This window comes from Pholcus phalangioides, unplaced genomic scaffold, assembly GCF_987345545.1.
Source record: "Pholcus phalangioides strain wild (caught in Gottingen) unplaced genomic scaffold, Ppha-v1.0 ptg000001l_1, whole genome shotgun sequence".
In the NCBI taxonomy this organism is placed as follows: Eukaryota; Metazoa; Arthropoda; class Arachnida; order Araneae; family Pholcidae; genus Pholcus; species Pholcus phalangioides.
Window position 1 is genome coordinate 21,375,785 of NW_028301594.1, and position 124,216 is coordinate 21,500,000.

The 124,216-nt window shown below is 35.1% G+C and overlaps 2 protein-coding genes and 1 non-coding gene across 10 annotated transcripts; 1 reads left to right on the plus strand and 2 right to left on the minus strand.

The window, feature by feature from the left end:
* Window positions 1–473: 473 nt before the first annotated feature.
* On the minus strand, window positions 474–56,248 carry pnut (septin 7-like protein pnut). 8 transcript variants are annotated; one of them, XM_089232037.1, is made up of 16 exons: window positions 56,081–56,248; window positions 49,908–49,940; window positions 47,430–47,440; window positions 32,023–32,446; window positions 29,443–29,549; window positions 28,569–28,669; window positions 28,066–28,200; window positions 26,007–26,124; window positions 24,918–25,010; window positions 21,328–21,424; window positions 20,639–20,690; window positions 19,437–19,550; window positions 16,401–16,442; window positions 13,231–13,366; window positions 11,949–12,076; window positions 474–4,850 (listed from the first exon to the last, which is right to left on the minus strand). In XM_089232037.1, the coding sequence occupies exons 1-16, from the start codon at window positions 56,097–56,099 to the stop codon at window positions 4,799–4,801; spliced, it is 1,662 nt and encodes a 553-aa protein (XP_089088163.1). In that variant the 5' UTR covers window positions 56,100–56,248; the 3' UTR covers window positions 474–4,798. The 8 variants fall into 8 exon arrangements, with proteins under 8 accessions (XP_089088163.1, XP_089088161.1, XP_089088162.1 ...); XM_089232035.1 differs by having other exon boundaries at window positions 11,925–12,076; XM_089232036.1 differs by lacking the exon at window positions 47,430–47,440 and having other exon boundaries at window positions 11,925–12,076; window positions 49,912–49,940.
* A 5,331-nt stretch (window positions 56,249–61,579) lies between these two features.
* LOC149090057 (uncharacterized) lies at window positions 61,580–72,655 on the minus strand. The gene is made up of 5 exons (XM_089232043.1): window positions 72,570–72,655; window positions 66,442–69,144; window positions 64,774–64,966; window positions 63,161–63,259; window positions 61,580–61,868 (listed from the first exon to the last, which is right to left on the minus strand). Exons 2-5 carry the CDS (start codon window positions 69,112–69,114, stop codon window positions 61,708–61,710), a joined length of 3,126 nt encoding a protein of 1,041 aa, XP_089088169.1. The 5' UTR covers window positions 69,115–69,144; window positions 72,570–72,655; the 3' UTR covers window positions 61,580–61,707.
* An 18,313-nt stretch (window positions 72,656–90,968) lies between these two features.
* Window positions 90,969–91,042, plus strand: TRNAT-GGU (transfer RNA threonine (anticodon GGU)). Its single transcript has one exon. It is a non-coding gene; the product is annotated as a tRNA-Thr (tRNA).
* The last annotated feature ends 33,174 nt before the right edge of the window (window positions 91,043–124,216 follow it).

Genomic DNA, 124,216 nt, shown 5'->3' on the forward strand with positions numbered 1-124,216 from the left:
CCTAATTTTCTACAAATGAACTTTAAACGGTACATTTTCACAGATCATTCAAGCGGCCCGCAGCTCATTTCCAGATCACTTTGGCGGCCCGAAGCACAGATCCGAAGCATTTAAGTGGCCAGGGGTGTCGAAAGTGTTTCGAACCTGTGGGTTCTTGTTGAATTTCACGTAGGAAATTGATTTCTGAACCAATTCTGGGAGTGCTTTAACATGCGCTACAAATTTCCACTGGTGCTAGAACACCCTCGGCTCCGACGCTACTGCCAGCGACACATTTAGAAATCACAGCAGCACCGTTCTAGAGCATTTAAACGACCCACAGCATATTTCCAGATCATTTAAGTAACCTACGGCGCACAGTTCCAGATCATTTAAGTTCAAGTGGCCTGCGCTCTCCTAAAGGTTAAACAACCTTGTCCTAGGTGTACAGCAGTTAAAATGTTCCCATACAAGAAAAACCAGGAAACCAGGGGTGCTGAGAATTTCTTTTTTTATTATTCAAGGTTTTTTTTTTCTTTTCCTGGTAAAAAGATTACATCATTTTGGTCACATTGAAAAGCGCGTTTTATTTTTAAAGTGCATTTAAAAAAACATGCTGAAATATTTAAAAAAAAATGATTAAATTACCGAAAAAGCCGCCTCTATTTGATTACACTGAAGCCACATTTTTTTTTCTTTTCTTTTTCCAAGCATCTGGGAACTTACTTATAAAGCGTTACATTTTAGCTAAGTACATATTTAAAAAAAAAAATCATTTCCACACAATATATAATTCAGTCTGAATATTAGTCATACTCCAGGGAAAATTATTACAAAAACTGCTCAGATATTATTCGGGATAACCAATAAGGCGAAGAAGAAATAGGAATCATACAATTTTAGAAATTTCTACATTTTTTTTTTACAGACTAGAGCGTATATTGCCTGAAATGTGGTTACCATGAGAAAAGTACAAAAAATGTACAAATACTTTCAAAAATGTTATTATTTGAAAACTATACAAAGTACCAAGATCTAGAATACTATAGACATTTCATTCTACTCGAAATGCACGAATCATTGAAAAAAAAATTAATTTGAGTCAAGACAAAAAAAAAAAAAGTGAATGGGAGGACTAATACTATGAAGAGGAGCTGTTTTAGCAGCTTCTTATTGGTGTCGATACTGTTATTTCAGTCAATCAAGTCTCAGTCAATTGGTTGTTATTACAAACATGAACTTTAAGTCTTCATAAATTTAGGAAACGATGAATGCAATATTCAGCCACACAATTAACACATATTTACACTTAAAAAAAATTGTGCAATCGCTAATTATAAAATTCATTAACAATATTCGGAGAGAAAACATTTTTTAAAAATAGAACGATATGCATACTTATGGCACAAACAATAAATTATGTAATATAAATGCATATGATTCCAGGAAAAAATATACTAACCTTTCAACAGTTTTAATGCAGATCAAATTGTTTTTTTTTATTTTTTTTATTTTAAATTGTATCAAGAAATAGATTCATGAGTGAACTACAGGAAACAACTTGAGAAGTTCTCCATAAAAAAAAATTTAATTTACTGGACAATATAATGGAACAGATATTAACGGCAACGATTTCAGTTCACTATAAATCAGGCAAATAAACCATCTCATATCCAGCTTTTTTAGTCACGCGTTCTCCCCTTGGTAGAACCTTAAACTTCCATAGATCCTACAAATATACAGACAATGCAGATGCAATAAGAAAAAGATCTAGGGCTACATCAAACAGACCAATTTCTTCCGCATTTGATCAAGGTACCGCTGTTATAGGCACATACGCAAGACTGATGATTATGAAGTTCAAGATAGAAAAAATCACAATTTAACAGTCATACACATTTCTTGAATGCTGACAATACCATGTGATAGAGCCACAAGAATTCACTGCATCCTCCCCCACCATATATTTATTAATGTAATTCAGTCAAATTCATATCAGCTATTGACAAGGTCTGACTCGTTCCAAGAATAAATTTCTTGAGACAGAGGCTTCCACAAGAGAAAAATTAATCAAGCCACTGTCTTAGAATATGTGACATGTTATGTAAAAAAAGACGCTGGTCATAGAATTTTCGAGGGAAAAACTGGTCACAGCAGAAAAACGCAGGATAGATAATTATATGTCTCCGCTCAAATTCCAAGTGCGGTTGGAAAGAGAAGGTCTAGGTCACCTGAAGTATATATCTCAATAAAAATTAACATATTTTACAATCAATAAATACTTGGAGGCATTAGATTGGTCAAAGCAATAAAATCTTCAGTGTATATTTAGCTTGAATCTTAGCTAGGAATACATTATTTATTTCTATTTTAAAGCTAAAGGTTTTGCAAGCTTAGGTGAACTCATCACTACTGTTTCCGGGACACTCATTGAAACACATTACAACAGTTTCGTTTAATTGAAAAAAATATTGACTCAACATTTTTCACAAAATTGACAAAGTGAGTAAAATTTACTGAAACAATCAGTTGATATTTCTAATTTATATTTATGTACAGTCTCTCAAAAACCTCTCTTTCTCACACAAAACTCTATACCTCAAAGAAAAAAATTCTGCATTTACAGTATTGAATCATTTTGACCAGTTTTGAAGAATTTTCGGAAACTCTTTTATTGATAAGTACTACATGCCATTGCAATGATGGATCTTGTCAATCATAAACATATAGTATGATTAACCGGGGAGGGGGAATAATAGAACCATAGGCAAGAAGTCGTGGTGGACTATCACCTGCCCACTTACATTCAAAGAGCCTGTATCTGCTTACACACAATAACATAAGAGTGCAATCATTGAGTTCTTACATAAAAATAGTACGATACTCATAAGCAGATTGGGGTTAACATAAAAAAAAGGTTAGGTGACAGACAGAGGCCGATAATTGTGATGGATCAGATTTGGTGGCTCACACAAATTCAAAACAATTCTCGGAACGCTGAAGATGAAATTTCAGAACATTGGGGGCATAAAAATTTCTAAAAACATTTGAATCTCAAAATTTAATTTTCTGATTTTGTGGAAATGGAGCACCTTGACCAATACCAAAATTATTGCTGGCAGACTCAAGTGATGAAAATACTGTAGATGATACAGAAGAATTACAAAAAAAATTACAGTAAACATGCTGAGAAAATAAGGGTCCAAAATCCTATTATTTGTAACTCTTGCCCCCCACAGATGATGCCATGAAGGCTCAAAGAGCAAAATTATGCATCGATCTAAGCATTTGAATGGATTATTTTAAATAAAAATTGAATTGAACAAAAAAAAAAAAAAAAGCAAACATATTTTTAGTGCATTTGCATAGCATATAGCGTAATTGAACAACATTAATTGTGTAACTTGACAAAAACTTCAATTAATATGTATTTTAGTATTTGTCAATCCAAGGTTTTGTCATTTTCAACATGTGTTCTTCCTTTCTTACACAAAAACTGTATTCTTTGAAAACTCCCTATCTCAATTTTTGTTTTCTGTCCCGTCAGTTTCGAGAGATAGAAAGGTTTGACTGCACATTTGTTTCCATAAATAAAATGTGTACAGTGACTTCTGTTTTCTTCATTAAAAAAATTATGTTTTGGAATTCCCATTCAAAAACACAAAAAAATGTTGAATGAAAAACAACGGATCTGAATGCCAGAATAATCATAATTATGTTAATATAAGTAGAACTCCTATTAAAAAAAAATCAGCAATAACACATTACTCTCTAAGACATCAATAATTTTTTTCTCTCCAATACTCACCTAAATTGGAAAAAATTCATCAAAAATATCAACTGAAAACGGAAAAAACATTGCACTGAAAAAAACCATCACATATAGGGACCAAAGAGAAGAAAGGCAGATTAAAACAACCTTTCCCCCCTGAACATATTTCCAATTAAATATAATTAATATACGCGCAGGTAAATGGTCTTCCGTGATTTCAGAGAGCATAAAATAGCAGTTGGAACTTTTCTGATGTTAGCTAAATCATTTTTTATGCTAAAGAACTGAGCATCCATTAATATGTACTTCAATAATCAGATTTAAAAATACAGGAATCTAACTCAGGATGAATTCATTGGGAAAAAAAGACGAGAAAAAACCTTGTATATACACTAAAAAAAAGAAGAAAAAAAAACGATCGCTAGAAAATTTGCTTCGAAAAACTTAATATATTCACAAAACAACCAAGAAAAAGAAGAAAAAAATTTATACACACTGAATCAGTCATGATAAATCAAATGATACAAAACGAAAATATAAAAAAAACTATGAAGATCAGTTTTGCATATTCACTAGCACAACACTGAATTTCACAAGCACTTTACAGTACATAATAATAGCCACAGTCTTTGATATTAAGTCACTGACACATTAAATACTATATTAATCATCAAGGATTCAGACTAAATATTCCTGACTTACGACACTTAAAAAAGAAATTGTGTGGCTTTTTTTTTTAATATGATACACAAACACACACACAAATATGCAAAATCTGTCAATTTGGAAGGGAAAAATTCACACAATTAGTCGAATAATCAATAATGATAACCATGTGTCCAAAGCAGAACTCCACAGTTTTTATATTTTTTGCACTTTATATTTTTTCCCCACCCCCAAATTGCAGAGCTGGGGAGGGGTATCTGCTGAGACAAAGACTTGAACAAACACTCACGCTGAAATCAAATTCAATTTACAAGGAGGGAGGGGCGGAAAGGAGGAAAATAAGCACAGACACCACAAAGATATGCATCCTCTTGGGCGCTGTTAAAACAATCCTTTCTTCTTTTCCTTTTTCTTCTCTTTGGTATCGTTTTGACTACAAGAAAAATATACACTAATGAAAAAAAAAGTCCAAAGAACATATAAAAACATAAGATTGCACAAAACCTCAGGAAAAACCACACACACACAACCACACTTTCCAAAGTTGAACAAAATGAAATTGTAAATCAAAATGTTGAGAGCTGCATTATAGTTCCTGCTTAGAGGCCATTAGGTCAGCAGATTTTTAGGCATTTTTCACCCAGTGTCAGAAAAATTTTGTCAGCTCTCCGCTCCCCACTTTTACCACATATTGGGATCAGAAGTGTATGCAGGAGGGGGTGGCTCGCGTCTCCTTCCCCCAAGACAATCAAAAATTTATTTTTTGGTACAAAAAAATTAAAATAAATAAAATACTGAAAGAAAATACCTTTATATGTTGTCAATCAGTCAATTTATGTTGTTTTCAATGCTATTTGAAGGCTAAACTCCAAATTTTTCTTCAAGAAATTTATTCCCACCCCCAAGACTTTTGTGTCTCCTCCAAATGTCAATCCAACATACTTTCTTGATCGGGATTGCCCTTCAAGAATATACATAGTGAGTCCAATCACCATTGTCTGATACACTGAAATGGACTTTGAATGCATGGGGGATCATTTTTTATATGATAACAAACATAACAGTGAACACACACTATATTTTTAACTTGTTTTTGAGCATTAACCAATGGAGTGGTATAGATTGCCGTTACTAGTTAGTGCAAATCACACAGCATCAAACTCTCATTATCATGGTTTCTCTAAATTCCAGATATATCAATCAGTCAATTTCAAGATAAAAAGTCTCACCACAAGGAGCAACAGGTCCACAACGATAGAAGAGTCAATCATTACACTTCACTCATAGTTAGAAAAAACTGATGGCAGCACTACATATAACAAGCATTAGAGCACAGAAACAAACTTCATGTTAGATCCACAACATGTACCAATTCTTTAGAAATTCAGCAGAGGAAAGTGAATGAGGTGCATGAGTGGTGTAGTAGCAGTCAATGTTCAGATGGTTGATAAAAAACAACCATTTGAGTAATTTGGGGCAATTCCTTCCTATATAGCTATCAATGCAATTTCATGGAATCATTGCAAATGTGTCTGATCTTGACTATAGTGCAAGGTGAGTCCACTACACACGTGGTCAAGATTTTCAGGAGGGAGATGGTAAATACACAAATGAAAGATGTTAAGAATATTTCATAAAGGGTAGTTGATGACGTAGTCATAATTTAAACCTCTTCCTCCCCCCTCCCCATCATTTCAAGTCAGCAAATCCGAACCACCCCCCCCCCCAATGCACTGATGTACTACTTGAATGGCCCTTGCTAGGGAAGTGTACAAGGTGGTGTCAGTTGCAGACTTTACAAAAGTGGCATCAGAGGGAAGGTTTTGTCATGAGTAATAAAGTCAAGGGAACTAAAGTCTGAGTGGCACCATTTCTCAGACAGAGGCCCATTTATCTCAATATACAGGGTGCATAGTTAATTCTTCATACCACAAATTACTGGCAAACTGTTGATCTAAAAGGCATACTTCCACTTAGAAAAAGTATTCAAAAAACGTGCAGACCTCAGATACGGCATTCATATTAACAAGGGGTTATACATAGTTATTAAAATAAAATGAAAATTAACTTCTTATACGGACACCCCTAAAAAAATCAATTTTTCTATGTGCAATATTAGTTGAGATATCTAAATTGAAAAATCTGAGAAAAATTGGGAAAGAACAGCAAAACTGGTTTACTGGGAGGTAGTTGTAAAAAACCCATCTAAAATAGGAATTTCTTCCATGCAAAGAGTGAAAAATATCTTTATGTACAAGATTCTCATTATGGATGCAACCGGAAAGCAAATGTAAAATACATAAATGATCCTTTTAGTTATTTCAGCATACTTCAAGGAATTCATAATGTGGATCGAAAACTGATTCCCATGAGAAGATTAATGAGGAACATTAAATTAATACAATTAGATTGAAACTCAGTTTCCTCATCATGACCAAGAACTCATTTAACATTATGATGCTATCTTCTCTCTGTGAATTCTCAAAAAAAAAAAAAAAGCAACTTAACTATCGCCCTGGAATCGAAGATTTGCAAAAACAGTTAAAAAAAAAATATATATATATATATATTAGAAGCAACCTATGCTTTCACTGAAACCATTACAACAATAAAGCTTAAACTTGTCCAAAATTAAGTAGAATATGCGACCTATCTTAATGCTAAGTTTCCACCTGATTGTAAAAAAAAATTAAAAAATTTTTTCCAGACTTTAACAAATTTATAAATCAATTCATGCACATGCAAACACTTAGATATTGCAAAGATTTCAGGATCAAAATGAAGAAAAGCATGTTCATTAAAAGTTTCAGACTAACAACAATTAAAATGCTACAACACATTTCCCACAATGAAAATATATACATGAATGGAATGTTGTGTGTTGCACAAGTTACGTTAAGGAATATTATCAAAGCATTTCCAGCCATAAAATTAGAAAGAAGTCTTAAAATGATACTTTATCAAAATATGCATTTTGTTAAATAGCACCCAAAAAAAAAAAAAAAAATTGTATTTTAAACAAAGTTTGCAGTCGCTAGTCATTTGCTTTAAAAAAAACCAGTAAGTTATCTTCACGTGGGAAATTGTCCCTCAAGATTCTAGCTATGTATATATAATAGTGAAATCTATCTAGGACAGACATTGTGTGAGATGGTAACCCGTCATGAATGGAACAGGAAAATAGTCTTGTGAATAATTAATGCTTTTTCAATCATGGAGGAAACCTCTTTAAGACGGAAACTGCCAAACGCAGAAACGGAAGGCATATTTAGTTTATTTGCAGATGGAAAAACCTGCAAGAATTTTTGACCAATTGCAAGTTTTTGTCCTTTGTATGGGAGAAAATTTGGTCATCCCGATACCCCTTTTGTTAGGAAACTCTTGACTTCTTGGAGAAATGATGAATTCTTATTATCTATCTAAACTAGTTTTGGAAGTAAGGAGGTTGTGTTCAAGTGAAAGTGAATTTACTATTCAAAATTTAGTAAAAACCTGTTAAGCATTTCATTTATGATTGATATGGTGGCTTTTCTTAGGAAACGCTCCTACCTATTGGAAACTTTTTTTTTAATTTGCATTTAAATTAGCTTGGGAGTATAATAGGAAAGGAAGACTGAATTACTGTTCACATTTTAACAATACTGTGGTTTGGGTTTCACATAGATGGTCATCATCTGCAAGAAACATGTACTGAATTTGAACACAGAAATGGAGTTTATAGAGGCAGAAAAAAAAAAGCAACATTCAAGTGTTACAGAGATGTAGAATCTTTTCTTTCACATGCGATCAACACTGTTATTGGTTGTTGATCTAATTGTCACTAGAAGAGTTGATCCACTTTGCCCAAGAATATTGAGAAGACACCAACGAATAAGGCAAATACACAAAAAAAATAATAAAAGTCCTAATGCATTTCAACACCAATGGGTACCGTCTTCAGAGGAAAAATTTAACCACTAGTCTCGCTGACCGAGTTTCCCACTTGGGTTGAATACCAAATCTTCATGCTCGGTTGCTCAGCGGAAGAAGTACGTCCGTTCACTTCAAACGTCGTGGTCAGAATGAAGCTGTGAGCCTGCGCGAGATACTAATGCAGCGTCCTGATTGGACATTTGCGGAATAGCAACGAATAGGTCTATTCCGCAAATGGCATTAGGACTTTTATTATTTTTTGTGTATTTGCCTTATTCGTTGGTGTCTTCTCAATAATTGTCACTATTTAAAAAAAAAAAATGCAATTTCCCAATTTTTTTTTTTTAATTTTAAGCATTGAAAATTTTTGTAACTTTTGACAAAAGTGTTAATTCTATTATTGGTATTCAGGAGAACATTCTTTATTGAAGTTTAACAATTAGCACATTAAATATAGCAATTCAAATGAAGAGTAGTTACTCACTGGTTTATAGCAGTTACGGTGATTTTTGGAAAACGATGGAAATAAGTCACTGCATATATTTTTGTGTGCGTCCCATTATAAAACTGGAACCAGTCCAGAATGGAAAATAATTTGTAAGATATAGATTTCATTTTACTCAGAAAATTGTTTTGCATGATGCAGTGATTACAAAAGTGAAGTGCAAATGAAGAAACAAATTCCTCCCATCTGCTTGATACAAATTTTATATAGAAATCTGAAATTTTCCCAGAAATACTTTCAGGAATTACATCATCATCATAAGAATGTGCTGTTTTGATTTGGGTAAGGTTCGCATATGAACAGCTTTTGCTATACAAATACAAAGGCCACAACAGATAAAATGCCCAAAGAGGTGGCTGAAAAAAAGATGCCCAAAAAAAATATGGATGTCAAATATATATCTAAACTATATCAAAAATACAGCAACCCAATAAGAGCAGAGATGCCACTGTACTCTAATTTGCCTGGGTCCCAGGTTATTTGAAAAATCTGGGTCCCTCTCAAAAAAAATCTTAGGAAAAAGGTATGCCCCCATATAATTCATTTGTATCTATAATTTTTTCTCCAGCATGGCTCAGGTATTTGGTCACCTACTTATATCTCTTCGTTGAGACAGAGCAGCGGGCCATGTTCTGGGTAGGAGGAGATATATCTTTGTGAATCAAGTGAAGATAATTCATTTCTAAAAACATGTTCCATCAAACTGAGAATTTAACATATGGAATTTAACAAATGTAATAAATCTAAAACAGATATACAGTTGATCCCACTTATAATGTTCCCAATTAGAACGTTTTAGTATGACTTATTTTCACAGTCCCAACTCTAAGTAATTCTTATTAAGATTTCCCATTTGAAGTGTTTTCATGCTTACAATGCTTTTTGAAAAATGTTATAAGCAGGATCCACTGTAGTTAAAAGTTAGAGGCACACATTTATATATTTACTGATAGATCAATCCTTCCAATTGATTTTCCATTTCGTTAAAAAAAAATCTCAGTTGTTTCAATATCTTCTGATTTCCTAGTCATATAAATCCTTGCAAAGCAAGTAAACATGGATCCTTGCGAAGGATCCATGCTCCCCCAAGAAAATCAAGAGTTAGAAATATTTTTGTAGAAAATTAAAATATTGGAAAAAAATACATTCTTATAGTATTTGTTAATAAAAATTGTTTTTGAATGTTAGTGACCCAAACTTTCCTGTGAAAAATTAGATCCTTGTGCCCCTCCACAAGACATTGTCTGTATACGCACCGTGAATTTTACAATGCGAAACGATGACTACAGCATAGCAGCTGGATAACAAAACTGTGGATATTCAAGGTAGATTTTTTTTGCAATCAGGTAAGAACAAGGCAAATTTACGCAGTATAGACGCTGTCTTTGAGTGCTAGAAGATAGCTGCGAAAGTACAGTAATTTCAGAAGTGTCTAGTCTCACAGACGGCTACTTTTAGATAATATCCTCGCACATGCACATTAAAAGGATTGTTTCGGAGAAGCTTTTGATCTGTTTGGCGCGCCTCTTTCTGGCAGCTGTTAGTTGGCACCAACATATTTCCTGGTGAAGTTTATAATAGATATCCCTAATTTTTTCTTGAAACCAACATCCTCAATTGGTTAAAGGTTAGAGCATGGGACATGCTCTAACCTTTAACCAATCATCTTAGCATAACAAAGGCTGTGGGTTCGATTACCTCTCAAACCACATTATAGATTTTTTTTTGAACATCCTGTTAGAACTTATCTGTTTTGCCATGTTTCCAGTTGTGCAGGTGCTGGTCCATGTTCAGGTGCAGGGCCCCCCATTTGTTGGCCCAAGAAGTGAAGGGGGCAGGGGGCAGAGGCTCTTGCAGGCCTGTGCCAAATGGAGTTTGGCCTACAGGTATATTTATTAATAAAGTAGTCTGAAACTTTTTTTTGCATTGCAGTATTATAATACATATAATTATGTTATATTATATTACTATTAAATTATATATCAATGTAATATTATTGCGTGAGCAGTCATGACAAAATAAAAAAAAAATCTTTAATGAAACCTGGTGTTCGGCGATAAGTTGCCAAATGTAACAGCCGGAGACACACACTAACTGGAAGAAATTGCCTCATCTCATATTATGCATGCGCAAGGGTAGTAGCCGTCTGTGAGATTAGTCACTTGTGTAAGGGTGTGGAAGGGGGGGGGGGGTAAAACTCCGAAGTTTGAAACTTCTGTACATGGTTCCCCATTCAGGGAAGCAACTAGGTATTCATCTTATTCTTTAACAACCTATGTATATATCAGTACAGTATACAAAGTTGTAAAGCAACTTTTTCAAGGTCGCCTGATCACGATAGACAGTAAAAAGAAGGGAAAAAGTTGGGGAGGTTTTTCTTCTTGGAACTATGAAAGGACGCATGAACCAAATTTTTCGAAATACATCCTTTTCCAAAATTCCGGGTATTTGATGCGCTATAGCGCATCATTGGCATCTCTGAAGAATAAAAAATCAATAATTGTGATAAAATATAAATATACTGCCCATAAAAAATTGATTGTGGTTATCTCATCTTAGTGTGGATGAATTTTCAATTTATCCCAATATGTTTATCATACTTCTTTTTAAACGTGTCAATTGTGTTTGAAGTTATGACCCCCAGAGGTAAGCTATTCTATTTTTCACAACCCTATTAAGGAAAAACTCCCTGCGACACCACCCATGGTTACACATCAAAGACAAAAACCTTATACTGATTGCAATTTTCTTAATTTATGGCTGCAAATACAAGGAATTCAGTTTAAAAGGCTGAACTTAAAAGTGATACTTAATATCTATAGGATTACTACTGTGCAAGGAATAGTGATAAATCATAACATGAGCATACACACACACACACACATGCAAAAATGATCAACACACCCAAGCAAGAAGACTAACATAACTCAAATTAAAATGGCTAATGAACACTAAGAATTTTAAAGAACCATTCAAAGAGGAGGCAATGACATTTTTCCTCTAATCTTATTGAGAAAACATTGAAAAGAGAAAGTTTGTGATTTGAGTCATGGCAGTTTATTTTTGCCCGGAAGTGCTGTCATTACTTACTCTTTAGAATTAAAATCAACTGACATTCTTTGAAAATCCACATCCTTTGCTTCGAAATTTGCCTTTTCTTTCTCAAACTCTTTCCATTTTTCTTCCAGCTCTAACCTTTGCGCTTCTAAATTCTTTTTCATTTGTTCATGCCTTCTCTGCATCTGTAGGGCGATAGATATAGATAGCATCACATACAAAGATTTCTTTTATATATATTCATTGGAAGTAAGTTGAAATCGAAATTAAAATAATGGCAAATATGAAAAATAATAAGGCTGAAATTGTCACAATATTCATTTCATATCAACTTGTATCATTCACACGCATGCATAATTCAGTTTCAAATTGGTGATGTTCAATGATTGTACGATAGATGAGAAGAGTGCTGTTGTCCAATTTTTGTGGGCAAAAGAACTTGATGCAAAAAAATATTCACAAAGAAATGTTTCCTGTTTATGGAAAGAGAAGTGTTTATCACGTAAAGCAGTGCACAAGGGGCCAAGAAATTTTCTTAAGGCCACTCAAACATTTGTGACAATGACCAAAGCAAACGTCCCATTTTGATTGAGACAGAACCAACAGTGCAGCAGGTGGAGAAATCAATTCTGGCAAATCAATATACAGCTCACCTAACACCGGAGACAATTCAAAAATTGTGGTTGGCAACAACTTCTACTACATCCACCTTACAGCCCTGACTTAACCGTAAGTGATTTTTATCTGTTTAGTCCACTAAAAAATGATCTTGGAGAAAAATAATTTTATGCAGCTGGTAATAAGGCACTGATAAAGCATAAGTATTGGTGGAGACTACGTTGAGAAATAAAAATAGTTTTGAATTTGATTATCACACTAAGTTAGTTTTTAATTAACTTTTGTGACTTACTTCTCCAAAAACATGAAATTAGTGCATGCTATGACAAACAAGTAGGGAAGGGCAAAAATAGATGTAGCCAAAAAAGAAAAGAAAAAAAGGTGAAAAAGAATACGTTGACAATATTAATAAAAAAACAGTCACAGACAAACAAAATTTCAGCAAACGAAAAACACTTTGTTCATGTCCTAGCAAAAAAGAAGTCGGGATAGAGCTGAATGCAGGGCGTAGTATTAGATTGCACTGCCTTTGTGGGTTGTTATACTGAATGAAAAACAACATGGGATGAAAAGGAAAAAAATTAGGATTTATCGTACCAGTTGCTATAGGGAACAGTTGCAATACTGCATGGTCACTATATTGAGTGTAGATTATACTAAAGATCTGTACCAATATAGTCAATTTGTAATGATTTTTTTTTAAAAACAAAATTAATCTTACATCAGTCTCGGAGTCCTTGAGCTTTTGCATCTTTTCCCGAACTTTGAGCTCAAACATACGCTTCATCTCCTGCTCCATTCTGATGAGTTTCTGCTCATGCTCTTTTTTCTCTTCTTCCATCTGTGCTAATGGATTCCTACAAAAGCATAAAGAAATCACAATGTAGGCTAACACTGTAACATAAATCATAATTTTTTCAAATTTTTATTTTTTTGCACAGCTTAAAAAAATAAAGATTTCATAATTTCCAAGACCAAACCAGTGTGGATTCATTTTCCCATTTAGGACAACAGATGTAGAAGAAAAAGATCATGCACACAGTAGAACTTCGATTAACCATGGATGCTTCTAGAGATAACTGGAATAACAAGATTCTCGGTTAACAAAGAAAATATCTGGAAAAATAAGTCTGTGCCTATCACCTTAGCCTAGCCATGTGCCTCAGGTGACAGAGTTCTATTAATAGAGAAATCACTGTATCTAATCAGTGGATTTCTCACATGCTAACTTTTTCACAAGTGTGTTTTCATTCCCTTGCTCCACATGATGGGATCAACTATAACAAAGATCTTGCATGAAAATTTTCACAAACTGATTAGGATTTTATGTGAAAAAAATGAAACTCAAGAGAAAATTTACACATTCACATGCTTGTTGCTCAAGATTTGCCCTTACCCCCTCCCATGATATTTAATCAAAAGATCAATCTTTAAATTAACTTAAACATTGTGATTTTAATTTTTCAAATTTTCAATTACTTTTTTATACTATACATAACTAACTTCTTTTGTTTTACGTATTCAACAAAAAGTTAATTCACAACGCTCTACATTTAATTTTGAACCAAACTGATCACAAGGCCACGTCTTCTAAATAAGGAACTACATACAGTAGAAAAACTACTTATTAGAATCGCAGGTAATGTTATTATTCAGGTATTGTATCACTTTTACAAAGTACAGAACACACCTAGGCCTATATCATAGCATAGGAAAAATTTTGTTTATACAGTGAAACCTGTCAGGATTTTAATTTATAAATTTAAAGTCTAATTATTTTTTTTAAGCATTTCAAAGCTAAGATTGAACCAGATTTATTTTCCCTCTGCTAGTTCTCTCCTCTAAGTTATTTTTATCAACGTAACAAGACAATGTAGGAGGTCAGAAGGTGTAACCCCTTTGTTGTGACAATTGTTTTGTGACAATTTCAGTATTCATTTCACAATGTTCAGACTCAGCTGTAGTAGCCATCATGAACCAGGTATGGGGGGAGGGGGTCACTACTTTTACCATGGCCTTTCTATAGTAAAAGTAAATGTAAGGTAAAAAAAAAATGTATATAAATATAAATAGACCCTCCCTTGTTTTTTGTCAGTTTCATTCAGCTGATTAGATTCACAGTTCCTGAATGAAAGGATTTTCTCAAAGGATCAATGGAACCTACTGTACATTAACAAGGTATCATAATTCATATTGAAAAAATAATGTGGGACTTCAGCTTCAAGGGGAAACTTATTTTAGAGCACTACGATGAAAAAAAAAAGTTGGTTAAATACAGTGACGTGATTGAAACTTCTGCAACCAGTTCAGGATAAAGAAAAACCAATCTTTTCATTTTTTACATGAAACGGGATGTACAGTCATCATATTTGCTCCTGAGTTTCTTTCAGATAGTTATCAATTTGATTATTGTTATCATAAAATCCAAGTCCTGATGTGATCACATTCAGTGGCGTGGCACTGTACAACCAAAGATTTAAAGTATTAATTCGATATACACTGAATTTTCTAATTATATAAAAAAATAAATTAATGATATTGAACACTTAAGATCTTTGATATGAAGTTTTTAATTAGCTTAAAATATATGAACTCGTGTTTAAAAAAAAAGCCCCTAAGGGGTTATTCAATCTCTTGATTAAAATATATTTGTAACAAGGATAGGAGCATTGCAGCTATGAAGGTATATATATATGTGTGTGAAGTTACTCCACGTGAATTGGAAACTGAAGTAAATTGCTTTGAGTGCATCCGGGGTTGTGAATGGTTCACGGTTTAAGAATGCTATATAATGAAAGGTTAGAAATAAATTTTAACCAGACTTGAATGCTATAAATGTGTAAACAAAGCTCATATACAGACTTGACTGTACTTGCAGGTACTTCAGACCGGCTGAAATACTGCATTTACTCTAATCTGATACTTTTTTTTCAGTTACAGGATGGGAACAAGAACAACAATTAATGGATTCGGGACAATAGTGAAGTGAATATCAAAGACTCTACATCAAAGTTTAATCATGTGTTCCCAGTCTGTTAAATTGTACTTACTGAACAACTTACTGTAATTACAAAAAAGGTAAACGTTTAATTCTAGTGGATTGATTAATGAAAGCTTTATCGAAATCTATAACCACAACAGATAATAAATAAACCTGGCAATATATATATATATATATATATATTTAATTACTAGACATGAAATCACAGAAGAAATGTTAATGTATAGAGTGTTTATAAATAAGTTTCAACATCAATGGGCACATGGTTGGTTTTCCTACACTTTCAAAGAGAAAGATTATTTTTGATTTCAGGATTACTGTTGTGTGGCGATACACTGAATACAATCAACAAGAGATGAGACCATGCCAAAACAGAATGGAGGTGTGTAGTAAAATACTGCAGAGAAATGTGTGAGACATGCATACACATGGGGTATGATACCTTCATGCATACACATGTGACACATGCAATTTTTTTCCTCTTTAATTATAGAATGGAAAAACATCTTGAATAATAATTGTTGTGCAATGTAAACCATTTAAAATTAGATACTTATGTGCATTTCATGAAGCTGAAGATAAGATATAAAATAATTACAGCATAACTATTTCATCCCTTTAAGCAGCATGCAAATAAATCCATTGCAGTGAAGTTGGCAATAAACACCAGTAAACAAAAATATGTAGAAATAAGTTTCAAGGGAAATTTCAAAAAAATAAAATAAAAAAATTGCTTTTTTTTTTTGAAGTTCAGAGATCTAAAAAGGGTAAGCTTTTTTTTAAAACTTTTTCCCTAAAAGCTGTCCTAATTTGCTAAAAGGTATCCATAAATACATCGGATATTGCTGTAATAACCATAACCATGCAATAAAAGTAATTTTTCAACTTACCAGAACACCATGTAGGTGTTTAATATCCTCTGCGGGCAAAAACTGACAACACAAAATGAAATCAGTATTTCAGAAAACATCCATCGCTTCTTTTGAACTTTCATGACATTAGTAAGTGCTCGATATTTTGTTCAAGGTACAAAATAAGAAACTACATAAGAAACCTATGCTAAACCTACACTCAATGTTTTCGATGCTTCTAATAATTCATGCACTCTGCCTACACTCGCTAACTAGACTCCTATTTTTTTTTTCTTCCAAATTTTCACTTTTGACACTGGATAAATAAGTGAAAGAAAAATAAAAAAAACTCCTTACAATAATAAAAATAAAATGTTGCAAAATCTGGAATTTATTTTAGAGCAAAGGGCTTTAATTTGTCCACATTCATACAATAATGCATGGCTTTGTTATTTTTGAAATAGTGGGCTGGTTAGCAGCATTTAATAATGCAGCATATTTAGAGTATAGATCTATTTTTTGTGTGTGTATCATGTAATTTAATATCATGCTCACAGGATCCTTTTATGTGATTATTTTGCATAACTAATTTATTGCGTAAAGAAAGGGACAACCTACAGCGAGGCAACCTGTATATGGATTTCAAATGTTTTTCTTTCCTATTTATATTTGGCTCTTACAGAAATAACTTAGCTCATCCACAAATATAATGAGAAAAATATAACATGTAACCCAAAATGCAGTCTTTGTGCACCCAAAGCATAAAGAGGTGCAGAAAAAAAATGTTAATGTTTTCAGCAAATGATGGAAAAAATGTGGTATTGCACAATATAAATAGTTAATTCATTTTCCAAGTTTGAACAAACTGGAGCAGACGATGTTGATTTGCGCAACAGGACAACTTAGGCAGGATTTGACAAGATTTTGCATTAATACTTGTGTGTTATGTGCTTCAACAATACACAAATTTTTTAAATCGTGAATATGGTGGCTCTACTATGCAAGTCAATTTTCAGTCCCATAATAACATAGATTAGGTCAAAGCTGAAGAGATGAACATATCACAGTTGTATGATGTATTATTTTAAACGACAAGGAAAGTGAAGAAAATATACACAAATGTTAAAGGCGATAATATATAAAAGATGTCCACCATATATTTTAAGAAAAAGTGAAAGAAAATGTAGACATGGAAACTTATAAAAAGTGAATGGCAACTGTATGCATTAATCATTTGAATCTCAGAACAAATTTCTGTTATCATGAAAACAAATGTATGAAATCAGGGAATCTGATTAGGATAATTTTTAAAAGAAAAATTAATGAGTATACACAACCTTTATATTTCAGCATGCTTTTAATTTTCTTTGCCTTAAAAAAAAATCAAGTCGCTCCCTTATTTCCTGACCACCCACAAGCTATCATCTAATGCAAGGGTTACTCTTATTTATTGCGAAATTTCAAATAAATATGAGCAGCTTACAGAAAGCCTCATATATCAAGTTAGAAAATATAATCCAAACCTTGAAATATGTTGAAAGAATTTATGTTACACTGCCTGCACTGGACTTTAAAGCTAAAAATTTAGATCAGCCAAAGGGTAATGTTTGTTTCTTATCTATTTTTCAACTACACTAATTCAAAAAATAGACAAAATAAATTGAGAGCAGAAACCTACTCTTGCTAGACGAAAAATATAGATTAGCATTAAAATTTCTTAGTCCTCCATTTCTTGCTTAAGTTTCAGCACATTTTTTTTCAAATATTAAAATTTTCTACTGACCCACAGACAACACTGATTCTAACTTTCTTAAATACAAGAACTTGTTTTTTCCCCATAAATGGTATGGCAGTATTCTATGTACACCAGGGTATGAGAAATCACATGTGCAAAGTTGCCATGGCCACTAAAAAATTGGTTCCAGAACAGAAAATTTTGGACCAATTTCTCTGAAGAAAATATACCCAGCTTCTAAGAAGTCTGGCTGGCACCTAAAATTTTTACAGATTTGTCAATCCCTGATGTACACCAATGGTGCATTATGATTTTGCTCAAGCTGAAAAATTTCACTGCAGACAGCTGGCACCACCCACAGATAATCTTTCCCCATGAGCGAGTCACTAACTACTCATTAAAGAGAAGAAATTCAGGCAACACCTTATATATCTCACATATATATCTGGCAACTATTAATTCCACAATGAATTTGATACATAATCATAACAATATAATTATGAAGCTGCATTGGTATTTTCTCTTCCAATACATTTTCAAGAAAAATTCAAGGGATAGATGTGGAATACAAATATAGGCAAGCTACATTTATTTTTAAAAATAGTTTTGTCATCCTTTGCTTCACTTCGTTGATGTTTCCAGTTTTAAAATTTTCAGCCATGAATGACATAATTTTAGGTACACAAAACATTGCAACTGAGTTAAAATATTCTTTGCTAGACCCTTTTTAAATATCCGAACTTGCAAACCATTAAAATTTCAAAAACTAACAGACAAATATAATGAAGATAATGATAGCTTGTTTATGACATGCTGTGAAATTTTCTAATAGCACTGAAAGCAAGTGCAAACATGCACTACAGTTAACCAATATGCACTTTGGTCATGGTCTATGCGTGTTGACAACAGAAAGTAGCAGGGAACACATGAAACAAATATTAGATACATATAATACAGCCTGTCAGAAATTTGACTTCAGAAACTGACCAAAGACTGAAACGGCTGGCCATTCTGATAAATCTGATTTTGGACATGGCTATGACATGTACAAAATAATAATATGCTAGACTAAACATGTCGAATTTTCCAATAGTAAATTTAATGTGGAAAATTTTGACATTTTCAGGTTATGAAGTACTCTCGTTCCTGATCAAACATGCTTATTTTTTAAAGAAAATCATAAAAAATTAACAAAACACAGTCATGATCGAAAATAGTGGGTGTTTTTTCTTAAATATCAAGCCAATGATTGGCAGCTTTAAACTTGTTTCATAGAATTCCTGCACTTTTTGAAACAGAATTTTTTGAGCATAAAATAAATAAAAAAACTAATTGCTTACTTGTTAGTTATTCTAGGTGTTCTACCATCAGTACCAACGCCAGCAAGTTTACGACACCTAAAGTTTTCATAATGGACATTATTTGTGACGTCTTTAAGATCCTGCATGTGTGTCCTAAAAAATAAAAGATATGTGACAAATATCAAATGAAATCAAGACCATAGATTTAGATCATAAAACTAACACATATATTTGGTGCTTCACACAAGGATTCCTTAACATTTTAGGTTCAATGTCATCCTTGAGAATATTAAATGTATATCAGCATCTCTGCACCTGATCTTGGGTCACCCTAAATTACTATGATATATTCATCGGGTATCATAGCCCCCATCACTAGCAAACGTTGGGGGTTATACAAACATGCCATTTTGGAATCATTGACCTAATACAGTTGATACTCATTATAATAACCCCAGGTTAGAAGTGAAACACACTAAGTCAAAATAATCTATTTTCGGATTTTCAGCTTTTCTCTCTTGACCACAAAAACAAGATATTTCGTCTGATGAAACCCACTAAGTCATATCTTTATTTATTTTTAATAATAAAAAATAAATTAAGATATGACTTAATGGGTTTCATCAGATGAAATATCTCGTTTTTGTGGTCAAGAAAAGCCGAAAATTGATTATTTTGACTTAGTGTGTTTCACTTGCAACCCTACGATATAATGACTATACTGTGTATGATGTGTATGTACATATCACCTAATATGTATGATATGTAAAAATATCATATGTAAGCTTTTCTGGCATCACCTGTAATGGGCTGCAAATCAGCAAGTGGAAAATTGGACCATGGGCAATATTCAGTTATCTATCTATCTATCTATAATGACTGTCCTACACATTTTCCTTTCTTTCTCGTGATATAACAACTGTTTTCGAGGGAATAAATAATTTGCCTTTACTGTATATACTTTGCTAAGTCATTAAAACAATAATGTACAATAGTTTTCAGCTGATGAAAGAAAAAGTTTACTTTCTCATTATTTTGAATAAAAAAATTCCTCTCTCTCAACATTTAATGAAAGAGAGAAAGAGGGAAAATGCTGAAGATTTTCCAATATGTTCCATCACTTGTTTTTTAGAATTAGACAACCTTTCAAACAATTTTTCACACTATGTTTCAGTATCAACATATTAAACACAGATGAATATGGTTTTCCACTACCATTAGAAGTGGAAACAATCACATACCTGATAAGCATATTTCTAAGAGCAATAAAGTCACAATGCTCCATGTTTTCCACTGGAAAAAAAAAGTATGAATAAGCTAATCTCCCTAAAAAAAATTTGAATACAAGTTTTGCATTCACAGACTAATTTTTAACAAATGATTTACAAATGCAATGAAAGCTAAAAAATGAGCATAAATAATTCATAAGAATTTACACAATTAATGTTGAAAGAACGACGAAGGTTTTTACCACCACTATCCTGACAAAAAGTAACTTCCAGGCTGTGGTCTAATGGAATTTGAATTTCCAGATGTTTCATTTAATTGCAGCAAACATTATTAGTATAGTTTTACATCAATGAATACCGACAATGTCCACAGTCACATTAAATGTATAACTGTTCAGCAATGACATCTATTGGATGAAACATCTGAGCATCGAAATGTCCAGGAATTCAAATTCCATTGGACTATGACTCTAAAGACGAAATGTTTCTTTTCATCATAATTGATGTTATTTTTCAAATGACCAAAAGAAATTTTCTAATGTCATTATCACATGTATAAACACCATCAGTACAATACGTAATTAGACCTTTGGAATGCAATTTTGATACAAAGATACATAATGGGAATTGATTGATATGGAGATTTAACTGCATACATTCACTTTTTAAGCAGGAATTAGTCAAAATATACATGAACAAACCTTCTGCAACACCCCACGGGTATTTTCGTCCTCGCAAACGTTTCCCATTCACTTCAATGATGGTATTACTGCCTACAACTGCGAATGGCACTCTTTCCTGGCAATAGAAACAAACTATGATTAAACATGAAATCAATTACAGCTATGGTGTTTATTATGGTCTCATTTACCTTACCTGCCTGAGCACCCAGATTGCCTTATTTGAAAATCAAAACAAATTTTGATACTCTTTCACTTATTTAAAACCACCTAAATACACCTATTTCATACCTGCTGCATCATTTTCATAGTTTCAGGGGTAGAATTATGCAGAATGGAAGCAAAATCTTGAAGCTGAAAACTGCTCATCACCATCCCACGTGACATAGGACCCAAACTATTAAGGGGCAAAGAGGTTTTGTACACTAAGGTGGCTCAAGCGGGAAGATTCGAAAAGTAAAATACGTAAACTGGTCCGCTTTCTAGAGCAGCACCCTGAGGATATCAGAACGACAGTCCCGGAGCCAGAACCAGATAGAGAGCCACCTATGCCAGTTAGGAGATCCACTAGACTACGACGTCAACTACACCCAGACAGCGATCTCGTACATCTGTTTAGAGAAGAGGAAGAAGAAGAGGAGCCTGAGTAGTCGAGAATAGTTTGATCCACGCTGGCTTATCGAAAAGCTTCATGCAGGCAGCAATTACTGACGAATGTCTTTGGACCAAATCAAACCATACGGTGCAGCGATTAGATCAACCCATCAGTAGATTGACAGCTTTCATTGATGTGATAGTTACTCATCCAATGAAAATCCCTGAAGAGAAGCAGATCACATTTTATCAAGAACTATTCCCGATTATGACGATTATTATGTGATTTATAACCTGTGATTTACAATTGTGATTTATTTACAGAATCACCATTTTTAGATTACAAATTTTATACTTGTTTACTGGCGGGGTGCGTCATGGCACCAGCCCATGTATGTAATATATGTTTCTCAAGATCAATAAATGGTTAGGTTTCCCCGGAGGCACCCGAGTCCCCAGGGACAATGTGCTTATATCACTGAGTGTGACAGAGCCTGGGTGTCTCTCGGTTCCTATCACTATCACTAAGGTGGCAATCTTGAGAGAGGGACTTGATGGCGATTATTAAGCTATAATCAAGAAAGAATTTCTTGGTGAACCAGAACAGTTTATGCACTGAACTACAATGACTTTTTGAGTCTTGCATAACCTGAAAAAGTGGTTAAAGATGAAAACTTTGCAGTGAGTTTTAGAAACGCTATTCCAATAGTTGGAGTGGCATCTGCAATTTTTACAGACTGGTCACGATTTCATTTTTAAGTCTAACCTTATTGCAAGCCTTAAAAAATTTATTAATGCTCCTCAATGATAATTCACCAGGTCTGCAACTCTGACTTAAGTTCATCTCATGAATTAAAAAGTTTGTTACCTCGGAAACTAAGATTTTATGAAAAACAATTGAAGTTCTTTTGCACAGATTTCATGAAATATGGACTTTTCCAGGGACCTGATTGTAACCAAGAGGCAGCTTAAATTTTATCAAGTCATTATTATAAAAACAACTTTTTACTTTCCATTTGCCACAATGTGCAGGAATAATTGCATTTTTTATTATAATTTTTACCAAAATACTGGTGTTTTTACCTAAATTTTGGTCCTAATCGACACGTATTTACATGCCTTTATATGCAAAATCGTACTCCAACCTACACTGTTATTGTCAGTTTCACCTATTGTATAACTCTGGAATATTATTATATCATTTACCAAATAGCCAATATTATAGTATTAATACACATAAGTATAGTTTAACAGACTTTTATCTCACATACACTCACACTTTTATATCCATTTTAGACATGATTTCAGCAACTTCATGTAAAGAAATGTTTAAAAAAATGTATTGTACCTAATCTAAACAAAATCAAAAAACAATAGTAACAAATTAAATACAGGTATCCCCCACTTTGTGATCTCGCCATAATGTAATTTTTAAAAGTTGATTTTAGGGATTCCAACCTATAAAATCCGGTTGAAGTTCAAACTTAATCCTTGAAATGGGCTTACAAAACTGAAGATAATTAAACCCTTTAATGATGAAATCCATTGGATTTGATGATGTAGCTGACACAAATATCATAGGAATTCCCAGATACAACTCAGTAGATCTAACTGATGAAAAGCATTTGGTAACACATTGACAATGCCATGAGAAATTTAACCAAAAAAAAAAAAAAAAAAAAAAAAAAAAAAAAAAAAAAAAAACGGTTCCAAACAAAATTTTCATATTTGCGAAAATTATGCAGAATTCCCTGGCTTTGCTACTGAAATTTTATATAAGGAGACGGAAAATGCAGCTCATCAGCCAAATCTAAACTGTTTCATTAAAAAGAGTTGTCAGCCTATTACATTAGGCTCTTCAGGAAAGAAAACATATACACTCACTATAATCAATCATAATTAGTGAAGACAAAAAATATTAATATGACATGAATGTCGCTCTCCACTTGTTAATACAAGATATACAGAAGACTGGATGTTGTGAAGATATTTAGTATTTGAGATGTTCATTTTTTAAGGAAGGAAAAAACTCATCTCTGCCTCTACCGGGAGTCGAACCCGGGTCCCTCGATTGCCGGACGAGTGCTCTGACCACTAAGCTACAGAGGAGATAGAGATTTTCCTTCGCTAGAGCGTATATATGCCGAACGGAACCATGCAATGGACGGTGAAACCGATCAGCTAATAGCTCATGGACGACGAGCCACCAGAGGGCTATATATATGACATGAATGTCGCTCTCCACTTGTTAATACAAGATATACAGAAGACTGGATGTTGTGAAGATATTTAGTATTTGAGATGTTCATTTTTTAAGGAAGGAAAAAACTCATCTCTGCCTCTACCGGGAGTCGAACCCGGGTCCCTCGATTGAGGGACCCGGGTTCGACTCCCGGTAGAGGCAGAGATGAGTTTTTTCCTTCCTTAAAAAATGAACATCTCAAATACTAAATATCTTCACAACATCCAGTCTTCTGTATATCTTGTATTAACAAGTGGAGAGCGACATTCATGTCATATATATAGCCCTCTGGTGGCTCGTCGTCCATGAGCTATTAGCTGATCGGTTTCACCGTCCATTGCATGGTTCCGTTCGGCATATATACGCTCTAGCGAAGGAAAATCTCTATCTCCTCTGTAGCTTAGTGGTCAGAGCACTCGTCCGGCAATCGAGGGACCCGGGTTCGACTCCCGGTAGAGGCAGAGATGAGTTTTTTCCTTCCTTAAAAAATGAACATCTCAAATACTAAATATCTTCACAACATCCAGTCTTCTGTATATCTTGTATAAAAAATATTAAATTCATTGATATCACATAAATTCATTAGATAAAAGTTCCTGTGCTGTTGAGTTACATTTTTTTAATCGTTCTGAAGAAAACCAACCCCTCTATCCCTACCTCTCCCATGTTAAATTCAACTCACTTTACACATTATTTTGTCTTATGCAACAATTTTGCGGAATCAATCAATCACATAAAGCAAGGGATGTTTTTTTGGTGTGAACCATGCACTTACTTTCAGATGTTTCTGCAGTTTGTTCTCTTCTTCGTCTTCACAATCAGGAAACTCATAGACTTTAATTTTGTTCTTTGCTATCTCATTTAAAATCTGCAATCAAATAGGAAAACAATAAATACAATTCATAAGTAAATTAAATAATACTGTAAAATATTGTCCTAATCATCATAACTGCCAACTATGAAAAATGAGAATTAGGGAGATTTTTGTGCAGATTAAAATTCCTACAGAAAAGAAATCTACTCAGACAAATACAGAAGGGATCATAACAAAAATGTGACACCATGATAGTCGTCACTTAATTAGCTCAAACAGTTGCAAATTATTGTTCAAATAGAAGGTTAATAAAACCAAATAGCCGATATTGTAGTTAAATTATCTGTCATTACTGCAATCAAACCAAATTCCATGCCAGGGAAGTAATCACAACACAAAAACTCAATGCCTCAGTATCATTCACATTTCTTATATTTGTATGCCAGAGATAAAGGGGAATATTATACCATTAAAGATTTCCATTTAAAGATTTTTTCTAGTATGTCTTTTTATGGAGCTCACTAGTTTTATAAAGGGAATATCTTTGTTATTTATTGAAATAGAACGTCAATATGTTGGTGTCCTATATCTATGTGTAATTCAAGGAAAGTACTACAAATTAATAGTGTTATGCAAATATTAATGAAAATGGACAGTGCCATTTACTTCTGGCATACAGATATATAGAAGCGTAAAAAAAAATATTTTTTAGCTTCAAATAAATTTTTTTTTTTATAATTTAACACTCAGTGTTATAGACAAACAAAGAAACCACTAAATTCTTATAATGTTGTTAATGCTTTTAAGAATTAGTGCTGCATAGATTTCACAGGTATCAGTTTATACTAAAATGAAATTGATGGGAATGAAAAGAGAAAATTATATTTTTTTCACTATTACTATCATAAGTGTGTCACTATTTATCAACACATACATGAAATGAGCACATGCAGACATTCACACTATATCTGCGAATGTCATATAGACTACCTGCAACAAACATTGATAGATTCCAAAATACTTAATGAAACAAATTAGCATTTTACTTACAGTCCTTTTGAACATGCTACACTCTTCAGGGGTCATGGTGTCAGCTTTGGCTATTAGTGGAATAATATTGACTTTGTCATGGAGTCTTTTCATAAATTCAACATCAAGAGGCTTCAAACTATCAGATACAAAGTGAAATTAATTTTTTGACAGTATTTACAATCAAACTACTCAACACACACTAATAAAATTGTAAAAAATATTTAATATTTTGGTTTTCTGACACTCGACTGAAATTCAATTAAAACTCAAATTTAATAGTGGTAATTTATTATGAACTGATCTATTTTCTAAAGATTCGAGGTAACGATGTTCAAAATATTTTTGTGAACTATATATTTATATAACTTCATAAATTCAATACTTTAATATACAATTTCTAATTTAGAGAATAATTAGGAATATTCTTTTTTTATTTAAATGAATAAAAACTACAAATTTTATTTAAAAGTAATGAAATATAATTTACTTTTCATTACCTGAAACATTAAAACAAAACTATTTGACATAATCACCTAGTAAAGACAATTTCTAATTAACAAATATTTTTTAGACTAGTGTTTCTCAACTGCCGAGCCCTGCCATCAGTCAAACTGGGCCGCAGGCTTCCACAGGCTGAGAACCACCGCTTTAGACTGTTTATATAAGAGATTTTGCTTGGTTGGCTAAATGCTTTGTAATAAAGATTTTTAACCTATGCCAATTAAAAAAAATAATTTTAAAATAAGCTATATTTTGAGAAATTCAAAACAATATTTCGAATTATAATATATTCATATCAGATATATTATAATTTTCTTAATTTTTCGAGTGAAGCTGATGGAAGTTTTAGCAAACTTTCGTTAATTTTCAAAAAATGCTTCATCAACCATATTGATCATAATGCACTTATAATACAACAATCTATTTAACAACAATACTCAACAAATCATTAATTCTTGAGCCATTAAACTAAAATACATCTTTGTGAACAATACAAGAACTACTTATTCAAATTATTATGAAGAGTCTGAGCTCATACAGAACCGTTCTGTATCCACTAATAATGAAAATTGTCAATTCAAATGTTTTGTAGTTATTTTCTCTTGCAATATATATGCATATAAACAGTTTTCTTTCATTAATATGACAAATTTACTTCCTATTTCTTTTACAACTTATTCCTAAAAATTTATAAATACTTATTTCATAAGTAAAATCCTCAAGGTGAAGCTGTTTATTACTGTAGCTTCTAAAAAATATAATCAAATAAAATCCTCTCTGAGAATATTCTGCAAAAAAGATTACTGAGAATTTTACATTCCTACTACAGAAGCTTAATGGCTGCAGTGTAATTCTAGCAAATTAATTCCACATTAGCCACCATGCCGGAAAAATGGAGTCATAGATTCTAGAAAATTTTTAAATAACTTTATTCTAAAAATACAATGAATTTGCTTAATGTATATTGTGATCCTTATTAAATCTCATTTTTTTCAGCATGCCAGGAACAGACCAGACTCAAACATTCAAAAAGCCAGTGTCCCTTGAGCTTTATGGCATGCCAGCTAATGTGAGGAATACGGTAGAAAACTTTTTATACTAGCAAATATATGAAACTCAAGCACACAACTGAGAATATGAAAGTGACAATTTTATAGAAAATTAGGTCACTATAATTTTAGACTTCTGGGTGATATAATTGATATATATTTTTGTCTCAACACACTTTATTTTAAGTGTCACCATGGTCCATATAAAGTGGGTATTGGAGCCTAAAATTTTCTATTTCTATATGCGATAGATAATTGGAGTTCAAGGATTACACAAAATTTTTTGATTTTATTGCAGTGTGTCTTTAAACATAAGAACAGGCCATTAAGAGACAAAAAACTTGAAAAAAAAAATTGATTATGACTATTTTTCATGAGGAAAAATCATGCTTGGCCTCTAGGAAATTTCACTGCCATATACTAATATTTAAATAATGATGCAATGAACTGACTTATGAAAATATAAGAGATAATATTTAGCAAAATAACTAATTTAATAATTAATAAGTTCAAGAAAAATTGCTTACCCATGACCAGAAGGAGCTAAAAAGTATAGACAGCAATGTACTCGACTGTCTGGTAATGTACTCCTATTTACACGTGACTCTGCATTCAGGTACTCCTCATACTTGTTTTCAATGTAATCTGTTACTGGCTGCCAACTGAAGCATAAGGTAGAAAGCAAAAATATAAAAAAATGAGATTTTATGATATGTAATGGGCTAAATCGTTATAATATACAGACATGCACACATAAATATAGAAATCAGTCACTTTAATACACCTATCACCTCTAAAATTGTTTTGCTGATCATAAAAAATGAACTGCTTAATAAAACCAAAATCATCAGGATAAAAAGTGATTTTAACAAGTGACGTACACAGTAATTAGCAACAAGGATTTAATGTTTTTCTCCAATCTACCATTTTTTATGAAGCACACAACCACTTGACTTTGAAAAAAAAAAAGTGTTTTTAAAGGCAGTTCAAATTTAAACAAATAAATAAAGTGAAAAAAATGTTATAATACCATTCAGAATTGTCAACTGCATCACCAAACCCGGGCGTATCAACTACAGTAAGTTTAAGATTCACACCATTCTCTTTCATCAGAACTTTGGTCGTTTCAACCTGAAGTATAACCAAGAACTGAATAAAATAAAAAGTTTGACACAAACAGATAGATAGGTTAAACAAACAGATCAAACAGCAGAAACCACTTATGAAATTCCACTCAACACGGAAGGAATTCTAAGTCTCTCCAACCTCAATTGTTATATAATGTTAGATAATAAATTTAAAACATGTGTTTAAATGATAGTGTTCATTGTAAAAGAATAACCTGAATAGGAAAAAAGTTTCATATCTTTAAAATTAAACTCTTACATATAGTGCAGACTTGAAAAAGTTTCCCTTCCAAAATGTTTTTTTTCTTCTAAATTCCAGGAAAGTAAAGGCAAGTGAATGGTGAATGGGGCGGGGGTTCCATGACCTTGGTTTATAGCATAGTTTCCCAACTTTTTTGTCCCACGTCGCTCCCTTCAGAAATTTTTTTTTCTCCCATCGCCTTTAATGCAATCTAGCCTTTTTAATTAAAAAAATAATTAAAAAATTGTAAGAAATGTTTTAAAAATGAGTAATCAATTAGCTATCATATTTGTATACATTTATTATTGAATTTTTAAATGATTGTAAAGAGGCAAGGTTCTTTTAATTGTTTTGATAGCAGTTTTGTTTTTTCTTATTGTAAATACAAGATCCGGTTGGTCAGAAAATTTTTGATAGCCTTCAGTTTCAATGAGGTTCAGCTGTATTTCAAACATATGAAATTGAAGTTGATTTCACAATATTTTTTGAATTTGGACATGTCAATAATTTGCACATAAAATCAAATCAGCAACTACCTGAACAGTCTTTTTTGCTCTTCTAGATGGCCCAGGATATTCATTTGAATAGATGTCTGTTAGAAACATGGAATTTATGAGTGTGGATTTTCCTAGTCCTGATTCACCTGTTGATATTGATAATGTAATGCTAGATGAATAATTATAATATTAAACTTTTAAACACAAAGCCAACAAAAGAGGTTTATAGTCATGGAACAACACATACACATGCATATCCAGATATCCAGTCAAATACTTATACCCTGATGCAGTGCCGTCTTAACGCATGGGCCCACCCGGGCACGGCCCGGGGGCCTCAGGAGAAGAGGGGCCTCACAAAAATGAGAACCGATTGAAATTTTCTAGAATTTGCAAGGTAGGGCCTCAGAAAAACCAATTGGCCCGGGGGCCCACGATGCTCTTAAGACGGCCCTGCCCTGATGTGCTTTCAACAATTGATATTACTTTGAGTTATAAAAAATATATTACACACGCAATATTGGGATAGTTTGATATTTCAGCCATGAATGGGATAATTTTTTGTCTCATGTTTTCAGCTGTAAATAGCCGATATTTTCAGTCCAAAATGGGCTGTATTTTCATTTGAGAATGGGCTGATATGTTTGGTATGATAGATTTTCAGCCACAAACAGGCTGCTGTGCAGTCCTATGGGCATCATGATGGCTTTCCAGTGCAAGGTCAGGGTTCCATCTACAGGTCCGCTGAACCTGGTTTACTAACTTCCTCCTTTTCCTGTTGGTAGAAAAAACAACCTTCTTGTCTTTGCGGGTGACCAAGAGCATATAATAATACAAAGGTCGTAGGAGGAGGAGGAAAGGTCCGGATCGCCACCCCGAAATTTAAGAAAATGTGACATACAGTGTATCCCGCTTATAACGTTTGCCTCGCTGGGTCCGACTTTCGGAGTCCCAGCTTTCACTAATACTCAGATTACAAATTTGAAGCGTTTTTCCGCGTACAACATTTTTATGACAGTTTTTTCGAAACGTTATAAGCGGAATCCACCGCATATGGAGTGACACGGTTGAGCCCACACAGTGCTTTAATACTCTGATTCCTTAACCCCCCCCCCCCCGAAACTAGTTCGTCCCTCTGAAAGGAATTTTTGGCTACAGCGCTGGGTATATATGAAGATTAACCGCGGTTTTCAGTGAGCCCCAAAAACACGCCCTTTATGTTTCAGTAAAAAAATATTGCCTGGATCTTCCTCACAGCTCTATCCCTCCCTATCTTTCACCTGCGAGATAGGATTTTCACACCATGCCGCAAGCAGTTCAGCACTATTTGTCCGCACACCCCCCCCCCCCCTTTCCAATTGGGCTTATATTATTTGCACTGACGACCATGATTAAGATGACACGTTATTGTTAAGAGCAATCAAGTGCTACGAGAGTAACAACGATTTCGCCCAGCTCAACGGAGAGCGTTTCACGCACGCATTTGTCAAAGGCAATAAGCGACACTGAGATTTCAAGCCCCAAAATAACAGGAAATCAGCCAGCGGCTTATCAGTGCGTTGCAGCTGACGGCTCTTTTCACAACTTCCTGCGCAGATGGCGCTCGAAAATTACACGCAAAAAAAAAAAATAATAAATAAATAAAAAATAAACACACACATCATCCAGTCTTATTGAGCGATAGATAGTATAAACCCGGCTATTGATACACAAGAAAATTATTGCCAAATGCAAACATTGCACGTGTACTCGAAATGACTCAGATGATACTCCATGAACATGAAAAAAAAAAGCTTGTCTGGTTGAAGTCGCGTTAATCTTTTTTAGAGAGGAGGGGAAGAATCTAATAAATTGCGTCTACAATAGCAACCGATGAGAGAAGAACGAACTCCTCCGCACGTGAAACAACAGAGTAGGAGAAAAATTACAGCTTATCAGTATGTACTTGAGATGTTTTACAGCGGTTTGGCGCAGGCCCGTTATTTCAACTTTACACACAAATGACGGGCCTGGTGTTGCGTAATAGGTATGTGAACCGGCCAATGACCGAAGTCTGGCCATCTCAGGAACTGGTCAGACGTTTCATAAAAAAAATTGCGGTCCGTAAAAAATTGCGCAACTTAGCTCTATCGCCATGTATGGGTAATTTACTTCCTAGTGAGTTGTGCCGGAAGTGTAAGAGAGAGTATCTAACAGTTTGAGTGCATATCTAGTGTTGTCTGATTTTTTAGTGCTGCCATCTATATTTCAGGAGTGAAGTATAATGATTGAATATTTGTACTGTTTGTAGACCTGTTGCTCTCTGCGGCGAGACCTTTTTTTAACGGAGAGATCGGCTCGCATTTCCACCTCAAAGTTGGGAACCACAGTAAACCAACTTCAGCCGACCACCACTATGGCGACGGTGGGGGCTCGAACCCGGGTCCCCGCAATGGATCCAAACCCTCTGGGTGACCAGCTCATATTCCCTATGGGGACAGAGCGAGGGCCATTTTCGGTTTAGGGTCCCGCAATGCGAGTTCGTCACTATGACCACTCGACCACCACAGCGGCACTTGAGACACTGGACCAATTTTACACAAGGATTCTTGGTAGAAAAAAAGGAAGCAAATTACTCACCGACCACCATTAGAGTAAATTCAAATCCCCTCTTGACCGCTTTCCTGTACACTTGGTTAGGTAAGTTGGCATACCCTACATATCCGTCCATGTCTTTGAGAGAGGAGAGCAAATTCCTCTGATCCCTAACCGGGATCTCTTTGGGCATGGCGTTCTCCTTGTTGCTGATGCCGCCGCTGCTAATATTACTGCCGGTGCTGATGGCGTTACTGCTCATAGTATTACTAGTACTGCTGTTGACGATAGGAGTAGCGTTTAGTGACGATGAGGCGTTGCTGAGATAACTGTTGACGTTTGGGACAGAGGTGACTACAGGTACACCGCTGACTGTTGAGTTCGTCGTGGCTGATGAGACGGAAGTCGCTGCTGGAGATGAGGCTGGTACACCATCTTGACGGAAGAACAACTCACGTTTCTGAGACAGCTGTAAAGAATTCATGAGCGGGATCGTACATATCAAGAAAAAAAACTCACAATAATTCATCAAAAAATAACTGCTTTAAATTAAATTTTGAGATCAGAACTACCCCATCCCCCAAATACCAATTTTTAAAAATAAATCTTTAACACTTTGAATGTTGAATTTATGATTTTCAAGCAAAGAATACGCCAGAGATCGAATGAACGTTTCGAAAAAGCGTTTGGCCTTCGGTTCCACACATTAAATTAATGACCAGAAAATAAAATAAAAAATTGTAAAACATTTTGTTTTTATCAAAAAAATAAGCTGAATCCAAAAGAGCACTCGTTAGGTCGTACACGATATCCTTATCCCATTTCGCAAAAGCAATAACTTAATTTGTAGCTCATTAAACCCCCAATTAAGTGTGCCGTATTTCTTAATTAGTGTGAATTTATCTACTATTTCTATATATTTTTTGAAGTTCAGAATGAAAAAAAAATTGGAGAAAAGCCAAACTCGAGTTCTATAAAATATATTTGTCCAGTAAAAAACCCATTTCTTTTATTGCATTGAAGCATCAAATAAGGTACCGAAGAAGACAGAGAAAAACGTTTGCATATCAAGACAATTGAAACACTGATTTCACTAACAATTATCTCTTAGCATGACGTACTTAAGAGATTACGGCCAGTGAACTGGATAAAAACAAAAAAAGGATTGAAAAATAAACATAGGAAGAATTTTTTCTACACATCATTTTCATTGTAAGAAAAAAAATATTCGAGTGGTGTTCGAGAGAGGCACGTGACATTCGCGAACCATGTCACATCGAAATACCGCGGCGAGTTCTTATACACAAGAGGAATGAGGGAGTTTAAGATATCGTTGTAAAACAGGGTAATAATAGGGAGTGCGCGATATGTGTATAAGGGCGTAATGCATTAGATTCTGACAATAGCGCGAGCAACTTCAAGAACATTTGTTCAAGTGCAGACCTCAAGAACTCGCGCCGAGGCTCTGAGCAATAGAGTTTTGAAGAATAGTACTTCAGATTCGGCAGCTGTGAGACACTTCTCCATTCAGTCCGAGAGGCTGCAGAAGAAATTCGAAGATGTATGAAATGTTCCTGATACAATGCAAAAAAAACGGGGGGGGGGGGGGGGAGGAGACAAACATGCCATTGAAAGTTGGAGAAATGATTTAATGGGGAAAACAATAAGTGGTCTATATAATAATGCTAGGCAGTCGGACGCCTAACGAAACACGATACCTCAATTCGTAATTTTCCATTTATTGGAAAAGAAATGTTTCAAACAGCACGAACCTTCATTCAGAGACCACGAAAAGTAGTAAAAGGGGGAAAAAGATCCTGCATTAAAATGTTTTCAATTTCACCAACTCCTTCAAACAGCTTGATAATCACAAGGTTTCAGAGTTTATTAGATCTGTTAATGTAATTAGATTTTTTTTTGCGATCGAATTATTTTGTGTAAGTGTCTCGACGACCCCACACCCAAGTCCTTTATATATTTCTAACTGGCTTACCCGTCGCGCGTTGCTGCGATCTCAGAAGAAAGGAAATTCAAGGAAATGAAGGAAAGGGGGAAAAAAATGTCAAAAAAAAAAAAAACTATGCCAGAGAAACCTTCGCGGGAGTGTACTCAACTTCCCAAAGTTTCATGGCGATCGGATGAATGGTGTAGTAATGCATAAAGGACAAACAGACAGACATACATTCGTTTTTATATATATAGATAATATATCTGTGGTGTTTGGTCAGAACATAACTCCAAAATCACATTTTTGAGACAGCATTTTCATTGTCATTTAAAACTCAAAAATAAATCATACACACAAATGTAAATGAAAATATCATGTCAGAATGTTGTTCAGCCGTACGCGTGTATTTGTGCATTTATCTCACTTCTAATTAGTTATAATTAACAAGACCTACTACTAGATCAAAAAGACATTTTTTGGAGATATGTTCTGACCAAACGCCACAGATATATGACACATCAACTTTTTTACTTAGTAGACTTGCCTGAGGCCAAATATATGAATCTGAAAATATTATGGTGCTTTCGCAATGTATCTGTTACGGTAAACGTGATTAGGCATAATCACCGACCATTATGGTGAGTTTGGTAACTTTTGCGAGCTTATCACATTCACCGGTGATTATACAATATATATAATCCCCAGCTCGTATCAGTAAATGATGAATTGATGAACTGTCAATGAATTACTTTAATTTACCGGACATTTTGCTTAACTTTAGTCTAGGACAACTTCCCAAACTTTTTGTTCCATTGCCCCCTTCTTCCGAATTTTTTTTTTCTCATCGCCCCCCAATTCAAACGAACCCATAGGATCTTATGTTATACACGTAGCCTCTATCGCTTACCTCCCCCCCCCCCCTCCCGCTGGACTATTCCATCGCCCACCGGGGGCGATATTGCTCACTTTGGGAAACACGGTCTAGGATGATGGATTCGATGGGTGATGTTGATCATGTTTGAGAAATGCGAAGAAAGCTAACATTACACAAGACTGATAAAAATTTAAACGTTTTTATCCCAATAACACTTTTCAATTTAATTTAATGAATTTTTAATTTAATTTTTTTTTATGGCAAAACATGAGTAGTGCACCCATCACGTATGGGAGAAACTGATAAGTGGTTGAATTTAATTGATATTTCCGCATAATTCCATATTTATTATACTTATCAACTTTATTCGTGAATTATGCATAACAGGCGATTCTACATGTGATCACCGATTTATCACATTTGCCGCAATATATCAATGGTTGAACTGAACGAACGATTCAGTCGGCCATGCAAGCACACTAAATGGTGCGTAGTTCTGTATCTGACCGCGAAACTACGGAGTAAGATAAATATACCAAAAAAAGTATATAATAACGAACCCGCCAATCAAGTATAAATTAGTCAAGGTTGAAAAAAAAATCTCCCAAAACATAAGAGGGGGAAAATTGGCGAAATGACTCACTTCGATATCATGAGTCACAAAGCCACCTCTCGTAGAATGACGAAAAGGAAGCCAAACCACCTCCTCCTATACGAGAACGCAAATCAATCGATACGCCAACGAAAATTAGGCGCACTCCATTGAATTATCTTCATGAATGGCTCTCCACTATATTCCAGGTTCTACCACAACTTCAATCTTAAAACTGAGATGTTTGGCTTATAATTTTCACTAAAAATCAGAATACCAAACGTAGGAAGAAGTGATATTACATAATTACAGACAATTATTAGCGAATCTTAGATTGGAGATCCACAGCAGGAATTTATCCCCCAACAAGATTTTTATTGGATAGAATTCACTTGTCTGCATACCAAGCTGTGTTCATTTGTTTTTGCAAGAATAATCACGAACATTTGATGAGATTTTGCATTGCCCAATTTTTTCTCTCTCACGGAGAGCCATTCTGACGAACCAGTAGGTCTTTACCAGGGGTGCAAGGAAGAAAATATTTCATGATAGATCATTCGAGAATATGCTCGAAGTTTACTGGGGGTAAAGACAATAAAAAAAAAAAAAAAAAGATATATGAGCACATTAAATTTTAACGAAAAAATCTTTTGAAATCAAGTTTTCTCAATGCAGCAGCATCAATAAAACATACACACAATCTTTGTTTCATTAGGGAACCCTCCATACTACCACGAAGTAGAAAAGAAAAATTTTAAAAAGGAGAAATTAAAAAAATCGGAAAGAAGTGGAAGATGAAAATAAAGATGGGCGAGAATCTATATTTGTCTCAGCTAAAGAAAAAAGTTATATGTGTAAAAAAAAGTGTTTCCTGGTGCTTTTCCAAGAAACATCAACTATAGCGATGACAAGCCCATACATCTCATTCAGTTTAGCTCACACTCTCATCAACCACAAGTAGAAAAAGGACATACAGGGGCAGCCCCATGTAGTAAAAACAAGAGTACCCACTCTTCATTTTCCGAACAGCCGGGCGGGAACAAGAAACCCAAAGCTGTTTTGTATGTTTCACAATGTACTTAGTCAGCGAATTCGTAAACTCTGTCAAACTAAAATCTGATGTTTGCAACATTGTAACATCTGGTGAATTTTATTATACTCGCATATACATATTTTTAGCCTCCGTGTGAGCCACCCCGATATGATTTCTATAGATGGAAAAGCAGAAAAAATACAAATAAAATTACTTCCTATAACTAAAAAGGAAAATAGTTATTGTTTTTGAAAATGAAAAATGGTCAAGCTTTAGTTTTTCGCCCGCAAAAGAATGGAAGAAAAAAAAGGGTGAGGGGGGGGGGGGGGGAGAAGAAGACGGTCATTATATTAACGACCTTTAACACTTCAAGCATAAAAATATTGGTTTCCTTCTGTCCCTTCTCTCCGTCAAGACTGACTATATTAGTGTGGGCATCCAGAATGCCTATTTCAATGGCTGAAAATATACTGAGAAATATGGTTCATTGTACTTAGTGTGCATAGAACCGTGAATGGCAGCACGTTTGAAGTGCTAAATAACCTAGAATGATAAGATACGCTAAAATCAGACAGAGGTGAATGATCACCTGAATGACATTTCCCTGCCGGACAAGCAGGAAAACAAAAATGCATTGGCAGCGATTGAAATAAGATAATATTCATACTTTAAAAAAAAAAAAAAAAAACTGAAATTGCATGAAGCGATATGGATCTAACATATGAATGTAGCCAGGGCCGTAGATAGCCATTCATGTGGACTGTGTGCAAGAATTTGAATTTAGGACGTATTCTGCCCCCCCCCCCCTAAATTAGTCCTGTACGGGTGCACCTACCTAGTTATGGCCTTGAGTGTACCCGTATGCTGGAACGAAAAAGAAAGGGTTAGGACTAGGCAACAGACATAGAAATCTTATTTTCGTTTCACATTCATAAATGTCAATCACTTGATTAAAACAAAGAAAAAGAAGCGAAAATACAGCTTCAAATTTGAAACGATTTAGTACGATATCGATGGATTTGACCGATCCAGTATTAGCTGTTCAATGTAAAGGATACAGTTATTAAATCTGTTATCTGATTCGGAAAAACGTTAAATCAAGTCTTTCTTTTCTATATCGACTTTACAGCGTGATATTGAGTTATCAAATGCCTTCGTTCTCTCGTTAAGAAAAAAAAAATCCACTCTATGCGTGAGAGACTAGGAAACTAGAAACGAGAAGTAACAAAGCGAATGATTGGTTGAATTATTTTTTCATTAATCCAGCACGTCGCCAATCAGAATTTTCTCATTCTATAGTAATATTTAACTTAGAGTTCTCGAAGAGACGAAATATGTCGTATCTGATCAAATTATTTTCGATCATTAAAATTTTGCTTGATACAGCCGTCATTGTTATTGAATAGTAATTGATGTGAATTACTTTGCGTGGAAGTGCTTATACATACATCCTACCCCACAGAAATCATTGAGTAACAAAATGTAAATATCAAATATCTGGTCAGACATTGATTCAAAACGAGGGAAAGGATAAAAAAAGAGGAATTCTAAAAGCCTTCAAAATTTCTTACTAAATGTCATCCCCTTATCTGTAGAATTTCGAGCTCTGTTTTAAATTGGTTCAACTCAGGAACAAGTTGCACACAGCCCACAAGTTATGAACGGGTGTGTGTGTGTGTGTGTGGGGAGGGAACCCAAAGCACACAACTTAAGATGCGACGCATCAACTATCATGATCCTAAGATGATGAAACAAGCACGCGAAACACAATCTAAAAGTTATTTGCTGTCATCAAGATAACTGGAAGAAGGGTGGAAGGAGCAGAATGTAACAGATACGCTCTTTAACGCTCCAGTTATTCTACGAAATATACGAAAAAACCCAACAACAACCAGAGGGTAGCATAACTCAGTTCATAAAACACGGGGAAAAACCCACTACTCGTCATCCTCGCAAATGCAAGCTTAGCACCGAAACGGCAACTGTTGTGAATGTTATATGAACATCTCTTTAACCAGAACATAAAACATTCAAAATTATGCACGACAACTTATTCAAGCATTTTAATGAGCAACGGCGAAGCGGCGCCCGCTATAACAATAAATCGATCAATATAAATAAAAACACGCAAAAAAAAGACACTGCAAGCTGGATACAAGGCTACCCATTACAAATACAGTAAAAGAAAAAATCCAAATGTCGATATAGTACTTTTACAGCTACATTATCGAAATTTATTACGAAAAATCAAAATTAACGCATTTATTCCCGTTTTTTCCTGCCACTTTCTAGTTTCACATAGCATTATTTTAGCTAAATATAGCTTATGCTGTAAATGTTCATAATTTTTATACAAAGTAAAAAAAATCCAAAAAAAAATAACTTTCTTTCATGAATACTAATAAAAATAAATAAAAATAGAATAAAAATCTAGTATTAAATCACGTGTTTGAGAATAACTTAAAAATTCCCCCCCCCCTCCCAATCTTTGAAAATATCACAAAAATTCTGTGTCATTAACGACTACTGCACTGTTTTTATTTTTCCTGTTTTTAAAAAAGAATTTAAAAAATATTTTTCAGCCATGGTTAGAAAATAGTTTTTTGCCCTTTCTCTGAATACGAAAATCTTGCAATAAAATCCTATTGTGAATTTCTAGTGAAGTTTTGTCGAAAAGAAAAAGTCGTTAGATATTAACCACAGCAATCCCAATAAGGGCACTAGGATACGATGGATTAGTAAGGAGGGAAAAAACCAATGGCAAGAATTTTCGGAAGCCATTTATGACAGATAAGCAAGAACCACAATACGTGTCTGTGAAATGAAATCACACCCATTTCCAATTTTTTCGATAACCTACTCCTAATTTCGGAACAATGGAAGTAAACTACGTTTTCTTTCAGCGATGGCGATCGCACTAACTCTAATTAGGATAAACAAAAACCCATCTCAAACAAGATTTTTATCGAAAATGATGAATCAATGCATATTTTTTGAGATGAATTATCATCTAACATTCAAAATATAGATGGCACAACTCCTCTAATGCATATAAACAAATTTTGATCTATAAACTGCAATCAGAAAAGTTTGATTTTTTTTCCAGAACTGCCAGCAAGATATAAACCTAACTGTCAATTTTTAAGTAAGAAAGTAAAGTTCGGTATAATTCCATATCCGAAATAAAATACAACAAGCAATTTACAATGTGATGGCAATGCATAGTATTTTGCCATTCATTACAACAATTTCTAAACGTTTCACGTTCACGGCATAAGGAATTTAATATAACTTAAAGCATCCATGCCCATTATCGAAGCACTTCGGCAACATCTTAAATTCTCGTGCTACGCTGGTTGGGAGTCGTGATGCTATTGCGACATACACTGTTATTCCGAAATATCTTCATCCAAAAAATCTGTAACGCGCGGAAAAAACTGCTTAGAAACTCTATGTATATAATTTCAGCAATTTTAAAATTCTACGAATATATTTATTGTTATTCAAAATGAGTTCAGATTTTTACTTCGGATATGGAGGTCCTATTGTATTGTATAAAGGAAATTTATTTTGGAAGGTGCCTTATTATGAAATCAAAACACGCACTACTTTATAATCATAATAAAAGATATACAGTTATGTATACTAAACTTTAACTTAAAGAAACTTTTTTTTTCATGCAACGAAATCTTTCACTCGACAATAATAAATACTCTATTTATAATTTCTTGAAGTTCTTTATGCATATTTATTTTTTCTCCAATTTATCAGATCGATGTAAATGGTTAGTCTACTACCAACGCAATTTCATGACGTCACCTTGGAGAAGCGTAACGATCATCGTGAAGGAATGACGTTTTCTTTTACCCTATAACTGAATCATTTCGCCACAATTACAAGAAAAGAAAAAGAAAAGGCGTGGAAAAGAGAAGATGCATTTATTGGCCGAAGGCCGTTTCTGATGATGACGATGCCATCATTAAAACCGGCTAACAACTCGTATAATCAGGTCATCAATTAAAACGAATCAAAGATGAACTTACGGAATAAGTGTATTCCAACGGAGCAGCCCCGTCGTCGAAGCGTGCCACCACGGGTAAGCAACTTCCGTCGTAGATGTTTTTCCTGTTGGCCAACCTCTCAATACTGGCGTAACGGTATGGCTGACCATCCGAGGTGGAGGCCACCACACCTTCCGGGCCGAATGCATGCAGGTAGCCGGACGGGCTGCTTGGAGCCGTGGTTGCTGCGGAATACGGCCTCAGGGAAGCACCTTTGCGAGCCTTGGTTACCTCTTTCCCAAAAACCTTTGCGGTCGTGGTTATGTTGCTACGGTTGGTGGTAAGTGCGGTCGGTCGGGACAAGATTACACCGAGATATTTCTCAGGTATCAGGTCACTCATGACGATGGGAAATATTTTTTCTACGGAAATTCAAAAATTTTGAAAAAAAAACCCAAGATGCACAGAATCAAATAGAAGGGGGGGGGGGGACCGACACCTTTTCTCAAGGAAATCAGGTGACAACTATTGAACAACCTTTATACAAGCACACAATATGGCACTTATACAAATAGATCACTAGAATTTTTAAAATTACGACCAAAAATATGGACCTAAATTACATTCTTTGAGAGAGATAAGAAACATGTAATCCCCACTCTCATTTGCACATGTTAAAAAATAGAAAATACGCCTAAAAAAAAAAACTTGAATGACTAGAATTGAAATAAGTGACTGATTGACAAACACCAGATCATGAAATTGTGCTTTGGTGAATAAAAGCAGTTGGAGAATATTGGATTTCTACCACTTGGATTCTTTCTACTAATTGGATTTTCTACGTCTTAAGCCGATATGCTTAAAGATGCACAAAACTATGTTCACGATATCAAGTTTTTCTTAAAATACTTCTGATTAGTTAACTGAATAGAACTGAGAAAATAATTCTTGAAAAATTTCAACTGAAAACTGGGCCTACGAAGTGATTCCACAACTCGATTTAAACCACTACTTAAAAATCGAACCTACGAAAGTTGATTAAAAAAAACCACTACGGATACGTGCTCAAAATAAAAGCAAGGAAGAATGCGTCATTTAGGCACTGAAACTGATGCAATGATCATCCAGAGGAAAAAGTGCGGATATTTGGTTTTGGGTACACAACAAATGAGAACCCTACGGAAAAGAAAACAGACTCTACTGATACAGAAAAGTAAGGAAACGAAGACCCAATTCTGAACGGTATAGCTCCGGCACATCGCGTATTGCTGCAATCTCATGTGATCAACTTGTGAGGTAGAGTTGCCTTGCCGGAATGAGTGATGCTTTCGACACATTCTTGTCGTGACCAACGACACCTTCAGCAAAACATAATCTCATCTCCTCCCATCGTCTTTGCTAATATCTAACTACATTTATGAATGGTTGCCACATACCACGCCTTGAAGGCGATCGGACACGAAATTGAAAGGATACCCCTTAACCAAAGAAATGGTACACAGGTGATGCCAAAATGTGATACTAAAATTACGATGTTCGCATGTGCGTGCGGGCCCCCTCCCAATATATAAAAAAAGTGTCTGCGCATTTGAAGATCACTGTGCAAAGGGGGGAAAAAAAAATCACAGCAATGCAGCTGATTTAATTTTAATATCATGCATGAGAATTTTTCTGCTGTAATGAGTATTTATGAAACCCCAAAAATAAGAGGTGCGAAATTACATTTAGGCATATATATATATAAATAAAAGGGATTTCTTTATCGAAAAATTATCTATCGAATACAGTGAAACCTCGCTACAACGATGAATCCCTCTACGATATTTTTTCAAATCTGGTTTGAAATTACTGTACCTTTAGTCCTTTTCTTATACTCCTCTCGATACATCGATCTCTTTTACTACGATAAATTCCTCTATAACGGTATTTTTTTGAGAATGTTGCGAAACTGCTACAACGATGTTCTTATATATTTCACTCAAAATACACCTCCAATATATTTATAAATTCCAGACTAGTTTTTGTTATTTCGTGTATGTTTAATAATAAATAAATCCCGGTTCGGCATGGATGTTTACTAACACTAACAAATTCCCTGGACGGATCATACTGATCCCTTGGGAATACGTGTGGATCACATTATTAAAAAAAAAAAAAATCGGTATTTTGCGTTATCTACCCTCCGAAAGTTGTTAATGAAGTTGTAGTGAAGCTACTTACTGTGTAGCACAAACAAGTGTTACCCAGTGAACTACTTTACAGGGTGAAATACAACCGAATATGCAGCAACTAATCAATTGGAATTTTTTTGTTGCGAATAAACACATGAATTTTATAGGGGTGATATAAATAATTGCAATTCAGGGGAGATGTCAACAATAGCATGAATTTGTAGGGGCCTGCTAATGTTACCTCTCGATATAACGATAATCCCACTCCAACGATATTTTTTCTTGCTCCACAGAGTATCGTTATATCGAGGTTTCACTGTGTATATATATTTTAACAACGCCACAAGTTGATATTCTCACTCAGAATCAAAAGGACAACTTGAGCATTCCTATAGGAGCCGCTGTCCAAGAACATAGAGTTATTATATATCTGGCGAGAAAACTGGCCAAAGATTGGCAACCCAGCCGAAATTTTTTTATAGAACATGCAGGAGCATGCAAAGAAAGGAGGAGGTAAGAGAGGCTGGAGAAACACATCAAAAACCATTATGTGGGTGGGGCAGCATATAATGCCCGGCAAACTTCACCCTGCCGTACATAGAGGAATCGGAAAAACATCTGCAAGCTCACACACCACCCACTCCATCTAAATTCAACGGAACCAAGAAAAGATCATCATCATCATCACACGTTCACATACCACGGACATTAAGCCAAAGAGCCTTACACACGTCACATATAACCGACACAAGTTAATACTTCCATAACGAATGTTTTTCTAACATCCTGAAAAAAAAATCCAAAACATAGATTGTCACGCAATGGACCTCTTTCCAGTTTCTCTCATATTAGCCGAAATAAAAGACCTTGATGCAGTTTATAGGCGAAGCAAATGAATGAATTACCTAATAAAATATATTTTTTTTTCTCAAACAAATATCTCAACTCACTGAAAACAAGTCAATTTCATATCACCGCCACATAAATATCTTTTTTTGAGTGATGCCTGCCCTTCCTTCCCTTGAAGATAAAAAAAAATTTCGAACTTGCAGCTGGTTAACACTCATGAAGAAACAAGTTGAAGATTGAATCTACAACTCCATCTTGAATTTTTTTTATGGGGAAAAAAGTCAACAAAACTCTTCTACTTCTGTTGAATGATCCACCCCTCCTCTCTTCGGCATCATTACTGTTTTCCCATTTCCTAAAGAAGCGACCTGGCTGACCTAACAGAAAAATCTGAACTCCACCAATAGATGATTATCAAAAAGATCACTCACACAAATAATTAAAAATAATTTATCTGGAAGGAGATGAAGACCTACACAGCTGTCATCATCCCATTAATGAAACATATAAGCAGTACACACAATCTCTGGAGGGGGGGGGGGAAAGTAACAAAACTACAGGAACCAGACACATTTTGGGTTTTTCCTTCTTTTCCCCAAATGAAGCAAAGCAAAAAAAAAAAAAAAAAACGCGCGCGCAGACCTCTGAATGAGATAACCCAAGGCCACTAGGAATGCACCCCTAAATCTTTTCTCACCTCTGTATCTCAGCTATCAAGTCTTTCCTTGATGACCAAGGTCTGGTTTGTGCAGCAAATTGTTTATTTCAAGAAATGAATCACACAGTCTGAGGAGAGAGTAAAGAAGAGCACCACCAGTCTTTTCTTATTCCCCTCATTACCAGCCCAGCATCTATGGTTTAAATTTCACCAGTCATGAATATTATGCCCCCCATGAGATAAATCTTCCACTCCATCAAACATGTCTGATTATGCGAATTGCATTTATGCAAATTATGCTCAAGAAAACTACCAAATAAGCAATATTTCTTTGAAAGAAAATCCAGGTATTTTCCTCATCCAAGATTTTCATTCTATAATCAGGGTATTTGTTTTCTATCATAAACCTGTTTCATAAGATTATTTTTAGAGGAAAAGGGAAAAACTGCAGAGAAAGAAGAAATTGGAATTTTTATAACACTGATATACTTGATTCTTGTAAACATAAAAATTTGGAATTTTCGAAAGCCAGTTCATTAATTATTGAATGATCACTAGGATATTTTGAAAGACAGACAACAGAATTCTATAGTTCATTTATAATGCGAAAAGGCAAAAAATGATGAGAATTGTATTGGGGCCCCAGGGCTGGAGCTCTGTAAGCCCCGGCCTTATGGGGGGGGGGGCATACTTATAGCACCAGTTTAACCTCTTCGTTTTAGTGGTCCACAAATGTGGACCACTTGGAAGTAGCAGGTTTCAATGGTTTTTAATGATTCTTTGTTCAAGTTAAGACTCGAAGTACACAGAGATGTGTACCTAACTCCAATGCTACTAGTAAGGATAGACCCAAATTAATTTTTTTTGAATGATATTTTCTTTTCAAGGGGTATTTTGACATACAATGAACACAAATAAATTTTTTTTAATAGCCAGTTTTACTTCAGGGGTGGAGGTTTAAGACTTCTCCAAGCAAAATTAGCATATTTCTTTTATCATCTGCACACTGTATTTTATGACTATTTTCTGGTATGCCACACTTCATAACAATAATAATAGGTTACTTATGAAAGGATCAAAAACTGGTGTTAATGAATAGGTTTTTTTTCTTCACGTGTTTGTATTTTTAACCATGAGAAAAAAGGAAGTCACAGTGAAACCTTGCTACAACAATACTTGATATAACGATACATCTCTGCACAGCAAGATTTCAAATTTTTAATATTTAACTCCTATAGCCATTTACGATAATTCCCTGTGACCATTTTTTGAAAATGATTCCAGGATATTTTTTTATAGGCCTATCTCATTTTGCAACCCCCGGTCCTCCAAAAGTGTCGACGAAATTACTGACGTGGATACTCTCTGCATAAGACACAAAAGTGTAATACAGTAAACTACTTCACAGGGTGAAAAATCGTACTGAATTTTATTAACTAATCAATTATCATTTTCTGTAGCCAATGAATCTGCATAAGTGTTTTCTGGTAACAATAGCAATTTATAAAAGTAACAACAGCAGCATTAATTTGGTGATACATGGTGGTCTCCCAAACCTCTCAGCAATGTTTCCCCCCCCCCTTTGTGTATGTTCCACAGAAAATTTTACTATTGAGATTTCACAAAATTACAATCTATATACATAAAATTGATTTTCTGTCTGTGTGTATGTTCTCTATACAAATCTACAATTTTATATCTATCGGAGCCAAATTTTGCATATATACTAAATGGGGACCCGGCTTTAACGATAGGCTACTTTGAAAGCGCATCAGAGCAGGGCAAATGCCTGAAATGGGCAAAAACTGTCGCCCAACAATGGTTTTGGGCCTCAACAATCACTTTTCGAATGTTTACTTTGGTTACCTAGCAATGCGTTCCAGACATGGCAAACCATGACAAAGGCTTACGCATTTCTGTAATTCTGCCAGTATTATGCATGATAGTTCATACCTTTGTAATGGTTTGTCACTTTTTCAATGCTCAATTGAAAAATGAATGCAATTGAAGAAAACCCAGGCAGCACCGGGTATTATAGCTAGGGTCTTACAAAACAGATATAACAGGTCTTGACAAATTAGAAAGAAAAATCTTGGTGCCAATCAAATTTTTTAGGAGTTAAGAAGGCTTATACATTTCAAGATAAACGGTCAGAAATAATGGTTTCCTTTTTTTTGGGACTTAGTGATCATGCCTGGGATTTGTGTAACCCTGGATATAGACTGAATGAATGAATGCCAGGGTCTCTGCCACCGGACTTATCCCGTTGACGAGATCTCTTCCAGCCCAGCTTCGTGGCAGAGTCTGGAGCAAAGTGAGCGTGTATACCTAACAGTCTGAGTGTGTAGCTAGTGTTGTGTATGATATTTCTGTGTTGCCATCTATACTTCAAATTGTGAGTGAAGTGTAATGATTGAATATTTGTAACATTGTAGGCCTGTTGCTCTCTGAGGCGAGACTTTTTAACGGGGAGATCGGCTCGCATTCGTGCCTTGAAGTTGGGAACCACAGAAAACCAACTTCAGCCGACCACCACTGTGGGGTTCGAACCCGGATCCTCGCGTTGCAAGTCCGTCACTATAACCACTCGACCACCACAGCGGCCCTGGATATAGACTGAAGTTTTTAATTCAAAAATATTTTCTGTTAGAATTTAAACCAGGATCTGGTTATGGATAAAAATTGGTTTATAATAAGAGGAATGAATTCATGAAAATAAATGAAATTTAAAAAGAAATATGATATACTCATGTTTGGAATAAATGTGTGGAGAAGCAATATATACTTAGATGAAGACAATCATAATTTTTACATGTGAACAAAGAATTATGTTTTTTTCTCATAGATTTTAGTTTTTAGAAATTTACTCTTATTTTTGGTTGCTATATTTATTTGACATCAATATTTTTAGGGTCATTCCCCCCTCTCTCTGCCACGTTGTTGGGCAATTCCACTGTTGTGGCCTTTGCATTTTTATTCTAGAAGTGAAATATTCCTAGAAGAAAAATAATGAATCACTTCAGAAAAAAAAAAAACCACTTTCTATGAATCTTTCTTCTCTCCAATCTCACTGGAATCACACCAAAACCTATCAAGCATAATGTAATAAAGAGAGGGAGAAAAAAAATGTTCCAAAAGGCATTAAGAAAAATGATATATTTCACCAGATATTAAAAATAATAACCAACCCTTCAAACCATACTAAATCCATAATATAAACATGCAGGAACTAATAGTGCATAAAGATTAAAAAAAAAATACACAAACCCTTTTATAACAAAAACTGAAAAAAAAAAAAAACAGAGGCACACACAAACATTACTTACTGAATTTGCCCCACCAGTTGTATTTAAAGATCAAATGCAACAGCAGTAACATGTAAAAAGAAAACACAAAAGCATAAAATCAAGATGGGAGCTACTTTAAAACAAAATAAAAAGTGCACAATTCTATAAAAAAAAAGTCAAACTTTCCATGAGCCAAAATAAAGTCATAACCTATACTCCTATAACTGAAAAAGACTATCTGTACTACATTAAAATAAAAATAGAAGACAACTTGAAAGATGCAAACAGGATTCCTGATTTGCTGGGGGAAAAAACATGTCAAGCATTATACATTCAAAATCATTCATTGAAAACAGTGAAACTTTCAAATAAATTTGATTTCTACACAAATTTGAAAAAAAATTACAAAGATATAGATTACAATTATGATCCACGGGGGGGGGGGGGGGGGGTTAGTTCATTGACCAAGAGTAAATTTCTCAAATGGCTTTTCAATTCAACTCAAATTTATTTTAGGTGCCACTTTGATTAGCTCATTTTTGCAGATAATATAGGTGCCACTTTAATTTTCAGAGAAACTAAAAGCAGAATATCCCAACAAGGTTTTTAAAAGACAAGCAGATTGCTTTTATGGGAAAAAAAAGTTGATAATTTTCTTTCTTTTTTTTTAATTTTTGTATGACAAAGAAATTCAGAATCTTTTTTCCCCTCAGACTCGCCTTTTTTTTTTAGCAGTCTCCATGGAAAACTTTCAGCACCAATATCAATTTTTCATTTGCCGCGATGACCTGGATTTTGTCAAATCCTTGATATTAATAAGTTATTACAAAGCAAATTTTGGAAAAGAATTTGAAACAGGTGAATAATCTATCACCCGTTTCCAAGCAGAAGCTTTGGAATTCAGGGTAAAAAAAAAAGAAGACAAAGCATGTAGCCTACATAAACTTAGCAGGGGGAAAACATAATAAAGAAACGTTATTTTCACATGCAAAACACTTCCTCTTCATAGAAACAAGCCAATGTTTTTCTTTTTTTTATTTTATTTCTGAGTAATTATAGTTGAAAAAGCATGATAGCAAAGCTGATATAATGGGGAAAGTATTTTTTTATTCCATGCAAGAAGAGGTAATTGACACCTGATATGAGAGATATAGACCATATTTGCTCAATGCAGCTATGTAAATATTATACAGCAGATTCAGTGAAAACTGCAATGATGAAATAGGCTACACAGAAATTCCAAGACATAGGCCTAATTATCTTTTCCTGAATGCTCTGTCCAACACAATGTATCTTGTTACCCTCATCATTCATCATAAATGATACTTTTCAACAGGCCCATCATTTAGGGGGGGGGGGGGACTTTCGAAAATACACTAAAAATGTATTTAGTGCACCCCCGGCTTTCGAAAATACACTAAAAATGGTATATATATATACATACACTGAGTACATGTGCTTTGCCCCCCCCCCCACCCCTGGAAAAAGTTGAGATAACGGCCCTGCTTTTCAACACTACTACTTCAGTGCTGGACAAATCCCAGGCAGCCATGGTGACTAAAAAATTGCTATTGGTGCCTAAAATTTTTTTGTGTAGTTACTAATTGCAGGCTGAGAGCAGCACAAAATGTAATTTATAGCAGCATATCTGCCAATATGAAGGTCACTACGGCCTGAAAAAGTCAAAAGAAACATTATATTTGGACCTTCTTCTTCAGGCAAAATTTTTTTGGTACCTAGATTTTTTTGTGATTTTTCCAGCCCCATACTACTTAACTGTACATGTAAACATTCCTCTGGGAAATTTCCAGCAAATTTTAACATACTAGAACATGCATTCTGAGTGTATGTGTTGCCTTTATGCCAATTGACAAATTTCAGGTGCCATGTTGACTATACAATTTGTAAGGGCACCAATAATTTTCTGTGCACGATTGCTAAATTGGAGTCTAAGGATGACAAAAATATTTCGATTTCACGACAGTGCCTCTTTCAACATAGGGAAAGGCTATAGTCTCAGAGAAGTGGAAAAAACATCATTCGACATTCAAACATAACCGGTTTTTCAAGAAAGTTTGTTTCTATGACATGAATGTCGCTCTCCACTTGTTAATACAAGATATACGGAAGACTGGATGTTGTGAAGATATTTATTATTATTATTTCAGATGTTTTATTTTTTAAGGAAGGAAAAAAAAAAAAAAAAAAAACTCATCTAATAATAATAATAATAATAATAATAATAATAATAATAAATATCTTCACAACATCCAGTCTTCCGTATATCTTGTAAAGTTTGTTTCATTATTTTGATGACTCCCCCCCCCCCCCAATTTTTAGGGCATTTTTTAAAGTAATTTTTTAAGATTTTTCAGGGGAACAACATCAGGGCCTTGCTTATAAGGATCAAAATGGTCGAAACAAATGTGATTCTCATATGAAAAAGTTACTATATTTTTTTATAATGAATAACTAACACTTATATATGACTAAGATGAAATTTAAGACAATAAAACTCACCATAACGCCTTGCTGAATTATATGTTATATCTGTTTCAAAAAGGAGAAAAACCAACATTAAAATCAATATTGATACGGAAATAAAAGTGACATGATTGCAAACGAAATTCAACACTTTGTGAAATTGAAAGTATTTTCTTGACAATGATTATTGTATTTTCACCACATGGGGATCAAGCACTGAATTTGAAAAGATAAAAATATTTTTGAACACAAGAACTGTATCTACCGGACCTTCCAAGGATGAAATTTAATTTCCATATCACTAGGCCTACTGTTCCCCCCCCCCTCCATATTCTACAAACACACGTTTTTCTAGACAAAGCCGGCTAATACCGAAAACCAATCATAAGCAGTTGAAATGATATTTAGAAAGATAGCTGTGATGTGTGTATCACTCGATATAAAGATTGAAACCAATGATGTTATAGGCCTGAGTGGCGTGGTGGCATAGGATTGCCGTCATGGTCTCAGGTTCAAACCCGGGGAAGAATATAGATACACCAATATTTTCCCTAACGAGCTTGAGGCGACCACTTGTAGATGGCGCTTTAATTTCCAACCCAACTCAATTTCAATGTTATTTGAAGGCTATGAACTCAAAATTTATCTTTAATAAATTCATTGCTACCCACCCTCAAAAATAAATCGCATAAAGGCCTTTCGGCCGCAGACCAAGTATGGCCCTAGCGGTTATCTGCTGCGGCCTGCCCTCCTCAAACCTAATTTTGTAAAAATGAAATAAGCGGCACATTTACACATCGCTTATGTATCCCATGGTACAATTCCAGAGCATTTAAGGAGTCTGTGGCACATTTTCAGATCACTTAAATGACCCGGAACACAGTTCCAGAACACTTAAGTGATCCGTGACACATTTAGAGATCCCTTGAGTGTCATGTGATGTAGTTTCAGAGCACTTAAGTGGCCCCCAGTGCGGTTCTATACCACTCAAGTTACCCGCGGCACATTCTCAGATTATTTAAAGCGTGTGATCCACGGCATATAATTACGGATCACTTGAGTGATGCGTGGCACAGTTCCAGAGCACTTAGGCGGCCCAGACACTTGTATCCGCAAAACATTTAGAAATCACTAAAGTGGCTTTTGTAGGGCACTTATGAATCGGGGGAATGTTACTTCAAGTGCCCACAAACTATCGAAAGGTTTTTCTCGTTTTTGGTGCACCGAGTAAGATGTCATTAAAAATATTTCATATTTTTATAAAGGGTGGCTGATGACGTAAGCATTTTTTTTTTTCAAGCCGAGCACAATCCAGGTCTATCGCCATGGGCAATTTACTACCTAGTGAGTTGTGCCGGAAGTGTAAGTATGTGTACCTAACAGTCTGAGTGCGCATCTAGTGTTGTGTATGTTTTTTCAGTGCTGCCATCTATATCTCAGAAGTGAAGTGCAATGACTGAATATTTGTACTGTTGCTTTCTGTGGCCAGACTTTTTAACGGGGAGATCGGCTCGCATTTGCGCCTTGAAGTTGGAAACCACAGAAAACCAACTTCACCTGACGTAAGCATTATCCAATATCCAACCCCCCCCCCCCAATAGTCAGCAAATCGGAAATCCTATCGATGCTGACGTAATACTTGAATGGCCATATGCCTACACACTTACACGCTCACAAAAATCTCTTGCTCACTCACATCCTAGCAAATGTTCAATTCACTCTTATTTGTCACTCGCTTGCAAATGCTCCGGGCCAATCTTTTTGCCACTTACATGCTTGTGTTCCTCAATGAACTGGCCTCAAAATTTGCTGCCCCTCCGAATGCGCCACCCTGGGCAATGGCCCACCAAGCCCTCCCTGTAAATATGCCTCAGCAGAAGCCATTTCCCCCTCCGACATCTACAGTGGATCCCATTTAGGCTTATACGTTTTATAAAAAAAACATTTGAGTAAAACTGCTGTAAGTGGGAAAATGCTTCAAAAGGGGGGAAAATCTTGAGTATTAGTAAGAGTTACGAGAGACCTTGAAAATAAGTTGTGATGCGTAGGATACATTCTAACCTGGTTCCTCACTCTCTATGCGACTCTTTTGGTCACTCCCATGCTTACAAACTCTGTAGGTCCCTTCTTTGGTTGCTTAACCTACTCCATCATCCTCTGGTCAGCCTTTCTCAATCTTTCTGAACCCAAGACCAGTAAAATGTTTGAAACAATTTGATAGACCCTTTACTTCCCGTATTATGGGATATTCCTATATTTTTCATTGTTCTGATTTTTTTTTACACATTCGTCCCGTTTTTCAATGACGCTTTGTTGGCTTTATAATATTTAATAAAATCATGAATATAAACAGTGCATTCTTAACATAAATTATATGATAATTTTGGCTATATACATACATATTTATCTTACATATTTGTCTGCTTAAACATCTTTTGTGCGATCTTCCCATTAATTTTAGTTACAACTGACAATTTCTGCAATTTATGACAACGTGTCGTGGTGATAATTGCCGATGTGAATTATGCTACAAGGGGTGATCAAATGAAAAGGTACGAAACAACGTAAAAACGTAACAGTTAAATATTGCATATTCCGCCATGGGAGAACGTAGCGAGACATCTCGGGATGCGATTGGAGTCTCTGACTGGGATCGGAGCATGCGCAGGAGAGAGCAGAGGCTCTTATCAAAAGCGGCGTCCAAATGATGCGGCAGTCCGTATGAGGACAAGATGCCATTCATGTTGCAAAATTCAACAATTGAGGAGCAGCGAGGTGTTATCCGATTTCTGACAGCGGAAGGTGAGAAACCGGCAGCTATTCATCGCCGGATGGTGACAGTTTACGGGGAGAAATGTGTCTCTGACAAGTCTGTCAGAAAATGGAGTGCCCGTTTTCGTGCAGGCCGTGAGAGTGTGGGTGATGACCCGAGACCAGGCCAGGCAAACACTGTCATCACAAGCGATCTCATCGACAAGGTGGACGACCTAGCGAGAAGTGATCGGCGTGTCACATTGCGAATGTTGGCGGTGAAGGTGGATGTCAGCTATGGAACCGTGTGAACAATTGTTCACGACAGGTTGTGATATCGGAAGGTGTGTGCCGCTTGGGTTCCGAAGCAGCTCACTGACCAGCAAAAGGAACTGCATATGGGGATAGCACTGCAACATCTGTTTCGGTATCAGGAAGACCCCGCTTTCATGGAGCGGATCGTCACAGGTGATGAGACCTGGTGCCATCACTACGAGCCAGAGACAAAGCGGGACAGCATGCAGTGGAAGCATGCGTCGTCACCTCCCCCTAAAAGTTCAAAGCCGTGCCGTCAGCAGGCAAGGTGTTGCTCACCGTCTTTTTCGACGTTCAATGTCCGCTACTTGTGAAATTCCTCAAGCACAGAAAAACCATTAACTCCGATGTGTACTGTGAGACACTCCGACGCCTATGCAGGTCCATCAAGAACAAAAGACAGAGGCTGCTCACGAAGGGTGTGGTTCTGCTCCATGATAAAGCGTGTCCACACGTCTCCAAAGTCACACACATGGAACTGGCCAAGTTCAAGTGGGAGCCGTTGGACCATCCGCCCTACAGTCCGGACATGTCGCCCTGCGATTTCCATGTGTTTGGTCCACTGAAGAAACACCTGAAAGGGAAGCGCTTCAACTCGGACGACTTACTCAAGGACGCTGTGAAGGACTGGGTCACGTCACGGCCACAGGAATTCTGGGAACAAGCAATCCTGCGGCTTGTTCATCAGTGGGATCGTTGTGCTCAGGCCTATGGTGTATATTTTGAAAAAAGTCTACATTTGTACCCACCGTGTCGTTTCGTACCTTTTCATTTGATCACCCCTTATAATAAAATGAGAATAAATTAATGCCATTTGAGATCACAGTTTTTCAATCAAATATTGATTCCCCCCTCCCCCGTTAAATTTTCATTCACTGCGATCTGTAGTAGCCATTTATTTCTCCACACTTAGAAATTTTAGCAGTAATTGACAAATTTATCATAAACGGTATTTTTTTCGTCTACAATTAGTGTTATCACATATTTATGATAGCAATTTCCGGCATTACCCTCAATGAGGTGTAGTGAACCGATGTATTACGGTATAATTTTCATTTGAACCCATATGTATATTACAACAATCAATTTTTCCGTTCAGTTGAATTAATTTACATTGGACAACAATGAAATTGCACCAGAAATGAAAATATACAATCAGAATATACAAATTTGACCTGTTTAATGCAAATATCACGATGAAAAAGTTTTATTGGCTCTGGTTTAAGATATATTACTACACTAACAGTTAAAAAGTGCTGATATGGACAAGGTGCATCATAGGGGCGTAACCAGAAATTTCGTTTGAGGGGACCAGTGATAGAATAGATTTGGCCATCTTTTTCTCTTTTTTCGGTCATTTTCTCACATTTCGGGAGGGGGGGGGGAAAGCAGAAGTCCCCCAAGTCCCCCCTCGCTACGCAATTGCATCATCCATATTTCTCTGCGGAACTTCTAATGAACTGGTACATGTTGGAACGTACATGTCTGTGTTGCGAACATAATGTAAAGTTTGTTTCTGTGTAATGCTACTATCTGCCAAAAATTTTTTCTTCTAACGATTGAATACTTTATTGATTGAAGATTTCATCGCTGTAGACTTGCTGCTTTCCGTGGCGAGAGTTGAACCCTAGAATACTAACTCTACATCTCAGAGCCATAGTGGTATAAGAAGTTAACATGCAGTTTTTATCAACTTTTTTTTAGTTAATATTCTAGGTAGGGTTAACGGGAAAATTAGCTTGCATTCGCGCCTCAAAGTTGGGAGAACCACAGAAAACCAACTTCAGCCAACCACCACTGTGGTGTTCTAACATGGGATCCTTGCGATGCAAGTCCATCACTATGACAACTCGACCACCACAGTGGCATCAGGTCTGTCTGCAGACCACAGGTTCAGAAATGCTGTTTTGGGTCATTCATATGCTTGCGCCATTCTCGTACTCATAAACTCCCTAGATCACACACGACGTGACAATACAAGTTTTGCCACCCTCCGCCACTTCTAATTTCCTTGACTACCCCTTTCTCAAATTTGCCATCCTGGGCTATTTTTTAGCTCACTAAACCCCCCCCCCCCCATTCTGTAAACACACCTCTTCAGAAGCCATCAATGTCTAATGCCACATACCATAGGCGGAGATAGAATTGGCAGTCTGGGGGGGACACAGTCATTATTGCTGGGGGGGGGGGGCAAGATGTCAATTCATATATACATTAGATCAGTCGACTCCATCTTTGATGCTGGGGGGGGGGAATGCTTCCCCCCCGTATCTCCGCCCATGCCACATACCTCTAATTCAATCACCCTTGCGTGTAATAGAACTGAGTGTAATAGAAAACCGAACAATTTTCAATCATCGATAGAGATCACAGTAATCTAATAACTAATGAGAATTTCACTGATGAAAAAGATAAAAATTCACAAGAAACAACAGTGTAATGAAATAACCTATCCCCTCCCCTACAGGGCCTTGACTACGCTGGGGCAACTGGGAGCACTACCTCCAGGGGCTCTGAGTCAAATGGAGGGGTCCCACAAAAAAAATGTATACTCACATTGCATAATAATAACCCTTTCAAGGGGGTCCTCCAAGAGAAAGTCTGTCCCAAGGCCCCTCGAGAAGAGGGGCTGCTCCCCTACTTGACCATCAACTAATCTTGGCTCTTAGCCAAATTTTGAATTAATCATAAAATTTCACAATATAAAATTCAATTATAGGAGGATATAAATGTAGAACGTTTTGAAAGATCAAACACCATATAATTTAAATCTTTTAGGATACACCGATGAAGAGAAATATATTGATTGATTTAACAAAAAATGCCGGTTATCTCTCATGAAGATGGTACCCATTGAGAAGAAATAGGCTCAGGTATCCTCTTGACCGCAGCTTGGTTAGGATACACACACACATCGAAATGATCCGGATACGTATCCGAATGGATAACTGAATTATACACAAATTTGACGTATCCCCCTGCACATCTTATGATAAGATGCATCTTGACAAGATAATTGAGTCCGGACTCCCCTCTAACGTCAGAGTTAACAAAAAGAAAAAAAAAAAAAATCACGATTCTTAGTAAACGATAATTGATAATCCAGATTATAATTCCCACAGATAATTCGAGAAGCTTACCGTTTTTAGGTGCCTGCATAATATACCTTAATTATGAATAACTAATTTTTTTTTCTTTTTCAAAAAAATAACACATGAAAGTCCAGTTCTTCGGTAAGCTGTTACTGCTGAAAATAATACTACTATTAGTATATGCGACCACTCACTATATGGAAATCCACCTAGATGGCGCGATTGGCGTAACGGAAAAAAAAAAATGAAATTTATAGGAAAAGAACATCCAAGGTGGTGGCAACACCAGAGAAATTGATAAATGAATCCGGTGACCATACAAATAATATTTCGCGGGACATTATTGTAGTTTTCCTCATTTCTTGAACTGACCATATTTTGTCGAATAAAATCAGGGGGATTATTTGTTGTCGTGAAAAATGATGGTGAAGGGGAGAAAAGTTGCTATTTGTTGCTGAAATCGCAAAAAAACAAAACAAAAAAACCACCAATGGCAAGAAACGCAGCTAGGGTTACCAGATACGAAATTTTCGAAATGAAGACCCACAATGGCACTCTTTTGGCAACACATCACTTAGATCTGGTGTCAATCGATGGCACCACTACACAATAAAACGAGGCTGCTCAATCTTTTGCCAAGTGCGGGCCACTTAATTCGTTCAGAAACGGGTCGTGAGCTACTTAAGTGATCTGTAAATGCACCACCGTGAGCCACTTTACTGATTTTTGAATGCGCTGCGGACCACTTAAAATGAATTTAGAATTATTCACTTGAGTGATCTGTAAATGTGACACGAACCACATAATTGAAGTGAGAGTGTGCCGTGGGCCACTAAATCAATGTATGCATATATAATTATATATTTGTGTCTTTATACATATATATAACATTTCTAGTGTATTTTCCAAAGCCGGGGGCTGACCACTTATGTGATATAGAACATTATCCAAAAATCACTTAAGTCAGTGATCTTCAACCTTTGAGACACTGCGGGACAAATTGAAATTGCCCACGAAGCCCGCAAGCCAACAATTTATAATTGAGGTATTTATAACTGCAAGAAGAATCCGTATTTACAAGGGCCTACTTATGTGATTTTCAATGACATCTTGATAGAAGATAGGGCTCTTAACGCATGGGCATAACCCGGGAGGTTCAATAGAAGACGGGCCTCAGAAAAATGAGAAGTAGTTGAATTTTTCGAGAATTTGTGAGGTAGGGCCTCAGAAAAATCACTGAGCCCAAGGGCTCACGGTGTTTTAAGACGGCCCTGACCCCAAGTTAAAAACTTTCATTTATTCTGAAATTATTTACTTTATTATTTATTAATTTGGTTTTGTTCTGAAATAATTTTTTTTCCCACCAATTCAGAAAAAGTTTTTAATTTATTACTGATTGATTTAAACTGAAATCAAAATGATTCTGTAATTAATATTCAGTATTTCAGTAACTCTGATTTCTTTACTGTCTTTTCTCTTCGTTCTCTCCCTTTATTCTTTATTTCCTTCTCAACATATCTTGAAACAATTTATTTCAATAATTATGCAATCATTCTTTTATTAAATGTGAAATAATTTCTATCAAGAATCACGAAATTATTTCTCTGAATGTTTTATAAGTTATTTTTTTTCCCGTAATTCCTAAATTACTTGCTTCAAAAATCCAAAAATTATTTGTTTCAAAAATTTTAAAATTATCTTTTTTCTGATGATAAATCTGAAATTATAACTGATGTAAAACATTCTGAATTTTCATCAATTGAATTATCTTCTTGAATTATTTCTTTCAAAAATTATAAAATTTCATCTCGTCTGGAAATATTTCTTTTTTCAATTCAATTCACTTTGTTTTAATTTCTAACATGAATTGAAGAAAAGAAAAAAAATAAGCCAGGAGTTCCGTACTAGTTGACAGGGCCACAGGCGGATATGGTGCCCTGGGAGGTAGCCCAGAAGGGGTGCCGAATTCACCCTTTAACTGCTTCTTCTACATGGCAGGGCACCAAAATGTCGATTTTCCCCGGGTGGCAAAGTATCTAGTTGCGGCCCTGCTGGTTGATGCATTGCAAAGGTTTACAATGAATACTGAACACAGGATTTCAAACTTTTTATTAACTTTAAATTTTCATCTATTTATTCTGAAATTATTTCTTTCATGAATTCCGAAGTTATTACTTCTTAAAAAATTAGTTTTGAGGTCAAGGACCACATCAGATGACTCCGAGGCAGTCCCGTCTTAACGCATGGGTCCACCTGGGGGCGGGGGCTCAGAAAAACGATAAGTAGTCGAATTTTGCGAGAATTTCCCAGGTAGAAGCTTAGAAAAATTCCTTAGCACGGAGTCCATGATGCTCTTAAGACGACACTGCTCCAAGGGCCATATCTGGCCCGCGAGTCATTGATTGAGCATGCATGCTGTAAAATAACAATAGTTTTTCGTCACCACTGCACTGTAAAATAATTAGTTTTCAACCAAGAAAAGAACTGTTATTTCTATTTCTTTCGGCCAATCAGACCACCCACATCACATCCACACTGATTGCATTGTTTATAAATTCATCTGTTATGCTCGAAAATTACCAATCCATTTTCATCTTTCCACCTAATCTTTAGTTTAAGCAATTGCCTCGCAAACACTTCTACCCTGAGGTAAAGGAAGGACGCCTGCGTGGCCAGAATCGGAAAAAAAGCTGGTGTGGGCTCCAAAAATACCCATCCTAGGTGCCTGAAGCTGTACAAATAACCACTGGATAAGTAGAACAAAACAATAGAGCAAAACGTATAGGGTGAAGAAAAAAAGATTTTTTCATTTTTTGTTAGGTTTTTGTTTACTGCAAAACACTGTGGGTGCTCAAACAGCACCAGCACCTCCCCTCCTCCCGGTTCTGACGCCACACCGAAACATATGCATCTGGATACCCTCCATCCCTTAGGCAAAACAGGGAAAAGGGACACACGCAAAAATGTGAGAAAGTGGGGGTGGGGAAAGAGGCACTACAGTGAAATGTTTGCTGTGTCGGTGCCTAAAAAGGCTTTATCAATTGTGATGGCAACGGGGACTCCAGCAAGATTCAAGAGGCATAGAGAGAGAAAAAACATACAGTTTTCCTTTTTCTTTTTTTTTCGTGTTCGATATTTGCGGGAGGAAAAAAAATCTATATAGGAGATTTTTATTTCTTAATTTATTCTGTGGGGGCTCTGCCCCGTTCTACAAGAGAGTGTGGGTGCTCGAGCACCCACAGCACCCCGGCTCCGACGCCACCGTCCATCCTGTATATTGCGTTACGCGAAGCATATTTTTTTTTTCTCAAAACTTAAGAATAAAACAACAGCAATCTTCCAATGCCGCTGTGGTGGTCACAGTGACGAACTTGTATCGGGAGGTCCCAGGTTCGAACCCCATGGTGCCACACAAGGGGTTGGCTGAAGCTGATTTTCTATAGTTCCCAACTTCGAGGCGTGAATGCGAGACGATCCTCCCGTTAAAAATTATCGCCACAAAGAGCAACAGGCCTACAAACGGTACATATATCCAGTCATTACACTTCACTCCACTTCTGAAATATAGATGGCAGCGCTGAAAAATTAGGCAATGCATACTCTGTCCCTGATCTCTAAGACCGGGTACTCACTGGACCGATATAATAAGAGATAGAATCTGCAACTCGAAACAGATTGGTTAAAAAACCTGAAATTCAGGTGTTTTACCAAACCGTGTCGAGTTGCAGGTTGTCCCACTTATCGTATTGGTCCAGTGTGCACTCAGCGTTATGATAATACTAAATTTTGGTTGCATCTCCAGGTGATCATTGGGATCGGCATACTCCAAGTATCAAATTTGAAAATTTTGGAATTCTGATATAATCTGACGTAGTCTGAGTCACGCATCACGATCGTGGAGAGAGACATTCAGGAAGATTGTGTCGTCAATAGGGTTCAAAGGATTGGATAGAATATTCCAGTGAGTTTTCAAGAAAAACAATCATTTTCATGAGACAGAGAGCTAAAATATTATAAGTATCGTATTTGTAAAATTATTCCATTGAAGATCGTAGAAATGATTTTCAAAATTATGCACAACATCAAAATGATTGCAAAAGTTATAGCCATTTGAGTGGTGTTTCCCAACACCATACAAATTACTGAACAACCAATTGCGAATATTTATATTACACGATCCGTTCGCTAATGTATACGTACCTTTAGAGTATTCCGAGATGCCACGGACAAAAGTTGTCTAGGGCAAGGGAGCCGCGAGTGACAACAGTTTAAGAACCACTGCTGCAAAGGCTTTTTATTTGTTTTTCATCATTTTTTTTACCAAGACTAATCCCCCCACCCACGTAAGACGTTAGGCTATGAATTGAAAAGATTTTAAAAAGTTAGGGTTTTGTAAAACATAATGGAAAATAAAGTATGTAGTGTGTGTGTGTGAAAATATTTCAATCCTGTTTTTTACGGTCCCGCTCGTTATACAGTCGATGCTTGTTATAACAACCCCCATCGCTCCGTAGGAAGTGAACGTAACATTGTGTGGTCATTATATTGAAAGGAAAACATATAATCGTTAAACGAAACCTTCCGGAAATTTGTCTTACTGGTCGTTGTAATGGAATGATCGCTATAACTTGGAGTCGTTGTAACGAGCATCGACTGTATTTTCCGGCCAGCTGGACCCTACGAACCTGCCAAAATACGGCAAAAATTTTCATAGACGTTAAAGTAAGGAGTTTTACTGGATTTTATGCCGACCAAGCAAAAAATCAAAAACAGACTGAAATACAGTGTGGTCAGAGATCCGGACCTGTTTTGTAAAATGTATTTAAAGAAAGCTATTAAACATAGAGACAAACGGCTCAAATCATTCGAAAAAGGTGGTTTTAAAGCTTATTTTTACTTCCATTCATTTTACTCTCATCCTTACTTGTACTTGTATTCTTTTTCAACATCCATATTACAAATAACATGGGTGAGATATGCTATATATATATATATATATATATATATGCTATATATATATATATATATACAAAATATATATATATATATTTAACAATTATATATATAACAATTTATATATATATATATACAAAATTTCTACATGTGTATCTTTGCTTGACATTCCATGTATCACCAAAGATACACATGTAGAAATTTTGTAGCAAGGAAATAAAAACAACTTTGAAACATTCCCTTTCAAATGCTTTAAGCTGTTTGTATTTATATGTAATAGGCTATTTTAAAAAAGTTCAGACTTCTGGAACTTCCTATATATATATATATATATATATATATATATATGTAACAGTGATATCCCGACTCGATATATCTCGATATGATTCTGAATTGTAATCATAACGAGAAATCAGCAAATGATTAGATATGTGATGATTGTGATTTTTGACATGTGCAATCTATCGAAAAAAACTTTTTTGAAAAGTAAGCTAGTGGCATTTAAGCCTTGTGGGTCCTGAATCAGAGACAAGCACCAAGAGAGCCCTGCACTGAAAATAAAGATATTTGATGCCCGATAAATGAAACTAAAAATATATAAAACAATTTTTAATACTGGCATTTTAAGCAAAGTTCAAATGTTTGATAAAATTTACATAAAATACACAACACAATAATTCTAATTATGATTTCTGATATGTAGTTAAATGCTGTCCCAGTAATTAAACATTTCCATCAATGAAAATACCTTCTCCAACGACGAGATGCAATATTTTGCTGGCAACATACTCATGTCCTGGACCTAACATACTGAGAATCATTTTTGTACCTTCAGATAAACTGATGTTCTCATTTTCATAAACTGCAAGAATAGACTTGTAAGCTTTAAGGAAAAAAGACAAATAGAAATTTTTAATACATAAAAGGCAAATTACCCAACAAGGTTGTTGGGAAAAACATTGAATGAAAACAAGCTCATAATCAATATGGATGTCTGTAAAAGAGTTCAAATACAGCACTCAGAAAATCACCAAAGAATAAGTTAAATACAAGGAAAATACAAAACTCTTAATGCATTTTGGCACACTATGGGTGTCATCTTCAGAGGGTATAAAATATCACGCTAACTGAGGATCTCTTCAATTATCTAATCTCTGTAATTTTACATTTATTTTTTATCCTCTGAAGACGACAGCCACAGTATGTCAAAATGCATTAGGAGTTTTTTATACTTTTTTTTCCCTTATTTGTGCATTTGCCTTATTCATTGGTAATTTTAGGCAATTTGAGTATTATTAGGCAAAGTTTATCAAATACAGTAAATCCAAGATTACAAACAACACAAAGCAAAAAACTGGAAAAAACTGGGCTTATATTTACATGTAGGCCTATACTTAATATACTTGTCAAGAACGCTTTGGATAAAAAAATGTACTTGAAGCAGGTAGAAAGGAACATAGGTTTGTATGTTAGTATTTTTGTGCTGCTGAGCCTAGTTAACCATCCGTAATGCCTATTTTTATTCAAACCATGCTAGGAGTCCCTCCCATCTCCGATGACCTTTGTATTGGTTCAACTTTTTTTATATACATATTTTTTCTTCAAAAGTTTATTCACATCTGTTTTTGATGTGAAAATACATTTTCGAATGAGTGTAAAGCTACTTTTACACTTTTTTTAAAAAATAATTTTCTTTATTTTGCTACACATAATAAAGTCAGACTTGAAGGCATGCACAGAAACTAGCTTTGGAGAGAAATTTGCTTCCAGTAAAAGTTTTAGTTATTAACCTTCAAAATGTATCTTAAATTGACCAAGATTAATTAAAACAGCATATAAAGATATTTTGTTTTAATATTTGACTTTTTTAAGTGAAAATATTTTCAGTTGAATTGATTTGAAGAAAATTTTTGTATCAGTTTGACTAGAAGGTAAAGGTTAATGCTTAGACTGGTAACTATGACTGCGATCGATCATCACGCAACTTATGGAAGAAATCATTGAAATGCGATTCATGCCTCAAACTGTTGAGAAAACTTAAAAAGGTTCCACATCAATATAAAGTACAATCTCTACAAGAAAAGTATTTGTAAATTTCTCAGTTACTGAAAAGTGTTGTGTTCGTTAGTTTTCAGCAAAATTTTTTTCAGAAAGGAAAATCATGAAAATTATTACCATTCATAAGTGTTTCTAAACCAATTTCATTTTCCAACTCTTCTCTCAAAACCTCCAAGGACGAAAACGAATTGTTTTCAGATACATCATTATCACTCACTATTGAAAAATAAAAAATAAAAAATACACAGCGTTAAAAATGAAAATTTAAGTATGATACACTAATTATGCATAATATTAAATATGCATACTGAATATTATTGTGCATGTACAATAGCAATACTAAATACACTACTACTGAACCAGATATGCACTTTGTCCATATTCCTCTGTGGAAGTTCTAAAGAATTGGTGCATGTTGGAATATGTGTATGTATGTGTAGTGAACCCGACGTGAAGTTTGTTTCTGTGTAATGATTGTTGTGTGTAGTGCTTCCGTCTGCCATTAAGTTTACTAAAATACTAAACACACTGTCAATCATCAAGTTTTGCAATAGTGACTTTGTATAAAGATAGATCAGTAAATATATGAAAAAAATAGTGAAAGTTTAAAAAGGCTGTCCCAAATTTGATAGATTAATATTATTTTAAATGTGTGAAAAAATTAATATTTTTTTTCATCAATTAAGTTATTTTTGTTCAATGTTTTCCAAATTTCTTAAATTTGTCTGTGGTATGATTAATTCATATAATCACACCAAGACCAGTATTTGTCTGATCATCAATCAGACTTAATTGTCATTTCTGAGGAATTTTCGCAACAGTTTAGGATAGGATGTAGTTATCTGATAATTTTTTCCATGCATGTGAATGGCAATAAGACCATGACCCAGAGTACACCAGTCATTTCCAAATAACTATGCTTTTGTGCTCGCAGGCAGATACAAAGAAGGAAAACCTTGACAAGAAAATTAACTTATACCAACAATAGTTATCTGCTCCCCTCCCCATGATACTCTTTTTCAATGTGTGGTCATAAAAACCTTATTGATGTTTTTATGGGTTTTCACATTCTCTTCAATCTTATTATAGCACAGTTATAAATATTAATGTAGTTATTTATATAGTAACATTTAAATGTAACTACAGATAAAAGTGGATGATATACAGGGTGCATAGCAAACAGGGCATATGGCATTTTACTGACAAACCCTTGATCCTAGAGGCATACTTCTATTTAGAAAAAGTTTCCAAAGATCTTTTATAGTGTCATTTAAAGTAATTCTTTAAGCTAACTTCAAAGACGCAAATGAGAGAATTTTCCTTTCTCCCACTGAAATTAATTTAAATTGGAAAAAAAATTTTCTTCTAAAATTAAATTAAATTCACAAAAGTCTAGTCTATACTGCATATAGACTTAGTGAAATAAAGAAAGACACGATGATCAAATACAATTTTCCCAACAAATTTCTCATGAGTGTAGTCGACAGTAAAGTAAGCTGCCAGCACAATTCAAAAACCACTGATGACATATTATTGTGTGTGTGAAGTTTTTTAGAGACCTCTATGAATTAAAAAATGTATGTAACTAAAAGTAGTCATTTAATAAAATATGAAATGGAGAGAAGTTTGATTTTATAACATCAGGAAGAGTTAATGAGAGAAACATTATATTTTATGAAAGCAAAAAAGTATTCAACAAAGGTCATATATATATAAAATTGAAAAACTACCACTAGGCCATGAAGTAGATGACAAAGCATCGTCATCAGGTTTCTTGTTCCGAGAATCCATCAAGATGTTCTTCATATTCTTGCATATAAAGTATAAGTCACTGTTTTCATTATTGCTGCTGACTTCACTGAATTGTATATCAGATGCTGTTCTGTACAAGTCATCAGGTATGATGGTTTGTGAAAACTCCGGCTAAATTGAAGCAATAATATGGATTAAGAAGAATAAAAATATGACGAAATGAAGAGCATATTGTAATTTATAAATTATTTTAATTTGACTTGTGTGATGAATGTATATTACACACTTAAGGGAAGCAATAAAGATTTATTATGACTCATTTTGAGGTGATATGGAGAAAAAACACGAGAATAAGGCTGAGTGTTTCATTCAATCTGAGTTATGTTTTTTCACGTTTGTGTTAGCTAAAATGTTTTCTGCAACATATTTTTAGAAAAAAAAATAGCATGCTAACTACTTTAACTAAAAAATAGCTAAGAATTTTATGCATAGCCAGCACTGTACTATATAAAGTGACATCTTGGCTAATGAAAATACCTAATTCATTCCAGAATCATATTTGTTAGCCAAAATCTCTGTTGACAGAAACACGATTTCTCATGTTTCCAAATAAAATTACTCAAACCACAAATAAACTAAGAAGCACTGTAAAAAGACAAATACTGGCCAAGGGTTGGGATAAACAACTTTACTATTGGATGAAGGAAAATTTGAAGGAAGGTAAAAAACTAAACATATTTTTATTTCACACTGTGTATGAATGCAGTTGGGTTTGTGACAAATAGTAAAAACAAAAGAGTGTGGAAGTTGGTGTGCTATGTGATATAGTCAGAGCATATCTCTCTGACACACACACACGCGGAAAGAAACGATAAGTTCCTTTGGCCGGACAGTTTGGCATCAAAAGGTTTACAGTATCCACTGAAACCATTCATCCAAGTCATTTTCTCTTAGCTTAATCATTCATTTTACATGTAATGGTTCAAAGTCCTTCTGAAAAAGAAAAAAAGGCATATCTGGGAAGTTATTTTGAAGGGTGGAAATAAATTAATCTGGCTTTGTCAGTTATTCATTGGATTAATTTTCATCGGCTTGAAAATTGAGTTCATGAGATGGCTGTTTCATAGAATGCTGCCATATCAACTAAAAGGTTTGTTATCCTAAACAGAAAAACGTCAAAAAAAAAAAATCTTAGTCAAACAAACTTGTAAGCCAAAGTGTTCGTCAGCTGAAGTACCATTGTATATTTGGTAAGCACTGAACAGCTTAAGGTATGAATCATGAGAATCTACATCAATCCATATCAGCAAATGCATGGATTGAAATCGAGTATTGCTCACATGTGGGGTAAGCTACAAAGGGTGTGCATATTGAAATGTGACACTGGTAGATGTAAAAATTCTAAACTCTAAAATGAACAATAACTGTTTTTGAAAATTTTTTTCTGCTTTTGTTTACATGTTTCATGGTATCTATCAGCATCTATGCATGAAATTTAGACTATTTTTTTTTAATCTCAAAATTAAAAAAAAAAATTCTTGACCATAACATGCATTTCATCGCAAACAAAAGTATCATATCACAATTAGGTGATTTCAAATTAATTTCTTAGATGATTCAATCTTTGGTCCACCCTGGACATTTACCTCTTCATTAGTAACTTTGGCAGCTTTGACCAGACTGAAATCGAAAGCAACAGAACTTGAAGAAATGAATCGCAGATCAGGTAATGATTTCGACATGGATTTAAGAAGAAAATTGCGATTTGAATCACACATAGACTCAGATGTTCTTCTTGGAGCCAATGTACACATTTGGTGAGATTCATGGAAACAAGAAGAGCTAATATCATTACTACAAAAATGACAGGTGCGATTAACTGAAAAACAGTAATCAACAGAATGTGACCGGTCAGAAGTATTAATCAGGTCACATTGGGTACTTTTCTCACAGTATCCTATGTCTATTTTATTGTCTCCCACTAAATCAGTTATTTCTTGAATGGATTTCATCACAGGACAAAGAGATGAGGTTTCTAAGATATCACAGTTTTGATTTGGTGGGTTATTTATATTTTTGATAAAGGTATTAGCTGAGTTCAGCTTTGTATAAGTACAGGACATGACAGGTAATGCTGTACATTCCTCAGTGACACCAATAGGCTCTTTTGCAGACGCAAGGGGAATATTTGGTAATTTTTCATCATAAATATCAATTGAAAAAGTTTCCTGATTTTCATGCTCACACGAGTTTTCCCATAAACTCTTCTTACATGCGTCAATCTGAATAGCAGTTTTAATGCAGTCTGAAGAAAAATTGTTTGTCAGGGATGATTCCAGTTCCTCTTTATCCACTGAATGATTGTCATTTAAGGTTTCAGATTCTTTGTTATCTATTGTCAAAGTGTATGTCTTATATCCTTCAATTGTTGAAATCATTTCATCCTCTGAGTTGACTGGATCTATGAGATAAGTACCGGTTCCATATTTTTCAAAAAGGCTAGTCTCTGCCACAGAATCCACAGCAGTATCCCCAAAAGTCTGACTTTTAGAACTGTGACATTGAGATCCAGTCTCACTGGCATCAAAATCTTCATCATCTAGAATAGGGTACAGCGTTGGCGGCTTATCGAAACAGTCACATGGTAGAAATGGCAATGAATCTTGTATTCGTTGATCGTTTCGTGTTCTTCTACCACGATTGATTGGAGCAGAATGAGGTCTTTGCCTTTGATACACAATTACTTTATCCCTTGATGATGTTTGCTCCATTTTAGACGATGTTTCTTCTAAAGGTAAATTGACTAAATCTGTAACGCTGGATGAAATCTTCCATCTTGATTTTGGATCGGCTTCATTACACTTTGGTGGAGCTTTATTAATCACCGCTGGTAGTTCTATGTCTCTTTTGGCAGTTATCCAATCTAAAAGTCGTTTATTACAATCACTTTTTTCAAGAAGGGCTTCTACTAACCGGTTCACATTGCTCTGTGATTTTTTATTGCCACACAAACTCGAAGACTGTGATTTTGAATTATCTGTGACATTGCTGTTTGAATTTGTACAGGTATTGTTTAGCTCCCAGGGATTTTTGTAATGGCTCCTGTTAATTTCCAAATTGGTTACCTCCTGAGGGAATGAGACCGGTGGAAGTACATTATCACACGCAGAAATACGGAGAGCATCGTCGTTTTGTATTTCATCAACATTATTCACCGGCAATTGTGGCAATACTGAGAGTTTCTTGATTGGAGATGTTTTAACACAATCTTTATTTTCATTTGAACAAAAGGATATGCACTTATTATTACCATTTGGCATGGAACATTTGTTCTGATATTTACCACTATTTATTCTTTTAGAAGCCTTTGCAAACTTTGGCTTCTTTCCTGCGATAGAGACCCCATACTTTTTGGCAGGATCAGTCAGCCTGACTTTGACAGAATTGCAGATTTGAGCTGGATTCGATCTTTGGTTCATCGAATTATATATTTCTAATTCTTCTGGTGATATGTTGAGGACTTTAGACATTTGATTTATAATGAATGGCTTTTTTATTAAGGCATTGATTGACAAACGTTCATGAGGGTTTCGTTTGAACAACTGACTCAATAACATGCGGAGATCATCACTGTAAATAGTAGGAATCGGAGGGTACAGACCTCTCACAATTTTTAAAACAAGACTTTTCATATTTTTAGCTTCAAATGCGTGTCTGAGAGTCACCATTTCATAAAGCACGCAACCCAGAGACCAAATATCAGACTTATTATTGTAAGGCTTATTTTCGCAGATTTCTGGAGATAAATAATAGGGTGTGCCAATACATGTCTGAACCAATTCTAATGTGTTGCTTAATACACGAGCGATTCCAAAGTCTCCAAGTTTCGCAACCCCAGCATTAGTAAGGAATATGTTTTGTGATTTAATGTCCCTATGCAATATCTTTCTATCGTGAATATATTTCACAGCCAAACATATCTGCACAAACCAGTTCATAATCTGCTCTTCTGGAAACAAACTGCCTTTCTGAGTGATAATTTTTGAATATAAATCACCACCATCACAATAATCAGTGACTATGTACAAATTGTTTTCATCCTCGAAGGATTTGTGGTATGTTATGATGTTTGGGTGCTCGAGACGAGAGAGTATATGCACTTCCTTCCTTGCTTCCTCACATTCTTTAGGCGACATTGGTGACAGGTTTATTTTCTTTATAACATACTGTATTCTACTCTGCAGATTCTCCACCAGCAGAGCACTGCCGAAAGAGCCTTCACCGAGGCTTTTGATTACTTTGTATCCATCCATGGCCATCAATCATTAAAGATTCTCACATTTTCTTGTCTGAAAACAGAAATAAAGAAATTAGAGCATCAAATTAAAAACATATTTTTCCATATATATGTTAAGGTAAACGTAATAAATCTGGTTATTATACATAGTAACCAGTTGTTATGCATAATTGTTGATCATTTTGGTAATTTTGATAATTTTTCTTAAATTTATCATTTTTATTGGTAATCATGCATAATCCCCAGCTCATATTCATGAATATGATAAATTATAAACAAATTACTTAAATTTACCTCCTCCTAACCAGATCATAACCCACTGCTCTGTCTCAATGAAGTGATTTTAGTAGTTGGTTGAAGAAGATCTGGATTATGCTGGAAGCTGTGAGTATGTGTTGTGGACCTAACGTGAAGTTTGTTCCTGTGTTATGCTTGTTATAGCACTGACATCTGCTAAATAAATTTTTCAAACTATGAGTTAAGCCAAATGATTGGATAATTGTATTGTTGTAGGACTGCTGCCCTCTGTGGCAGTACTTTTCAATGGGGAGATCGGCTCGCATTCGCTCCTCAAAGTTGAGAACCACAGAAAACCAAATTCAGCCGACCACACTTACTTAAATTTACCAGACATTGTGCTCAAACTTTAGCCTAGGATGATGGACTTGGTGATGATGATGGGTGATGTTATTTATGTTGAAAAATGTTGATAAATGTGGAGAAAGCTGACATTGCCAGACTGATAATAGTTTATAAGTTTTATCCTTATAACACTTATTTAAATTTAATTTTTATACTAGAATATGTGTAATGCACTCTGGGACCACGAAAAATAGTTGTACAAAGCAAAATGATCTGAGTGGGAACATTATAAACAATGATCCAAAGTATAGTAGAAATTTCATGTAACAAATATGCAGGAACTGCATAATGGGGACCTCTGGCCAAGAAATGTGAACTGAAAACTCCTCCAAGTATGACACAATTGAGATACATTTCAAAACCCTAAGACTAGCCTCAGTCACTTCCTCAAGAGGCTCTTTGGACAATGCACTGAAGAGCCTTCGTATTAAAAAAAAAAATGTGAGTGCAGCTTATATAATGACAATCTCATTGTTATGAATAACTTAAGATGCACTGCCAATCGACTGATATGACTAAAGATATTGATTGAGACTTTTGTATTTTTATTATTGTAAGGATACAGGCTTGAACCCAGTTGGCGGCATGGTGGCGGTCAACTGAAGTTGGTTTTCAAACTTCCAAGGCGGGAATACAAACCAGTCCCCAATGCAGAAAAGTCTCTCTGCAGAGAGAGTAGGCAGACGTTCAACATGATATTCACAGAATATGAAAATTCAAGCATTTATTATCTTCACTTTCAAATGTGGAAGACAGATGACATCACCAGCAAGAACACAAAACAACCACAATTCCGTCAAAATAAATACTTTAGGGCCACATATCCACTCAAAACACACATATTTAAAAATGTAACGATAAATTACAAATTCTGTAGAGGAATGTATATGTGGTGCATGTACAGTTTAGTAGTAGCTGTTGTGCGCCCGTGTAGGCATCATTCTAGACTCTCATGGTGATCTAGGTTCAAGCTTTGTTGGTGGTAGGTACAGTGGTGATTAGCTGAAGCAGGTAATTTCTACAGTTGTCAAACATTAAAACACGAATGCAAGCCGGTCTCCCATTTGAAAAGGACTCTCTGCAGATAGCAGGTAAGCCCACAATACAACACTTACATAAAACAAAAATTCAAGCATCTATCATCTTTACTTCAAAATATAGAAGACAGGTGTCTGCACCAGCAAGTTTTGAAAGAACATTATGTGCTGTTTGCATGTTCAGACTGACTATGGAAAGCCTGAAACTCTCTAAGGGATCCAGGGATCTAAATTATTATTTTTTAGCATATATTTAATATAAAATCAATGTAGTCGGGCATAAGTGTGAAGTTATAGAAAATATCAAGAGGGAGATGCGCAAACCAAATATTACTATTGGTAGCTTATTATGGAGATGGTAGTAAAAATGTAAACAGTGGCATTGATCCAATTAATTTTTCTGAGGCTTACCAGCAGGGGCCCCACATCCTGGAGTGGGGTCCCTAGACCGGGATCTTTTGCGGGCCCCTCGGTCAGACTTTTCACAGGCCACTTCTGTAGTCAATTTATAGCGTAAAAAACAAAAAAATGATGAGAACTGTTCCGGATCCCAGGACTAGAGCCTTGCCAGCCCCCCCCCAATTTGTGGGGGCCATGCTTACCAGGCAAATTCTTGAAAATTTGAACCATATCTCATTTTTGTGAGGCCCCTCTTCTCTTGAGTCCTTCGGGTTCATGCCTTAAGACAGCACTGCATATATGTCCTACAAAAGACCTGAGGGTCCCCACTCAAGCATACAGGGCTTGGCACATGTGACAAAAAAATAAAATAAATAAAACCCTATCAGCAAAATCTAGTTTTCATGATGCAAAAGTGTTTCAAACATTTTTGAATGTCACTTTTGATGACAATCAGAAGCACATTTATGGTTTTCCCGCCTGCAGGCTACACAAATTTTGCCGCCTTTCTCCCATTCTATTTTAATTTTCTTGACTACTCTTTCCTCGAATTTGCCACCCTCAGCTATATCTCGCTTGGCCTCCTTCCATGCCTGCAAGTTCATTTGTGTTTCTGAGTCACACACTCTTTAAGTCATTCACATGCTTCCATGCCCTCTAGGTCATTGTTTTGGCCATTCACAGCTTGCACACGCTCGATGTCACTCTTTGACTGGGTCCTCTCTCTGTAGGCCATTAATTTTAGGCCATTCACATGCTTTCTCATGTTCTACGTCACTGTTTTGCTCACTCATGTGCTTGCAAACTCTTTAGGTCACTTTTTTAGTCACTGACCTCGCTGCTGGATGTCTGGGCAGAGGTGGATTTATTCAGGGTTATACAAATTCTGCAGTCTTTTTCTTATCCTACTAATTTTCTTACCCAATTATTCCTCAAATTTGCTGCCCTGGGCTATAGCCTGTGCTAATCCCCCCCCCCCCCACCCAGTAAATACGAAACTGATGACAATGACATTTTCCAAAAATACTTTTTTAGCAATAATGAATATCCAACAATACTTTTTAGCAATAATGAATATCCAACAATACTTTTTAGCAATAATGAATTTCCAACAATACTTTTTAGCAATAATGAATTGCCAACAATACTTCCCAGTAATAATGAATTTCCAACAATACTTTTCTTTCGCAATAATGAATTTTTCTTTCTAAAGTGAAATAAGCAATAGTTCATGAATCATATACATCTATAACTTGAATTTCTATACAGAGAGTTTCAGTGCTGAAACACAATGTGCATCCTACAATCACCCCCAGCTGTTAATGCTTGTTATCAAATTAAAATATCAATTATTATTCAGAAACACGTCGAACTAAATGAGAAAACTGATTTTTTTTACCTGTTGCTTTTGTCCAATATTCAAACAAAGAGCCAGCCATAGCAACCCCGGTAAACAATGCAATGTAAACAAATCTACCGTTAAGAAAATTCATCGCTTGTGGTCAATGATAGGAAAATAAGATGTCAGCACCATCTGTATCTGATAAAAGTAACACTGAGTAAATTGACCATATATTCTCGAACAAAATACGGGATATTGGTATTTAAATACACAGGACGTAGCAAACTATTGTCGGAAATGATGGCAAAAGTAAGAAAAATTTCCACAAATTGACATTATTTTCGGAGTCATGTGGCAATGATATGTATTTTTTGGGATAGGCAATTTTCTTGTCCTGTTTTCATCTCCACAAAATATGGTCATGGTATTGGCAATTTGACAGACTGCAACTTTTTCTGTCATCTACTGATAAAAAGTTAAAACTTTCGATCTTATACTACTTTTAAGCTCCATGGTTAAAACTTTGTAAACAAATAAAGTTAAGGTTACCAACCGTCCTTCCTTTAGGAGAACATGTCCTCCTTGTTGATGTCATTTCAAACGTCCTCCTCATCGAGAAGAAATATAATTTCTTTATTTCTCCTCCAAGGTCCTCCTGTTTCAGAAAATTCACCCTTTTGTATTCCTTTTCAGATTTCTAGAATTATTATTATAATTTTTTTTTGGTGGGGGAAATATTTTTTCCACTTTGAAACAAAAGTCGCTCCATTGATATGAGAGGAAAAAATTGTGGATTCCCACCCACTCATTCACCAATATCTACTGAAATTCCCAGAATTTTTTCTGTTTCCGCTTTTTTTCAGCAGATCTGTTTTCGCGTTGAGAAAAAATTATTGTTGTAGCCGAGTTTATCAGTCAGAATAGTGATGCCATCTATTGTGGTGATTTGGATAAGCACTAAGGGTGCGTGCCTAAGCGTCCTCTTTTCTCAGTTTGCGAATATAGTAACTTTACTACATAAAGTGCACTGGATTGATATACAGTATCTGCTGCCATCTGGCGACAGATTAGAATATTAGTCTCTTTCAAATTGGTCAATGCTCGATTTCTCATTGGGAAATTTCACGAAATTGAGTTGTAATCAATGCGGTAGCCAAAGGTGGTGGGGGAACTGGAGTCATCCCGTAATGTGAGGGAATGACTGAAAAAACGGGGAAAATATGGCCAAATATATTTCTATCTAATTCTATCACTTTGGTCCTCCAGAAAGAAATTTCTGGTTACGGGCCTGAGTGCATTAAATCATATCAGAGATATTGAGAAATTTTCATAGGTAACAACAACACAGCAATGTGAGTACTGGGGCATTGGTGACCCATGCAGAAAATGCATGAAATTGTTACATTTCACCAATCTTTTAGTGCATAGTTTCCCAAACATTTTGTTCCATCGCCCCCTTCTTCAGAAATTTTTTCCTCTCATCGCCCCTCTCCCTCAAGCGTACCCATAGGATCCTAGGTTATACCCGTAGTGTCGATCGCTCCTCTGGACAATTACATTCGCCTCTTCCAGGGCGATGAATATTTCCCACTTTTGGGAAACACTGCTTTAGTGGTTGGTGAGACGGTTACGTATAACAAACTTATTTATTTACAGTACATGTAAATGTGATAAATGCGGTTATTACACATAATGGACGGTTATTATGCATACTTACCAAATCTGGTAAATTTCCCTAAATTTATCACTTTTACCGGTGATTATGCATAGTACTCTAGCGTCGCGTCGTTGGTAAACGTGATAAATCATATTATATGATAGAAATAATACAAAATACATAATAATTCATACATGTATTGTATCATTAAATCGGAGTACGATTGTAAAATTTGTCATCATTATATTAAGGGGTCCGACTATATTCATCACACATACTAGACTCATTTGGAATTTCCTTCATACGTATCAAATTCACCAATTACACTTGGGTATTATGCATAATTACAGGCAAGACGATAAATTTAAGTATTTATCAAATTTAACAACGACACTTGTGTGTGGTTATTATACATAATCACCAGTAAAAGTTATAATGTTTGAGCATTTATCAAATTTACCAGCAACGCTTTTTTACGTATTTCGTATTACCATGCATAATCTCTGGTAAAAGCGATAATTTTTTGTATTTATCAAACTTAACAACGAGACTCGAGTATTATGCATATTCACCAGTAAAAGGGATAAATTTATCAAACGTACAATGACCTTTGGTAAGTATGCATAATAACCGATTTATATCAAATTTACCGTAACATATATACCAAGACTACTATTAGCGGTGCAACATACGTTTAAGTTTAATTTCCGCAGCTCGGATGTCAAAATCTGGTATTTTTTGGAAGGAGGATCCACCACCTGATTCTTTTCTTCAAGCCAAACGGTGAGATGAAATACCACGCCTTTCCTGTTCTGTTGAAGCGGCAACAAAAAAAGGTGCTTTTCCCCTACTTTAAATTTCCAAATATTCTACAAGAAATTGTGAATTGCACTGATCGTGAAAAGCGGCGTGTCTCTAGTTCTCTTCACTCAGAGAAAAAAAAATTGACTGGTAGGATCTTGTGTGTGGAAACAGAAAAAAAGAGCCTTGAAGCATTTATCATCATTCTCCTATTGGCGGGTGTTGAAAAAAAAAAAAAAAAAATTGGGGTGTTCCTGTACGAGAACTATTTTCAAGCAATGACTCAAATCCACACTATCGTGTCACTATGTTCTGGGAAAGATTCGAGGCGATTCGGCGGCTCTTACGTTTTGATGAGAAGAGGACAAGAGTTACACACGTCTAGCACAAGCAGAGCCGCCCTTAGGGGGGTGTGCGACAGGTGCGGTCGCACCGGGCCTCACACTCAGGATAATGATAATTTCTTTGATAAATTCTGAATTTTTAGCAATTCTGGGATTTTTTCTTCAATAAATTTGGAGCTTTCATCATTTTTGGAATTCTGAATTTTCATCATTTTTGGAATTCTGAATTTTCATCATTTTTGGAATTCTGAATTTTCATCATTTTTGGAATTCTGAATTTTCATTTTTGGAATTCTGAATTTTCATCATTTTTGTAATTCTGAATTTTCATCATTTTTGGAATTCTGAATTTTCATCATTTTTGTAATTCTGAGTTTTTGTCATTTTGAATTTTCATCAATTCTGGAATTATTTCTTATTATTCTTAATTTTCACGGATGTTTGAATCGCTCATTTCATTTTATTCTGAGTTTTTATGTGTCATAGGTGCTGGAATCATCTCTGCAAACTATTATTCGTATTTAAGATTCATCGATTCTGAATTTTCATTAGACAATTTATTTTATTTGGTCCTAATTTTATTTGGTTTTGGAATTATTTCTTCCATCAATTTAAAATTTTCTTAAGTTTGAAAATTTCTTTAATTTTTTCCGTTAATTTATATTTAATTGTGTCTATATTTCATTCATACATCATTTCTGTGTATTTTATAATAATGTGTGAATTTTTTAATGCCGATTTCCCTTTCCCGCACAGGAGAAGAAAATCTAAAATAGGGGCTAAGGCAATACCTTCTAGAAGGTATTGGCTAAGGGCCCCCGAAATTATTATGATGCCTCTGGTCTCGCTTCTGGTAAGAGCGGCCCTGAGCACAAGATAAGTTGGCCATGTTCAGCTATGTCTCACAGATGTTCATAACAATTTACGAATTCAAATATTACAGTTGATGAACAGCTTGTTTCATTTAGAGGCCGGTTCACACAATACATTCCAAACTACCACAATTGTTGACGTCAACCGGAGAAAACCGCGTTACTCTGTTGTCACTGACTTGACTGTATCGATTGAGCAAAGTGATAGGAACACCACAATGGATAATTTTTTCCGGACTTCCCTACATATCTTTATAATAATTTCAATCGTTTAAATGGAGAAAATCAATGCTGTTTCAACATGAGTCGTGGTTGACAAGCACCAGCTAAAGCAGTGCTTAGCTGGATACACCAGTAAAAGTGTGTTGATCCCCTTTATGCATGGGCGCAGGGGGGGGGGGGGATACCGGGAATCGAAGGCAGGAGTCTTCAGCTTTTCAGAATTTGCGGGCCAAATTAAACTTTCCACGAAGCCAGCGGGCCACCAAGTCATACCACGGTATTAACTGTTATTAAATTAATTAAAAATTTATTGAACACTCTTATTCACTGTTAATTTATTTCCCTCATTAAATTTGAATTTTTATTTATTTTCAAATACTGTCCTTTCATTAATCAATTAATTCTTTTTAATTGACTATTTATTTTATTAAATCTGAAATTAACCCGATAATACTGAAATAATTTTTCATTAAATTTTCATTAACTATGGAATTATTTCTTCATTCATAAATTATATATTACTTTTAACTATTCTGAAATTGCAATTTACAATTCTGAAATTACTCTAATAATTCTGCAATTATACCTTTCAGTAATTCTGTTAACTACTCTTTTATTAATTATAAACTTTCATAAATTATTAAATTATTTTTTCTCAATAATTCTAAAATTATTTCCTTCTCTGAGGTGTTTTTTTTAGCATTTCCTTACATTCTGTAACTATGTGCGCCTTTTAGATGCCGAATTTGGCCTCTCGAAATATGTAGCCAAAATGAAAACATAGGCCTAAAAACGTTTTTGGCTGACGGTTTCTGAAATTAGTTACGACGACCCTTTCAATGCATCAAATGCACAGCCTTACCATAGAATCTGAGAAGTATTTCACACTTCTAAATACAAAATACGAAAGCACAGATTTTCCCAGTGGCCAGAGCTCTTTAACGAATTTTTTTTTGGACTTTATATCCGTTTTTCTATGTGAAGTAGTTAATATCCAAAAAGGGTCGGTAGGCCACAGAAAAAGCTCGAAGGGCCACATGTGGCCTGCGGGGCCATGGGTGTATGTGACCCCGGATCTAAGGGCTAGTTTAATCACCAGAACTGCACCCAATGCAAACTGTTAAAATATCTATATGACACCAAAAATATATCGGCTTCAATTTGGGTCTTTTCTCTTTATTTATAGCCTTCATAACTTTCCAAAATAAATTTATTTCGACGAATAAGATTTTCTCGGGAGATAAGCGCGGCCGTCGGGAGTTTTAGTACTATAACCCGACGTTTTTCCAATACTACTACATCAGTGATTGGCATCATCGTGAGGTATTAGATGAAACTGACTGGAACGAACAGAGAACAGAATCAAATTTTTATTTTGTTATTGACTAGCGTTCTTTTGACTGAATTTATGGCGTCGCGTCGTTTGAAGTTTGATCACAAATTAGTGTAGCTTGATAAATGCCCCAGGTTTTCCTGCTACGTAATATTTCCCCGTTCCTTATAGGATCCGAAAATCCCCGGATTCACGGGAAATGCTGTGCGGTGGTTCAACAACGCCTAAATCTAATACATAATCCATTAGGAAGTTGAACAACAATTAGATCACGTATGAACGTTGTTGAAGATACTAACTTCCATTAGCGAGCGACGAGAGATATGAGCTAATTTAGAAAATATATATATATATATATATATATACACATGTGCAGTATCTTCTCCGTTAATCGTCGACGCGTTGATGGGTCACTTCACATTCCGTGTAGGTGATAATTGAATATTTAAGGCAACCTTAGTTTTGGTTTATCCTCGATACCATAATAAGAACAACGGCGACCGTTATTAACTAAATAAATGCTTGACTCATAATGGATGGCTATTACTCGGGATATGACGCTATCGTCCTAATGAGTATGAGAACATAGATAACAGTGAAAGAACTGGTATACATCCGAAGTAACACCGACGCCTAAATGGGTTGATAGATGAACAGGCAGGGCATTTCCCGGTTGGGAAATCGGGGCATTTGTCCAAGGCTCCGAAATTTGAACAATATATATGGTGGGTGTGAAATCCTGGACAGACACATTTAAAAAACTAATAAAGAATCAGTAAATTGACGTAGACAGGAAAAGTTTAGATCAAAATTCTTATCATGACCTAGAGTTTTTCCCGATAAATGAAAAAATGTCCACAAACGCACTCACAGATGGCACTGTATCATGAAAAACTTGTCATTATGACCCCCAGTCTCTTAATTCCCCCCCCCCCCCCCTGATTTTTGTGAAGATATATCGAAGATCAAGTTGAACGTCATCGAGACTGCCACAATCGATGTTAGCAGACACATGAATGGATTGAGCATCGTTTGCATGTAGCGCGAGCAACGAAGGGTGTTATATTGAAATTCGGTAATTTCATGTAACGCAAATCCTAATAAACATTTAAGTATGCACTGTTTGTGTTTCATTTTATGTTTTATGTCGAGTTTTTCGTTTTACAGTGCCACCTGGGAGTGAAAAATTTTCACTTTTCTTTACATTTAAAAAAAAAAGAAGCTCTAGAGGCCATGATAAGTATCTAGCACACAACACACACACACTTTTTATGTCGGTTGGCTGATTAACCAAATGTATTAATTTTTAAAATGAGTCACGGACTTTTCACCCCCGACTTTTATCATGGCGCAAAGTTTTTTTTATAAGTTTGGAAAAAACAGTTCGAAATTTCATTAGAATAAAAAAAAACTCGACATAATACATAAAAAGCGACATAGTGTAGATGGCGCAACAGATGGACGACATTCAGAAACTTTATTTTCAGAATCCAGAAATGAACTTTTTTTCAATTTTGGCATGTTTGTTTGCAGCTAGTTGCTAAGTTCAATAGAATAACATGTGGAAATATGCCATCTTTGTATACCGTCATTCTAGAATCACGAAAGCGATCGGGACTAGCTTTCGTGAATCTAGTTTGCAGATAAACGGGTTGAAATTGAGAACTGTTTAGATCTACTCTTAGCCACGTGGTGTCCATATTGAAACATCATAGTTTTTTGTGACGCAAAATGGTAATAAACATCAATTATGCATCGTTTTATGTGGTGATTTTTTTGTATTACGTCAAGCTTTTTTATGATACGCCATCTGGGAGTAAAATTTTAAACAATTTTTTAAATTTATCAAAAAAAGGGAAAAAATCAAAACTGTACCTATAACGATAAGCATTTTAGAGCAAATCCAACATTTTTCTAACCTATAATTAGACCCACCTGGTATTTTTCAGTTCAGGAAGCTGAAGTCATTAAGCTACATTTCTTCTAGAAAACTTTCACAGCGCCTTGATTTATGGAAAATTAACCGCCAAGCAATTTACCGTTAGAAAAATTCACCGCTAAGAAAATTTATCCACAAACTATTCAGCGACGAAAAAATCATCGCTGGGAAAATTCACCAACAAAAATGACCGAATGGGCGAGAGAGTGAGTGACCGATTGACTTGGTAAATGAGCTAGCGAATAAGCTAGTGAGTTAGTGAGTAGCCATAGGATTGACCGAATGATTTGGTGAATGAGCTAGCGAATAAGCTAGTGAATGAGTGAGTGACCACATGAGTGACTCACTCACTCACCGACATGTTCACTTACTCACTAACACGCTCGCTTACTCGCATTTGCTGACCTGCTCACTAACTCCCTGAATCAATCGCTTTCACTTGCTTAATAACTCGCTCACTCATCCACTTATCCACTCATCCACTTATCCACTCATCCGCTATGTCACTTTGTCATTGAATTGCTTTCTAGTGAAATTTCCTAGCGGTGAATTTTCCGCGCACGCACTGCTTCACAGTTAGACGACAACTGCTTTAGTACATGGACTTTACTTCCCAGTAATCTCGTTTTGAAGAATTTTCAACATTTCAAACAAATATTTATTAACAACAAAATTTTTTCAAAGAAACAGATATTTTCTGGATATTATGCCGAGGTGAACTCGGAAAGAAAAGTCATCTGTTCATCACCGGGACTCGAACCCAGGGCCTTTTGCAAACTGGGTGAGCATGCCACCATCTACACCGGTGGAGACACGATCCCGCATTCCTTATTCCACGTACTGGGGCGCGAGACGCTGAAGTAGAGATACTCTGATAGCCTCTCTTAACTTCAAGCAAATTGCCCCCAGGCGGTATAGAAGAGAGAGGGATAGATAGACGGCTTTTTCCTCTCAGCCCCCAATTTTTCAAGGAAACAGATATTTTCTGTATAACAAAATTTTTTATTGGTGTTCTTGGAATTTCGTCTACATTGTGTGCTTCGATATTAAATCACAGCATTATATGCTGCGGTACATGTAAGAAGAATGATGTCTGTATAAAGATTAGAAAAAAAAATTGAATGCTTCAGTACTTGAACGTGAACACAGAGAGACGGAAGTATATACCCCCGAATAACTTTCCATTTATTTTTGAAATTAAATGGCAAAATACAATATTGGGAAAGTGATTTATAGGAATACACTGGAAAGGAAATAAAAAAAAATTGTACGGTATATACTCTTACATTTGATTGAAAAATATATGGAATATGCTATAATTTACAACGTTCGAAAAGTAAATTGACATCATGTTTCTGCAGATTGTTGATGTCTGAATGGAAATAAATGTATCGCAAAGCAGACGCCACATGTCGGACGAATACAAAGATTATAGAAGAGTATTTTTTATGCATTGAATTAATTTTTTAAAATGCATTTTTCGGACTTATATTCTGGTGAAGAAACCTTTAGAATCCCCCCGGACGGGAAGTCATGTCGTACCATTCATTCTTACATTCACACTAACTACTAATTTTAAAAATGGATGGCAGCAGACGTTAAACATATTTCAAATAATTCGCTAGACACACAGTTCCAGACAGTAGGTATCAATAAAACTATGACACTTCACTATTGCGACATGCCCAGAGACACTGTCTTGGAGAACAGTAGTAAAATTCTTCTTATAAGTTTACATTGATAAATATCATAGTCATATGGTATTTATATCGAAGTATAGAATTGCTCTTATATAAAAAGAATGATAACACTGCTCAACACTGATTTTGTTCTCAAATATATTTCAGTGATTTTTCCGGGTGATTTTGAGGCGCTTAATTTCAAATCTGACATCAGTTTTGTCAAAATGGTCTATTTTTTTAAGATAGAAGGAAAAATAAATTTCAATAATAATAACAATACCATAAGCAGCGTACAAATCACATTGAAACTGTGCATTATAAATATATACAATTCGATATTGCGATCATTCGGAAATATATTTCAAAGATACGAGTCATTTTGGTGCGTTGATTCCGAATCTGGCATTGGTTTTGTCAGATTGGTTATAGTTTTTGAACTAATGCATACTCTCAACAATGTGATTTGTATTCTACCCTATGGGCGGTATTCACCGACATGGTTTAAACTATAGTCACTTTTTTTGAAAAGATATTGACATGGATTGGTTAAATTCAAGTTTTTACACCAATCTATGTTGATCTCTTATCCAAAAATTTTGACTACAGTTTAAAACATGTCGGGGGTTACGGCCCTTATAGTATTAACATTGAAATTTAACTGTCATTTTATCTCAAAAATTAGAGCCAATCTGACAAAACAAATGCCAGATTCGGAATCAGCAGTCCCAATATACGCAAATGCCGGGATTACATTACAAAAGTTTGATAAAATATATTTTACTAAACTTGAAAAAGCAACAGATAAGGCATGAATTTCATTCGAATTGGCCACATTCTCTTGAATGTAATCGATAGTAATCGCGCTTATTGGTTGCATTTTCAAGTTTTATAAAATAATTGTTATAAAACTTTTATAGCGTAATCCTGTCCTAAAACCATTACAAATGCCTTAAGAACATGATTTTTTTTGGCTGACCAGTGCGATTAATAAAATATCTACGTGTGTACGGCCGGGATTACACTATAAAAGTTCGATGGAATAACTTTTACAAAACTTGGAAAAAAAAAACAACAACAAACAATAAGCCTGTTGGTTACAATCGCTCGAAGCATTTCGTATAAAGCAACCCCAAAGTTGTATTTTTTTCCTCGTTTCAGGCTTAATTCATCTCAATATCAACTCTATTACGCTAAAAATGAATATTGCTTGTCTTCCATTCTTTGATAAAATAATATCAAATTTCATTCGTATTGGTTTGAACCTGTTAAATGAAATGAGTTGCACTTTTGTGAATTTTGATAATTTTTTTCATTCCAGACCAAAAAAAAGAAATTTCCTGTCAGTTTCTCGTAATATTATGTGTTAACACACAATAAATATAAATTTTAAGTCGGTCGACATAATAAAGTGAAGCGATATAAAATGACATCCAATTGTCTTGTTTAGAAGTATAATCAACTTAGGAAAAGAGCGATGGGGCTATTTATGGCAATAGACCTGTTCCTGCATTGTCTTAGAATATATAAGCATCATTTTCAAAAATAATTTTGCGTATTTGTATGCCCAGCATAGGTTTTTTGTAATAAACTCTCAAAAACGGTTGCAAAGTAGGCCTGTGTTACGGATACGCAAAAATTTAATTGTGTGGGTTGGGTTGCATCCAACTTAATTGCAATTATAGGAAAAAATAGAAAATATATATAAAACAAATAAGCAATTCACTGATGGAGTTTTTACACTTGCTGAGCACTTTTGAACTGTCAAAACAATTTGAATACTTTAATAAGTTTAAATATCGAACTTTCAGTTCATTTCATAAAATAATTCAATTTATTTCTTATTGAATAAAAGGGAAGTTGCAAACCTCGTTAAGAAAACTGAGAGAGAAAAAAATATTTACTAAATTTAATGGATAAAACTTTATTTGTTTGATTTTCTTTTCGAAAAAAATATATTCGAAATATTTTTTTAATGATATACAAAAGCACGCGAATAGCTGCAGAAAACAATAATTTTCAGAATGAAAAAAATAGCGAACATACAACATCCTGTTCAAAATTCATGTAGTATAATTCGTTCATACATATATATTTCTAGAGAGAAATCTTGAGGAATATTTTGCTGCGTGATATAAAGATCAGCTAATATTAGGGAAAACTACATCATCGCTACGCTATCTAGTGGAGTCTGATGGGCACAATTAGAATTAGTCATATTGATTTTTGATCTTCATTTTCGAATAAAATATCACGTCGGAAAATAATTATAGTAGGGAAATTAATGTAGCAGATTTGTGTGTAGAAGTAAAAAACTGAGGTAGGGGAATTATTCCAAGATAGTGAAAAAGTTGTTTTGAAGGGGTTGAAAAGTTATTTGTAATATATATATACATTTATAATGAGCCTTATTACTCTTTTTTGGCGTTTCATTATTGATGTGAAATTTGAAATGAAATCGCCACCCCAGATAAATAAACTATATAATAGTAGAGGATGGAATAACGAGTAATAAATATTAACATGAACGAGTGATTTATATATAGTTTAAGGAAATAGTGTGTAAATTACATAACGAAGTTAATTTTGTAAATATTTTGCAGTTTTCCATCTGAGGCTATGACAGATATGAATGCCTAGGTATTTAACCGTGGAAATCTGTTCGAGACCGGCAGTTACAAGTGGAAATATTTTGGCAATTATTATTGTGGAATATCAGATTATGGTTAAAGTTTATATTAGGTATAGCAGAGAAGTACATAAACTCAGTTTTTGTTACATTTATTGGTAAGTCTTTACTTATAAACCAATTACGAATTATCAATAATTAAGTGTTTATCAGACTTGCTGGTGAATTATCGTCATCAGTTGAATAGAGTAGTATGGTGTCATATACAAATGTGATGATTTTACAGTTAATTCAATGCCACAAAGATCATTTATGAATATTAAATAACAATGGTCCCAAGTACCGAGTACTCCCTCGATTGTTTTCAATTGGTTTCTAAGATTATTTCCAACTTCGACTATTTGAGGTCTATGACTAAGAAATTAATTTATGTGCGTTACTTCCGATTCCTTAAACATGTAATTTATTGAGTAAGCTACTTCGCGGTCGACACTCTCAAATGTTTTTTTTACGTCCAGGAAAATGGCAATAGTCTTTTTGGGTGCATCAATATTTTCAACAATATACGTACTTAATGAATGTCAGAAGTGCGGTCTCAGTGTTTCGGTTTGGAAGAAAACCATATTGATTAATGGAAAAAAAAAATTGCACGCGAGAGAAAGAAATAAGCTCTATTCTTAATGATTATTCAAAAAGCTTTAAAAGTGACGATATAACTGAAATCGATCGAAAGTTTTTGAGCCCATTTGGATCACCATTTTTATGAATTGGAGTTACAGCTGCTAATTTTAATTATTCAGGAAGATCGCCATTTGTACAATGCAGTTATTTATTAAGTCAGAGTATGTTTAAAATATTATTAGGAAGTATCTTCAAAACTTCCCAGTTTAAAGTATCTGATAAACCACAGTTGTTTAGTAGGACAATATGCTGCCGTATCCTGGGACTTCTTAACTTGTATATGTTGTCGTTTCTTTCTTTTTTTAATCGGTAAATCACTAATTTTCGTTGAACCGACTTGTGGTTCTTCATGTCGGAAAATTTGAACAAAATATTGATTCAAATATTTTAAAATACGGTCACTTATGTGGAATGTTATGCAGATGAACGTAATTTAAGACATTTAATGAAGTCAAATAAATGAAGTTAAATTATAAACTTTTAATAAAAATTTTAATCGAATTTTGATCAGATTGATCGAGTTGATTAACTCAAATAAAATGTTTAACTGTGATTAACAATTGATTCATTAACCGATCCGATTAATCGATTAATCGGACCAGCCGTCATTAAAATATATGGATGTGGATTGTCTATGCGAGATGTTGGTAGTTTTTTCGATTGCAGCTCTGAGAAATCTGTCCCTGCTTGATTTTTTGTCAAACTCTACATCAGGATCGGTTTCATTTTATTCTTTATTCTTGCAGATACCCGGTGAATGGCTGTGACTGTCTATCATTTCAGGAACAGAATTGAGATATTATACTTGATTTCACAGCTTCTATATCTTCATTCGAGGACTCAGAAAGTCCTATTCTTCCTTCCTTTTATAAATGTAAGTTTTTCCCCATCACCTTTCTTCTTAAATTTTAGTAAAGATTCGAATATTCATGTGGTGAGAGTTTTTTTTGTTTAAAGCAAGTCGCAAGACTTAAAATTGAAAAGTTAAAAAAATTAAAACTATTATAATAATTTATATATTATTACAATAATATACAGTATATATTTTTTAAAAGATAGATATCACGTGATGCTACTGAATATTTTTCATGAAGGTAGTAAAATAGTGAGAAAATAAGTGAGCAAAATAATTAATTATATCCGTTGCGTTACGTGGTCAAAAACGATCTTACGAGGCTTTTTCAAGTACCAAACTCACAAAAATTAATTAATGTTTGTAAGAAACATATTAAAACTGGTTTTACCTCTGATAATTAACGTTTACGAGAAAAGTATATTTATGAGAAATATTTTCTTTTCGGTAATAACTATTTAATGAGTTCAAAGAAACGAGGGAGGCTGTGATCTGGCAATTAATTAAATAATAATAGTATATAATTAATTAGAAACTATAGAAAAAAATAGTCACGCAAATTCACAATTAATTCAAGTATTCGAAACGTTTTGAATGTTTTTTTGGTTCAACTAGATAAATTAAAATTTAATAGTATTGCAAAAAAAAGAGAAAAAATTACGGTTTATGCTTCTCATTTTAAAGAATTTAACCCTCCCATCATCCGGGGATGATGAGCCTAGCAGCGTGTTCCATCATCCTGAGATGATCTGGATTTATTTTCAAAGAAATTATTTAACATGAAGTTCTTAAAATGATGTGTAGGTGGCGTACTCATAAAATACACACATTCTAGTTTTCTATATATATTCTAGTTCTTTAATTCGATCGTGTTCTTGGCCTTCTTCTTCGAAGGGCTGCTGGTTCTGGAAACTTTCGTTGGTCCCATGGAATTGTTTGGCTGGACGAGCGGGGGTTATACTGACGCAACGAGAAACAACGCCACACTGAGCAGGAGAACGGAAATTTACAGCGAGATCACGTGGGCATGTCGACGAAATTCGAGGTAAATGACGAAAACCGAGACAAATTTTTCGCGGAAAAAATCGACGAAAATCGAAACCGACGATAACCGAAGTCAACGAAAACCAAGGTATTACTGAATATTTGAAGAGAAAAGTTGTAGACAGTAATTCAGCCAATCGGTATTTTTCGGCATTTACGATGCTATCGAAGTATTTCAAGATTCGAGAGACGAGGTATTCAAAAATACTCTATTGCATTTCCAAGAATGCCACGGAAATGAAAAGTTTGCGAATTTTTCTGTCAATATTCTATAGAAAGAAGTGAGCCGGGAAGAGAGGAAACGACGCTAAATTACGTGAAATCTCCTTAATCACGGAATGCCACTTCAACCAAAGGATGATTTCCTCACCCACTTTCTAAAATATAGTGAAACCAAAATGCAACGGAAATCGAAGAGATCAGCAAAAATTGCAGGGTAAAAGTGGTAAATATTGTAAGTGCCAAAAAAATGTTGGGAAATTGCAAAAGCTTTTTTGCAGCCCGTAGGAACATTCGCTCTTGCGACCTCTTTATTACACGCTCTTTTTAACCACTTAGACGACTACCAGGATCTTTTCACGTTGACAACATCATAAATCATTTGCACGTTTGATGCTTATGTGAAAAACAGTATTTCAATTTTGTCTTTTTACCATTTTCTTACCATTACCATTACCAAGTGTTTACCATTTTCGCCCTTCAGTTATCGTTGTGAATAAAATTTAATAGTAACGTTCAAAAAATGGATAACTGCTTATGTGAATTAAAATATGTGTGTTTTTAGCATTACTCATCTTTTGTATAAGAGATAATTAAAAATTGGTGAAGATATAAAACACAGTATCGCCTTAACGCCTACACCCACCCGTGCATGGCCCGGGGGGGGGGCTTAATAGAAAAGGGCCTCACAAAAATCAGATCCGGGTCGAATTTCTCCACAGAGGACGTAGATTTGCCAGGTAGGGCATCAGAAAAATAACTTCGGATGGGGACCCCCATGATGTTGTTAAGAAGACCACACAATTCAAACATCAAGAATAACATATGTTTTTTTTTCAAGACGGCTCTGATAAAACATGTTTTCTTTTTCACCAACGAAGAATGTTTTAAATAGAGGAAAAAAATACTTAAAGGGGGCTCCGTGATAAAAAATCGTAACAGAGCTTTGCGAGTCAAAAAACGTTGGGAACCGCTGCTCTAAAGTCTAGACGATATCTGTCATGACAAAAAAAATGTTATATTACGAATCGAACTACTGTATCCCCATTGATAACAAAGGAAACTCAGCATGACGTGTGTTTAAAGTCATAAAATAGATATCGCACAAATCTCAAGTATACTATGCAAGAATACACGATCGTAAAAGTGTGTTTTGATATGGAGATGAAAAATGACGAATGTTGAGAGGAAGCTTCACATATAAATAGTTTTCGATATTCATGACGATGATTTATGAATATTTAATGTCGAATTCGAAGATATGTATTTCGATATAGAATTTAATATGAATCGGAGATACAAAAAGATACGACCACACAATTCAAACATCAAGAATAACATATTTGTTTTTCTCAATCCCCCCAGTTCAACTGCATTGAACGAGTTTAAAAGCATTGGAAAACTACCGTTTTTGACTTTTTTTCCTTCTCTGGAAATATTCAATCTCAATACACAGTGTATGTATACGTAGGCTATTTAATATAAAATACGAGACCGATTTTTTTTTTTCAGGTTAAGGTTTTATTTCAGATTTTCACAACAACGATCCTTTTCAAAGTAAGGTGTCTGATGGTAATATGATCAATTTTCTGTATTTTTTTATTGCGAACGGAATTCGAAATTTGATGCCCATCATTGCCCTGACATGATCGAATCTTTTTTTGCTTGGGTTATGCGCAGTTTCGCGCCAGGTAGTTATATTATTCCGGAATCGTCACTCGGAAAATATAACGTTGTTATCTTCTTAAGTTCCATTATTTCACAATTTTACTTCGTTAATCATGACACATGCAATTTTTAACGCTTTTTTTTCAACAGCATTCATTGTAATTTAAATCTGTATAAAATCGGTCCCCGTCATGTACGTTTCTTTAAAATATTTGACAGGTTGGTTTTATGGCCAGGTACGCTATATTCCTTGCGCATGTGCGAGTATCAAATTTTTTTACTCAATTTACAGAAATTTCACATAATCAGGTCTCTAAAGCATCCTCCCTCCAATTTCTATAATGGAATTAAGAGACATTTCGGACAGATAAATCATTTTTTTTCTTCTTGATGAAGGGAAAAAAGGATTTATCTGTCCGAAATGTGTGTGTGTGTGTATCTAAATTCCCTTAAATTTTTTTTCAATTTTTGACTCATTATTTTTCTAAAAAAGCTAAAAGATTCTAAAGAATAGAAACACCAGGTTTGGATAGATGGTTCAACATACTGAAGTGCTTCCTAACACATTGGAAAGGCTTTTACTTTAATTGATTCCAGTAATTTTTTTTATACATTTGTCAAATAGGAGCATGAAATGAATAGAATGAATTTTTAGGCATCATTTATTATCACAGTCAAACATGGTTATAACGACCTCTGTTAAAACGCCACCTCGGCTATAACGACATCATGGATTTAACGTCAATATTGGATGACCCCGTATGATTCTCATGGAGAATAGGGTTGATGAAACTTGCTTATAATGTTCCTTGAAAACATAATGACCATGGATATAACGACACATTTTTCGCCATTTTGATTCGTTTTCCAAGAAGCTCCTAGAAACTCCTCGAAGAAATAATGTAGGGCCGTCTTAAGAGCATCATGGCCCCCGTGCCAAATGATTTTTCTGAAGCCTTACCAGGCAAATTCTCGAAAATCTCAAATAGATCTCATTTTTGTGGGGCCCCTTTTCTCTTGAGGCTGTGCCCGGGTAGGCCCATGCCTTAAGACGGCACTGAAATAATGTCCTGTTTTTTCGAAGAAATTTGCTTTAATTCATATACTAAAATCAGGGACGAAGATAATTTGTGTAATTTTTATATTATATCATAAGAGAATATGACTTTTATAAATACAAAAATCCTCACATATTCGTCACGTAGAACTTTTTTGCACTAAAATAATTTTGAATTTCTTTCAGACTTGCTGTTGCAATTTATTTCCAGCCTAAGGTTATATATAGGTAACAATAACAATTTCATCAAAAAATGATGATGTCCCGTGTTTATGATCCTAGTATTTTTCTCGATATAATACGGTCATCCTAATCATGATGAAATAATTTCATTTTTGTACGAGTGGTATATTTATATACTGAGTGGTTAATTTTTTTTCCCATTTGAATGGCTTGGAATATGTGAACTTAGTTTTTGTAAAATGATATCTTTATAACTACAAGATTTCAAAAAATTTTCGATGTCGTCCTTCATAAGCGAGCTTATGAAACCTTCCCCTTACGGGGAATCAAACCCAGGTCATGTCACTTACCGGATGAGCGCCCTAGACCACTAGACTACAAAGCCAACGAACCTTCTTTCTTTAGAGCTCGTGTGCGCTGAACGGGGCCGTACATGGACATCCAAACCCACCTCAAGCCAAAGCTCACAATTTCTGACACTCTCATCAGATGGCAATTTACTCGAAGATAATGTCACCCTCCGCTATTACTATGAAGGTTCCGACTGCTGGCTGATGCGATGATAAATCCAGGAAAGAAAATACAGGTGTGCGCTTTGGCCCGAGTTAGGACTGACTGTCCATGTACAGCCCCGTTCAGCGCACACGAGTTCTAAGGAAAAAGGATTCATTGTCTTTGTAGTCTAGCGTGCTCACCCGCAAGTGAGAGGACGTGGGTTCGATTCCCGCGAGGCCAGTTGAACTTTCTTTCTTTAATTTATCTTCGCATCAGCTAGCTCTCGAAACCTTTGTAGTAAGCGAGTTTGACTGTATACAGTCACTAGTACTAAGTTTGTTGTAGATGAAAAGCGTTAAAAAAACGGTTATGAAAATTCTATTATTTAGTTAAGAACTCCAACCGATTCCGGCAGTCCTAATTTTTATATTAAATCTCTGTGTATATAGCGTTAGTTTGAGCGAGTAAACACTTTAGATTCTCAAGGAAACAGTTATTTTCCGGATATTATGCTGAGGTGAGCTCGGAAAGAAAAGTCATCACGTCTCCGCCGGGACTCGAACCCAGGCCCTCTTGCATACCGGGCAAGCATGCTTGCCCGGTATGCAAGAGGTATTGATATCTCTGGCTGGAAAAAAAAAAAAAAAAAAAGCCAAGCCATCTATATCTCTCTAAACCGTCCCACCCGGGGGCCATTTCCTGAAGTTAAGAGAGGCTACTCATGCCTCTACTTCAGCGCCTCACGACACAGTGCGTGAAATTAGGAAGGCAGATTCATGTGTCTCCAGTGGTGTAGATGGTAGCATGCTTGCCCGGTATGCAAGAGGGCCTGGGTTCGAGTCCCGGCGGAGACGTGATGACTTTTCTTTCCGAGCTCACCTCAGCATAATATCTGGAAAATAACTGTTTCCTTGATATCTCTGGCTGAAAAAAAAAAAAAAAAAGCCATCTATATCACTTTAGATTCTCCTCACTGATCTTTCGTCACTACCGGAGTTCATTTAGACATTTTATATCGAGATATATATTCCGATCACCTCTAACGTCATTTCGAATACGACGTCCATTTCTATCATCTTATCAGAAAGTGCTTAGATACCGATTCGCACATCGAGGTCAAACGAGACGAGCAAAAGATCAAATTTCTGAGACAAAAAAGAAAATTGATATATATATAGGTATTTTTTTTGCTCACAAACGAGAAATCGATATCTTTCAGAAGAAATTGGAAGTAGCTACAGATTCCCAGACGCTATAGGAGCTGTAAAATATGTGCGCATGAATATTGCGGAAGAATTAATTTTTCTCTATAACGAGAGATAAACGTGTTGCAGATTCATTTTCTAAAGAATTTTTTTTTGAAATAGTAAGATTGAAAATAGTGGAATCATATAAGGGAGCTGGAACAACATTTTTTAAACTTCTTTTTCCAAATCAGTTTCACCGAAAAATTTCACAAATTTCATTTTTAGTATCTCTATTCTGTATGAAATATCGGGTGATATTTGAATTAACCTTTCTGTTCTACTATAACCATGAGACATGGATTTAAGAACGCGGACTATAATGTTCCGTAGTACAACATTGGGTCTTGTATCATGATGCAATGTTGCAACTTGCAACAAAGTGAAATTACAACGACAAAAAAAATACAAATGTTATTGGAAAAATTATATAACGAGTATTATATTAATATAAATTGCATATTGAAATAAATAACGATATCAGAATAATGACACAAATATGATTAGTAATATACATATACACAAAAGTAACAAGAATGGAGGTAGGAACGTACTTATGTAGATGAAATGCATAATTATTCTACATTATACTTGTAGAAAGGATAATTAAATGTTTTTGAATCTTTACTTCGGCCGGTGCCTTTGATACTAGGTGACTTCATTGACACGATAACTTCCGTGATGTCAACGTTTGTTATATTTGGTACGCTGTAATTTTTATATTTTTCGCTGTAAAATCTATGTTTTTTCCAACAAATTTTACCAGAAAATAAATAAAAGTGGGGATATCATAAATCGAAAAATAAATAAATTTGTACTCCCAGTAAATACTGACTCTAAAACATTAGTGGATGAAATTAATGAATTTTTTATTAATTCTGCAATAACTGAAGATTCTGAGTTAATAGATGGAATAGATTTTTTTAGTACCAAACCAATATAATTCTATAGTCGTTACTGAGATATAGAGGAAAGAAATATAAATAATTTAATAAATGAACTTGAAAATAATAAAGCGGTCGGTTATGATGGAATCACGCCAAAAGTGTTAAAAACTGTCAGTAAATACCATTTAAAGTTTATACCCCTTATTATAAACTCTTCAATTCTCAGTGTAGTTTTTATTGATAAATCAAAATATGCCATTGTCATACCCATTCATAAGTTCTGTAATGTCAACGATTTCAAAAACTATCGTCCGATATCTATTTTGCCTGTTTTTTTCGAAAATTTAAAAAAAAATGATGACGCACAAAATTATAAATTTTTTAAATCAATTTCATTTTTTTTTCGGAAGAAAATAAGAATACCGGGATGGCAATTTTGAAATTTTCAGAAAAGATTAATAAAAGTATTAATGACAGCAATAGAACCCTCGATATATTTTTAGACTTAAAAAAGGCTTTGATAGTGTCGATCATACAATTCTTATGCATAAGCTATACTGTTCAGGTCCAAGAGAGAGAGGCAACACTTATCACTGGTTTAAAAGTTATCTGTCAAATAGAATGCATTAAGGTATAATAAATGATGCAATAGGCACATATAGGATTATTAAAAATGGCGTCCATCAGGGTTCTGTTCTTGGACCAATTTTATTTCTAATCTTTGTTAATGATATCAATAATCTACATGGTGATTTGATTAGCTATTCCGATGACACAGCTATTTTTTGTCAAAGCAAACATATACCATGTCGAAATTTGATACTGTAGAAGATTTAACAAAAATTAACACTTCTTGCTTGAGGCGTAATAAGTTAACCTTGAATCTCAACAAAACTAAATATATAAATTTTCAATTATATAATAGAAATATAGAAACACTTATAATTCGATGCCATGAGTTGGGATGTTCTGGTGACCAATGTTTCTGCCCGATTGTCTCGGAAACAGAGAAGTTCAAATATTTAGGAGTGACTATAAACAAAAGTTTGAAATGGAACTCTCATGCACCTTCACTTAAACAAAATAAAAATACATGAATGTTCGTTTATATTGTTTGAAAAATATTATATCTCCTCAATTTTTATCCATACACTTTATTTTGCTTGGTTCTGCTCACTTATTCAGTATGCTATATGTGTTATGGGAGGTGATTATGAGTCCAACTTGAATGTTTTAATAAGTTATCTGCAAGAAACTATAAATATTACTTCCTCTCGTAACCCTACACTATCTGCCTATAATTATAAATCAGACTATGTATTTAATATTGAAAAGCTATATATCTACCGAAGTCTAATGTTTATTTATAAAAATTCTACTTGATTTGAAATCAGGCTATGCCCAACATACACGTCTTCGTCGAGGTTTTCAATATAATATTATACAACCAAAAAGAAACATTAACCCAAAAGCAATTCATATATATTGGCTCCATTATATTTTAATAATCTGCCAAATGAAATAAAATATGAAAAAGAATCAAGAGCTTCCGAAAGACTAATTATTAATTATATTAATCTTTTACTACAATAGGAAGGTACTTCTTAGCCCCCAGTATACAGTGTTGTCACACCAAGGCCTCTGTAATATTTGTGTCTGTTTGTATATCTTGTTTGTACTTACTATTATATGATACTGTTTGCCACCATAGAAATGTTTGTTGTATGCTCTGGACGGACCAAGCGATCCCTTGAGTAGAATATTGCATGTATATATATATATTGTATTTTTCTTTTCACTTTTCCCCCTCTCAATAAATTATTATTTGAATCAAAAAAGACAAGAAATGGTGTGGGGACAGGTGAAGTTTCTTTTTTGTAGAAGAAAGGTCTAGAAATATAATTATATCTGAAACATAATTGCATATCAAAGCAAAAGAGGAAGCATTAAAAATTATTGTAAGTTGAGTATTCCAAGGTAAATAAGGAAAATTTTAAGTTCTATATTGTTCTAAGGTAAAAGATTTTCTTTTGTTCCAAGCTACACGATTTTCCTCCGTTTGTGAAAAACATTAATAAATATATTCACAGTGCTTGGTATGATTGATCACATGGTTTTGTTCATCAGGCGATTGCATAGATTACAATTATTAAATATATAGTTCATTAAACTTGCAATAGTCGGAAGAAACACGTTAAACACTAGGCCCAATTTTGTTATCAAAACGTGTCTACTTGCAAGATCTCCGTCAAGATCACAGACAAAGAGCTGAAACAACATTTAATTGTGACGTTATGTATTTCCGATCTCTCTTGCACTCCAAAAAAATCAGCTAGAATGCAGTATTGTTAAAACTCTTTCAAGTATTTCAGGGTTTACGACGCTGAAGATTCAACAGTTTCCCCTACTTTAACACTATTCCTTAATATCGCTTATTGATAAAAATATGAATACTCAAACAAAACTGCTAAGGAAAACATGGATGCGCACATTCAAAACGATTAATTAGAGTGATTCAGCGTTATAACACTCCCTATTTTACGCAAGAGTGGATGATTCTGGGCAATATTTCACATTGTGCGTGATAAAGGATGATATCTAACGATTAATATATCAGGACAGCTCGACGAAGGGATCCGTGTGCTTGAAGGCATTATTAATGCTGTTGGGAGCAGTAAGTTGACATCAATACAGATAGAAAAATTAGAAAACCTGAATACCGTTTATAGCAGACAAAAAACAAGAAGCCGAATCAAACATTATGAATAACTGGAACTAACTGGCATTGTGAAGTTACGGTACACACAATTAAAGGTATTTAAAGTTTATCAGCTTGTACCGAGTTCTTTGTGATATTAATATTAAAGTCCTCACATCCTTTATTATCAGACCATAGGCTATGATTTTCTTCAGGCTCACAGGCTAGGATTTATTTGGTGGACGCGCGTATTTTCTTCATATTAACCTTTACGTGGTATTTAAAATTTCTTTGACCCGCATTGTAATTGCCACAGAGGAAATAACTGAACTCTCGGTAAAATGCCATCTTTTTTCAAGAAGAATACGTTTTTTAATTTTGTGCAGCTGATAATGCTTCCCGATTAACTCTGAGAATAATCACGAAAAAAATCGAAGAAGTGAAATATTCTGCTCTTTTGTACTATTTATACTCTACGCATATTCCCATGCTACCCTAAAGGGAAAGAAAAAACACCGTCTATATCCTTCTGTTATCATATCTTGAACAAACTCTGACTCCGCCCACTGGAAGTTGATCTAACATTTTCGGGGGAGGTTGGGAAACATGTTTGACTGTAGAAACTACTGTACACAACTCCTTGACCGTACGTGAAACTCGCACACATTACTCTGCGATTTGTATTATTCGATATTATTTCTAACGAATTGGTACATGGCTGAACGTGTTATGTGTGTGTGTGTACATATATATGCGTGATCCCTAACGTATTTATGTGGTCGGAGATGTGTTTGTTTCGTGTTTTTGCTGGTGCTGCCACGTGGCTTGAGATGAAAAAGGTGCACTCATTGAAATGTGAGTAAAAGGCAAAAAAAAAAAAAAGTTACAAATCCTTAGTACATATTGTAACTGTTTGGGTCTTGCAATTTTTGCAATGGCAAAAAACTTCTTTATAATATAGCACCATATATACGTGTGAAATGTTCAACTATTTTTTTTTTTAAATTATTAAAAATAAAGAATGAAAGTAACTATATGAAAATAAATATAAATAAATGAAAAAAAAATTAATCGAAATATAAATAAAAATAAGTGAATAAAAGAATTAGAATTTTCCTGAAAACGTCATTCTTATTCAATAATCGATATTGAATTTTCGAAATGTGTAGAAGACTTTTGGCCCATCCCGTAATGTCTCATCAAAATTATTATAAACAATACAAATTTCAATATAAGATTTAAAACGTTATAATCATAATATATATAACTCTGCAGATTGATGCAAAATTTTAGAAATAGGAAAGAAAACTTATTTGTTATTATATTCACTTATGACTTTTACAATAAAATCGACATGAAAATGTTTTTCTTCGATATTTATTTCATGTCAAATGACAAGAAAGATAAAAGTATCAAAGACGAGAATATCACTCTGAGTAACTAATATTTTTTGAGTATTTTCGGTTGGAAAAAAACCAGATTATTAATTAAAAAAATAATTCATATACATATAATGACCTTTCTTAAGTTCGATTTTTTTTAAAAGGTTACGGATGGCCATTAAAATATGGTGGACGTAACTCTGCCAGTAGACTTATCACAGAAAAGAAAAGAAAAAGTTCAACATGTTTTCGATAGATAATGAAAACGAAGGTGACGGTAAGTCAATATGTATAAGACATTATACATCACACGTGGGAATATGCTATAAATTACATTTCTTACCATTATAAATATGTATTTTATCTTGATACATGTAGTTTTTTTTCCTCCTCGTTGATGTCCATTATGCTGTCGAAAGTGATTAATTATCTACTCAAAAAAAAATTGAAGAAAATCAGAATAATGAAAGAAAATATATATCAAAGGGTTACAACGTTTCTCCTCATTTTTTCCCCTCTTTAGAAAACTATGTAGTTATTCTGGCTGTCCAAATTGTTTGCACAGCAGATATCTTTGCAACCGTTGACTTTGGAAACATACTCTCAATTACGAAAAGTTTTCAAGTGACGTGCAGTTACTTGCAATCTCAAACTTTGTTTGAGGGGTCGTATACATAAAAAAGCAAATTATCTTCTTAGTTAAATATCTACAATCTCCATGTGATAAAACTTCTAATTATTGAAATATATCCTGCTCTGAAAAGTCATTTGCAAGAAATTTCATATTTTTATATTCAATATTTATCGACATATTAAAAATATGAAATCACTATGATTTGGCAACTTATCATTGCGTTGGCAAGCTCTCATTGGCTCAAACGTTGCCATTTTTAGGGACTTCGTAAATGAAATGAACTCAACTATTTTATTTCTTTATTCACAATAAATGATAAGTTCATTTTTTGACAATTACAGAAAATATTTGTTACTTTGAATATAATTTTAAATTGAAATTTCTGAACCACACCCTCAATCATTGGCGATAAATGCTGAAAACTTCAAAAGCAAATATCTCCATGAATATTGCATTTAAAAATATACAAGTTCTTGTAAATGACTTCTCGGAACCGTGATTACATTTCACTAGTTCGAAGTACACAGGGTCTGAATAAAAAGTTAACATTTCCATTTTTTTAACGTAAATGACCCCTTGGGAAATCCAAGACATATTAAGTAATTTGAAAATTTCACGCACATCATTTGAAAAACATCACAAGTCATCGCATTTTCTCTCTAACGCTAAAACTTCAAATTTTTCGATACATACCTTTGGAAACTATATTTCATTCTTAAACTAGTTTTAGTTTCTTTCAGCCGTTTGTTTTCCTAAGGAATTTTTTTGATGGCATCAAACATGATTCAAACATGAATTATGAGTTTCGATATCACTTCGCGATGCTGTGATGTCTGCGAAAATCGAGTTTAAAAAGTGTTTTCTCTTGTATACATTAACACTAAAATTAATTACTTCTATCTGTTATTTTGAAAGAACAAATTAACTGATTGATGTAAAGATGTTTGTATTTTATTTGCAATTGAATGAAATATTTTTTGAAGTCGCTTTCAAAAAACTGACATCAGAGGCAATGTACCCCCTAAACGTAAGAAAAATCACTCGAATTTATATTCAAAAGGACGTTATAATACCAATATGAAATATGCAGTCAAATGATAGGCAAAATCTCAAATTTTCTGTGTAAAGAATGAAATGCGACTATTTTCTTCCAGTAAAAGATATAATCCGTCGAAAGCAAGAGTAGTTATAGGCACGTACAGATAAGGTGCTAGATAAATGATTTCTGTCCTATACAATATCCCATCCAGAAAAAAAAGCCATTAACGCCAATACAAATGACACCCGTGAATCAATCACATGTTTTTTATTTCTTGGAGTGTGGTAGGTGAAAGTCATAATTGGTCATGGAGATCACGATCACATTGTATTGAGCATTATGTTGCTGCAGATTATTATTTATGACTATTTTTTTTCGTCTAACAATCAGAACTAATATTCTTACATTATGTCATTTTGTTTGATATACTCGTATTTCGGTAGAATATACGTTCGTTAGAATATAGGGTGTTTCAAAACAGATGGGTGAAATTTCACGAGGAAAACTTTTACCATTTTAATTTTTTAAAAACATTTTTTCAATTAAAAAAATTAACGATTTTACTGGCAGTTCACACTAAACCTACCATCTATCGCCATAGAGCAGTGGTTCTCAAACTTCTGTTACCTGCGGCTCTCTTGTCCACTTCATAATTCACAAATCAGCGGCTCCAGAATACTTTGGTAGATATTTTCCTGTATAATAGAATCTCTTCAAAGCATAAATAGGCACAAAAATGAATATCTTCCGCTCGCCGCGACACCCCTGACAAAGGTTAGAAATGCTCCCAGCAGCCACGACGCACACTTTGAGAAACACTGCCGCAGTGTGATATATTTATTTCTCCACGCTTCTCTCTCTCTCTCTATGTATATATATATATATATAACTCTCCCACACATGGAAGAAATTCAATTTGCTTAAGTTGAGGGTTGCTGATAAGTTATTTCAGTGCCTCACGACACAGTGCGTGAAATAAGGAATCAAGGCCATATCTCCAGTGGTGTATATGGTAGCGCTCTTGCCTAGGGATTGTAAGAGGACCCATAGGTTCGATTCCAGGTGGAGACAGACCAGAACACTTTTCAAAGAAGAAGACTTTTCCTTCCGAGTTGACCTCGGCATAACACTGTATCTGGAAAATGTCTCTCTTTCCTTGATTCATCGTTACAGTTTATTTACCGGGTCGGTTTAAAGTAAAGGCATCATAGGGTGTTTACTCGTTAGGAAGTGACCACTGCGCAATTTTAAAAGCATCGTTCTGGTTGGGATTTTATGGTTGAAGAAGCAACCACGAATGCATATGGCACAATCCTTGAATCCGAAGAGGTACTCGTTGCCAGAATTTTGACTGCAGCTGAGAAATGGGCGTCATGATTGGTCTGATCGAGACACCAATCTCTCCATCGTCGCTGTCTCTCGGGCTGTGCATTCAGTTTGGCAGTCACTCTTTCGAGCCAATCTTGTGATTATTTTTTATTGAATGTCAATTGGTAACATCTAAGTCATTCTTGTTTCTTCATCTCCCCTCATCGACTCCACCATTAAGCACCCTACACCGCCTTTGAATTTCATTTCTGACCTAGTATACTATGATGATAAATGTTTGAATAGGTGTATGTTACCACATCGTAAAGTTTGGCCCATATTTTTTTGAATCATCCTGTATAATTAGGCTATTTATTATTTGTTTTTTAACAACCAGATAAGAGGTAGTTGAAAAAACTTGAACTTTTACGTTTCCAATATAGAAATACGGTAAAAACAATGTTTATATATGTACGATATTCACGCAGGACATTTTTTCGTCACATATTTAAAGCTTTCTTGTTAGTAATTAGTTCATTAGTAATGTTACTTTTTTCAAGGTTTGCATAATAATGCTTGTACAAATGCTTTTGAAAATTTGATGGCATGATAAATTTCTTTCTAGAAATACATTATTTATAGAAAAGCGTCTCTAACGAATTGAAATGACAACAAAGTGCAGATTAAGACAGAATTGAATTTTTTTTGGAATATTTGCAGAATGTTCTTTTCAATATCACAATAGATTAATCGACAAAGAGCTGTTGTAACAGCATACAATACAAAAGTTACCATTTTATTGGAAAAGAAACGGTTTTATTCATACCTTTGATGGCTCAAAGCAGCAGAAATTTTGTTTTTGGCTCCTTGAACAGCCGATGCTTAGACAAATTGCCCTAACGAGTACAATATATCGACTAGGCAATGTATTTTTCTCCCGGCAAATAATACGTGCTAACGAAGCTTGGATAAATGAATGGGAAAAGCGCTTGAAAGCACAAGGGGAAGCTTTCACGGTTGAAAAAGAAAGCAGTAAAGAAAGTTTTCTTTGATAGGAAACACAAACTTACTCCCTCTCAGAGTGATTAAGAGAGAGGAGACCATCAACTCTGATTTAGTGAACGCTGTTTTCGCGGAGAACAACTTTCACATTTTAGTTTCCCTGAGCGTTACTTTATTCTCCGCAATTGCCTTAAAAAGAATTCTTAGACACTTTATTTCTAAGACTCTTACGTACTAAGAAGGAAAGGGATCGGCTTCTTCTCATATCTACAAGGATTCCGACTTCGAACGCACACCAGTGACATTGTGATTTCACCAAAACTTTTCCATCATCTTAATTGAAAACATTTGAGAGTGTTCATGATGTTTTACTTGTTTATAGTTGAAATTTTACTATCTCATTAAAACTTTTCAGAGAACATAAAAAACACCACACAACCGAGTTACATATTTCACAGATGGAGAAAAAACAAAAAATATTTTACACATAAACCTCTTTTCGGAAGAAAAGTCGATGCTTAACGTATTATAAATTTCACAAAATTTATATTAAGGATACAGAAAGAAAAGAAAAATTTGATGCTTTCTGTGATTTTAAGATACATACGTTTAATGGCGCATAGATAATAAGTTATGCAAAGACAATTTACGAATATTTTTTAAAGTATCCGACAACATTTGAGAGCACTTTTGTATAAAATGGTACCGGAGTGAACTTTAAAAACACTTTTTGAGAGAAAGTGTTCCGAAATGGTGACAAGTATAATACATTTTGGACTACCTATGTCATTTTCTATGAAAAAAAAATTTCTATGCCAAATTTTAAGCAAAATTCATGCAATATTTGAAACGCGATGGCAAAAAAAATAATACGAATGAAATGTTTTGCTATTTTCACAATACATTCAGCTACTGTTGATGCAGGTTATGAATCGGAATTTAAAGGGTTGTAAAGTAAGCTCACATAAGTTGCAACTGAATTTGTAATATACGTGTGAATTTTTTGAAATTTTACTTTACAAATCGTGTATAAAAACTGTTATTAGACAAATACATAATTATGACAGCTGTTAGGTTTTGATTCATAACATTGACAATATATGGGAGAATGCCATATTTAAAACTTTGTAATGATAAAATGAATAAATTTTTAGAAATCATGTTTCAAACTCAAGTAAAACGTCAAAAATAGCATTCATCATTAAACCTCGTTCTTAAAGTTTTTATTCACACAATACTTAAACCACATCAGAATACGAAAGTGAGCGTAACTTCAGTTCCAAGCGTCACATGAACAAAACAAGGACTGTTGTAGATTCACAAGAAATGGACCTTTCATAAAAAATGAAAATGGAGGGGGAGGGGTGGAAATTGATTTCTTTTCCTTCCAAAATGACGTTTTAAACGTAGTCGGATACAACAAGAAACTGTAGGGGAGAAATCCAGTTTTCAAAATATTATGGAACTTCTCGCTTATTTACACGAATAAAGATATGAGAAATATATATCATGTTATGTTTTTCATACATAAAAAAGTACGAATTATGATTCCGCGAGAAAGGATGTTCGAGCAATAGTGATTGATTCGACGCATCATCCTCGTGAGAGAGCTTCATTTCTCAGCCGTCATTCATATTCTCTCATCAAATTAGTCAAAACATACTATTCCATATCTACTACAGTATAAATCATTTGCTGAACACTCTTATATCGAATGGTATTTTTTTCCTGTATTGCTAGGATCTGTTTACTAGATCGGAAAATGCATGGGTCCATATCTAGAAAGATTATTCGCCGCTCATGATATCCAGACATGAAAAGTGATTGCCTCTTTCAATACCACGTTTATGTCAAAAACAAACAGACATTCCTCTTAAAAAAAAAAATAAAACTCGGACGAATCCTTTTCCTTAAAAGAGATCGATTTTTTTTTCCGGTTTTAATGTTTTTCTTTTTTTTTGAGAAAAAAATCGACCGGGGAAAGGTTTTTGTCAGCAGACATACTCTTTATGAAAGAGAAAGAGAGACAGTGAGAGAACACTTGGAAAATGATTTCGCAGAGTCAGGTGAACGCGTCGAGAATACAGGAAATAACATCCGATAGCAGAGTGACTGCCCTCCACATTTGCTCCTCCTCCAACGTGCAATCTCTCTCTCTTTCTTTCTACGAGCAATACTTTATTACAGATTCATCCACGTAAATAACTGATCCCGTCAGCAGAAATCCGCAATCTTGGGGGGGGGGGGGGAAAACTCAAATAGCCGAAAGTGAAATGAAAAAAAAAGAGAGAGAGAATTTGTGAGAGAAAGTCAGCGTAACAGACTCATTCTCTATAAATGCTTTAATAAATCTAAAAAAACAACAACTTCGATGAACATGTGTTATTGATATGAATTTAAGCTAAATTTATATGTTACAGAGTAAAAGTGATAAATCCAGTGATTATGGATAATTACCATCACTTTGGTAGGTTTGATCAATTTTTATCATCGAATTTATCACATTCACTGGTGATCACAGTGTTCCGTACTTTTTAGTTTAACCCTTTAAGTGGTTTCTAAAACTTTCCCGAACCGCATTGTATCTGCCACAATGGAAATAAAAGCGTTTATGAACATGCGATATTTTGGGGTGACCGAAATAAAGCGGATCAAGTTTGACGAGATGTCTCGGGATTGTCACTGCAAGGGTTAAAAATTGATGAAAGATTGAAGGAATTGAACGCGGTTTGCGAGGACGTTATTCTCACGAAAAGGGATATTTTTTTAGTACAGAAAAAAAAAATAGTTCAGATTTTTTCATCGATACACTCCATCTAATAATCGTAATCGTTTCATGATGGTGACTCTGATCCCGTTGATATAGTCTTTCATCCTTAAATTTTTAAAAAGCACGATCTGATTTTTGTTAGATCTTTATTTTGAATGATTTCGGATAAATTTTTCATTTTCAATGTTGATTTTTTTCAAAGAGCATTTTATTTTTAAAAACATAAGTAATTAACATAAGGACGTATAAATCAGAAAAGAAATCAAATTTATACATTTTTTCCAAGAAGAGATTTACGATACTTTGATGAACAGTAAATGATATTACAGGGTGTCATAAAATTTCGTAAATAGTATAAAAATGAATAAAAATTGAAGAAATTGTTATATTTTAATGTGGTTTGTCAAAAAGTTATTCTCGCATTAAGGGGGTGAATTTTCCGGTGCAGAAAAAAATTATTTCAAATTTTTGTTGCTTGAAGACGTTGGAAACCAGGAGTGATTGGATCTGAGAACTTTTCTTTAATTTCTTCTGCGTCCGAAACGTTCGTGAAGCTTCAAATAAATAAATAAATAAATGCAGAATTATATTTAAAAAAAAGAAGAGCAAAACAAGATTAAATTTCTACCGTAAATGTCATTCACGTGTTTTAATAATTGTTTCCCATACGTTGATATTAGTAGGTGACTTACTTCACAATAAGCGTCTGAATTTGTATATCAAACTCATGCAGTTTTGCATCAATTATCTATAACGAAAAACTGACAACGAAAAGAAAAATATTTACAAACAAAAACACAATTGCGAAGGTTTTTTTAACAACTGGCTGTTGCGAAGATGAATTTCTATCTTTCCAAAAGGAAAGAGAAAATTTAACTGCCTTTGCGGGGAATCGAACCCACGTCCTTTCACTTTCCAATCGCCACCTGGTGGTCGCGTCAGCAGTTGTGAGCGTGGCCGGAGTGTGCCTTTTCAGTGCACACGAACTCCAAGGAAAGATTGAGCGATTCGTTGTTGAATTTTCTCTCTTTCCAAAATTCACCTTCACAAGAGGCAGTTGTTATAAACCTTTGTATGTATAGCGGAGAGTGACGTCATCCTTTCATTTCCAGAAAACAATTAATGACAAAGTTTTTTTTTTCCAAAGAAAAAATAACTACTTTTTTAAAATTTCTTTCATCGCGTAATTTTTTTAGTGCAATTTACGCGAACCTTCCATCTACTTTATTTTCAGACATCTCTCATTGAGTTGAAGCTAAAAGAATTGCTTAGCATGTTCAAATAATAAATTTTTTTTATTAGTTTTATAATAAAATGTGTAATTAATATATATACAGTATATAGTATATAATTTTTAATAATATATATTTTTTTACCATCGTTTTCTCTCTCTGTAATCATAATCATTTCCTTCTCTTCAGTTCTTATAATTATGATTAATTTCTCTCATACCGTTATTTTCTCCCATAAATTTCTCGAAAGAGGGGGAGAGTACTGTAATTAAGTATTGTTTTTGCAATTATTTTAATGTCAATTAACCTCGATAGAAAAAATGCGCCATGGGGATGAAAGTAATAACTTCTGTTACTAGCATATATTTCATTCATTAATGTTTAGGAGATGATCTCTTAATATCGCATAATTGGATGAAACAACTGCAGTAGACATATCTGGGCAATCTCTACTCTGATACCCAATCGTACCGAGACTAATAGCATACAAAATATCGATTTTTATAAGCTATGAATAATCTACAAAGCGAATTTCCTCTTCGTTTTAATATGGATCGATAGACGGCACATCAAATCAACTTTCATAATTAGTATCATGAAGTTTGAAGAATTTTTTCAGAATTAATGCAAGCTTTTCTCATGTTACTGTATCTGGTTCTGAAGTAAAAATGTATAAATTAATTAACGGATTATATAATTGCTATATACATGTATAATTGCTTTAGCAATTGCTTATATATATATAATTGCATATATAATTGCTAATTCCAACGTGATCCTTATATTCTTATTGACGTCTATTGTCTACGAATAATAAGATTTCAGCACAAAATCGACACTTAGTTATTTTAAAGTTGGAAATGTTTATTCTCAAAACCAAATGAGCCATTTCAAATGTTTGAAAATGCATAATACATTAGGAAAGAAATTGTCTAAAATAATTTTTTTGGCAGTAAAATCTTAATCTAGGTAGCCTGTTGAAGTTTAAGATATAATTTTTTTATAATTCGAAACATAGCCGTATAAATATACTGCGCGATTATGATCGAAGTTCCAATTTCAGGATGGTCGGAAATAAGAACCACTTATAAGAATGTTTTGAAATTTCCGACAGTACTTCTGCAAAAATGGGAATTTCAAAATAAAAACTTTAATTTCACCACCTTGTAGATATGGCTTAATACATTATTCAAAATTTACAGAGTTCAAGTATTTTGTTGGAGAAAGTCCACAGACTAAACCAGTGATTGCCGAAAACGTGTGCTGCAGCATTCCATGGCCACCCGGGTTCGAACCTCACCGTTGCCACAGTAGTGGTCAGCTGAAATTCGTCTTCTGTAGTTCCCAACTTCGAGGCGCGAATGCGAGCTGACCCTCCCCCCTTCAGAAAGTCTCGTCACAGAGAGCAACACGCCTACAATGGCACAATTATTCAATTATTGCACTTCAGTCATAGTTAGGAAAAGCGATAGCAGATAGCAGCAGTCTTTACCTGTGCCACCACAACTAAAAAGTGCAGTATTACTTTATTACTGATTAGACCTGAGAATCAGGTTTTCTTTTCACCTGAAAAGCCAAACTGAATTTGTTTATCTTTTTCATTGACATAAAGAACGAAATTAAACAGTTAAAAAATATTTTCATTTTTAATGCATTTTTCCGAAACATATTCCACCGTTAAAGAGTTAAAGAATGGGATTTGTTTCTTGTCAACATTTTTTAAAGAAAATATAGATTTTTTTTACCCGCATATATACGTAATCTGCTAATTTTTAAGAATATATAATTTTCAGAAATATTCGTTTTCATTTTAACCATCTGAGGGAAAAAAAAACAGAATACGTATTCACAGGCTGATTATAATTAAAATTCACGTACCCTCAGTAGTTTTTCTCAAAAACTACTCAGAAATAGCTCTGAGTAACAATATTCTCTTTAATCCGAATGAAGCCAAATTTTTAGGGTATCTTAATGAGATTTATGAAAAAAGTTCGATTTTCGACCACCAGGTGAAAGAGTGGGGCTTTTTATTGAATTTTCCTTTTCCCCCCATGGACCATATAGCCGCATTTACCAAATTTCAAAGGAATACATCCTCCCGAACGAATATAGGTCGGAGTAGTGTGTCAGTATATTGAAACTACTAAGACCGATATACCGCCCGTTCTTTTAGACAAGTTCCACTGAAAATTGATACATACGCTACATAGGAAAAAGGAAAATTCAATAAAAAAGCGCCACTTTTTCACCTCGTGGTCGAAAATCGCGAACTGTTTTTTATTTTATAAATCTCTCTCTTCCACGGTCTCATCAAGGTATCCAAAACATTTGGCTGTATTCGGATAAGTATTTTTTTCGAAAAACTACTCACACAGAGTACGGGAACTTTAATTATAATCACCCTGCATATATAAACGCAGTGGAGTAATCCACAGAGAGAAATTTGGATTATTTTTAATCCACGGATTACACGCATTGTAAGTAGTGCGCTGTGATTCTTGGGTACTTTTCTGGTCACTTAGTGTTCCATTTTGAGCTCAGCCAGGGGCATAGGCGGTGATAGACGTGGAAGTTTTGAGGGGCAAGGTCATTATTGCTTTGGGGGGGGAGGGTACGGTGATGATGATGATGATGTCAATTCATAAATACACATATACATTAGGTCAGTTGACTCCACCTTTGACGCTGGCGAGGGGGGGGGGCAATGCCCTCCATGCCTCCCTCCGTATCTCCGTCCATGGCCAGGGCTCTCACGAGATATTCAAAATTCTAATCTACCATTCCCAAGCGTGCCGTTATCGTGAAAATTTTGGGAGCCTCTAGAGAAACTAGACACTACCAGGCATATATGAGGTATGCCCTTTTGATGCCTTAACTTTAAACTGTTTGGGTTTAGTCAAAATTTTTAATTTGAAACTATATATTTGGAAAAAAAAATAGAGATTACTATTTATGTGTGGAATACATGAGAAAACATTAGGCATTAAATTTAAAAATAAAATAGAAAATTGTAAGAGAGAAAAATGTAAGAATTTAATGGTTCAGATCTTATGACTTTCGTACAAATGCTCTGATTGCGAAAGATATAGGCTAAATTTGAATTTAGTGAATGGGGAAATGAAGACGGACACCACATTTACTGTGATCCCATTACATAATAGGGTATTCCCTCATCCGTTACACGACGATTCTCGTCTTGCAATGCCATATCCGATTAGCTGCGGAAATATCTCTCCATCATTGTCTTAACGATTGTTTGATTCCTGCTGGGGAGAGAAGTTGACCCGTATTCCATGTCCATCGCTACCGTGAATCATTGATTTATTTGCATGAACGCAGAATGCGGGTGGCTGTCTTTCATAAGAGATGCTAAAATATTATCGTAACGATTTGATCTCTTGTGCTTTGAAGAGCAAGACTTGGCTTGTCTGATCTAAATCGAGAAAATTCCTCAGCACGCCTACACGCTAGTTGATAGGTATTCGATTATGTGGGAAGCGTAGTTTTAGAAAAGGACATGAATGACCTCAACCACTGTTCGAAACTTGAGAAAAGAGAATTCGCGACACAAGTCCCGCTGGACTATAGCGTTTTCGACGCGACATGTGCGTTAATTTGTCTTTCTCTGACAACTAACATGCTCAAACGTGTGTCAAATGCACCCAGAGCTATTGATTCTCGATAAACAGGGATTCACAAAGACCAGAAGCCATTCGTAAAGACGAGCTGTCGATGGTAATGACACCAAGGGTGGGTCCGCAACAAGCCCAAAATGATTAAATAGTAAGAAAAATCGATTCTGAGAAGTATAGACATGATAACAGAATGATATTAACTATAAGACGTTATAAGAATACATATTAAGAGTATGAAGTGGAAAAATATTCATAAATAACTGACAAAAGTTGGTTGATAAAATAAAATGACAACCTTTCATACTGTTAAGTATTTGGTAATAAGCTTATGGGGCAGAAGTTATAATCGTGAATACCACGTGATTTTTTTCAGCTGTAAATTAGTTTTATGTTAATTTATATTAGATATACTACTAATACGTTAACCGTACATGCACCTCTTATCTCTGCGGAATTTCTAACGAATCGGTTCATGTCGGAACGTGTTCTGTGAAAGTGCATGTATAGCCCCTAAAGTATTTATGTTGGCAGAGTTGCGCTTGTTTCGTGTTATTGCAGGTGCTGCCATGCCATCTGTCTTCCATGTTTTGAAGTAAAAATGATAAATATAAATTGTACTGGAATGTTTTTCAGGCTTTTTGTGCGTGGTCATTAACTGTAAAAAAAACTGTCGCCTCGAAAAAAAAACGCATTTAAGGGTTAAACATTGTCAAGGAATAAACGAGATACACAGATACACTTTGAAACATAATTTTGTTAAAAACATCACAAAAATCATTGCGTTGGTGTTACAAAAACCCTGACACAGTTGGCATTAAAAAGCAATTAACTCCAAAAAAACCCGTCTTTTTAAACACTGTTTCAAGAAATTATGACACCCTACTTTTACCGATTCCATCGTAAATTCAGATATACATATGACAATGATATTTAGAGATATGAGATAATTATGCCTTATTTTCTAAGTTCAATTATCTTATTTACGGGGAAGAGTAAAAAAATTGAGAGTGAAAACAACGGATTAAATTCCAGAAAAAAATAGTGAGTTATGGGCACGTTAGCGTAATCTTTCCAGACACAATCACGAAGACCGACATGAAAATTAAGAATGATAGATTTTTAAGATTATAATATATCGTATCAAGTCAACAAGATAGATGAATCACGTATCAGCCGCACGTGCGACGATATATTACACGTGAATAAATGCACACAATGCGCAATTAACAGAGCTTATCGAAGAAATTTGTTAAATGGATGGGATTTTTCACCCTCGTTGCCAAGTCATTTGATTCATTAATATGTGACTACTTTTTGAAACAAATTTCTAACGAAAACTTAACACTGTTCCTTAATTAATTATGAACGACTTTGAAGCATTAATTATTGCTGTTTACGCATTTAAGGACGGCGGGGTTGTTCGGTTACCACTTGAGCTTTAAATAACACGTATATCAAAGTACAAAGATTTCTAAAGAAAGTTTTCTGAAAAGAACGTTTTTTCACCAGTTTCCTTTGAAATGATTGCGACCGTGAAAATATATGAAAGTTTCTAATAATGTGAGGAAATGGGTTTTTTTTCTAGGTATGAGAGAAGGAAAGAAAAATTATTCTGGTTCTCAGGAACGTTTTGAAGAAATCTTAAATAATGACGTGGGATGTCCAAACCTCCTGCGCGTATTAGAGCAGAATGAACATGAATTTCATATAGTTTATCCAATCCCATTTTATGCCTTTTTCAATTGCTTCTAAGAAATGTTGAAGTTTTGCATTAAAATGAAACACATAGCTTTTAAAATAAGAAATAAATTTAAAGAATACCATTTTTCTTTGAAACACTTAGTAAACCTTGTTTCACTTTCGTATTTTGCGTTTTTGACAGAGAATAATCTGGCAGAAAATTATGTATATATTACGGTAAATGTGACAAATCGGTTACATATATATACACTCATGTCTATAAATTAAAGATAATTAAGAATCACACGGAAATCGAAATCTAAAGTAAAAATTTCACCTGTAGAATTATCACACACATCTGCAAGAATGATATGCAAATTTCAGGAAGCCACCAGATGATGCCGATAGTACGTCACAATGACGAGAGTGTAAGAGGGGGATGTATAAGGAATGGTGGCAAAGAAGTGAAATTGTTCACAAGAGTTCTGTAAGGCGCTCAGTGCCATAAGCGAATAGTTATGACACAGAGGACGCATGTGGATGATTTTTTACGTGGTAGAATTATCGGCCGCCTGGAATGTGGGCGTACTCAGATGGAAGTATCCGAGGAACTTGGAATTGCCCAAAGTGTCATCTCCAGGCTTTGGCAACGATTCCAAGATAACGGAAATGTCAGTAGACGTTACAGTACAGGTCGCCCCCGAGTTACAACGCCGAATGAAGACCGGTATTTGGCAGTAACTGCCAAAAAAAAAACAGACGGAGCACAGCATCCGACCTGTCTCGTCAGCTATCTGCAGCCACGGGTACCACAGTTTCAAGGCAAACCGTGTACAGACGTTTGGGAGATATTGGTCTATATGGTCGCAGGCCTGTCAGATGTGTTCCGCTCACGGCAACTCACTGTCGGCAGCGATTAGCCTGGAGTAGAGAACATGCAATGTGGACATCGTCACAGTGGGCTTGTGTGATGTTTTCCGACGAGTCCAGGTTTAGCTTGCAGTCTGATTCAAGTCGGACTTTCATATGGAGAACGCCAGATACCCGTTACCACCAAGACAACATCATTGAACGACACCGTTACGGTGGTGCAGCATTGCTCGCTTGGGGTGGAATTATACTGGGTTCCAGAACAGACCTGCATGTTCAAACCGGAACCATGAAAGCCCAAATTTATCGGGACATCATTCTGGAACAGCATGTACGTTTGTTTAGGGGTGCCATGGGCACGGAATTTGTGTTTATGGATGACAACACCCGTCCTCACCGAGCAAACATCGTAAACGAATGCCTTGAATCTGAGGATATAACCCGTATGGAATGGCCAGCATTCTCACCTGACTTGAATCCGATAGAGCATGTGTGGGACATGCTTGGCCGACGAGTTGCAGCCCGTCAACCACCTCCTACATGTGTACCGGAACTTCGGAGAGAATTGCTTGCTGAGTGGAGTGATCTTCCCCAAGATCAGATCGATAATTTGATACTCAGCATGCCTAGGCGTTGTACGGACTGTATTTCATCGCATGGGAGACATACGATGTATTAACCATCATACCAACCATGTAATAGTAAGTTTTTGTAAAGGAGATATTTTTTACAATTGCTCCAGGGAGCAAAAATCGTAGTTTTTATGAATGGTATCATACATACACTATCGTTTTTGTTCTTTATCTTTTGTTTAATAAATGGGCTTTATGAATAAGTAACGTTTGTTTCGTTTTTGAATCTTTATTTGCCGGAGCTGGCATTATCCTTAATTTATGGACATGAGTGTATTACGCATAATAACCTGTAATTATGTATAAGCACCAATCGTCGCGGGGAGAGTTTGATAAATATATCACTTTCACCAGTGATGATGCATAATACCCAAGCGTCGTTTGGTGAACTTGATAAATACTAAAAAATCATTTATTTACTAGCTGTAATACCCGGTGCTTGTTTGTCCGGGTTATCTTCAATTACTGAGAGGATTGAAAAAAGTGACAAACCATTATAAAGGCATATATATAAACTATTATACACAATACTGGCAGTATTAAAGAAATGGCAAACCCTTATAAAGGCATATACATGCCTGAAACGCATTGCTAGGGAACAACGGCAACCGAAGTAAACATTCCGAAAGTGATTGTTGAGTCACAGAAACCATTATTGCCCGACAGTTTTCGCCCATTTCGGGCATTAGCTCAGCTCTGACAAACTTTTAAAGTAGCCTATTGTTCAAGTCGGGTCCCATTTGGTATATATGCAAGATTTGGCAGTAAATTAAAATGGGTATCTGATCAAAAGAAACTCGAAATGTCAAAGCATGATAGTCGTTTGCAAAATAAGGCGTACGTCGGTGTACAAACGAGATCGGATGGAAGTGTATTCCAAGCTCTGCCAGCCCGACATAAAAATGAATACTGTCATCTGTTCCTTTCTCGCAAATGGAATATGTATGCATAGCTGGTGACTTCAGGTGCGAGAATTCATGAACTTCACGTTCGATGAAAGAGTCGATTGTATAGGTTAGAGCAGTGTTTCCCAAAGTGGGCGACTGAATGGTCTGGTGTGCGATAGAAGCCACGGATTTAACACAGGATCCTATGGGTTCACTTGAGTTGGGGGACAATCAGGGAAAAAAATTGTGATGAAAGGGGGCGATGGAACAAAAAGTTTGGGAAACTATGGATTAGAGCATAGACAATTTTATACAGCATTCTCGAGTAATTGATCAGTCTACGCGATTCTAGAGAACGTTGCCCACAAGAGCTGTAGTCGTTCAGGATATGAGAGGTCCCGGAGAATACGCAGGCACTTCGAGAAACGCTTTTGGGTTTTTTCAATTTGTTCGATGTCACTGATCAAATAAAATAAGGGTTCCACACTGGCGATGCGTGCTCCAGATCTGTCGACATCGGCGGGTAAAACGGTTTTTCCGCATTTATCGCTGTTCTTTCCCGAATTTTCTCCGTTTTTCGAATTCGAATGCTTCAGTGAATATTGCACTTAGAAACATGGAACCTTTTTCCTTGGCATCGGGAGAGACAGGGAAACAACTTCCTAACTGGAACTTAAAGCACAGGAGGACCGTGTAAAAATTTAGATTTTTTTTATTTTGATATACATTGTGTTTTCACTCTCAAAATTGGTACAAGGTAATTGTTGAACACGTGATGAGAATTTTTTAAATTGGAGTCATACCTTTTTACGACGAACGGTTGTTAAGATAAAGAACGGGCTAGTACTTACACCCTGTGGGACACCCCTTATTAAGACATCCTGTATTAGAACACCCTGTATATTTTATCACTATGAATAACTAAAAGCATTGCTCGTTAAAAAATTTGTATCGCAATCAAAAATTGAGTAAATTTAATACCGTAATTTGCATAATTCATCGATAATTAATTTGCTCTTAATTAAAAAGGATGGTGGAAAAATATATACCTTTTCACGATGGCATTTCAAAGTATTTTGCTTTTAATTTCATATTTGACATTCATTTTAAAGTTTCTTTAACAGTATTACATTCTTACATTCTGGTTTTTTTTGGCATAGTTAATTGAAAAAAAGTTCAATTAAAACTTTTCTCGAATTTCAAGTTTATGCATTATTTATGAGCAGCTTTTAATGATACCCATATTTTAATTATCATACTTTTATATATTCATCTTCATGTTTTTCTCCTAAAGAAGATGACACGTCATTTATTAGAGGATAGTAGATGGTATATGAAGCTTTTCCTACCGTATTTGATGCCATAGATGGTATTTTTCTCTCTTCCTTTGCTCATATATTACAACTCATAACAAAAATAGATCGATGAGAGATATCAGTTTCCAGCGCAAATGGGATGCCGTACATTCGCACAAGAAATAATACATGGCACGGTAACGACAATATGCGGAAGTTCATCCTCGCTGCCAATACACACATCAGTATCATCTTATAGGATCCGAGCAAAATAATTATTTCTTTTTAGTGTTAAAGACATTATTGCCCGGACGTCCACCACCGGCAAAAGGAATTTCATTTCCCTTGTGGTGGTCAAGAACCCACGGAGAAAACGCAGATGCATTTATGTGAGTGGCTCCCTCCTGAGCCGAGTGGCCTCTTGTCGCACGTGAAGGAATAAAAACCATTATCACCCTCTCTTCTTTCAGATCAGAAGAAAATGCCCGTATTTAATATCAAAAGAGGGGGAAAGAAATTCGATACCTTTCAGTTACTTTGTATTCTTCGCTCCAGTTGAAGCTGGCAGGCCTTTAACAGCATAACACAGAAATTCCGGCACCTGTGTCATTTTCATATCAAGTCCAAAAATATGGAAGACAGATGACAACACCACTAGAACACAAAATACGCATGACTTTGACAACATAAATACTTTAGAGCATGGGTTTTCCACTGGTGTTCCGTGACTGGTTTTGGGGTTCCGATTGATCAAACGCCACGAAACCGTTAAAAATCACAGGAACCTGGAAGTTTTCAAAAAAGAAAACGTTCTTGTTACTAATGCTCGCAAAGCTGTTCTTTATTTTAAATTTTAACGGGATAGTACGGGGAAAAAACCAGACTCACTCTCTTGGATGACTAAACAACTTTCACATCGAATGTTCAAACCAGAAGTTCAGGAATGTCATTTTCCATTTCATTAGAAAATTATGTTGTGAAAAACGCGATGTCTTTCTTGGAAATGTTTTATCCACTAGAAGTAAGAAATCTTGAATTGCACAATTTACGTGTACTCTACGGGACACCCCCCCTCAAGGTTCACCTTAACACGAATCCCATCCGTGGGATGGGCACGGCACGCGGAGCTCATTTGCATAGATGCTTCCACGATAAGATCTAGCACAATGATTTATGACAATAAACATATAAATTAGGAGGTGGTGCCTAAGTCCTCTTTCATGCTTCCCTGGAGCTATGATGCTGTTGAGACGGCAGTAGGGACATAAAGTTATTTTGGATAACTATTCAAAAATTTGTTTGAGTTCCGTAAAACATCTTCATTATCACCAGGTGTACCGCGAAACAGCCTTGTAACTATCAAAGGTTCCGTGAGGAGTTTTACATTGGAAATCCCGACCTGGACGTTGTTCAAGCATGTGAAGGACCAAAACAGTGTGCAAGTGTATGTGAGTGACTATATGAATGACCTGGTGAGGGAAGGATAAAAACCAGGGATATTCTACAGAGTAAAAAAGCATGTGAGCGATCAAAAGAGTGACTGATACAGAAGGCATATTTACGAACCAGGGCAAATAATTTGAGGAATAAGTAGTCAAGAAAACTGGACTAGAATGGATGAAATATGGCAAAATTTATGTACCCAACAGGCGACAAAACCATGAATACGCCTGCGGAGGGTGCACTGAGCAAAGCCCTAATCGGAGGGCCCTAAAATTAATTGCCCTTGCCAGTTGCTCAGATTTCCGCGTGGGAAAAATGAGTCAGTTACTTGAGCGGCACCCGCTATTTATCATTACACCTGATCTAATTATCATGGAGTGCTCCTATGTACCCCAGATACCCCACTGGGGGCTATGCTTGGTAGGCCCATGCGTTAAGATGACGTTGGGGGGGGGGTAATTTATTAAAGGATCAGGCAATATCTTACCTTCTTCAATTCAGAAATAAAATGAGGGAAAAAACACTCAATGCCTGAAAATTTATAACTCCCTCCGTTATTAAAGCACCGTTTCATAAAAAGGTATAGATATCGGAAGCGGTTCCGTTGTGGCTGTTGTTCACTGTTGGTGTAGTGGTGTCATCTGTTGTTAACGTATGTAAGGGAAATAACCGGAGATGCGTGTGCATGCGTCCTCATGTCCAAGTTTAAAAATTTCTCTGGTAACCCGACATCAACACTTCCTCTCGCATATTGCGCACGTAAAAGTAGTATCGTCATATTGCAACCTCTACTGCCATCCATGCAATATATGCAATACAAAAAATGCTAAGCCTACTTAAAAATTCTGTATCGTAATCACACACACACACGAATGAATTTAATAATATAAAATTTGCATATAATTCATCGACATTTAATTTGCTCTGAATTGAAAAGGATGAGAAAAATGTTTATACATTTTTGATGGCATTTTTAAGTATTTTAATTTTATTTGGCATTCATTTTATTAGTTTCTTTAACAGTACATTATTACATTCTTGCGTTCTAGTATTTTTTTAGCACAATTAATTCAATTGAATAAAATTCAATTTAAACTTTTCTTGAATTTCAAGTTTATGCATTATTCATAAGCAGCTTTCAATGATTTCCATACATTAATTATCATACTTTTATATATATTCACTTTAATGTTTTCCTCCTAAAGAAAATGAAATCCTTCGTGGAGGTGTGGGGGGGGGGGGCACGGACTCCGTACGCATGCCTCTGGTACGAGGGATCCTTTTTCTTCCAGATAAAAAAAGTGACATTCTATTTTTCTTTTATTTCACTCCTGCACAGACCTGTTGTTTCTCTGCGTATAAAATTTCGATATCTGTGTGGAATGACAGACTCACATGCTACCTTAAACAATATAGGGAATTTTTTTTCTGCGCAGCATTAAAAATGTCTCGCGAAAGCATTAATTTTCAGACTGTAAACGTCCATATTTTGTAAACTTATTCACCATAAAAAATGATGCCTTTGTTAGTTACTTTTGTCCATAAACAATATAAACGGGTCAGCATAAAAATTTTATCAGCGAAGATATGCCTTCTAGAAAATAGAGACAGATCAGAAAATACAGTTCAATAGCTGTTTCTGGATAGATGATAAATAGATATTTCTTATACGCTTGACTCTCGTCGTCAGTATCCAAGGCTCGAATCCCGTTGGGTCACAGTGGTGGTCGGCTTTTCTGTGGTTCCCAACTTTGTGGTACGAATGCAAAAAAAAAGCCGATCTCTCCGTTTAAAAGTCTCGCCACAAAGAGCAACAGTCCTACAACGGTATTCAATCACTACACTTCACCCGTAGTTTAAAAAATTGATGGCAAAGGGCAGCAATATACATAACAAGCATTACATAGAAACAAACTTCACTTTAGATTCACACCACGTATACGCACATTTCAGCCTGTACCAATTCGTTAGAAGTTCCGCAAACGAATATGGACGATTTGTACGTGTGTCGTAGTGGCAGTGATGGTCGGCTGAAGTTGGTTTTCTGCAGCTTCCTTCAAGGCGTAAATGCGAGCCGGTCTCTCATTTGAAAAAGTCTATCCACAGAGAGCAGGCAGATGCGTTGCACGATACTGACATAATATGAAAAATTCAAGCTTGTAACATCTTTACTTCAAAATATGGAAGCCAGATGGCAGCACAATCAAGAACACGAAACAAGCATAACTGTGATTACATTAGGGCCCACACATTCACTCACGACACACATGTACGCATGTACCAATTCGTTAGAAATTTCGCAGGGGAATATGTATGAGGTGCATATACGGTTAAGTACACTGGTGAAATAAATTAAGAGAATTTGCATATTTTATCGAATTTCATGAAAAGAACTGAACTGAATGTAAAACCACTGCTTCTAGACAAAAATGCAAATCTTGTACGTCAAATACGTAAGCGTACACGTGTGTGTAGGCGGAGCCAGTAGAGAAACAGGCTTTATAAGAGCGCGTAAGTTAAGACACATTTCGTTCCCTAGCACACCTCGGCGAATTTGTTGGTGTTATTTTGCAGCAATCGGTTAATTTAAAATTGTAACAGTAAAAATGAGTAACCACTAACGTTTAGATGATGGAATGAGGTGGCGAATTGTGGGGAGACTAGAAGCAGGCCAATCTCAAGTCCAGATTTGTAGAGAGTTCAATTTAACCCCCAGCGTCGTGTGTAACTTATGGAAACAGTTCCAGGATACCGGATCCATCGAGAGAAAGCCTGGGCAAGGTCGTCCAAGAGCCACGACGGCCAGAGAAGATCGCCATTTGTCGATTATAGCGAGGCGTAACAGGAGTGCTACAGCTTCTCAATTCTCTCGTGACTTGTATGCAGCCACAGGAACCCGTGTATCAAGGGTGACTGTTTCCGTCCCGCTCACTTCTACGGACAGAAGAATCCGTTTATCATGGTGCAGAGAGCATAGAGATTGGAGTATGGATCAATGGGCGACCGTTCTCTTCACTAACGAGTCCCGGTTCAGCCTAAGCACCGATTCTCGCCGTACGTTCATATGGAGAGAACCAGGGACCCGCTACCTACCCTCCAATGTCCGCGAAATCGACCATTATGGCGGAGGAGGTTTAATGGTCTGGGCCGGCATCATGTTGGATGGCCGCACACCTCTCCATGTCTTTGAAAGAGGCACTGTGACTGGTGTGAGGTATGGGGATGAGGTCTTGGAGCCCTATGTTCGCCTTTTCAGGGGTGCAGTTGGCCCTGAGTTCATTTTAATGGACGATAACGCGAGGCCACATAGAGCTCTTCTGCTCGACGTTTTTCTAGAGAGTGAGGATATACGCCGGATGGGTTGGCCAGCCAGATCTCCAGACCTTAACCCTATAGAGCATATCTGGGACGCTCTGGGGAGGGCAATTGCAACTCGCAACCCCACTCCGGGAACCATCCAGGGAATGAAAACAGCGTTGCTGAACGAGTGGCACCAATTGCCACAGGAAATGATAAACTGCCTTATTTCAAGTATGAAATCACGCTGCGAGACCTGTATATCTGTAAGAGGGGCAATACCCCCTATTAACCCATTTTTTTGTTTATTCTGCAATCGCTGATTCATACCTTCTGACTCCAACGAGTGTTACGCACGATCATGCGTGTGTATTACAATTATTGAATAGTTATTTGTTTTGTATTGTATCAATGTATGTACATATCAAATTTCATTAAAATCGGTACAGTAGTTCTAGAGATAATCGACCAAGTCTGCAAATTCTCTTAATTTCTTACACCAGTGTAGTAACAACACTAAAAATTCACGCCCAACGTAATGATTGATACACAATCAAACTGTTATATTGTTCGTGTGTAAACTTATCTGGGCGATTAGAAAAGTGTTCGTTAAAACGAGATTTTTTTTTTGCTATAATATATGTATATTATATATTCATTAAAACGGGATTCAACTGTATAAGAAACATGATTTAAACTAGAACCTCTGCTACTATAGCAGTTGTGTATTTTATTTGATAGGAGGAATCAAAGGTTCCAGTTTAAATGATATTACTTATGTACACAATACAAGATGCATAGCTAAACAGCACGCACCACATTTTACTGGCGAACCGTTGATCCTAGAAGCCTACTTCCAATTAGAAAAAGTATGCACACACAAATAACGTGTAGACCTCAGATAAGTCATTCATATTGCAAGGGGTTGTATAGTTAATAAAATAAAAACATACTTTTTTATACGGACACCGTGTCTTCCAAATCCCCCACAATTAGAGAGTTATTGCCCTGCCTCTTCTGGGGCTGACAAATGGAATTCCACGTGTCTAAGTGCAACAATACTCGCCGAATTCAAAAATCGGAGTAATTTTGGGAAAGAGCAGCATAAGCTAACAGACAACGCTTTTCTACCATCGTTGATGCTGTTATTTCCCACCTTTTCATTTTTATTTATTTTATTTCATTGTATTTATTTATTTATTTTTATAAAAATGTGATCTCGTCACGTATACGTAAGAGATCCGTATGATCTGTCCAGGGAATTTTTATTAGTGTTAGTACACACACACATACATCTATGCCCGACCCGAGATTCCAACCCAGACCTGCACAGGCTGAATGCATGAAGGCTAGGAATGAAGTCAGAGACTAGCTTCCCTATTCGCTTGACTGCCCGGTGGCGAATTATCTCCATTTTTTTTAATTTAAATATCTCGGTGAATCTAAAGGCACTTGGGAAACATGGAATTCTTTTTCTTAGACAGGGCAACAACTTTGTTTTGAGGACAAACTACCCATATAAAAAGTTTTTTTTTAAATTTTAATAACTATACAACCCCTTGCAATATGAATGACTTATACGAGGTCCACACGTTACTTGGATACTTTTTCCAATTGGAAGTATGCCTCAGTAAGTGAGATCAACGGTTCGTCAGTAAAATGCAGCACGGGGAATTATGGAATCACCCTGCATATATATGTGTGTGTAGATAACTTCTATATCCTTAGCACATTGCTGAATTCAATTGTATAGGCATTAGACACGATTCTTGAACATTTACCAGTAAATAGAATCAATCTTATTTGAATTAATTATCTCACTGCACCGATTTTAAATTACGTTCCGAATTATGTTTCTCTCCGAAGTTTTAAGCATGGATTTGATCATCACCACCTGCAAACTTATTGAAATAAGATTCAGATAAAGAAAATCCATTTCAACGCTGCCAACAAAATTGTTTTCATTCTTCAGTAATGGAGTTTAAAGCCAAATTCCGCTGTTATTCATCCGTACGTAATACTTTGAGCACGTTTTCGAGATTGAATTCACGAAATTACTCGATAATGTCATAATAATTTTTCATCTTGTATATTAGGACATCTATAGGAAGTTCTGTGTATTTATCTTGTAAGTTGTGAGCGACCGAGAAAAGTTTCAGATTCTATTTCTATTTTTTGAAATACGTCGGCTTGCGCTACATCAATTTATGCGATTTTCTAGGAAAAACTACTGTTTCTTGAAGTAAGAATAATATGTAAGCGTTGTGGGATTATCGTTGAGATGGGAAAAATATTTCACGGTTTGAGATAATCAGGTAGAAATATTCACAACGGGAATAAGTTGGATTTTCAAAAGAATGGGGGGTCATGGTGGGAAAACCTAGACTTGACAGGGCTACAAGAAGGTAGCCAGGTACAGGGGTAATGTAACAGAAGGTACAGGGCCAAAGGTATGGTCCAGATGGGGGAAAGGGTGGAAAAACGTCAAGAAATACTGGTCTATGGTATTATTTATTTTCTATTTTATGTATTATTTTATTATTATTCTCTTATAATAAAGTCCAACACGGTCTAGCCCTATTGGGGATATGTTGAAATTGCCCGACTGCGATAGAGCATGGACCATGTTCGGTTTGAAAGAAAGAAAAGGCCTATGGTATGGTAAAGGACCAGTGTATATATTATTTAAATCAATACTCAAAGGATGTTGCCACGCATTCATACACGTATTCTGGTAGGGTTGCTAACTCAAACTAATAGGCACAACATGCACCACCGTGCATTACGTTTAACCCTTTCTGTACCACATTACGAAAAATTGAAATAATTATCATGAAAATTTTTTGGTAGATCGTTCGTTTTAGTTCTAATTAAAGCCTCTAAAAGAATATATATATATATTTTTTTTCAAAATATATTATTTGGTATACAATGATTTAATTAACGTGGTACTTGAAAGTTACGTCACAACAATACGCTTACAATAAAAAAAATACCAATTCTAATATGCTGAATAATACATAATATAATGAATACTTTTATTTTATTTTATAACAAAGAAAGCCATAATTTGAAATTAGTAGACTTTCTGTATATTATGTCGAAGTGAACTTGGAAGAAAGTGCCGTTTCTCTCTATCGGGAATCGAACCTATTACCAATTGCATACCTGGGTTCCGCTTCCGGTGGAGAGAAACGATAGTTTTTTTCAACTCGACGTAATATCTAGAAAGCGTATCGATTTCACGAATCTTTAGAGAGCAAAAAAAAACAAAAAAACAAAAACAAAAAACAACAACCTCATCCATCTTTCCGTCGTCACCTAGAGGCCATTGAAAGGGGGATGCAGCTTCTTGTTAGCAAGTCACGCTATTGTGCGTGTTTTAAGGGGAAAAAAAGGAGCATCTCTCTGTGATATAAATGGTCAATGCGCTTCCCCGGTATGCAAGAGGTGTTGGGTTCGATTTCCGGTGGAGAGAAACAATGTTTTTTTTATCTAAGTTCACCGGCATAATATCCAGAAAGCCTATTGATTTCTTGCATCTTAGCTAAGCAAAAAAATCATCATCTTTCTAATCCATAATTTATTGTAGAATAATTCAAAATTCTAAATCCATAATTTGCTTTAAATATTTGTTAGCAAATATTTTTGTAGAAGCGCATCGTTTTGCTGCATTACTCAAAAGTATAATTCAGTAAATACTTTTACAGTGGCGAAACAATTTTATTAATTAACATATTTATAAAACCAATAGTCCCGAATGCGTGCTATCATCTGTAATCACAAACTATTTTGTTTAGCTTTTGCACTTTAAAATACGGACACTCGAGAAAATGTATGCACGGGATGTAACGGGGTTAAAATATTGGTGGTACTTTAAAGTACTGCCAGTACTGAAAGGGTTATGTAACATTGTAAAATATCATAAAACATTCAACCTTTTTGATCAGATAAATTAAAAATCTTGTAAAAACATTTTAAATATACTAGTTACGATATAAAAACCAGACTGGAAATCTCGGTTGACTTTTAATTTCCTCTAATGTTGCCCAAGATGCATATTCTATGTATAATAAAAAGATGCATTAGAGTTGCTGGGGGAAGAAAAAAAAAAACACATGCCGTCTCTAAGAAGAATACTCAGACATTTTTCAGACTATCCAATATTTCCAATTTAATTCTGCTCAATTTTTTCCTGTGATAAGATATTTCAATATCCCGACACGCATTTCTCAATGGCTTTTTGATTTGTTACGTGGCATTTCTTCGTGTCTTGTTTCCGTTGCGTTTTCTTCTCAACATTATTTCTTTGCGGTTGTTTCTCGAATGTGTGAAGAAGAGGATTTATGGCTAGCACATGACATCTTGGGCAACAGCCAGATCACGTCACGTAATACAACTCCTTGCTCTCTCATACACGCCGCGCCTGATAAATATTACTTTTTTTCCCCACGCTCGGAGAAATAAATAGAGAGAGATATATTTTAACTAGTTTCTCTTATACAAAAGGAGGGGTGTATACTCTCTGAAGCAGAAATCTTCATTTTATTTATTTTTTTCCACGCTGTGAACTACCGACTGTCACTTTTAGCAAATGTCTGGTCGTTTATCAGTCTGTTGTAATGAATGCTTTTACGTGTATTTCACTCTCCATGGAGCTAAAGTAATCCTGTAGGCACTACAGGTCTTTATTATTTTTTGGTAGAGATTGGGAAGAAAAACTTGATTGATAAAGGTATTATCAGATTTCTAGGTCATCACTGTTATCAAGGTGATTGATCAGTTCATAAGAAATATATTACGACCCAATTCAAGTCTGAGAAATTTGAAGCAGAAATTTTTTTTTAGACTTGAAAATTACAAGAAAAATCGAAAGCATCGCAGACAAAAAAAGAGAGATAGTGATGATACATACATAAAAATTGTTCAAACAAATATATAGCTAGATCGAAAAATTTTGATCTTATTTAAAAATTAATAAGAAATCAACCAGTTGAAAAAAATGAATGCCGTTTGCACCGACATACTTATTAAAGAGTGAAAAATTTTTTGAATTCAATAAAATTGAATCTTGAGAATAACCGGACACCTCGCTTCCTATCTCAAGGAATAACAGAGAAAGAAAAAAAAGTTCAAAATTCCACTCACAGATGGCGCTGTGTCACGAAAAACGACACAAAAAAATCGCTGTGGTCCGTAGGGAGTAGCAGATATATTTCACTTTTCAATAAATTAAACATGTTAAAGTATGTCAAGAAATTTATTTGAAGAGGTCATATCAGAAAAAACTTTTTCTATCGCGACAAAAATGAACTTTATTGAAAAATGACTTGATGCGAACAATAATTTATTTTTCAATAAAAAAATATCAAAACAAAATTTAGAACGTATTTCTAAATTGCTAACACACTCGAAGAAAAACAATTATTTGCCTAAAATTCTCCGGAGAGTTACGAGATTTCTGAACGAGAGCGGTCTTCAAGAGGTTTAGATTGATGTGCGATATACTTCTTCTTGATTCAGCAAATATTGGAGCTCCTTCTGGGAAAACCAAGACGTTTTATTCACTCTTCAGCTGCAAGAAAATCAGGGGTGAACGGCGAAACTTTTTTTGGGGTTTTTGGCCACACTGTGCGCCGGCGCAATGATTGATACACAATCAAACTGTTAGGTACACATGCAACTCATTCCGTTGCAACTCATTCGTTAGTAAATTTCCCATGCAATATACCAAAGCTGTGCTCAGTTTGAAAGAAAGAGGAAAGTAGTTCTTATATACATTGAGTATGCATTTTTGCTTTTATGCAACATCATAATTTTTCACCTCGAATAGAAAAAAACGGTTCTCTTCAACTACTGCTATTTTAAATATCTGGTAGCTTTTAGTTCGTAACTTACGTAACTTGATTTTTATAAACTGTCATATATGTTTTCTGAAATATACTATATATTTATTATTATACTATATACTATGTATAGCCTACTATCCATATTTACTATGAAATATGGATCCACTCGTCGGTGCTCTTGGAATATATTTGGTGTTTTTGACTTCTTTCCAAGCCAATATTTCTCGACATTTTAACTTTGTTC

Excerpts from the sequence above, each read along its gene's own strand:
- pnut (XM_089232035.1), bottom strand. Across the intron at positions 26,125-28,065 it reads TTAGCTCCTTCTGGTCATGG|TTTGAAGCCTCTTGATGTTG; the intron begins GTAAGCAATTTT and ends TGTATCTGATAG. Across the intron at positions 20,691-21,327 it reads CCCGTGGGGTGTTGCAGAAG|TGGAAAACATGGAGCATTGT; the intron begins GTTTGTTCATGT and ends TTTTTTTTCCAG.
- LOC149090057 (XM_089232043.1), bottom strand. The coding sequence starts at position 69,114 with ATGGCCATGGATGGATACAAAGTAATCAAAAGCCTCGGTGAAGGCTCT. Across the intron at positions 63,260-64,773 it reads ATCTACTTCATGGCCTAGTG|TGAGTGATAATGATGTATCT; the intron begins GTAGTTTTTCAA and ends ATTTTTCAATAG. Across the intron at positions 61,869-63,160 it reads TTTAGAAACACTTATGAATG|CTTACAAGTCTATTCTTGCA; the intron begins GTAATAATTTTC and ends TTTTCCTTAAAG.